Source organism: Rattus norvegicus, chromosome 19, assembly GCF_036323735.1.
Source record: "Rattus norvegicus strain BN/NHsdMcwi chromosome 19, GRCr8, whole genome shotgun sequence".
In the NCBI taxonomy this organism is placed as follows: domain Eukaryota; kingdom Metazoa; phylum Chordata; class Mammalia; order Rodentia; family Muridae; genus Rattus; species Rattus norvegicus.
This window is the reverse complement of record NC_086037.1, coordinates 61,801,673-61,929,390: the sequence shown is the minus strand read 5'-3', so window position 1 is coordinate 61,929,390 and position 127,718 is coordinate 61,801,673. Positions and strand designations below refer to the sequence as shown.

Genomic DNA, 127,718 nt, shown 5'->3' with positions numbered 1-127,718 from the left:
TCTAAAGCAAAGCAGGCAAGAAACACAGACTAGCAGAGCACTCACCAGTCATGGGTGCCCAGGACTTCCTCGCTTAGCCCAGGGAAGGCCCTTCCCCTTGAGTTTTTAAGGCAGATTGGAAAGACTAAGTCACAATAGAAGCATGCCTTAAAGTTTGGTTTGGTTTATGTATATGAATGTTCTACCTACATGTATATCTCCATATCCTCTGTGTGTGTGTGTGTGTGTGTGTGTGTGTGTGTGTGTGTGTCTTTGTGTGTTGCCCACACAAGTCAGAAAAGGGCCTCTGACTCATTGGAACCTGAGTTAGAGATGGTTGTAAGCCCTTGTGTGGGTTCTAGAGATCCTTGTGTGGATCCTTTGGAAGAGCAGCCGGTGCTCTTAACTACTGTGCCACACAATACAAAATTTTAAGTTACCATGCAAAGTAGTGGGTTTCATTATGACATTCATACATGAGATAGCTTCTGAAAGAAAGTCTTGGAGGACTGGTGAGATGGCTCAGCAGGTAAAGGCCCCTGTCACCAAGCATGAGAACCTGAGTTCAATCCCCAGCCCCAATATGAATGATAGGTAAGTTTAAAGAATGTTCACACGCACATATAAAATAATCAAATATTTCTCAAAATTAGAAAAAGTGTTCTATTCAGATAAGAGTTAAGTTCTGAGGGACAAAATTAGGATACGTTATGAATGAACTATTGTTATAAAAATCCATTCCTGGGGCTTCAGGATGGCTTGGCATGTAAGGACGTGTACAAACCCAATGACCTGAATTCAGTCTCTGGATCCCATGGTCAGAACAGAGAGTTGTCTTCTGACCTAAATCCGTTGGCCACAGCCCCTGACAGTTATTTTGCATTCTAACTTTTAAGGATTAAGTGGCAAGAGAGAGACACCTCAGTGGGTTAGAGAATTTGCCATGCAGGTGTGAGGATCTAAGTTTGAATCTCCAGCACCCACATTAAAAACAAACTCGGGGGTTGGGGATTTAGCTCAGCGGTAGAGCGCTTGCCTAGCGAGCGCAAGGCCCTGGGTTCGGTCCCCAGCTCCGAAAAAAAAAAAAAAAAGAAAGAAAAAAGAAGAAAAAAAAATAAAAACAAACTCAGTGTGGGCGTAGGTAATGTCAGTGCTCTTCCAGGGAGACTGAAGCAAAGACAGGAAAGGCCCTGGAAGCTACTGGTCCACCAGCCTGTGTACACCATGGAAAAGCAATGCAGAAGACCCTGTCTCAGTGGGGAAGGTGAGGGTCAGCATGCAAGGTGGCCCTCCGACCTCCACACACATGGACCTACACTCTGAAAGTTCTATAGGTCTTGGTGGGAACATATGACAGACAGTGCTCTTCCTCTGAGTCCCTTAAAATAACTTGGGAGGAGGCCCAATCTGAAAAAAGGGCTCATATTTTCTGAGACTTGTTGGGGATACAGGAGTTGGGGTCTGGTAGTACAAGCAAAGCCTTGACTTTAACCCAGGAGCTCCACTATAAGCCCATACAAGTTTATTACATTTGTGTGCACATGTGCACGTGTGTGTGTGTGTGTGTACACATGTGAATGTGACATGACATGAATGTGACACATGTTTGACAGTCAGAGAACTGCCTACTGGAGTCAGTTCTCCAAGTGGGTCCTAGGAATTGGATTTGGGTCATGAGGCTTGGCAGCAAGTCCCTTTACCCACAGAACCGTCCTGCCAGTTCCTCCTCCCTTGTTTCTGTGAAGTGAGAACTCAGAATGTAATCCAGGCTGGCCCTGACAGGCGATCCTCAGGATTTGGGGGAATATAGGAAGGCATCCCTGTGGGCATCTCTTGTGTTTGTTGTTTGTTTGCTTGTTTGTTTGTTTGTCTTTTTGACCAGATGATATCCTGAGGATGCCTCTGTGGACATATGAACTTTTCGCACTGTCACTTCCCTGCTCAGGATTATTTAAGTGCCCGATACAGTGCCTGCAATCTTTCTAAAAAAAAAATATATATATATATATATATATATATATATACATACATACATATATATATATATATATATATCTTCACACAATAATTTTGACCATTTTTCCTCCCCATATCATTAGCTTACCTCATAAATGGAACTGCAGATGCTGCCGTTCTGCTCCTCAGAGATGCTTTATTCTAGTAACCATTAGCGTGTTAATTTTTAGAGGTTTGGTTTTTCCCTCGTACTGAAGTTTTCATATAATTGTCTGCACTTATGACTATTTTTAGCACTTCTAGAACTGCTGACCAAAAGCATGGGGGTATTTTAATGCACTTGGTTCTCTTAATAAAGCCTTCCCCCTTTTCCTGTAGTTTTGTTTTTTGGGTCAAGGTCTCACTATATATCACTGGCTGTCTTGGAGCTCACTCTGGCCTCAAAGTCAGAGATCCTCCTGCCTCTGCCTCCTGAGTGCTGGGATTAAAAGCGTTCGTCATCATGGCTTACACACATTTCTTGAAGCTGATACGTTGGGAAGAAGTATGTTTTATCATACAATATATTTAGGTCATGTTTCTTCCCCTCCCCACTCGTCCCAGATCCCTTCCCCTCCCTGCAACCCAACTTCATGTTCTTCCTCTCTCACTTTCCAAAACAAAACCCACAAAATGAAAATCAAACAAGAAAAAGGCCCAAAAGACACACACAAAAATCGCCAAACCAAAAGGAAAGTTCCCCAAGAATCAGCCCTGAAGTTTGTTTTGTGTTGGCTAATTACTACTGGGCCTGGGGCTGGCCGTGGAGTGGGGTCACCTATCCAGTGACACTCCATTGGAGGAAACATTTTTCTAATGTCAGTGAATACCAGTTGCAAATAGCTTTTTGGTTAAAGGCTGGGTATCCATGTCTACTTCCTACTCTCAGTGCTGGACCCCTATCTGGCTTCAACCTGTGTGGGCCATGTGCATGCTGCCACTGTCTCTGTAAATTCCTATGTGCATCAGTCCCTCCTGTTGTGTCTAGGAGACACGTTCTTTGAAGTCATCCGTTACCTCTGGCTTTTACAGTCTTTCTGACCCCACTTCTGCATAGATCCCAGAGCCTTGAGTCGGGAGAGCTTTGATGATGACACAGTGCTTCCCGAACACCAACGAGGCCTTAGGTTCAATCTCCAGGACGACATAAAACTGGGTGTGGTGACACGTGCTTGTGATATATATCAAGGCCTTTTGAGTGGCCCCAAACCATGTGGAAACCCCATCTGGTCCTGCCAGAATCCCACGCATCAATTTCAATGGAAATGTTTATATCAAAAGCAAAGGAATGAAGAATGACCGGTGGTGTCACTTTCTGTGCTAGGTTTGCAGAGCACTGGAGACAAGACCAAGTGAGGCCATGACCGCTAGGTAGTTCAAGGCACAGCACTTTCAATATAACATGTTCCACACAAGACATATGGCTTCCTGTTGGTGTTAGTGGCTGGGAAGCCAATGGAAACTCAAATTCCTGTCACCTTTTGCCTTTCCCTCAGCTTATCACAGGACTGGTAGGTGGCTTAAACTAATCTCCACAAAACCGGAGCAAGGTCTGGGGTGTCTTCATCTACAGAGATACAAGCTAAACCGAGCTAGAGAGAGGATACTGTTAAAGTGGCCAAGTGCCTGAGACTAGCTAGGCCTGGGGCTTAGGGGAAAATGTAACCTCCTATCCTGCTGAGGGAATATAGCAAGAAAACGACTCTTGGTGACACTGCTCCAGCCAGAGATGAGTCCCCTCTGGAGAGGCTGCTTCTTGTAATACATGCAGAAGTCTGTGCGTGTCAGTGTCTACAAGACACAAAAATACACCTTTCTATAAAAAAGCTGCAAATGGGAAAAAAAAGGATTGAAACTAGTGTAGTTTACTAGCAGTACCAGACTTCCAAGCAGCGAGACAAAAATAATTTCCGAGAACAGAAATAAAGCAGAGTAAACAATTCCTAAAGTAGTTTGCCGAGGTTGGCATCATACAGAAATGTCAATTTTAGAAGTTTCTGAGAACGAGAATTCACTAGATTTGATTTATGTTCCTGAGTGTTTTGTCTGCGTGTTTGTGTACCACGTACATGGAGGCCAGAAGAAGATATCAAATAAGTCCTCTGGAACTGGGGTCAGAAGTGGTTGTGAGCTGCAAGGTGGATGCTGAGAACTGAACCAGGACCTCTGCAAGGGCAGCCAGTGCTCTAAACCTGTGAGCGTTGTGCCCAGCTCCGCTGAAGAGAATTTGAATGGTTATCTATGACAAGTCGATTTGGATGCACCGACTTCTGGCAAGGATTTCTCTTTGGTTTTTTGTTTTTGTTTTGCATTGGCTCTAAATTTTCTGAAGTTGCATTAGCACAGGAAAAGAAAGACAAAGTAAGAGAGATCTGTTTCAGATTCCAACCCAACCAGCATATTTAAAAGGCAGTCAAGTATTCACATCTCACTTGGGGCCCAAACAGCCACGGGGTCACCAGACAGCCCAGCTCAAATAGCTGCATGAGGGGCAGCAGCAAGGCGATGCTATGCTCAGAACAAGGTTTCATTTATGTGTGGCAGGCTTTACGGTTCACCATTCTAGAGCCAACAGGTCTCTGCCCATGTTGAGCACAGAACTTTGATGTTGAGCGAAGAACTCTGAGGGAGATGACAAGTCACCATAGAACTATTTTCAACCTTGCTTTCATTTTAGACATACTCTCTGGACTATGACTCTTTTTCACAAAATTGTTTATCTCGTTGCTGTTGTCCATTTGGTAGCCGTCTGTCTTGTACTTGCTTCAAGGAACTGAAGGTTAATAGAGACCTCTGAGAGCCAATATGCTTACTGTAGGCTGGCCTCTGAAATCCATCCATTTAGAGCAGTCACAAACGGCTTTATTTTGTTACTTAGTAAGATAATATAAAATGTAGTCTTTTAAAAGAACAAGGAGCCTTGTTGATGCAGTTCAAGCAGACAGTGTTCTTTGTTCACTCACCCTGTTTGGCCCTTCTTCCTCCCCAAAACTCCCCTTTCAGTGTAGTCCATGTTATTAACTGCTTGAGAACCCAGAGCCTGAGACCCCTCTCCATTTGTCCCATAGTCCGTATGTCCTAATGTGTGAACTAAGGCACCAGTGTGTCTGCTGACAGAGACAGCCCTGGCAACAGAAAGGGCCCTTTGAGCACCACACAGACAACCAAGGCTCTCTATGGTCCTAAGAATATCGTACTAGGCAGCGTTTGGCTGAAGAAACTAGATGAAAATTCCTGTCTTTTAACAATGGGAGACACATCTGGATGTGGGGTCTATGTGGCGTCTATGTTGTCCTCTCCCACTATCAGATCAGTGACACTTGAACACTCTTCTGGTGACAGCACGGATGCACTGATATAAGAAGAAAGAGAACACAATTTCATAGCACTCGGTCCCAGATCCCTTCCTTATGATCTCTAAAGGCCTTGAGCAAGCATTCAATGCTTCCGTTTAAATGTATCAGTCGAAGCCTCGGGAGCCTGAGGCAGGATCACCTGCACTGTGCCAGGCCAGGGCTACGTGGCAAGGCTCTTGTCTCAAAAAGCCAAGAAAGAAACACAAATATCTATAGCAAGTGCTCTTTGGGGAATTTATTTTCTTTTTCCATTTTAAATGTGTCTGTGTGTGGTCTGCATGTATGCATATGTTCATATGTATGTTCACACATGTATGTGGGTGAACATATTCATGTGGAAGTTGATACTGGGAGTCGCCCTTAATTCTCTCCACCTTTCTCATGGAGGCATAGCCTCTCAATTGAACTCAGAGCTCACCGCCAAGGCCGGTCTAGTTAGCCAGCTTGCTCCAGGGGTTCCATCTTCTCTCTCCGGGATTGCATACTGGTGGGCTGCTGTGCCCACTCCGGTCCACTTCATTCCTCAAGTGAGGATGCCGGGTGGTTTATTCCCTAAGCTCCCTTCCCAGCTACCGTGGTGCCAGTCGGGATGATCAGATTCAGATGAAGTTAATATACACATCGTAATGGGATCCACACAAGTGAGAACGCAGCCCCATCAGCTTCTAGAGGGATTTCACAGCCAGACCAGTGCTGGCCATTTTCTACAAATGAAAAAGTAATACCGAACTGGACTCAGTATCTTTCATATAAGGCTACAAAAACTCAAAATTTTCCTTTTATCAAAGGGAGCAAAAACACAGGTTTATCTTTCCTGTAGATCAGCAACACAGCAAAAAGCCACTGACTTGCTGTTTCTCTTGTTTTAGTCTTAGCTGTTCAGGGAGAGAAGGTAGCCCATTACACCAGGATCAAACGTGCTGAGTGCATGAATGAGTGAATTATTTTGTTTCTTCGAGGCAGGTTTCTCTGTATTACAGCCCTGGCTATCAAGATTACTCTATATGTAGACTAAGCTGGTCTTGATCTCAGAGATCTGCCTGCTAGTGCTAGATTAAAGGCATACAGAATTATTAACAATAATAAACTTTCCTAAAAATGACCCAAGGTATGTCATATCTATCTAAAATGCAAAAGAGATGTGTTTTTGACAAAGGGTCTCACTATTCAGCCCTGGCTGTTCCTAGGAACTTACTAAGTAGACTTGGCTGGCCTTGAACTCATAGTAACTGGCCTGCTTCTGCCTGTGAGTGCTGGGATTAAAGGCCAGTACCACTGTGCTGGGCTTATACTTTTATTGTTTAATTTATGAATGTCGTGTCTGCACATGTGTAGGGTGCCCTCCCTCCCAAGTCCAGAGGGCATCAAAGCCTTGAAGCTAGAGCTACGGCTGGTTGTGATATGGGTGCTGGCAATCAAACTGGGTCCTTGGGAAGGGCATCAAGCTGTCCGAACCACCAAGCCACCTCTTCATCCCTCAGGTACCTGCTCAGGGAAGTGTCATTGTCTTTTCGTGAAAGTAACTGGGCACAACCATTTCATTACCATCTTCTGAAATACACAAGTTCACTAAAAGGGCAACAGACTCGCATCGTAAGTGTAGACAAAACCCACACAGAAAGGTGTAGAATTCTCTTTAATCACTGAATTTATGTTTACAACCTTAGGGGAGTTCAGGTAACTAAGGTTTGGTGGGAACAGTTCTTGCACATGAAGGACAATTACATGCTCCATTCTTTTTCCTGTAACTATATATAAAGACACATTGCCACAGACACAAAAACTTAAAGCCATAGATCACTGCACTTCTATTTACAAAGAACCACGAGCACACATGCAGCTCTCCCGGGGCCGGAGGGCTTAAACAGGGCTTGAGCGTTAAGGCAGCGACAATTCCAACACAACAGAAAATCTAAGTTAAGGCTTTATGTCTCTTCTGAAACTCACATTCACAGACGACTGTGACCAAAACCACGGTTTAGCTCCTGGGTTGCACTCCTCTGCCGGGTGTGTTATTAGCCCATTACCAAGTCCTTTGCATCGGGTGAATGGGACAGGACGGCAGCAATACCAATTTATTTAATGAGTCATCACCAGCCCCCTTAGGTTTTATTTTGAAGGTTCAGCTTGTGGCAGCACAAACCTATGCTACAGAAAGAACAGGGATTTCCAAGCTAGACTGAAAGGGTCCCCAGGCTGTGCTCATTCTGATTTGCCTCTGAGTTGGGCAACAGCTATGAATCCATGATCTACTTAGCACAGAGAGCCCCCCAAGGCATGCTAGACCTCACTCTCCACTCAGAATGAGAGTGTTTTATCTATTGGAGCAGTTAGTCTCCAGACTTTTTCCTCTTTAAAGAATGTATCCTAACAGGCTCTAGGTTAGCATACTACTGATGGATCTATTCTACAGTTGCTAGTCTCAAGGTACACATCATCTGTTTGCCTGAGCGAAGGAAAAGATGGGGGTGGATGGAAGGAAAGACTCTGAGGGCCCTGCTCCTCCTATCAAGGTTCGAAGTGCAGCATACTGACAGGGGGCTGGGCAGAAATGTCTTTTCCTCATCCCACATTTTCCTTTTTAATCCTTAGAGGGTCTCTGAGTACATTACAGTCGGGTAGGCCCACGGTCTCCTGTGGAGCAGGAAGGATGTTTGTGGGGTGGTGATGTAAAGTGTGTATTTGCACATAACTTCCCCCAAACCCGAAGCATTCGGAAACATATTTTGCTTTTGCTTGCTATGAGGTCATTGGTAGCTGCTAGCTTCCGGGTAATATTAGGATGGGGACAAGTCACAGGGGAGACCAAGGCATAACTAATGACTGAAAGGTTGGGATATTTACAGCTTCATCCCTACCCCCCAACGCAACTGGGAAGGGTAACACTCAAGGTTAAGTTGATCACTAATGGTTTAAGTTAACTCTCTACCCACACAACGAAGGAGCCATTAACCCTGCAAGACTGGGTTTGGAAGGTTTCTGCAAGGAACCACACAGACGTGGTTGGTGTTGTGCCTAGAGAAGCCATGGACGTACTCTGCCCCCTTTCTACCCAGTCTAACCCTTCACAGAAACGGTATCCCTGAGTTCTAGCAAATCAACCGAGCACAAAGAGTGGGGAGTCACAGGAACCCCAATTTATAGAGAGCTAGAAGCTCTGGGGTCAACCAGTAACTACCATCTAGCCCCTGTGTAATTACAGCTGGCTACTGTCTGTCACGTGGCAATCCCACAGATTTGGTCACAGAGATCTTTTTGATCAACACTATCAAGAGAGAAGAGAAAAGCTTTTCCATGAAGCAGGATCAGCCCAAGATAAAAAACAACAACAAAAAAAAAGACGATGGGTTTCCACAGTGCACATCTCCACAGGCTGGATGCCTTCCTCTTACTAAACTGTTATTTACACTAAGTGCTCGCTGTTCCCACAATGGCCGGTCACCTCACAGAGAGAAGGATGGCACACAAAGCTGCCAGCAGTCACAGCTTGGGAGAGAAGAGACAGCAGAGACTAAAAACTGTCATAAAAGCTAAAGACAGCTATGGCTTCCCCTGGTGCTTCCAAGTCAGAGGGACGTGACAAGGCAAGGTGGTGGCATCTCAGGAGTCAGCAGCCACACAAGCGTTGTCTGAGCGTTTGAGGTGCCATTTAAGTGTGCCGTTCCTCAGTTAAAGCAGTTGCAAAGCTTGCACCCTACTGCCTGGTAAGCTAGGCTTTAACTAGACAGGTCTAAGTTTTACAGTGTAAAATAGAATGGCTACACAGGAGCAGACGCAGGCGACACTTAAGAGCAACACTTTACACTTTATAATACACTCACATTTGCACACCAATCTTGTGTTCACGAGTACAAAACACCAAGAACTGCAGAGAACCCAAACAGCTGCCCCACTGACTGCACCCCAGTCCATGCCGCTGTCCCTGTCCCCATGTTCTAAGCCCACAAGGAGTGGGGTGCCTGGTTGCACTTTCAGAAGCTGGAGACAGCATGCAGCTCTGCGCATGTCTGGGTTTCCACAGAACTGAACTGGGACTCCATCGTATTCCAGGCCAAATCAGCTAGAAGGAAGTCATCCATTGCTGTCTGAGTCTCGTTGCTGGTGAGGAACAAGTTCCCCAGGGGCTCGAAGCCAGAACTCATGGTCTGTGTTTCTGTGCTGCTCAGCTGGACCTTGCTCTCCAGCGTGGGTGCATGTCGAGCTGGGGAGGCCCCTTCCGTTTGGGTTTCTGTGTCAGAGGAGTCGGTGCTCATGGAGAAGCTAGAGTGTCTCAGGATGCTGCCCAGGGGCAGGTGAGGACTGCTGTCCAGGAAGAAGTTCAAGTCTGTCTGGGTCTGTGTGTCAAACATCTCGAGGCCCAGGAAACCCGAACCTGCCCTGAGCCCATAGGGCTGTGTGCAGGGATCGGACAGGAAGAGGTCAGTCTGTGTCTCGATGTCCAGGGACTCCAAGACGGGCTCAGTGCTCATGGAGCTGAGTTCACTCTCCTCAGTCTGAGTCTGGATATTTGAGGCTGAGAGGAACTCTTCAATATCAAAATCAATCCCGGAGTTCTGCGCTGAACCTGATGGGAGCTGGGCGTCAGGCCCGGGGTTTGTGTCAGACAAGAGACTCCGGTTATCCAGCGTTTGGCCTGGCAGATTACTGGACAAGATGTTTTCTAGGTCACTCAGTAGATCTATGGTTTGGGTCTGGTTATCGGTCATGTTTTGTGAAGGAAGCATGCTGTTCTGGGCACTGAAGTTTAACACGGGCGCAGACTTTTCCATGACTTGGCTTAGGATCTTGGGGTCACTCTGAGGTACCAGACTGTGAGTTACTGTCTCTGCAACTAAACTGCTACTCATGATGTTGTCGCTGGGCACACCATATGACGAATGGACGCCTTCAAAAATGTCCCCACACAGCCCAGGGTGGCCTACCGGCACTGGGTCATCTGTGCGGTTTTGTATCCTACAGGTTTGGGTTTCTCTGGAGACCCCACTGGGCTGGAAACAGGCGTCTAGAAACGCATCTGTCTGGGCAGCTATGGATGAAGTGACCTTAGAGCTGGGCACCAACGTCTGGGTGTGGACACTAACAGGAAGGGACACTTGAGAATCAAAGGACAGGTCAGTCTGAGAACACGATGACACAGAGGAGTCGGGGCCAAGCCACTGAGCAGAGGGTATCAAGTTGGCTGAGGCATATGACAGATCTGTCTGCACGTTGGCTGAGGAAATGCTGTTCTTCTGACACACACTCCCGCCCTCTTGCAAAGGACGACACAGACTTTTGCCCAAGTTCACCTGAACACCTGTATTCATTGGCTCGACAACAGGACTGATAATTTTTGAGAGAGGTAGGCTCTCCTTCAGAGAGCAGGCCTCTGAATCCAGGCTGAGGATCAAGGTTCCTACTGACAAGGGTACTAAGTGCACAGCACCCGCTGCAGAACTGTGATCCACACCTAACACCACGGGCTGGGCCGAGGAGTCCGCTGTAGGCACAAAGACAGGCACAGGGGAAAACTGCATGACTGGGAGTTTAACCAGAGCCACCTTGGGCTTTGGTAGAAGCAGCTTCTGGGGGCACCTAGGAGGCGTTGGGAAGCTCTGCTTTTTGGTGTGGGAGCTACAAGAGTCTTCAAGGGAGGCTGCTAGCTTCACTTCCGAAGCACGTGGCTCATGGGCATCTTGGCGAGGGGCTGGTTGGTCACCCAGTGGTCCAATGGTTTTAGTGGACAGCGTTTGGCTTTCTATCTTCCTTTTTTTACTAGGTGGGTCTCTGGAAACAGAACACAGCAAAATCAGTTCAACTTTAAGATGACACATATTTATTCATGTGCGTGCGTGTGTGTCTGTGTTAGTTATGCGTACAAGGCGACAGAGGTTGGAGTGGGTTTGGGATTCCTTGGAGCTAGAGTTATGGGTGGTTTTGAGCTGTTTGGGAACCGGACTCAGGAATTCTGTAAGAGCAGAAGGCTGTCCTAACTGCTGAGCCATCTCTCCAGCCCCCGAAGGGTAGCTTTCACTGAGTACCCTACCATGTCTTCCTTACTCAGTGCCATTTCCCACAGGAGGGGGGGATTCAGACGGTGATGATGCTTCCTTTCTGGCTGTGCTGAGAGTTAGGCTTGCACTTGGAAACCTCTCTTCAGAGACTTACTCTAGCTCTGGCCTTAACTTTTGGGATCTTTCCTGCTTCTCCTAAGGGATTTCACAAATGTGTTAAATACACTCCATTCTCAACTTGGAGTTTTAAAGCAGTACACATAGTACAACTCACGGGAATCCGTTCTCTCCTCCTACCACATGGGTCCTGAGGCTCAATTCAGTTGTCAGGCTTGAAGGCAAGAGCCTGTCCTCACTGAGCCATCATCTCCCTTAGGATAGATCTTTAAAATCAGGAACTTTAAAATCAAGAAGCTTATAAGTATCACACCTACAGCAGAAAGCCACCACACCAAATGTAAATTTGATATTTTAAAATGAAATTTAAAGCTGACTCTGTAATTCTAGTTCTAGCTACCCAGGCTAGGCAGGATGTGTAAGAGCAGCCTAAGGTTCAGAGAGAGTCCAGGGCTGGTGTCAAAGAAGAAAGGATGAGGACTGGCAGTGACTCAGGGCTGAGCCCTTGCTCCGCATTCAGGGTCCCCGAGCCAATCCTCAGCACCTCAGACTGTAGGTAAACAGACGAAAGGAAACACGAGTCACAGTCTAACGCTGAGCTCTCAGCAATCTGTTTTTCTAGAGAAGATGCCTGAAGTTGAGCTTTTCAGATGGGAACAGGAAGGGAGCACCAGGAACTGTGTGCTGGAGAGGTGGCTCAGTGGTTAGGGCACTTGCTGCTTTCCAGAGGATCTGAATTTGGTTTCCAGCACCCACATCAGGCCGATCACACCACCAGTAACTCCAGTTCCAGGGGCTCCAATGCCCTCTTCTAGCCTCTGTAGGAACCCGCATACACATGCTATTCACATACACATACTGATACACACATACACACAGGTAAAAATAAAATATCTTTCAAACCACAAAGCACCCGGATCAGCTTTTCAGGCTGTGCTGGGCACTGTGGCACACCCCTGAGACCCCAGCACCCGGGCTGCCCCAGGAGGACACACCTGTAATCAATAGGCGCAGCCTCAAATAAAAAAATAAAGAGGTCCTGGCCTGGGGCTCTACCGTTCCTGCTGCTATCCCAGAAGCACCCTTTTTAAAGCCACAGGTCCCTTCCCTGTTCCCTCTGCCCCCTCTGTGGCTGGCTGCTCAGGAAGTCCCATGTCCAACTCCTCACAGGGCTTCACCTGTGTTCTGCAGGGATCTCGTGGCCAGTCCGGTAGATGTGAGACTGCAGTGCGGTTCTGCTGGCATAGGGACAGCCACACGTACACTGGAAGGTCTTGCCACAATCTTCCTCGTGTCTTCTCAGGTCCCACTCGGTGCCATAGGAGTTACTGCACTTACTGCACTTGTGCTTCTTCTCCGCATGCATTTTCATAAAGTGCTGCAGAGAACGATGAGAGGCAGCCTCGCATTCAGACCCACCCACACGCCCAGCTTCCCCACGATCACAGGTATAGCATTTGCCAGTGGACAAACCTCAGTCTAACATATGCCTCTCCTTATGCACAGTGGGCAGGCTGCCTTGGAAGCAGCCCGTGTGTTCAGAGTCTCAGCTACACATTAGGTGCTGTGGGCAAGAGTATACAGTGTGCCGGCCAAGTTTATGTCATTGTGACCTACGCTACAGTTATCTGAAGGGAGGGAGCCTCAGGAGAAAACGCCTCAGTAAGACCAGGCTGTAAGGACGCTTTCTTGTTAGTAATCAATGGGGAGGCCTGGCCCACTGTGGGTGTGGCCATCTCTGGGCTGCAGGTCCTGGGCTCTACAAGAAGGCAGGTTGAGCAGACCATGATGAGCAAACCTGTAAGTGCCTTCTGGCCTCTGCGTCAGCTCCATTTCCTGCTCTGCTTGAGTCCTGTCCTGACCTCCTCCAGTGATGGATGGGCTACGACCTGGAGGTGTAAGCTGAACAAACCCTTTACTCCCCACCTTGCTTTTTGGGTCCCACAATAGAAACCCTAAGACAGTGTTCTCTGCAGTGTCTCCAGGACGGCAGTCAGCAGGAACCACTTCATTTCTGTTTAAACTCTTGTGGAACTTTGGTCTTCTCCAAGAGTAGTATGTGCTTTTTAGCCACTGGGCCATCTTTTCATCTCCAATCTCTCTTTCCTCAGTAGCTGGGTCCCTTCCTGCTCACAAGACAGCAGCCTTTCTGGCCTTCCGAATGTTCTTCCTTCTTGGCCTTGTGTCTTGCTGCTGCCCTCAGAGGCACACCTCCTCAGCTGTATGCAGCATAAATGCTCTAACTCTTGGCTGGATTGTGTTCCTTCCTCTACAAACCTGGGTATGGGCCTTTCACTCCAGAACAAGCCTCGTCTTACACCCACGCTGACTGAGGAACCTGGGCAGAGGCTCCCACTCACATTTGGACCTCTGCTTATGCCTGCTCAGCAGATACGGCACACACTGAGTCTGCCATCTGTATGCACTGCTTATGCCTGCTCAGCAGATACGGCACACACTGAGTTTATGCCATCTGTATGCACTGTGCTGGTCTGATGGCTTCAGAGGCTCAGGTACTCGGATCCTTGCTCCCCAGTGGACTGCTGGCTGTCTGGTTACGTTTAGGAGATATGGAGAAGTTGGTGAATGTATGGCCCTGAGGATGGCCCGTGAGGCTCAAAGCCACGTGCTATTCCTAGTTTGCTCTTTGTGTTTCCTGCTTGCAGTTTAAGACATGAACACTCAGCTCCTGCTCCAGTCATGCTGCCTGCTTCCAGCCATGACGGACCCTCACTTCACTGGAACTGTAAGTCAAACAATCACTTCCTGCTATAAGCTGCCTCAGTCACAATGTTTTACTTGTTTATTTAAAAAATTCATTTATCCTTATTTTATGTGTTTGGGTATTTTATGTGCATGTATGTCTATGTATAGCATATGTGTAGTTCCTACAGAGGCCAGCAGAGTGTGGAATTTTTTGGAACTGCAGCTACAGACCTTTGTAAGTTTCGCCCCGTGGGTGCTGGGAACTGAATGCAGGTCCTCGGGAAGAGCAACCATTGCCCTTAACCACGGAGCTGTCTCTCCAGCTTGGTCATAGTGTTTTAGCATGGTAACAGCAACGTAATTAACACATACACCTTGGAAAAGTGCTGTCAGTCACATACCTGTTTAACCAGAGAAAACTGAGAAAATGGTCTGTCAGGGCCTCGAGGGCATCCTTTGATTGGACAACAGTAGAATTTCGGTACAGTTTTCAAATCTTTTCTTATTGTTGGATTTACTATGCCATCCTGCAAAAGTAAAATCCAGCAGTTACCATCTTTTTTTTTTCTTTCTTCAAGATAGGGTCTCTCTGTGTAGACCAAGCTGGCCTCAAAATCAAAGCTTTGCCTGGAATTAAAGGTGCAGCCCCACATTTAGCTCAGCGACTGTCTTACAAAACTCATCGTGACAGGCTGTTGGTGGGCACGGTCCTCCCAGCCCCCACACGTCAGGCTGCCCTTGCTCCTGGGTGTCATCCTCAACAGTCACAGTCTCAGCCTGAGAGGATACTGTCCTCACTGGGAGCACGGTGGCTTTCCAGTTTTTACTGCGTGTAGGAGTCTGCACACACATGCATGAAGCGCAAATGTATAAAGGTCAGAGGTCAACAGCAGGCCTAAATCATTCTCCATTTAATCTTTACTTTCAAGAATCATGTTTATTTATTTAGTATGTGTATGCATGTGCCACAGAACACATGTAGAACAATTTGTAAAAGTCTCTTGTTCTTGTATCCAGGGACTGCCCTTAGGGCATTAGGCTGGACAGCCCAGCACCTTGACCTGGTGGGCTGTCTCACTGGCCCTCCATCTTATATTTTGGAGACATGGTCCCTTTCTGTGATGGCTACTCTTGGTTGTCAACTTGACTATGTCTGGAATGAGCTGCAATCCAAAAATGGAGGGCACACCTGTGAGAGATCTTTTGCTAGGTTTGAAATGGGTGTATCCATTCTCAGTCTGGACATCTGAGGTAGGAAGACACACCTTCAGTGTGGGCCTCACTTTCTGCCAGAAGTTTATGTTAGGACATATAAGAAGGAAGCCTCTGCTCTCTGCCTGCTTGCCCTCCCCTTGCTAGCACAGCATTCCTTCACCGGCATTGGAGCCTACTTCTTTGGGACTCCAGCATATACAGAAGACAGGCTCAGACTTTCAGCCTGTGGACTGAGCAACTACTTGATTCCTGAGCTTTCTGTGCACAGCCAGCCATTGTTAGATTAGCTAGACTGCGCCTGTAAGTCCTCCCAATAGATCCCCTTCATACAGGGAGATTCATTCTGTAAGCCCAGTTACTAGAGAACCTGACTGATACACTCACTGAACGTGAGCTCTTCGACTCCACCAGGCTGGTGGCTAAGGAGCTCCAGTGTTCCTCTCGGCTCCCTTCCCAGCCAGCACTAATGTAGGTGTGGCCCCCACACGTGGGTCGTGCATCACATGTACTTTATAGACACTATGTGAAGACCTTCCTGCTCACCTCCATCGTACTGAGGACTGACCCAGGCTTCACACACTAGGCAAGGGTAGCTGTGTTCCCAGCTGGGACTTGGATCTGATTATCATATCCTGTCACCTAAAGTAGCTTCAGCAGTAGTCTGATTGTAGGCATTGGCTGTTTGCGGTATAATGAGCAATACAAGGTCCTACACCCTTTCTCTTAACCCTTCTGTTGCATTCTGTGTGGTTGGTGCCCACTGAGACCTAAAGAGTCTCAGAATGAACTCTGGTATTGGAGTTACAAAGTATAGATGGCTGTGAGCTGCCAGCAGTAACCATTGAGCCACCTCCCAATTCTGGTAAATTTTTGCTAAGTGCAACTCAATTTTTCTTAACCAGTATTTTGCCATATCCGGTTTCTCCTCCCAGACTCTCCTTTACAAGGCCTCACTGAGTAGTCTAGGCTAGCCTTGAACTTCTCAGACTCATACTCAGAAGTGGCCTGGAAATGGAATGTTTGTGTTACCTTGTCCAGCTTTTAAAATGTTTTACTAATTTCTTTCTTTGTTTAATTCTGGGCAGGTGAGGTGCCCGTCCGTGTTAACCACGCACAGAGCCAATGATAGAAGGTGTGCACCATTTCTTAAAGGCTGTCTTCTGACGACACAAGCAAGCCACCCCTACTATTATGACGACTAATAAAAATAAATAAAATGTAAAGTATTTTAAGAGACATGGCTTTTAGTATGTTGCTTGGGATGGCTCTGAGGCTCACGTCAGCCTGCTCTTTGGACATACACATACACCACACCAGGCTATAAGCGATGTCAACTGGGAGTTTTAAAAAATTTAAACGCGGGGCTGGGGATTTAGCTCAGTGGTAGAGCGCTTACCTAGGAAGCACAAGGTCCTGGGTTCGGTCCCCAGCTCCGAAAAAAAAGAACCAAAAAAAAAAAAAATTAAACGCATGTGTATATTCTATATGTGGAGGTTAGCGAAAACCTTGGTGACACCCTCAGGAATGAGAGTCTCTCTTATTGGTCTGGAATTTGCTAGGCCTGGGATTACAAGCACATGCTACCTTACCACACCAGGCATTTTACTTGGGTTCTATTGGGGATCAAATCCAGGTCCTCTGTGTGGCTACCCACGCCCTAGATTCCTGCTGGCCTCAGACCTAATTCTTGTCTGACCCCTCCCAGCTGGCTGTAAAGGAGGGGTGGGCCATGGCCTGCTTGTCTCCAGGTCATCAGAGAAAGAAATGAGTGGCGGGCTCAGGTGGCAGCTGCTGCAGACCACCTAGAAATCCCATTCCCCCGGCATCCTGCTAAGAGGCACAGCGCCCTGGGGCACAGCACCCTGTCTGCTGCACACTCAGTGCGAGATGTTACTAACCTACTGGCCCAAGTCTTCCCCAGGTTCTTACAGGTACTGTGGCCTCACTGACTGCACACTCGCTGAGAGGGAAGGACGCTTGTTTTGTTCAGACTCCGTCACATGACTGTCCATTTCAGATGGTCCACTTGTCAGGACCATGTCACAGCACTGTCTATGGAAGTGGTTCTCAACCCCTGATGCCGGGGTTCCTCATGTTGTGGTGACCACCAACCATAACATTGTTTTGTTGCTACGTCACAACTGTAATTTTGGCACTGTCATCAATCATAAATATCTGGTGTGTAGGATGTCTGGTATGTGACCCCGTGAAAGGGTCATTTGACCCCCAAAAGGGACTGAACCCACAGGTTGAGAACTGCTGGTCTAGAAAGTCATTTTCATATTTAAGTGGTCCCCCACAGAAGTCTCCTTTCTCTTGTTTCCAGTAAAAGTCTTCATCTGTCCCTGTTTAACCAAAGTACATGATTCTAGGTCCTCCCGATCCTTCTAAGCTGCCACCGCAGTTGGCCTTTTCTGTTTTTGCTTCTGCACTACCTACTCTGCAACACAGCTTTACTTTACTGCTTGCCCTTATGACCTTAAAACTATTCTTACTTATGAGTATTGTGTGTGTCTGTCCCGTGTGCAGTACCCACTGCGGCCAGGACAGCCCGGGTTCCCAGGGCTGTGAATGAACCCATGTGGGAGCTAGTAGCCACAGTCCGGTCCTCTGCAAGAGCAGGCAGCACTCTTAGTCACCAGGCCATCTCTCCAGCTCCAGGCTTCACCTTTGCTGTTTACTCTTTATTGTTACTGTCTTGTGGGGCCGACTGAGCCATCTCTACAGCCCTGCACTTCTCCTTTTGCCAAAAGACTTGACATCATAAACGAGTTCCCTTACCTTGTGAAGGTCCTAAGGCTGCGACCTTTACCACAGTTCCTCATGTTCTGTCTGGTGAACTCTAACCGTAAAATGACTTTGTTGCTACTTCCTAACTCTCACTTTGCCACTGTTAGGAGTTGTAGTGTAAATATCTGCCGTGCAGGGTAGCTGATATTTGGGGGTCAGGACCCACAGGTTGGAAGCACTGGCCTCTGATCATCTGTTTAATGGGAAACGTTTGAACTATTATCAGTGAGAGGAGACGCATAGGAGAATGTTCAAGTGAAAGGTGCTTCCCAGCTCCTTAATTCACATGTCCATGGTGGAGTTCCTTCTGCCAAGTCACATTCACGAGCTGTCTCCTTCATCAGGTCTCAAGCTATTAAATGTGCCCAAAGAGGCATCCTGGGTATTCTGCCATGTATGTATGTATGTATGTATGTATGTATGTATGTATGTATGTAAAATTTTATTCTGGGGCTGGAGAGATGGCTCAGAGGTTAGGAACACTGGTTGCTCTTCCAGAGGTCCTGAGTTTAATTCTCAGCAACCACATCGTGGCTCATTAACTGTCTATAATGAAATCTGGTGCCCTCTTCTTGTGTATAAGTACACATGAAGTCAGAATACTGTGTGTGTGTGTGTGTGTGTGTATATATATATATATATATATGTAAGTAAATCTTTAAAAAAATAAAAATATTTATTCTGAAGTACTGTGTGTGTATGCATGAGTTTTTGCATACCACAAACATGCCAAGCCTATGCACTATGCAGGCCAGAAGAGGGCGTCAGGTCACCTGCAACTAGAGCTGCATGTGGTGTGAGCATCTGTGTGGATGCTGGGAGCTGAACCCAGTCCACTGTAAAAGCGGAACTCACTCCTAACCATTGAGCTATATCTTTAATTAGTATTTCAGAAATAATTTTAAAATGTTAAATTTTGGGGCTGGGGATTTAGCCCAGTGGTAGAGCGCTTACCTAGGAAGCGCAAGGCCCTGGGTTCGGTCCCCAGCTCCGAAAAAAAGAACCAAAAAAAAAAAAATGTTAAATTTTGTTCCCAGATGAATATTTTTAAAATGTCCCTGTGCCATCACCTTGTGCGGTCCATTTCAGCAGCTTCCCTGTGTCACCATGTCCACACCTTCCTGGCCTGAGACACTCAGGTCCTCACCCTTTCTTTTTTTTTTTTTTTTTTTTTTTTTTTGGTTCTTTTTTCGGAGCTGGGGACCGAACCCAGGGCCTTGCGCTTCCTAGGCAAGCGCTCTGCCACTGAGCCAAATCCCCAACCCCTGTCCTCACCCTTTCTTGCACTGCTTTTACACCTAATGGAACTCACACCGAAATGTCCTTTACAAAGTGCTTGGGACCAGAACTGACTGAGATTCAAATATCTGCACAGACTTCACTGTCTCAGTGTCCCTAGCTGGAAAACCCCAGACGCTCCTAAACTGAAAGGTTTTCGAGCCTCAGGTTGATGGTCAGAGTTCTGGATTTGGAGCATTGTAGGTGCTCAGCCTGTAATTTAAATTTCCCATTTGTGGTACTGGTTGGCTCTGAGTTTTCAGTAAATGTTCCATGTGAACTTGCGTATTGTGTGTCACGCTCACCAGGCCCACCAGACCTGGAAGTGAGGATTATGTAGGGTTGAGACCATATCCCTCGTGCAAATGGAGCTAAACTCCTCTGCCCCGGCAGCCACCCACCGCCCCACACTTCCCTCTTTCTGGGGGGCCAGCTCCTTTATCATAGGTGCCCACAGGGCTTTGAGGTTTCTTTCTGCTCATTCTGAGCCAGTGAGCTGAAAGGCTGGCTGGGGAGAGGAGACAACTGCACACCGTACAACAGGAGCCATGGTAGCCTTTCCTCTGCACAGTCAGACATGCGCTCGTCTGAGGACACCATGTGTCTGTGGTTGGAATGAGAGTCCGAACTCCCCTGGCACACAGTCCTTCTCTCACTCCTTGACTCTCCCCACTGCTGGTGGCTCCTTTAGCTCTACTTCTTGCTTGTAGGGTATTCTACTCCCAGCCAAACACTCCTCTCTCAGATGGAAACGTGGGGACACTTTATTAAGATAACATTATCATTACTAATATTAAAAAATGACAAATTTAAATAATAATATTTAAATATTTTAGGAATCTGCAAAAGAGAAGATGGTCCCCAAAACCAAGATGGTGGGGACCAAGGATGTCGCTCAGTGAGAAGCACTTGCCAGCAGGAGTGAGTCCCCAGGCTCCGTCTTTACACCACACAACAAAGCCTCCACAAAACAAGACTGGAGTAAAGACAGAGAGCAAAGGAGTGGGCTTGGGGGTGGTGGTGCAGGGAGGTGGCTCCATGGTTAAGAGCAGTGGCTGCTCTTGCAGAGTTCAGTTTCTAGCACCCACGTGACCGCTGGAAGCTCACAACGACACAGTGCTGGCTTCTGGCCTCTGTAAGCGTCCATACTTCTGACATGCACGCATGCACAAAGATGAAAGAAATAAAAAGACTTTAAAGAACAGAAAAGGCGGGCCAAGGGTGTGGGGCCGAAGAGTAGAGTCAAGAAGACCAGATGGTGGCGCAAACTCTCTGGCACTCACCATCCTTGCCAAAAGCACCAAGGAGCCCACTCTAAGCGGAAAGTGAGTCGTCATCATATAAGACAGTTTATGGAGCAACCTGCTGCAACCTTTCTAAGCCACTGAACACATATCCCTGGCTGGAGCAGAACACAGGATCGCTACACTGGGCCTTAAGAAGCCAAATGCCACTCGATGACAGGCTCTGGAGTGCCCACCTGTGCCCTTCCCTGCTTTCAAATGCCTCTCCAGCAGCCAGGCAGAGCCTACTTCCTCCCACTCATCCTCCGGATCATTTTAGCTCTCTCCTCACTGCATCATCACTCCCTCTCTCTGCCGAGCCCACTGCAGGCATGGCTGGCTGATGACATGTCCACACTTCCTTTCAGGGCGTGGAATATAAACATTTATTTCGAGAACCTGCATCAAACCAAAGACCGATTACAATTCCTCAGCCTTATCTGCCAACCTTCAGAAGGGCTTGGGTATTAGGCTGCAGGGTAGATTAGAATATAATAACCATACAACCACTGGTAGGGGAGAGAAAAATTATCATGGCCAGGAAAACAGAAAAACAGGGAACAAAATTAGAATCACTCAAGTAGCTGTAGCCAAGACAATGAGGATTTCCACTGAGTTGAAGAAACTCAGCCAGTATGGGGCTGGAGAGATCAGTCCTGCTCCCCCACACTCATAGGGCCTTCTTTCTGGGGACTATATGTCCTCATGACACTCTTTTCTTTCCTAATAATATCTTGAGAATAACACATGTCAAGAATTGAACTGACAAGAACTTCTGCGTAGTGGCCAGCTTGAGGGTACACATAATTGCTACCTTGAGGTCTTACCACAAAGGTAGGGCTATGTCACACAAGCCCCTTCATTAGAAAAAAACAGACTCCCTTTCCATCAGACAACAGATGTCTAGGAGCTGTGGGCCCTGAGGTTACCAAGGCGGAGGTTGCAGGAAGTGAGCTGCCTGACAGGGAAACAGCAGCCATAGCCCTGAGGCAGTTTAAATACTGCTAAACAAAGCTTCCAGAGACAAAGCTGGAATCTTCTCCCACAGCCCATCTTTCTGTTGCCAATATCTGGGATAAGGAATGGACCAGCCTGTTCACTGCTGTCTCCAGATAAGAGAATCTGAAAAAAGAATGACGGTTCTTACTTCACACAGGCTCTATGCCAGAGAGGACTCTGGTACTGACATACTCAAATCTGAGTAAACGTCTGACTGTTGATATCCACATTTGCTAGAGCGGGCCATGGTGGAGCACACTGAAGTCCTCGCACTTGGGAGGTGGAGGCGAGAACATTCCTGGTAAGTTTAAGGCTCCTCTGGTCCACAGAGTGAATTCTGGCTAGCCAGGGCTAAATAGCAAGACTCAACTGAACCCAACTAAACCAAGCCAAGCCTGTACTGGCTCAGACTGGTTCCTCCTGTCACCTGTCATACCTGGCCTCTTGTGCATTTCTAAGCTTTGAGCACTTAAATCATTATCAGAATCTACAGCACACCATCACATCACTTCTCCACAGCCAGTGGCATCTTTGCACATCCAAGACATTACCAAGTTTTGGGGGTATAGTGCTCCCAACAGAGAAAAGAACAAATACCTTGCTAAGAAATGCTGGCTAGAGTCACTGCAGCCAACACTAAGGACGCCAGCCCTTGGTCAGACCAACCGACAGGCAGCTTTGTCTTGTGATTAGAAACCACCTGGATAGAGCTCAGATGAGCGCTTGCCCAGCATTCATGAAATCCTGGATTTGATCCCAAGCACTGAATAAAAATGGGAATGATGGCCCCCACCTGCAGTCTCAGCACTTGGGATCAGCACAGGAGGATCAAGAATTCAAGGTTATTCTCAGCTACATAGTGAGTTTGAGGTCAGCCTGCCCTATCCGAGGACATGGGCTATGTATCCTTCAGCCAGGGGGACCACACTGAAGGCAGGTTATGGTTGTTAACTGTAATAGTTAGGAACTGAGCGATTAGGCTGTGGAACTCTTACAGGCACACGCTGTCCACCAAAATCATGATGAGGAAGAGTTAACATTTAGGATGAAACAGAAAACTGCAGGTCCAAGTCAGCAATGAGTTGTACTTGTGTGTTCTGGAAGGCCCAATCCTCTACACAGAACTTCCTTGGCATGCCCCTGCTGACATTTCCTGACTGACCTTTCTCTGAGATCACTGTTGCCTCTTGTGTCCAGGTGCTAAGTAAAGGCAGGGCATCCCTTCAAGAACGACGCAGGTATTTGCCCTACGACAGACTAAAACCTCAAAGTTGCTGTTAGGGAGTTCTCGGGGGATTGCCCGAGGTGGCTTTACCTGAAGGTCAGATAGATGCTGCAACCCGAAGTAATGAGTCAAATCTGAGCAGGGTAAACGTGCATAAAACTGCTTTCAGTGACTTGCGTTTTCCAGTCGGAGCACAGGAGGCACAGAGATCTGATGGTGGAAGGAAGCTTCCTACTGTAAAAGCTGAGAAGCTGTGACTTAACAGGTCTGGCATGGGGTCCTAACATCTGATTTTGTCCAAGCTTCCAGAGTATAACGTTGGTTTGAAAACCACCGTCCCCATTTATGTAACACGGGGAGGTTTGGGTCAGACAACCGTCACACTCTCTACCGGTGGACCTCCTCCTACAGATCCACGGGAGAAACCTCCCTCCCGTCTCATTCCTGCTCAGAGTTGATCTTAGCAACCTTGTGAAACTTGTAGCTCAAGTGCACGGAGCTCAACCCGCAGCTGCTTTTGAATGACCAGGTAGGACCCACCGGCGGTTTCATGGGAGGGGTGGAAAGCCTGTAGGGCTGCATCAGGGTGCCTTGGCGGCATCACCTGTCGCTCATCCTCCGCACCCGGGTAAACAGGCAGCTCGTTGAGGTGTTGTGGGCACGCCACCGAGAAGCTGCTGGCTCCGTGCGTGTGCGCGCCCCGCGCTCTCGCCGTGCTCGGTCGGGCTCAGGTGGCAGGGCACCGCGCAAACCCCGCACATCCCGCGCCCCCGCCGCGGCCCGCTCACCTGCAGTCGGTGGCTCTTGACTAGGTGCATGTTGAGCGCAGGACTGTTGGGCAGGATCTTGCCGCAGCCGCGCACAGTGCACAGAATATTGGTGCGCACAGCCCGGGACAGCTCGCTCACAGACGGCTGGATCAGCTCCCGGGCCGGTGGCACCGGGGCCGCGGCCCGAGCCCTGGCCAGTCGCGGTCGACTGCCTTGCAGTCGCGACTCCGACGGCCTCCACGGGCTTGAGGCGGCGGCGGCTCCCCGCGTGCTCGCCGGCGTGACCGGGACACCCGGGGCCGGACCCGCAGACTCAGCCGCCGCCGCCTCCGTGGCCGCCATGGCTCCCGCACGGCCGCCAGGCCCCTCTCACTGTGCCCGCCCCCGCCGCAGCCACTTCCGGCAGGGGGCGGGGCCTCCGAGCTCATTAGCATCCGGCCGGACGTCGGCCGCAGCGCCCCCAGCCGGCCGCGACGAGCGCGTGTTGGAGGTTGAAGTCCCAAGTGCTGGAGAACAGGTGAATTGGATGGGTTCCATAGACCCACACTTTATTCTTCTTAGAGACCTGAGCTCAGGCAACAGCTGGATAGAATAAAAGGGATGCTTTTAGTCTTAACCTTTTTTGACAGTTGCTTTATTGTTACTCGGCATTAATTTTCTATTATAGACTATTTGCTTAGCATGCTTAAGGTCCTGGAATTGATCGGCGGCGCATTAAAAACAAAACAAAACAAATTTGTCTTATTTTCTGAGGTCCAGTCTGGCCTCAAACTCCCCATATAGTCAAGGAGTCCTTGAACTCCGGATTCTCTTCCTCTCCCTCCCTAGTCCTGGGATTTTAGCAGGTCTCTGGTGGTGTTGAAGATTGAACCCAGTGCCTTGTACTCTGCTAGTTGAGCTACAGCCCAGCCCCCCCCCCCCCAGAGACTAATTATCTCATATCTCCGAAGAGGAAAGAGTAGGAAGTGGATCTAGTCATCTGAAACCAAGGCGTCAGCTGGGCTTGTTCTTCCAAGGACCTTTCCTTTTCCCGCTTCTCGAAATCACCTGCATTTCTTTGTCAATGGCCCTCCCTCTACACCAAAATCAGTAATGAGGAGTTGAGTCTGTCACATTCCATAACTGACATCTCTCGTCATCACAGGCCACTCGCTCCACTGCAGGGTCCTTTGCCTTGGGAACACACTCAGACTCCAGGAATTATGAAGCAGACGTCTTTGAGAGTTGTTCAGAACGGCGTTAGGCTATTAAGTCTGAATGCTGGGTGGATATTCATGACTGAAAAGTAAGCTTAGTAGTGTGGCTGGAGATGGCAGCCCACCTGGCACCACAGAGCTCAGGAAGCAGAGGCAGGATAGCTGTAGGTTAAGGTCAGCTAACACACAGCAAACAGGTCCTAAACATTGCCCACCCCCAAAAGCTCAGAATGCTGACTGCTTATAAGAGCGTGAAAATGAGTCAGTGATGTAAGTACCACAGTGTTTACCACAGGTCAGGTGTTCATTTTGAGAACTGGTGAGCTGAATAAGAATGTTTGCCACAGATAGGCTTGAGTTTGAACGCTTGGTTCTCAGTTGGTGGGAACTGTTTAGAGGATTAGGTGGTATGCCCATGTTGGAGGCGGTGTGTCCCTGGGGGTGGGCTCTGAGGCTTTAAAAGTCCACCCCACCCATTCCCAGTTCCCTCTCTCTGCCTCATGCTTGTAGCTAAGGTCTAAGTTATTTTGGCTACTGCTCCGGCATCATGCCCACCGGCTAGCTGCCATGTTCTCTTCAATGTCGGGTCTTGCGCTTTAATCCTCTGGAACGGAGAGCCCCTCCCCCATCCAGTGATTTCATTTACAAGTTGCTTTGGCCTTGGTGTTTTGTCACAATAGGAAAGTTAAGACAGGGATTCTACTGAGTCAGTTCTGACTGTAACGGTCTCTGGCTTTGCATTTACAGGGACCTCGGGGGAAGAATGCCTTCTTAGTATGGGACGACTGGTCATGACAGTGGTCAAAGGGAGTTTAGTGGGGCTGGAGGGATGGCTTCCTGGTTAAGAGCACTTAATATTCTTACAAAGGACGGGTTTGATTCCCAGCATCCAAATGGTGGCTTACAACCACCCTTAACTCCAGTTCCGGGGACCCGGTGATTTATCTGTGAGGGCACTGGGCATGAATGTGGTACACATACACAGATGCAAACAAAACAAATAAAATACCCCCCACCCTGCCACCGCCCCACCGCAAAGGTATGTATGGGGGAAGTGTCTTTAAGCCTTAGGGTTTTTCTTGCTGTGATGAAACACCATGACCAAAAACCAAGTTGGGGGAGAAAAGGGCTTATTTGGCCTACACTTCCAGATTATAGTCCATCATTGGAGGAAGTCAAGACAGGAACTCAAACATGGCAGGAACTTGGAGGCAGGAGCTAAAGCAGAGGTCATGGAGGGGTGTTGCTTACTGGCTTGTTCCTCATGGCTTGCTCAGCCTGCCTTCTTATACAGTCCAGGACCACCAGCCCAGGGATGGCACCATCTCTCCCATCAATCACTAATTAAGAAAATACCTTTCAGGCTTGTGTACAGCCTGAAGTTATGGAGGCATTTTCTGGATCGAGGTCCCCTCCTTGTATCAGGTTGATACGGACTGTCAGCAAAGTCCAAATACTCCGATCGCTGAGGGACAAAGGAAGTGCCTGACATGTCTGGTCACAGTAAGTCTAAAAACAGTTTCATATCAGATGATCCACAGCCTGTACACATCACAGTACAAGACATTACTTAGTCCTTTCACAACTATGCATTCTACTCAGCCCGTTTGATTTTCACCCAAAGCAACGGATACGGCAGTTTGTCAGTATCTTTATTCACAAATCAGTGTAACAGTGGCACTCAGTTGCAGTGTTCCATGGATCAGAGATCGTGACAAGAATACGTACAACAGAAAAGTTATTTACACAAAGAAGCCATTCGATATGCAGCCTTGGGTAGTAGCCCCAGCTCTCCCCATTGATTCTCCTAGTTTGGGGTTTGGGTTGGGTAGTTTCTTGGTTCTTCTATCTGTGAACGAGGGTGTAACAGATTCCACAGAAACCAGACTTCTGAGGATAAGCAGCAGCAGTGGGAGAAAGGACAGCAGATTCACCACTGTGCCTATGCTTGACTTCTGTGTGTCCTAGGGTTGAGATCACTGCAGCCTCGAGTGTGTGTGTGATCTGATCGTGCATGTGTGTGCACACACACATTTATCACTTGTCAAATGCCCACAGCTGCTGTACTCAGAAGAGAGAGTGCACACACATATGGAGGACAGATTCAGTCCTAACAGTTACATTAGAAACACTAATTTCCCATGCCAAGGATTGGTTCCTAAAACACAAGGCTATACGCAGGAGCTAGCCGGCTATAACTGGAATCGCATGTGCAATAAAAGCTGAGACAAATGCATTTCATTTATCTCTAATTTTAAAATAATTCATTTTCTTGCTTGGTATGCAGGTGAGCAGTGGAGAAAGTGGTGTATCTGCTATACCTGAAAAAAGGAAACAAAACATAAGAATGATCATGGGGACAATCGGTTTAAAAATGGCTGAGACCAGAAGCAAATTATGGGCACCTTCTCCTACCCCCACTAGGTATGGAAACAAGAAGGGCTTGATGGGAGGCAGAGGGAGAGGTAGGAACGCTCACATGTAACCGGCTTACAGGTAACCGGATAGTCCTCTTCTGAGAAGCAGTGGCCACTGTATTATCTGTCTGGCTTGTGACATGGCTGACCACTTACCCGCTGGTGCTAAGGATTTCAATGCTTCCAAAAGATGTGGGCTGGAGAACTTGACGAGGCACCGGAGGGGCTCTTTCCTGTCAGCCAAGATGCCCCCACCTACGTCACTCTTGAACTTGGTTTCCAGCTGTCAAAAATATATTTGTAAATGATGGTCACGTACTGGGCTCAGCTGGGATGTGAGAGCTAATCAACACATTATGTATTTCATTAATTCCTACACATGGATTAATATGGGCAAAGCCCATCTAACCTGTTAACTGCAGACAGAAAGCATCTGGTATAGGAAAGATATTCAACAGAAAGTGCCAGCACTGCGTCTGACTCACAGCAGAGGCTGTCTGTCAGAGCTGCCCTCACACGGTACTGATCTACCTGGGAAGCAGAGTATCCACACTTCCTCAGCAGAGCATCCTACCTGCAGAAGAAGCCAGAAGTCTGAGCTGCCCTCAGGTGCCTGCTACATTCTGCATTCAAATAGAAGCTGGAGAAAGGGCTCACTGGTTAAGAGCACTTGCTGTTATTGCAGAGAACCTGAGGTAGGTTCCTAGTATGGTGGCTTTCAACCATCTGTCCCTAACTCCAGTTCCAGGGGATTCTACACTGCCTTCTGGCCTCTGCACTGGGCACACATACACATCCAGACAACACACACACACACACACACACACACACGCATGCACGCACTCACACACAATCTTAGAATTTTATTAAGGAAGACTCAAACATGCCTAGAAGCTGGGTAGTAGCACATCCTTATCCTAGCTCCCAGGAGGAGGCAAGGAGGACTCCACGTTTGAGGCCAGACACTATCTCAACAGCCAGCTTTGCCAAGAGCCTCCCAATCTGACCACATCACCCAGAAGGCACAGGAGTCCCACGTGCGTTGTCATCCAGCTGAACCTGTTACCAACAGCTCTGGAGTCACCTGTTACAAACCAACCCCCAACCTAAGTGAGTCTTTTTTTTTTTTTTTTTGGTTCTTTTTTTCGGAGCTGGGGACCGAACCCAGGGCCTTGCGCTTCCTAGGTAAGCGCTCTACCACTGAGCTAAATCCCCAGCCCCCCTAAGTGAGTCTTAAACTTGAGGCACCGTGCTGCCCTATCTGCAGGATGCTTAATGTTTGCAGTCAACTCAAATCGTGGCCATTGGTGTGTTAATACGGGCAAACGGCTCAGTCTTATGCTAGGCCATTTGCTGAGGTTGGAGAAAGTCACATGTGAAGAAATGGCTGCACACCCTGACTAGCGGAACTCAACCACTCGAAGATGCTGAACAAGCTACACCGTCGTCTCCTAACCCAGGGGCTCTCCAGCTTTCCTGTGTGGCCGAGAGCAGCCAGCATGCAAAAATGGATGGCTGGGCACAGCTCTCTTGACTCAGGAAGAACTGCGTGGAGAGAAGAGCGATGCTTTCTCCCCTTCCCCAAGTGACTGGTCCCACACTCCAGAGAGCACACTGAGGGCCACTGTCCTCGATTATGAGCTCTTTAAAGCTTAGCTAACACTACACAGCTGAGAGTGGTGGCCAGTGATAGGAAGGAAGCAGGAGGGTCAGAAGGTCAAGGTGAGCCCGGGCTACATGGTGAAGGTGAGGCTTCCTAGACTACAAGACTGGGTCTGAAAAACAAGCAGTCTGACGGGAAAGGCAGCTCAGTGGGTAAAGAGTTTGAACATTACACCCGAGCTGGGGGCCCCAGAACCCATGCAGAAGCTAGGTGTGGTGGCATGTGTGTATAACCTGGGAGGAAGGCAGAGAGAGACAGGAGAATGTTGGGGCTCCCTGCAGCTAGTTCAACTGAAATGGAGTTCCAGGCTCAGTGATAGACTGTGTGTGAAAGAATAGGGTCGGGGTTGGGGATTTAGCTCAGTGGTAGAGCACTTGCCTAGGAAGCGCAAGGTCCTGGGTTCGGTCCCCAGCTCCGAAAAAAAGAAAAAGGAAAAAAAAAAAAAAAAAGAATAGGGTCAAACCATAGCCAACATTGACCTTTGGCCTTCAAGAGTGTGAGCACATGTGAGCAAAGCTGTGTGGATACTCCTTAGCAAACATACAGCCTCTCAAAGTCCACTTGAAAATCTCCAGTTTCTTCCTTTGAAAACAAACCAAAGCAAACCAACCAGTCTTTGGGCCTAAGCGAGCAGGCCAATGGCAGATTTTAAGTGGGCCCTGTAGCTGGAAGAAGACTCAATGGAGATAATTTTGTTGGGGGTTAGGAAGGAAGGTATTCTGAGTAGGAGCATGGGCTCACGTTAGGGTGCCTATGACCTATGCCACATACTCAGCTCTTCTAATGGTGGCTTTGGACTTGTGCACCTGTATCCCTACACAGCCATGCCATGGCAGCGACAACTCTTTGGAACAAGTTTAATTTACAGTGTATTTACTATTGATTTTTCTCATCAGAGGCCAATCAGCTTGGTAGGATGTGTGCTTTCTCTTTCGTTTTTGGGTTTCTGAGTCAGTCAGTCAGGTTTGCCTCCAAAGTAGCCCAGGCTAGCCTTAAACTTGAGATCTTCCTGCCTCACTCTCCTAAATGCTGGGATTACTGGGTGTGCCACCATACCCAACTCTTCCCAGTATTTATGAGCATTTGCTATGTGCTAAATACTGTTCTACTGGACAGGCTAGTAGGGTACAGACCTCCCCTCTCCCCACAGCGAGCGAGCAATACACAGCCGAATCACCACGAAGTCGAAATGCAAAAGCAGTTCAGAATTTCATGATGTTCCCTTTGCTAAACAAGAGCATTTAGAGATATGACGAAAAGATGTAGGTAACTTACAAAATAGTTACATAAAATTGCAGTAATAAGTGAAAGGAGAACAGTGTTTGGACGTGTTTCCCAACTACAGTTTCTGTGACTCGCTTGCTGGTGACTCCGTTGAGCGTCCTACCTTATACTGTGCGAACTCTAGCTGTGGCTGAGGATAGGCTCCAAAGGCCTCTTGCGTGGCTCTGTGGATTCTCACTTTTTCCTCTGTGTTTTCATGAATGATCTTTGAATCCACTGTGGAGGAGTCAGATTAAGAGCGCCATTAGCTGGGGTTGGGGATTTAGCTCAGTGGTAGAGCGCTTGCTATAGCAAGCGCAAGGCCCTGGGTTCGGTCCTCAGCTCCAAAAACAAAAAAACAAAAACAAAAACAAAACAACAACAACAAAAAAAGTGCCATTAGCAATACACTTTGCCATCCATAGCAGTCTTCCCATTCTTAAACCTGCAGATGGTTTGTGCACCTCAGGGTGTCCAGTGTCTTCTTTTCATTGAAATAATGTTATTACAGAAGAGCTGGAAAGCACAGGCTGACACATGCTGACACAGGCTGACACATGCTGACACAGGCTGACACATGCTGACACATGCTGACACATGCTGACACAAGGGAATAAACAATCCCCGTCGTGCCGTCCCTGTCTAGGTTCTAAAGCACTTCCTGGGTAGCTTCCTCACAGTTCTCATGAGTAAATTTGTACCATGTTTCTTTACTTAGCATAGGACCACCGGCAGGCCTTATGCTGTTGGAGTCTAACAGTTTCCGTTCCCAGCATCGGTTTGATTTCCTTCTACTGTTAATCTTGAGTTTAGGTTTTCTAGGGAGAGACTCATGTTCTCCCAAGTGGCACATTATTATTAGAACCATATCGCTCTAGAACCAGCATAGCGCTTCTTCACAGGACAGCTGTTGATCACATGCAAAAATGGTGGCATGCTGTTTGGCATGAATGCACTCTCAATGACTGTCTGCACTTTACTGCGCAGCTGCCAACTGAAAGCAAAGACGCCTGCCCCAAGCCCACCCTGTCTCAGAGCACACATACAATCTGTCTTCAGTCCAAGGCTTCCTTCACGCCAAGACGCTGTGGAGTTGTAATTTTCAAAGGTCTGGGAGAAAGAAAAAGTGAACACGTTACTGATTTGAACATGTTGGGCTACGACATTAACTGGCTCTAAGGCGTAAATGTGTTGAATCTTTAGTTTTGTAAAAGCAGTCGTGGACTTTGTATTCTTATAAATAGGAAGACGTACCAGCTCTGCCACAGGCTGGCTAAACTGAGCCCAGCTCCCAGGGCAGCAGGCCGTGCAGCATGCGAGGTATCAGTGCGCCTTGGGCACAATGTTAGAGCATCTGCCTAGCAAATGTGAGGCGTCTGTGAGGCCTTGGGGTCACCCCAGCACCAAACAAAGCCAAACCACATCAAGGTGCAGGGCTACACGAAATCCAGAGGAACGAGGGACAGCGCCTGACACCCTGGCGTCAGCACCATGTCTTCATACCCTGAAAAATCTCTCAGGGGCCTTTAGGAAAGATAATTTGCTACCAGAGCCCACATTTTTGCACCCTTTTTATTGAACCTCGCTGGAGTGAGTGACAGTTTCCCAGCTTGGCAGCTAACAGTGACTTCTCTAACAATGGTCTGGGTGCACCACAGGGCAGCAGTTGATGTCTGCTTGGCAAGAGGTGGAGGGCAGACAAAGGAGGGGCTGTCAGGGAGAAAACCATCATTTGACTTCTTACCAGGCCAGCATGGCAGCCCATGCCTGTAATCCGAGTACTTGGGAGGCAGAGCCTCAGCTAAGTAATAAGTGTAAGGCCAGCCTGGGGTATACAAGATACTAATCCAAAACTCCCAACACCACAAAAGGGAAATTATTTTCCTTTTCAAAGGGAAGAAACATTTATTTTGACTCACAGAGGTTCCTGTTTATAGTGGCTAAAAGTCACAGAGGCAGGACCTTGAGGCAAAAACATCCTCATCTTACCACCCTTCCCCCCTAAAGAGTGATTTGCAGCTAGCCATCACTTCTCTCTAGCTAGAACATAAGATACAGCATAGCCTCCTTAAGGAATTCCATCCACTCCAGAGTCTGACCTTGTGCAAACATTTGCCATGCATAGAAGAAACCTTAAGACCACAGGGGCAGGCCTGTCCTTGTCATTAAACGGAAACACCAGCATCCAAACAAGTCATCATCCCATCTAGGAGAGGGAGGGGCTCATGAGGCACCACCCCTTCCTGAGGAGGTGAGGGAAGGAGTCAAACTCCACACCCATGCTCACATAAATACAGTGAACTCCAAGGCCCCTCCCTGCCTTCCCCATGAAGATAGGAGGGGGTCCTGTTGGGAAGAAGGCATTTGGCGGGATGAGGACAGGGATGAGAGGATAACGGGGGCCACTGTGTCCACAGTACATTGTGTATGTATGAAAGTTGTGAAAAAATAAACACACACGAACAAAATGGGTGACTACAAGCTTCATCCACTCGCCTTCAGGGACAGGCTGGGCGTGGCCTCCAGCTATTTCATGGGTGCAAAAGAAAAGAAAAAACTCAACTTTAAAGAGTGCGGACAGGCTCACCTGGTCATACTCGTTAAACACAATAGCCGTGAGTGAGTCCAGGTGCCTGCTTCTCAGGTCCAGCTGCGCCATCTGATGGTGTTTGCTAGCGACTTTCAGCGCCTCGGAGGGAAAGGAGCGAGACTGTTACGGCTGTGCGTGAGTCTCTACATACTGCTCAGTGAAATGTACGTGCTGCAACTGAGAGTGGCAAGAGTCCTGTGTGGGGCACGGTGCACACCTGAGATCCCGGCCCCAGGGAGGCTGAGGCAGGGGTGAGCCCTGTCTCAAATCACCTCCCCGCAACTCTCGAAAGTGAGAAGATGTAACCCTTACTCCCTTTTTGGGACCTCGAGGCCTATTGCTGACCGTGGAGTGTGCGCAGACAGAGGGCACGTGGGGGGCTGTGCAGCCAGCTGCAGCTGCTCACCTGTACCCAGCTCACACCGGGACCCTGGAAGCACAGAAGATGCTAACGGAGGAGTAGTAATGATGAGCCCAAATTTGGGGTGAATTATTTTTAGGGAAGAAGCTAGGACACCCATAGCACAGCAGTGAGGTTTGAGTAAGAATGGCCCCTACAGGCTCCTACACTTGAATGCTTAGATCAAGGAGCGAAATGTTTGAAAGAGTTACAATGGTGAGAAAAGTGTGGCTTCCTTGGATACCCGTAGGAAGTGTGTCCCTGCGGGTTGGGGGTTGGAGGTCGGCTTGAGGTTTTAAAAGCCTATGACCCAGTCCCCATGCCCCCTACCCTGTGGATCCGGATGTAGCTCTCAGCTACAGTTCAGTGCCGTGTGTGCTGACAAGCTCCTCACCATGACTGTAATGGACCCAACTTCTGACATGGTGAGCAAGCCTTGGTCATGGTGTCTCCCCCCACAAAAGAACAGTGAATAAGACACAAAGTCGAACCCTTTAAAAGAGAGCGGCTACCTCTGACACAGGCAAAGTTTTCGTGTACACCATGTGTGGGAAATGGTCATAAGCGTCAATGGCCATCAACAGGCATACTGTAGAAATACAGAAAGCGCTAATCCTGACACTGGCAAAGTGACCGAGAGTTTGGGTGAATGGAGTAGAAAGAAGGGGTGGAGAGATTGGACGACTCACCTCTTACCTTTAGGGACTTGCTGGTTTTAATATAAGCATGCATTACTTTTACACTGACAATAAAGACTACAGCAAGCTAATACCTTCTGTCGAATTTCCAGTGAAGGTAGAAAGCTCTCCTTAGGAGAAGGGGGCTAGGTATTTATTGATCTAGGTATGTGGTTTCTAGGCACTCGGACCCTTGTGATAAGAGGCCTGAGCAGTCAGCTGCTGTGCTCTGTCCCTACCTGATGGAGAAGGGGCACAGTGCTCTTCAGATAGCAGGAGGAAATGAAGACGTATGGGGTCTGGGGATAATACACAACAAACGTGGGCTTGTACTGGTTTGGCTGTGAATACTGTGTTCCCCAGGCAACCCGAATCCACACCGAATTCTTCTCGTAGACTCTGAAGCTGACCGTAACCTTAAAGAGAAAAGAAGTCTTCCTGGGTAAATCTCACCATGACACCGACTACAGGCCTCTGAGACACAATCAATGTTAGTATAATTTTTCATGCACATGGGCTCCTGTCAGCCTTTTTTTAAAAATTAAGTTTCTTTATAAGTATTTGTACACACATTACCACGACACACGTATGGAAGTCACTGTTCTTTTTCTACTTTTTTTTAAAATGAAGATTATTTTTATATGAGTACACTGTCGCTGTCTTGGGATGCACCAGAAGAGGGCATAGGATCCCATTACATATGATTGTGGGCCACCATGTGGTTGCTGGGAATTGAACTCAGGACCTCTGGAAGAACAGTCAGTGCTCTTAACCACTAAGCCATCTCTCCAGACCCCCTTTCTACTTCTTATATACTGTTTTGGGACTGCTTGGGGAAATATTTTTATGATTATTTTATAAGGATCTATTTACATCTTGTAAAGTATATCTGAAAAAAAATCCCTTAAAAATAAAAACCCTTGTAATCTGGCAGGGGAGATGGCCCATAGGTTAAGAGCACTTGCTGCTTTTGCAGAAGATTACAGTTTGGTTCCTAGCACCATCAGGGTGACTCACAACCATCTGTGACTACAGTTCCCGGAGATGTGATGCTCTCTTCTCGCTTCTGCAAGCACCAGGCATGCATGCAGACAAACATTAATACATATAAAGTACTAAAAGAAATAAAAAAAAATGAGGTATCTGACTGGGCATACCTTTAATCTCAGCCTTGGGAGGCAGAGGCAGGCAGATCTTTGTGAATTCTGGCCAGCCAGTGAGATCCCATCTCAAAACCAAAGCAAACAAAAGCGATGGGGTGGCCTTCTAGAAACACTGGCCTCTGAGGCTCACACTGAGCTTGCCCCTGTGTTTACAGCAGGATTCCCTTGAGCCCTGAATGCACTGATCTGAGGCACGTGCCTCGGCAGCCAGAGCCACTGAGAACGGGGCAGCCCAGGAGGCTGTGCGGTATCCATTTCACGGCCAGCCATCAGCCTTTCTAAACCTTCAGCTACAACTGGACTTGTTCTGGAATTTAATGACTACTGCTGGGTCGTTGGCTAGCTTCAGTCCACCTCTGGGCTCCAACCCAGCAAAGGAGAACCGGGAGAAAGAGACAGCTGGATGGCTCTTCCTTCCCTCGGGCCCTACTCCTGGGAGAGCACATTGTTATGCTGCCTGCGAGGCTGCTTTTCCTGACCACCTCGTGCAAAGAGGAGGAGCTCTCCCCGTGTGGGCTGTGGGTGCGCAGAAGAGTGTGCGTCCCTGGTGGGCCGCAGAAAGCTTGCTCTTCTCTGGGGCTCAGTGGCCCCTTCTGGCTGGAACAGCAGAGGGTCTAACTCTGGGCAAGTGTGACTGAGGACCAATAGCAGAGCCACATGGGGACCCTTCTCATGGGAATTCATCAAGTAAGTTTAAAGATTCATTCGCTCGGGCCTATCAGCCACCTATCAAGTCTGCATGTGGCAGCCAGTGATGAACTGGACACTGTCAATAGAAGGCCCTTCTGCCAGGGCAGAGTTCCACTAACAATATTGCTCCTAAGTACTGGGTAGGACGGGCAGCTGAGAGATGGAAGTAATATTTCAATTTGCTATGGTAAAATGGCATATTATCCCCCACTGCCCTACCCACATCTCCCAGATATCATTAAACTGAGTTCTGTAGAAATTCAAGAGGACTTGGATTCTTACATTTTTTAATGCTCTCTGAAGAATTCTCTTAAATGAACTTTGGAACTGTTCCATATCAAAAAGGTCCACATCATTTCCACCTGTCAAAACATGGAGATACAGAAATAAATGAAGAGAGCTACAATGTCTTTGTCCCCTGTACCCAGAGCAGCAATGACCAGACCACACCCATGCTCCTGATAGTGCCAGCGGATACACATGAGGAACAGTCACATCTTTTCAAAAGCCTGCGAGAGCAGACGGCTAGGCTGGGTGTGGCAGCATGTCCCACTCTTATCTCGCTGGAGGCAAAGGCAGGAAAACCACATGTTCCAGATCAGCCTCCTCTACACAGTCAGTTCAAGGCCAGCTTTGTCTACATAGTGAAATCTAGACTAGCCGATGATACACAGGGATACAATGTCTCAGAAACAAACAAACAAAAAACTCCAACAAAAAAGACAACATTTGCTACTCATTTTTAAACTGCCAAAAACCAATACAGATGTTTAATTTAAAGCAGAAAACATTACCTGGTTCTTTACTCATCTGAAAGACATTCCAAAGCTTCTGGTGCCGATGAAATTGAGTATCTGGGAGAGAAGCGCTTACCGTGAGAGCTGTATCTTTATCGTGAGAGCTGTATCTTTGCACTTTGAAGTATGTGCTAAGAAACAATCATTTTTTAAACTACACAATGTGTTAGATGACACAGACATTTTTGAACAGTGTGTTTTTCTCCTCATTCTCCAGCAAATACAAATTTTTAATACAATAATAGTAACCAAAGAATGAGGTGACACAGCTTGAAATCAAAGTTAAAACTTAAAAAAAAAAAAAAAACAAACCCAAAACATAAACTTTAAATGGAGTAAATCTATTGCAGACAAACAAATCCGAATTATTCAACTCCACAAAGAAGATACAGTTCAGTCTCAGTATTTATCATTACCTTGCCCGGTATTTTTATTTTCAACGGGCAGAGGTATTTTCTGTGCATGGGTATTCTACCTGAATCTAGGTCTGTCTATGCATGTGAGTGCCTGGTGCCCATGGAGGCTAGGAGAGGGCAGAGGGGCCCTGGGAGGGGAGCTACAGGTAGTTGTAAGGCGCCATGTGGGTGCTGGGAACTAAACCCTGGTCTTTTGGAAGAATAGCAAGTGTTCTTAAGGACTGAGCCATCTCTTCAGCCCTTGTCAGTTTTACAAACATCTGCTAAGCAAAACCCAGGACACACCCACAGGATGGAATGACTCACGAGAGTGTCACTGCTGGCCTTGAGGCCTGAGGGCTCTCTTCCAGTTCCTCCTCAGACACCTCAGTCTCCACTTGCCTGCTCTTTCTCAGCAGCTACCACTCGGTGGCCTACCCTCCTTGCCCTCAAACTGCCCCTGCTTCCCTCCAGGGCCCTGTGAAGAGGGACTTGTTCAGTGCTGTCGCCCCAGCTAACCCTGCCCGCATAAAGCACTCGCTGTGGGGGTTGGGGATTTAGCTCAGTGGTAGAGCGCTTACCTAGGAAGCGCAAGGCCCTGGGTTCGGTCCCCAGCTCCGGAAAAAAAAAAAAAAAGCACTCACTGTGGAATGAAAGCCGGGGTAAGTGTGTGACAAGCAGGTGCCCTTCAAAGGCAAGAAGACCTGGAGCAGGAACGGGAGCCAGCAAGGCCTGCTCTTTCCCATCCTCCTCCTCAGCTCATACTGCACTGGTGCTGACCTCTGACCAGGCTTTTGACTCTCTCCAGGGGATGTGGACTCATCACTCAGGGTCAACGTTGGCATCAATGTTCTCCTGGTCTTTCCCTACTTTCCACATCTTTCCTTTCCCGAGCCCGCATGTCTGGTTACTGCATGTCTGGTTACTGGCCCCTACTTCCCTTCATGGTAATGGGTGGGGCAACAGATCACTGAATGATTGGTGTCAGAAGGCAAAGTGCGATGCCAGCCCCCAATGCTTTTCATTTGGTTCGTCCGTCCTTCTGTCCGTCCATCCGTCCTTCCTTGTTTCCTTTCTCTGACCCTTTCTCACCTGGTTCTGTGTTTGAGTTGGGAAGACTCGATACCCGGCCTCTGAACAAGCCTGTGGCAGCAGGAAGTCAGAACTCTTGTCAAAAGCCCTATTGCACGTCACCTGGGAGGGGCCCAGCGAGGACTTAGAGCAAATGGAGACCGCTTTACCTGCCGCAGGCACATGCTAGCCTACCCCACATCTGTGACGCGCCTGATATACCTGCGTCTGCAGCTTCCACATCAGAAAGGGGAGGCCCTAGGTCATGTGTAGACGCAGAGAATCCTGCAAGCTCACCCACTTCTTTGAGGGGGTTGGGTGTAAGCCCCTTCTGTGCCTTGGCCCACCCTCCTCTCTATCCTGACTACACCCTCCTCTCTTCCTTATGCCTCTCCAGACGACCCCACAGGTGTCTGAATCCTCAGCACCCCCCCCACCCCCCCCCGGTCTGTCTTAGGCTGTAACCAGCATGATCTTTCAAAATTCAGGCGTCTGACTGTTTTGGCTCAGAACCTGTCCAGGGCTGACATCGTTAGGAGAGACACTGAGAGCCTTCTAGTGGCTTCCAAGTCTCCATGTTATCTCCATGTTCCCCTCCACTGGAGCCCAGCTTGCCTCTACTCTTGCACCTCAGGTACTCTTCTCCCACCCCGTCCCTGGTAGCACCCCCTCCTCAGCTGCTCCGCTCTGCCTGGCTAGTGCTAACTGTCTTTTGGCTCTAACTTGAATACCATCTCCTCAAGGAAGCTTCCTTCATGACCACTGAAAAAGAAGTCCCACTGTGCTCCTATACTCTTAATTCCCCTTCGCACACTAGGTATCCCTGAGACGAGGAACGTTTCTCCTCAGGTAAACCCCAGTCAGCATCTGCAAGAGTGGGAGTCACCTGCTCTTCCCACCAGTGTTCTGTGGAGCCAACCTTTTTTTTTTCTTTTAAAGGAATTAATCATTTTCATTCTATGTGTATATGTCTACCTGCTGTAAGTGCACCATGTGTGGGCCCCGTGCCTAAGGAGGCAAGAAGAGGTTATCGGAGACTTTGCAAGCAGGGCTGGAGACAGCTGTGAGCTGCTGTGTGGATGGTGGATAGAACGCAGGTAGCAGAACACAACAGATCTTAGCTGCTGATCCATCTCTCCAGCCCTGCGCCCACCTCCCAGCTTAGAGTCCAATCACCGAGAGAACAAGGCCAACTAAATCACAGGCAGGCCCGGCCATACAATCACAGCCAGGCTCGGCCATACAATCACAGGCAGGCCCGGCCATACAATCACAGGCAGGCCCGGCCATACAATCACAGGCAGGCCCGGCCATACAATCACAGGCAGGCCCGGCCATACAATCACAGGCAGGCCCGGCCATACAATCACAGCCAGGCCCGGCCATACAATCACAGCCAGGCCCGGCCATACAATCACAGGCAGGCCCGGCCATACAATCACAGGCAGGCCCGGCCATACAATCACAGGCAGGCCCGGCCATACAATCACAGGCAGGCCCGGCCATACAATCACAGCCAGGCCCGGCCATACAATCACAGGCAGGCCCGGCCATACAATCACAGGCAGGCCCGGCCATACAATCACAGGCAGGCTTGGCCATACACAGCAGGGAAAAAAATTGATAGAGACGAGTCTTTGAAACCCTTGCAGTCACATAGGCAGTGTAACTAATGTAACTGCTTAGTTTTCTGTCAAGTTGACACAAGCTAGGGACATCTAAGGAGAGGGAACCTCAACTGAGAAAATGCCTGCATCAGACTAGCCTGTCAACAAGCCTGTGGGACATTATTATTATTATTATTATTATTATTATTATTATTATTATTAATGATTATTGATTGGTTATGGGATGGCCCAGCTCACTGTGGGTAGTGCCGCCCTTATGCAGGCATCCTTGGCTTCTATAAGAAAGCAAACCGAGTAAGCCATGATGAGAAGCCAGTGTGTAGCAGTCAGTCCTTCATGGTCTGAGAGCTTTTAGTGTTGCTTCCAGGAGTTTGGCATTGGTCCCTGGGCTCAGGCCAGGAAGAAGGCCGAGATAACAGTGACCATGGGCTTTGTTTACTGCTTTGCTTAATTATTACCTGGTGAGGTCCTTTTGTTTACTATTTTGCTTAATTGCTATCTTGTGTGATCTCCTTGTTTACTACTGGCTTGAGAACGTTGTCTTTGATCTAAGAACTGAGCATGTGTTCTGCATGTACCTAGAATGATATAAAAGCAGGCTGGAGAAAATAAAGTGGCTTCAGTCTCAGTACTGTCTGGAGCCATAATTTTGTCTGTTTTTCTTCTAGTTCAATCCTCACTCCCTCCCTTGAGACCCTCTTGACTGCTGAGCTGCTTGGTCAATGGCCTTTGCTTCAGTTCTTGCTTCCAGGTTTCTGCCCTGAATTTCAACTTCCTGATGGACCATAAACTGAAATAAAGCACCCTTTTCCTCTCCAGGTCGCTTTTCTTTTCTTTTTTCTTTTTTACACCCCACCCTCCAGGTCGCTTTCATCATGGCTTTTATCCCAGCAATAGAAGAAAACTAGGACAGTGTATAATGACAACAAATTAGTTTTTTTAAAAAGGGCTCTGGGTCAGAGACCGTTCAGCCGTTAAAGGCACCAGCTGCCAAGCTTGGCAGCCCCAGTTTGGTCCCTGGGGCCCTCAAGATAAGACAGAGCTGACTTCAGCTACCTGTCCCGAGGTCTACAGGTGTGCCACTTGTGTGCCCCTCCCAATAAATAAAATGTAATAACAAACCCCATATCCAGAGAAACTGCTTCTGTTCCAAGGGATTGACCTGCAGTGTCATCCGATCCCAGCACAGCCTTACTTGATCCCGATCATTATTATACACACTTACGAAAAGGAAGTAGCAAGGCAGGCATGCGAGCCACCATCCCCCAGCACTTACGGCAAGCAATGGGGGAGCCATGAAACCAAGCTGAGCAATCTGGTCTTAGGGTCTACACTCTGACGTCTTAGTAAGTGAATTTTGAAGAAAACAAAACCCAAGACATAGCAAAAAGTGAGAGGCGGCACTAACGACAAATTCTCGGTGGTGCGTTTTCAAACGTAACCAAAGTAAGGCCGACCAACGGATGCTCTACACTCACGATGAGCCAGTTCCCGTCTCTAAGGTCCTGACTCTCCACAGTCCTAAAGAGGGACTGACTGTTCTGCGTGGGTCCACTGACAGGCAAAGTCTGAGGGTCAGAGTGGAGAAACAACAAAGGACACTAGACAGTGACAGTGTCAGTGACAGAGCAGCAATTTGGTACCAGGCCCCTCGACTTTAGAATTCGTATCCTTACAGATTTATTTATTTTTATGTGTATGTCTGGCCTCAGTGTGTCTATGTACATGTGCACGCAGTGCCCACAGAGGCCAGAAGAGGACATCAGATTCCTGGAACTAGAGTTACAGGTGGTTCTGAGCGCAAAATCCCAAAATAAAGAGAAATCCCCAAAACTTACACATGAGGTCTAAAAGGGCCATGTCATCAAGACTTGCACACTTGTCCTGAAAGAGAGGGTAGACCGATTAGGAGATGGGGCACTAGGCCCTCAAGCCCTGGCCAGGGCATCCCACCAGCATGCCTGAAGTGCTTACTGTCTTGGCTAACTATCTCCAATCTATATACAGTCTCTTCGTAACCAACAGCTACCCCTCCAATTCTTACCTCAGACCACACTCTCCTGAAACTCTCTATATTTATCACTTAATGTTTACACATTAAAACAGGAAAAAGCCAGAAATCCTATTGCTTGGGGAGCAAAGGCAGAAGGATAGTAAAGAATTAGAGTCAGGACTACCGAGACTGTCTCAAAACAAAGCAGAAAAACCACTCTTGAATGTACATGAAACTGCATACATGCTATGGTTTGCATGTGAAATGTCCCCAGAGGCTCACATGGGAGCGCTTGGTCACCAGAAGGTGGTGCTGTTTGGGTGGTGGTGGTGGGGCCTCACTGGAGGAAGCAGGTCACTGGGAGTGGGGCCAAAGGCAAGGGAGCCTGCTATACTTCCTGTTCACTGAGGGTGGATGCAGCCTGACTGGCCAGTGTGCTCCTGCTGCCTGTGCTCTTCCAAGGCTGCTGTGTTTTCTGAGTCATGATGGACTGAGTATCCAGGAACGTATGCCAAAACAAACCTGTTCTTGCTGGAACTGCTTTTGTCAGGGCATTTTGTAAGATGATATGCCTACATTTTCCAGATGTGGCCACTGTCATATTAGTGTGGCAAACATGCCCAACAGACTCTACGTCCAATTTCCTTGTGGCTCTCACTCTCAGATCTTCTCCTGTCCCCAATTCTCTTTGTCCCAATCCTTGGTGCTGAGACAACTATGGATTCTTCTGCTGTCATAACATTTGAATTTCCTAGTTTTATATGAATGCTAACATACGGTTGGATTCTTTTTTTATTTGGCTTCCTTAACTCAGCATAATTATTTTGACACTTAGCCATATTTTTGCATCTATAGCTCACTTCCTTTATATTGCTAGCAGTTCTCTGTTACATGAATACAAACAACTTGTTGCTTACCTGTGGATGGACTTGGGCTGCCTCTGGGTTTTAGATATGGGCACTGTGCTAACATATGTGCCGTTCTGGGAATACACCTGTGTTTTCATTTCTTGTGAGAAAATGTTTGGCAGTGGAATGGCTCAATCTACAGTGGCAAATATTTAGATTTCTAGAGAATTGTCAAGGGCTGGAAACTATAGCTCAGTTAACAGCAACTCAGCATGTCTGAGATCCTGGCCTACACCCCAAGCACTAAAACTCAAAATGAAGGCTGGGCTTGAGGTACAAGCAGCTCAGCAGGCCACCCATACTTAGCACATTCCCGGCCCTGGGTCCAATGCCCAACACCAGAAGGAAAAGAATCCCATCTGTTCCAAACAGGTATAGCCAGTCTTTCCAGTGCTAGCTGTCAGATTTTGTGGCGTTTACTTGCATTATTATCTGATGACTAGTGATTCTGAACACTTCTTCGTGTGCTTGTTTACCATTGGATTGTCTTCCGACCGGAAGGAGCTAGCCAAATGTCCAAAAAACTATTTCAGTGTGTATAGGTGTTTTGCCTGCATATATGTCTATGTACCGTGTGTCCCTGGTATCCTGGAGGCCACAAGAGGGTGTAAGATCCCCTGGAACTGGGGCTACAGATAGTTGTGAGCTGCCACTTTGGTGCTGGGAGTAGAATCAGATATTCTGGAATAGCAGCTGGTGCTCTTAACCATCAAGCCATCTTTCCTAACCTCGTTGGTTTTTATTATTATTGTTGTTGTTTTCATATTACTGACTCAAGACATTCTAACATGCTAGCTGCCTTGATGGACCAGCATTTAGAAAGTTTCCTTTAGTCTGTGGCTTTTCTTAACAGCATTTTCAATGAAAAACAGTGATTAATTCTACCATTTTATCAATTATTTTTTCTTTTATGAACCACCACTTTGGTGCTCTAAGAAACTTTGCCTAGTCCAGCACCAGGAGGATTTTCCTCTTGCTTTTCCTACATAGCTTATGGTCTTAGGTATTGCATTTGGGTCTTGGATCTAATTTGAGTTCAACTTTTTTTTTAAACAGTAGATGGGATAGAATGACCTTGTCTTATTTATTTGTTTGTTTGAGAAACAGTCCTCCTATGCTGCTAATCTTGAATTCACTATTTAGCTCAGGCTTTACCTGAACTGTAGATTTCCCTGCCTCAGTTTCCATAGTTCCGGGACTTAACATGTGGGCTGCCTTGAGCAGCAAAGGCGCTTAGCATAGGAGCATCTAACTGTTGTAGCCCGTCTGCTGAAAAGAATGTTCTTCCCACCCAGAACTGTTCTTTGTAGCTTTGATTTAAAAAAGAAAAATCCATACTGGTCTAGCTATAGTCTACTCTATCAATTTATTTGGTTGATAATTTTGAACAGCGTTACCTCACATAGCAGAATCACTTCCTGGGCCAGAAATTCCTTTCTCTGCTTCAAGTTTATGCTCTGCAGTTGGTCTTCAGACAAAAAGTCCCAGGCTTCTAGGATGGTCTTCATCTCACACAGAGGGATTTTCAGGATGATCCTCCGGAGAAACTCGGCAACATTCTCATCCATCTCTTTGGCCCGTGGACAAAACAAAAAGAGCACAGTAATGCATTCCTCTTTAAGCTGCATGTGTGTATGTATACATGCATGTATATTCATATGGTCTCATGTAGCCTTAGGCTGGGCTCAAACTCAATATGTGGCCAAGTGTCACCTGAATCATTAAAAATACACATACTTATTTTAACCATTCATTTCTTGGTGTGACTGCATGCTTCTGCCCATGAATGCAGGTGTCTGAGGAGGCTAAGAATGTCAGACTCCCTGGAAGGGAAGTTACTGCCGGTTATGAGCTACCTGATGTGGGTGCTGGGAATTGAGTCTTCCAACAAGAATATCAAGTGCTCTTAACTGCTAAGCCATCTCTCCAGCCTGACTCTTCAACTTTTGATCCTTCTGCCTCTATTTTCCAAGTGTGGGATTATGGAGTGAGTCACTGTGCTGGGTTCTAGTCAGTGGTGGTCAAACCCAGGGCTTCCTGTATCAGGCCAATATAATACCAACTGAGCTATACCTTCACCGCAATATCTAGACTTTTTTTCCCCTTCATTTTTCCAGGGACAGGGTCTTACTTTGTAGCTCAGGCTAGCCCAGAATCTACTATATAGCCAAATCTGGTCTCAAAGTGGTGGTAATCCTCCTGCCTCAACCCAAGAGCTGAAATTAGAAGTATGAGTCACTAACTATACCCAGGATGCTTTAGAATGAAAAATTAGTGCTGTTATAATATGGATAGGGTTTGTACTCCAAAAGTTTGTACTGAATACCACCTTAATGGTACTGAGAGGTGACAGTTTTTTAAGAAGTCTAGTGGAAGGTGATTCGGTAGGTCACAGGGGTACAACCCTCAGAAGGGATTAATGCACTCTCAGGGGAAATCAGGTCTAGTGGGACTTCGATTAGTTTCCTACAAGGATTTTCTTCTTTTAAGGGGAAGGGAGGTGGTGGTACAGTCAGTAAACAGCTTGCTATACATTATAAGGAGTCTGATCCTTAACATTCTTGTACAAATCTTGGTGGTGGAGCACAGTGTGCGTGTTGGGGGCAGAAGCCTTGAGGTGGGGAGGTTGGCTGGCCAGGCAGTCTAGCAGGATTGGTAGGCTGCAGATTCAGACAGCGTCTGTCTCAAAATATAAGGTGGAAAGTGACTAAGGAAGATCCCAAATGTCTACCTCTAGAACACAAGACACTCACACGCTCATGCAAACTTGCATTCACACAGGGAGGCACACCTGGGCTGGCGGATGTGTTGATCTGGTGATGGGGATACAGGAGTCCAGGAGACAGCTGTCAAGTTAGATGCAAGGAGGCTGCCTAGGGCTATGCGGGGCCGCACTGAATGGCTTTCCCCAGCTCTCTGGCCTCTTCCAGCATCTGACTGACCACTCCTGCCTTCTTAGGTGCCCCTCACACACGATCCTGTGATAAAGGCCTCTGCCATCCTGTGATGGAACTGATAGAGTGAAAGTTACTTAGAAACTTATTTCTGGAACTCGCCGTGTAATACTTTAGGCAATGGCTGACGCCCTGTGAAATATCATTGGGTGTGAACACCTGTAGCACTTGGTTTTCGTGCCTCAGTGCACTGCCAATTGACCATATTGCCCTGATGTGTCTACAGGCGAAGTCATCCAGTGCCCACTTTGTCGTGAGCCCCAAACACGGGATAGCTCCGTCAGCAACAGGTGACACTCAGAAGTATTAAAGCTGTGGTGTAGGGAAGGGAGATCCTGAGCCTTTTATCTCTTTCTTTTAGAGCTTTTAAGAGGCACAGTTAACCCTACTGTTACCTCAATCAGAATACCAATTCAGGAGGTAAAATGCAAACAAGCATAATTTCCTTTTTTTTTTTTTTTTGAGACAGGGTCTTTCTATGTAGCTCTGGCTATACTGGTAGTCACTATGTAGACCAGGTTGGCCTCCAATTCAGAGCTCCACCTGTGTCTGCCTCCCAAGTGCTGGGGTTAAAGGCATACCTACTCTGCCCAACAAGCAGGCATGATTTCCATGTGAAGACGAAACAAGGTCTTTGTAGACTTTAATTTCCTTGACCAGCTTGTCTTCTAGAAAGAAGCAAGGCCTTTGGTGTCCATGTTTAAGATGAAAGGCAGCTTTGTCATTCGTATCGCTTCCCTCACACCCGAGGACAGAGTAAATGGACTATGATTCCTCACAAGAGTCCTGGTTGTGCCTGGCATCTAATATTGTAAGAATGTCTCAAGCGCTGTGTGTAATTTCTTGCCACTGACGGTTGGCTAAAGATATGCAACTGACTGTACTTTTTCTTGCATATGTGTGACCATTACAACGTGGGTGTGCTGGTAGCCCTGTCTAGACAGGGGTCTTGTCCCCTGGAACTGGAGACACAGGCAGCTGCGAGCCCCTTGATGTGGCTGCTGGGAACTGCACTCGGGTCTTCTGCAATAGCAACAAGGAGCTACTCTCCAGGTCCTTATCTTTAGAGACAGGGTCTCACATAACCCAGGCTGACTTTGAACTCCTCATCCTCCTGCTTCCATTTCCCAGGCACTGGTATTGCAGGCGTGAGCTACCTCATCCAGTTTCATGTGGTTTGAGAGACGAACCCAGGGCTTAATGCATGTTAGACAAGCATTATGCTAACGGAGCTCCCTCTCAAATTCCAGTGGAGCTCATTTAAAAAGGCGATGAAAACCATAGCATGGTTTAGGTTAAAAAAACCCAAAAGAACTGAATTAAGGTTATGAAAATGGAGTTATCACTTGCTGTACTGTTCAGTTATGAGTCCATTCTTCCTTAAAGTGGAAACCAAAACCTTTAGCATGGTCTACAAGACCCTGTATTACATGGCGTCTGCTTCCTTCCTGTTGCCTGCCTCCCCTCCTTTTGTGTGCGTGTCTGTGTGTCTGAGGACAGAACTCAGGGGCCTTCCTTGAGGCAAACAACGTACAACTGAGCTACATCCCTGGCCCACCTCCTCAGTTCCACTGTGTCTCAGTTCCTGCAAGACAAAAGGATCCCTCTGGGGACAGAGCACTGTACCTGCAGCTCCCCTCAACTGGAGGGTCTGTATAATTTCCTGTGCTAATTCAGTTCTCAGCTTGGCTTTTCTCCTGGAAGCTTACTGCAACCATCCAATAGTATTTTCCCCCCAATCTTCCATTGCTTATTGTTTTCACAGAACCACCTGCAATCAGTTTTATAATCTTACCATGGCTAATATAAGTTAATTTTAAATTTATTTTAAATTTATTTTAATTTTGTTTGTGTCAAAGACAGGGGCTATATTGATCTTATTCACGACTACGTCTCTAAAACCTATGGCCCTGTTATAACTGTCCTGGCAGGAGCAAAGCCATTCTGAGGAGAGTCACTTGCAAGCTTCCCCTTTGAGACAACAGACACAGAGACATGGAGACTTGCCCAGGAATCTAATGGAGAAGGAAAGGCTGACACCTGGTGCCAGTCGGAGGGAGCTTTTCTGTCTCCCTGTCAGACCCTCTTGCAGAGGAGACTGAAACCAGGACAACGATGGCTCAGAGAAGGGCAGGGTCACACTGTGACCAGGACCAGTTGTGTATACCTTCTACTTTCTGTTTCAGGGTTCAACACTTGGTGTGTGGGTCACTAGACCTCTTTGTTCATCCCACTGTCGTCACACTGAATACATATCTCTTTTCTGCATTTTATTTACTTATCCTTTCATTGGCCTACTGAGCCTAGCCTGTTCGTGCTGCTAGGGCCGGGAGCTCTCTGATCCTGACAATGTCAGTGAACATTAGTCAAATCATACAGTGAGTCTGGTCACCCAAGAACAATCTCATATGCACCTGAAGGAAGAATGACTGGATACCCTTCCTAAGCAGTGTGCACATGGGAATGATATGGTTCAACGGTCTGTCAACTATTAAACCAACACCTTGTCCATGAGAACATCTAGGAGGGCTTTCCTGGGCATCGATGAGGTAAATTGGAGGAGGGTGTATGCAAAGCAGGCATTTCTCCTATCCCAGTACTGACCAGGCTAGATGCGGCTATGAGCTTCGGGGATCAGGACATTCGGGATGGGGTGCCCAAAGGCAAGATGTAACATTCCTTAGCACTCCCGAAGATTCTTAATCCTGAGTGATATGGAGCATGGCATTCCTAAAAGAACTGACAGAAAGGGAGTAAAACATTAACAAAGTTAGCAAGCCTTTGAGTGAACTTTCCCCGTTACTATCTCAATTTCATTTTTCTAGCGCTTCACGGTGGTTGCTGCTAAGACACGGTTGTTGAATGAACACATGACAATATCGATCTCGTAGACGCGCAGGGAGCATAAGGAGTAAAGCAACAAGAGGCACGGACAAAAACAGACGCGAGGCAAGAAATTAGGAAGGTGATGCCGAGTCGGAACGGAACCTAGGAATCAAAGTAAAGCAGCCCTTGAGCCAGTAGCCCGGAGCTGCCACAACGCAGACACCAAGGCACACGAAAAGCCCCGCCCCACTCCGGGCGGATGTGACGCCACGGACGCTCATCACCACCCTCTTGGTCTGTACCTGGGCTCTACTAGTGTCACTCCTAGGCCGAGATCGCGTGGCGGGACTGCGCTGTGGCAAGGCCCCCGTAGAGATCTGAGGCCTGGCTCCCGTAGTCCTCCTGCCGCCCTCCGAGTCCCAACCGGTATCGCTGAAGCCTACCTAACCAGTCCGCATCGCCCACCGCGCCGGCAGCACTTCCCGCCGAGGCGCTTTCGAAGCCGCCAATGGCCGCTCGGGCCCCGCCCAGCTAACAAGGTCTCCGCACTGCTTCGGCTGCCCAGGGGCTGCGGCTGTGGGCGCCGGATGGAAAACGCTCTGGATCCCCAGAGTCGCTCTACTTACGGACAGGATCAGGTAAGTAATAGTGTCCTTCGCCTTGAACTCCTCCTGGCAGTGAGCGCTATGTGCTGTCCGCGCCGAGCCTCGGTGGAATGGCACTGCATCCCCCTCAGCCTGGGACAGTGGACCCGTCCAGGCGGGGCAATGTATGCGGGGTGACGCATGCGTGGAGAGTCGGGGCTGGAACTTACTCCTGAGGGAGTTGCGGGCTCCGCGTCCGTGGCTTCTTTCAGTGCTTCCCTTGAGGGCTGAGTGGCGGTGAGTGTCGGGTGTCCATCAGCCTCCCGGCATGCGGGAGCCTGCGGCGGGAGGATGCGGCTCTTCAGCTTCCCACGCCAGCCGTGCGAGGTGCACCCATGTCCGTGCCCTTGGACCTTTGCTAGGAACACTCACTTGGTGAGCCGCGGGCGTGAGATGTCACAGTGACTGCTGAGGTCTGCCCGCCGCTCGCTGGCAGTGCGACCTTGGGTGCGCGCCCGCCTCGTCGAGTGCGCACCACCCTTCCGTAGAACTTTGGAGATGCGTGACACTGAGGGCGCAGTGAGCTAACTGTTCTGGATGGCTACTAATCGAGGGAGCTGCCGGCAAAGTCACTTTACTGAAAAGTCACTTAACTGGCTGGTGAGGTGGATATCTGTAAAGATCTCCCACAGTGCACTTGGCAAGGAAAGTAATGTTTAGGGTTATAGGCTTCGAGGACGACTGTGAGTGTTTTCACAGTAGATGTATGTAAAGTCGAAATATTAGAAGCTCTGTTAAAACTTGGCGAAATCAAGCAAAATCCCAAACAAGGAGGGTATGGTGGTGCATGCCTCAATTCCAGCTCTGGGGAGGAGGTGGAGGCAGGAATTAGGAGTTCAAGGCCACCCTCAGATACATAGAGAATTTGAAGCCAGGCTGCAATGAATACATGAGACCCCGGGTCGGTAACAAAACACACTTTAAACGTACAGGACTTGGCTTTGGCAAAGGCATTCCCATGTCATCCTTTCTGTCTTGTACATTCAGGCCTTGGCATTTGGTCGATCGAAGTGAAAACAAGCCTTTTCATTTCCAGTGTTAAATGTCAACATTCAGCAGACATTTATTGGGCATTTGTTTGCACTTTCTAGACTACTCCCTCACAAGCTTCTGTTCTATCACCTGTGTGCAGACTGATTTCTTTTGTTCTCTGAAATTCCCCTGGTCTTAGCAGACTGCTTACCTGCCTACCTGGTTCTAGTAAGAGATTGTTTCAGATGATGCAGAGGACATCTATTCTTTTGAGAAGTTTAGTGGAATTCAAAAGTAGTAAGCAATGGGACTGCTATCTTTTCCAAGGGTGATAGTTGAGATGTGACTGTGTGTACATACGTGCGTGCGTGCGTGTGTGTGTGTGTGTGTGTGTGTGTGTGTGTGTGTGTGTGCGTGTGTGTGTGCGTGTGTGTGTGTGCGCGTGTGCCTGCCTGCCTGCCTGCCGGAGTGCCCAACTGTCTGTCCGTCTGTCTGTCTGTCTGTCCGTCTGTCAGAAGATGCTCGCTGGCGTTAGTTTTCTCCTTCCACCATGTGGGTTTTGAAGACTGAATTCAAGTCCTCATGCACTTGCTGGCCTTAATTAGTGTATGTGTGGGTTTGTATATGTTACTTTTGGTATGAGGGCCGACCCCAGTCCAGTCAAATGTCAGGCTCTATCTCTCTCTGCCTTACAGATTTGAGACCTGGTTTCTCCTTAACTGTGTTAGCCTGCTGTTTTGGCTAGGTTGGTTGGACATGAGCACCCTTGGGGGTCTGCCTGTCCCTGTCTCCTCATTAAGGGTTGCAGATGCCCAAGGCAGAGCAAGAGCTTTCCCCACCAAATATCTCCCCAGCTCCTTGCTTATTATAAAGCATTAGAAATGGCAACTGTAGTGTAAGTTTCTTTCTTGGGCAGCCATAGTAGCAAAATCTTTCTAAAAGAAACACAGATGGCATTAAAATAGGGATATCACCTGTTATAATGCCCTCTGTTGTTAGCATGCATTTCCCCATACTAGAGTCTCTTTATTTAAAAATGTGACTCCTGGTGCTAAAGCAAGGAACTTGTTTGATGAGGTTGGGTGTTTAGGGCTTAGGTTAAATAGTGTTCTTCCTGCCAAGAGTGGAAGAAAACAAAATTAGCATTTTATTCTTTGAAACAGCCACCTAGGATAAGCAATGAGAAGAGCCCAGTTTTATTTCTCAGTTAAATATAAAATGAAAACAATTTTTCTTTTTTCTGGCTAGCACTGTAGTAACATACATATTTTAAGTAAACTTTTTTGTCATGGAGGGAAGAAAATACATGTACTTGGGTGTGTTTGTGTTTGTCTGTGATATGCATATATAGATTCGAAGCCAAATGCCATCTCAGGTATGGATACTTAGTAACTTGTGGTAGGATTATGTCCAGATAAATGCACTGAAAGTCAAACTTTACATCAAAACTTCATTTAAAGGGCAAGGCGAGGCAGTCCAGCGGCAGGCGCTTGGCTAGCAGGACACGTGGCCCTTGGTTTGACCCTCAACTCTGAACAGACAATGCATCTGGTGTTACTAATGGACTGAATACAGTAGTTTCCCTGGATTATGCCACCAGACCCAGAATGTCTAAGGTGGAGCAGAATCTCCTCACACAAACCCTCTTTAAATAAAATATTGCATTTATTATGACGCATAGATATGCATTTTTCCAGACATGAAAAGAATGTCAAAACAGAAAACACAGAGCTTCAAAGAATAATAGCCGTCCAGCGTACCTACCAGCCTGCGCTGTCCACTGTACCTACCTGCCTGCACAGGTAGTTTCTCTACACTGTGTGACTCAAGAGCCAGGACTGGTCACCACTACCGACCACCAAGAGACAGCAGTGACCTGCATTGCTAGCTTATGAAAAGCTTAAGATTTGAACAACAGGTCCTAAATGCATCTCATCTGTCTATGATGATGAAATTGAGAAATTATAAGGTGGGCCATCAGAAGTTGGAGACCATATGTCCGCCTTGCTAATTAAATAGCTCAGAACATCTTAAGTTTGTGTTTGACCTATAAAGGAACAAATTTGAGGGCTGCCTGATCAAAATGTACAAAAATATTTTGACAAGTACATTTTTGAAGTGAAACATTCAAGTCGTTTTCTAGGTGGCAAATCTGTATTTTCAGAAAATACAAGTGAGATGAGAACAAAATTAACTATGCTCTGTTATAGTATCGCACACAGTAGATGTTGGTGCTTACCGCCGTAACAGTAGCTGATGGCTTATGTAGATGAGTGATATTAAACTTCATGCTTCTTTTTTTAAAGATTTATTTATTATGTATACAGTGTTCTGCCTGGAGATATGCCTGTACACCAGAAGAGGGCGCTAAGATCCCATTACAGATGGTTGTGAGCCACCATGTGGTTGCTGGGAATTGGACTCAGGACCTCTGGAAGAGCAGACAATGCTCTTAACCTCTGAGCCATCTCTCCAGCCCCAAACTTCATGTTTCTGAGTAAGAGCACTGACTGTTCTTCCAGAGGTCTTGAGTTCAATTCTAAGCACCCACATGGTGGCTCACAACCATCTGTAATGGAATCTTATTCCTTCTTCTGGGGTACATGAAAACAGCACTCAGATACATAGAGATGATAATAATAATAATAATAATAATAATAATAATAATAATAATAATAAATACAACCTGTAGTCAGTGCAGAGCAAACAAAATCTGAACTTGGCTGTGTTTCCATTTTCCATTTCAAACACTTAGCTGAGTGGTGCAGGCTGACTTGTGGTCTCTAGCTGTGGTGCAGGTGTATGTTTGGTAGTTACTGAATTGAAAAGGCAGTGGTTAAAATTGCAGCTTAAGGTAGGGGCTTTGCTTTAGTCCTTGGGCTTTCTTTGGTATTCATTGGAAATGGAGTGGGTAGTTAAGTTCCAGAAATAAATACATATTTCTCAGTTTTTTTAAAATAAAAAGTTATTAAATATATAATGTTATTAAATAATGTTTAGATGTTGCCTTTGGTCCTCTCCCTGGCTGAAGGTGTCTTAATGGCAGGTCACAGTGCCTGGCTGTGGCTCCCAGTCAGCCATGGGGTCACAAGGGAAATCTCTACAGTATCTGTTGCCGGTGCCTTTGGATGTTGTGGTTTTGTACCCCATCATGTCTACACAATGCCCTTCTGTGTATCCTGCTTACGTGTGAAGAAAAGGAGGAAGGCGATTACTCTAGAGAGGAGACTCAGTCAGCCTGCTGAGGAGACAGGTACGCCTTTCCAACATGCTCAGAGACTACGGCGATCCTACATGTAACAGGTGTTTATGGCAGCCATGGCTGATGGCTGCGCTTCAGAAAGCATCACAACTTTCATACTATTGAGGTCACTGTGGGCAATAGCTACTGATATTGACTGCTGAAGCTTTTAAGGAAGCATTGCACAGGGTAATTGTGGATTAGAACTACTTACCAGAACAGATATTTAGTGTTGATGAAGCCTGCTTGTTCTGGAAGCATATCCCAGTGGGTATGCTCATCCAGAGTGCAAGATAATCCTGGGACTCAAAGACCATGTAACTCTGCATTTGGGAGGGAATGTGGCGGGGTTCAAACTAAAGCCTTTCTCACCTCCCATCTGGAGAATCCTAGAGCATTCAAGAATGAGCCAGCGCACACGTCCGGTTTTCTATTGCCATAACAAGACAGTGGATGACATCATCTGTGAGTGAGGATTGGTTTCTGAACTGTTTTATTCCACAAGCTAGAGATATCATAGGTAAAGCAGCATCCCATTCACGATCCTTCTGATTCCAGATGATGCTCCAGGCACTGATGGCAGCTGGTTGACATGCATCCTGGTGTGAAAGGGCACCTGCTACTGACACTGCCATGCTTTCCCTACCAATGGACCACGGTGCGATAGCTGCTTCTGAAGCACACAGTTCACACCAGGCATCTACCCAAGCTGAGGAAGCCATGGAGTCTTTCCAAACACTCCTAGGGGTTTGGAAAGGTACCCAGTGTGCTATCCAGAACGTTGCTGCTGCATGAGGAGAAGTCACCCAGCAGTGTGCGAACTGCTTCTGGAAGAGCATTCTGAAGATGTGAGTCCACTCAAAGGCTTTGACTAAGATGCTGTTGATATGGTCAGTAACAAGGGAAACGGCTGGAATTGAACATCAATGGGGAAGACATTCATGAGATTGTCAGGATGAAGACTGATGGAAATACAGGAAGAGAGAAGGAAAGCAGTTGAAACAGAGGAAGAAGTCATTATGCCTAAGGCACCAAAAAAATTCACAGCCAAGAAACTGGCAGAAGCATTTGCTACTAGTAGCCGGGTCATGCAGATGCTAGAAGATGTGGACGGCCATAGCAAGAGATTTGTGAGTGCTGACAGACTGATACAGGATGCGTTTGCTTGGTGTAGAGAAATACATCTCAAAACCCAGAAAGTGGGAAGTCAGAATGGCATTTTCCTGTAAAACACGATGTTTACTAACAGTAACTATCATTACCTCTGCCTTCCACAAGCTTTTCTTGAGCCTCAACAGAAGACATCACTGATGCCCAAGTCTCTAGCCTCTTATAGAGCTTAGATCATAGTTCAGTGCTGCAGACTCCTGCGGCCCAGTGCACTTCAGAGTGTATATGTTAATGGTGAGCACCCACAAAGCCGTTCAGTTTTCACTTTCAGTGCAACATCCAGCGATAACCAATGTAACCAGTACTGCGTTATAAAATAGACTTACAGCTTTTGATTTTCTGTAAATGTTCACATTTGTGTGCTGTGTTTGTATCTGAACGTAGGGCCTGTGGAGTCCAGTAAAGATATCAGATCTGGGGCTGGAGTTCCCAGGGGTTGGGGACCTCCTGATGTGGATGCTGGGACCTGGACCTGGGTCATGAGCTCTTGCGTTGAGTGTCTTTTTAGGGGGCTTCATTAACTTAACTATTCTTATACTTCTGCGATAGAAGTATTTGTTCAGGTCTTTTGCCCATCTCATGGCTCTTATAAATTGGATCGTTTTACTGAATTGTAGACCTTTTTATATTCTTAGATAATAGTCTACAAATCTCTTTGTGGTTTCTTTGTTTTAATAGATTGTAGTTTCTAGAGTAGTTTTAGGTTTGTAGTGAAACTGATCAGAAATTACAGAGATTCCATCCATACCCTGTTTCCTCAACCTGCGCAGAGCTGTCAGTCTGGAAACTCGAGCTGTAGTGTGCTATATATAGCTGATGACATAGTCGTCTCATCACCACCTGTCTTAGGGTTCAACTGCTGTGACAGACACAATGACCAAGGCAACTGTTATAAGGATAGCATTTAATTGGGGCTGGCTTACAGGTTCAGAGGGTCAGTCCGTTATCAACAAGATCGGAGCATGGCAGCATCCAGCAGGAGGAGCTGTGAGTTGTACATGTTTGAAGGACTCTAGGAGAAGGTTGGTTTCCAGGCAGCTAGGATAAGGGTCTTAAAGCACACGCCCACAGTGACATACTTGTTCCAACAATGCCACACCTCCTAATAGTGCCACCCTTTGGGCCAAGTATAGATAAACCATCACACCACCCCAGTGGAAAAAATCAAAATTTAATGTTTTAAAATTACTTCTCTTTATTTTTGTATGTTGCCACATGAAGACAGCTCCAGGGACCCACCTGACTGGGGAGCTGAGGGAATAAGGAAAAGACAGACACAGAGACAAGAAAGCGGGGTCGGGTGGTCTGGGCTCTTGGCTGGAGAAACAGCGTCCTCCCCTAACTCTTACTGCATGTAGCTGAGTCAGGGGAGACCGTGGGTGATTGCATGCAGAGAGGGAGACAGGGTTATGGTGAGCAGCTGGAACCAGGGGACAGGCTGAGCTAATCTCTATAGGAGCAGTCTGTCGGGGAGGTGGGGTGAGCTATGGTAGACATTTCTTCCCACACTAGCGATATCCACACACAGTCCAGAGGGGAGGCTTTGCCATTTTCTCCATGGGTCTGAGGGTATGGAGTCCTAGATATGGCTGTGACTGTCAGTGAAACATTTCCCTGGGACTTAACTCACTCGGGGCTTCCTCTGCATCTACAGTGTATGCATGTGTGTGGGCACGTGCGTGCCGTGGTGTGTGTGTGGCTTCTGAGAGTTCTCTCACGGCGTGGGTCCTGGGGATGGAAACTTGGGCCACCAGGCTTAGCAGCAATGCCTTTATCAGCCGAGCCATCTCGCCAGCCTGGGACTTCATTTTCTTAACCGTGTTCTCTAAAGTGCAAAAGGTTTTAATTTTGGCGAGATAATAAAAATTTTACGGATGATCCTTTGATTTACCTAAGAACTCTTTGCCCAATGTCATGCTTTTGTTTTTTTATTTCCCTCCCTTCCCTGTAGTAAAATACGCTTAACGTAGAACGTGCTATCTTACCCATTTCCAGGCTGGTGCTGAACAGGTTAATGTATAGCGGCCACACCATCTTTGGTGGCACCTTTGCGTGTGTCTGAGAAGGACCTGTCCCTTCCACAGCTCCCGTGCCCTCAGCCTAGCAGCCCCCGCTTTATGTTTGCATGTGGACCAAGTATTTCAGGCAGTGCTGTTGCCACTGTGGGCTTTGTCTTGAGAATATTTTCTTCAGCATTATATCCCCAACCTCATCCATGTTGCAGCATGTGGTGACTTTCCTCATAAGGCTCAATGCTAGTCCAGTATTGTGGCCGAGGGAGAGCTTGCCTGTTGGTCTGGGTGGACATTTGGTGTTTGTTTTGCTGTTGGGAGTAATCAGCTGTGCATGTGGGTGTCTTGGTATCTCAAGACCCTGCCTGCACTTCTTTGAGGGGTGTTTCTATTTTTATTTTTCCCTTTAAAAAAACATTTCTTTTCTATGCATGAGGGCTTTCCCTGTGTAAGGTTTGTGTAATGCTTGCAGAGGGTAGATGCTGGCATTGGAAGCCCTGGAACTAGTGTTATGTGCTTGTGAGCTGCCATGGGTTCTGGGAACTGAACCCAGGTCCTCTGCAAGAGCAGTCAGTGAACTGCTGGTTCTTATCTTTCCTAGTTTGAGACAGTCTTGATATGTGATCTAGACTGTCATCAGATTTGTTGGGAACTGTGTCAGATTGGCCTTAAGCTCGATCTCCTGCCTCTGCCTCCTGAGTGCTGAGTTTGCAGACTTGGGCCCCTGTGGGGTAGTTTGAATGGCTACATCACTCACCATATGGCCTTACCACCTAGTGCACAAGGGCTCCAGTCTCCCAGTTTCTTGCAGTCTCTCCAGTATTGTCTTTTACTTTGAAAAGACTATTAGCCTAGCACACTCCTTTCTTTAATCCCAGCATTCAGGAGGCAGAGGCAAGTGGTCTCAGCGAGGTAGAAGACAGCCTGGTCTACAAATCAGGTCCAGAACAGACAGGGCTGATTACACAGAGAATACACAGAGAACAGAGAAACCCTGTCTCAAAAAAGAAAAGGAAAAAAAAAGACGAGACAAGACACGTGTGTGTGTGTGTGTGTGTGTGTGTGTGTGTGTGTGTGTGTGTGTGTGTGTGTGTGTGTGAGAGAGAGAGAGAGAGAGAGAGAGAGAGAGAGAGAGAGAGAGAGAGAGATGGGTGCTGGGACGGGAACTCCATAGCAAGCGCTTCTTACTACTGAGTCATCTCTCAGCATCCTCCTCTCTCTCCACCCATCTCAGCTTTCTTTTTGTTTGTTTGGATTGTTTGAGAAAGTCAGGGTTTCTGTGTGTAGCCCTGGCTTTCCTGGAATTTGCCCTGTAGACCAGGGTAGTTGCAAATTCAGAGATCCACCTGCCTCTGCCTCCAAGTGTTGGGATAAAGGCGTACACCACTATACCTGGCAACAGTAGCTTCCTTAATAGGTCTGAGGTAGTTCTTATGTTTTCTTTTTTTGGGAGCTTTTAAGATTAAAACAATTAAGTGGTTCTTTTGGTCATGTTTCTGAATTAGAAAGTGTAGATTAAAAAATAGCAGAGTAACACTATAACAGACACTTTAAAATAATTATTTTCTTAACCTTGGTCACTAATTTTCTGTTTTGTAGTTGACCCATTAAACTAATTCTGGGAGCTTGGATTTCTGTTTTCAGTACAATAATTACTTTTGTGCACAGATCTGTTAAATTTGAAAATTGTTTTTATTAGCTAAGTGTCTCAGCTAGATAAGCAAGCCAGTCTGTATTAAGTCTCACTAATGTGACACTGACTTATTGCCCTTTATACCTCTCTTAGAGGAATATACAATTTAAAAGAAGTAATGAGCCAGCTCTCATAATTGGTAAACTTTTACCTGAATAAAATGAGTAGTAACCAACCTCAGGAGTCTGTGAAAAGTCCTTCAAGTCCAGCCCCTGCAGCCTGACTGCTATCCCTCTCTAGATCCAGGGAAAGTGCTGCTTGATTCCATCCTGGCCGGTCACACCCAGCCCTTTCCTCTGATAAAGGCCATTGCTGTCTCTTGAAATTACAACTGTGTTCTTGTGTACTCAATGCACTCTTGTGTCTACAGGTCTGCACCTACTCGTCCTCCAAACGATGCATCCTGACTTGTCTCCACACTTGCACACTGAAGAATGCAACGTCTTGATTAACTTGCTTAAGGAATGTCACAAAAATGTAAGGATTCAGAAGAGTGAGCGTAAGGCAGAAGTGAAACTTAGGTACAAGTCTAAGGAGACGTGTTGGTGCAAAGGGACAGTGGCAGAACATGAGTAACAAGTGTGAGCTGCTTGAGGCTTGACGTGTGTGGTTCCATGTGCTTTATGACTGCTGAGGTGGAGAGTCTGTGGGGTTCTGTGCAGAAGCTGCAGTGCATGTCCTCACTTGTCCTAGTGAAGGACGCTGGGACAGTGGTCACGTGGCATCCATTCGAGGTTGCCCCTTGATAGTCACCTTTACGGAAGTCTGTATTAACTAGCTGCAGCTTTCGGATGGCCAGATTTTATGGGTTTACTTAAGTCTTGGAGGAACAGAAAGTAGAAAATGAGCCTACGTGGGGACTGCTGCAAATCAAGGTAATGCTTCTGTAGATTCTGAATATTTGGTTCGTTTTTACAGTTCTATGAAGCATTGGTGATTTTTTAAAAATTTTGTGCTTCTGTTTGCCTCATGATGCTCTAAACCGTAATACATCACACTTAGCAATGGTGAGTAAGATTAGGACCAAGGGATGATAATAAGGAATGACTGCAGCCTTGGCAGACACATTTCACTGTTGACAACACACTTTGGGTAAGCAGTTCACATGCACTCAGACGGCAGAGGCAGGTGGATCTCTGGTGTCCAGGCCAGCCTGGTCTACAGAGCGAGTTCCAAGACAGCCAGGGATACACAGAGAGACAAAGAATTAGGTGTTCTTGCACATGGTGTACTAACTGGAAAGTGAGTCAGGCGATGTAAGTGAAGTCTGGCTTCAGGGTTTTTAAAGTAGAACTGTAAAGTCTTATTTTAAAAGGAGCCGATTGGGGGTTGGGGATTTAGCTCAGTGGTAGAGCACTTGCCTAGCAAGCGCAAGGCCCTGGGTTCGGTCCCCAGCTCTGAAAAAAAGAAAAGAAAAAAAAAAAAAAAAGGAGCCGACTGTGTTGGCTTAGTACAGGACATCTCCATGCTATATACAGTAAGTTGCAGACAAGGGCAGAAAAGGAGCGAGAGACTTCAGAGAGTAACAGCTCCGTCTTGTCACGAAGGGCCTTCAGGTGTAACATTAAGTCCATCTTTTCATATGCCCTGTCTACTTAGTGAATTAAGGGTCAGGAGTTCAGTCCTTGTTTTCAAATAAATCTTCTTTGTTGGGCTGGCAGGGTGGCTCAGGAGGCAGTGCATGCTGCCTGAAGACCCGGGTCTGACCCCAGAGCCCACAGGATAGAAGGGAAGAACCAAATCCCAAGAGCTGTGCTGTGAGATCCATGCCTGAGTGTGCACTTGACTCACACGAATGTGATCTTGTTATTCTGTGTTACGTGTTATTTGCATATTAACATTTGATTCTAGACTATTACGAATTTGAGTCATCTTACGCATTTGGTTCTGTTTTTCATTTTTAAAAGATCTCATACAGTAAGGGTAACATCTCAAATTCTAGAACCAAAAGGTAAACTTTTAAAATTAGTATCAGTACTTCCATAAACAATAAATGTATAAGTCTAAGTGTACAATTGACTGCGTTTGACCAGTACCCATGTCACCATGTTATAGTCAGTGTACAGTGTCCCTCCATTGGTGTCCCTGTCAGGTTTGCAGTGTTCCTCACAGCGGGCCTGGCCAGGAGCTCACCACTACCTTTTGATCTCTATCGAGGGGCTTCGCTGCTCTGGAATGCGCTGTAAATGTCCTCTGGTCCGTCCTCTGTTGTGGGGCTGGAGCCTGCTTTCTTCTGTGTCAGTGGCTCTGAGGTTCCTATTTAGTGCCTTGTGTGAACTCTGCAGCTTATTCCTACTGGTACACGTTTGGCTGCACATTGGCTTACAGCAGTTGTGTGGATGCCCTTTTATTTATCTTGGATGAATGCTTAGGACCAGGTTGTGTGGAGTCTGTGGAAACGGGCTGGGCTCCTTTCCATCGTGCGCTGTGTAGATCTCACCAGCACTGCTTTAATGCTCATGAGGATGTGGTAATGTCGCCTTTGGGTTTTAAGAGTGTGTTTGTCTGATGGGTAATAATGTTAAGTTTTTTCATGTAAACTTTGGCCATTTATACAGTTTTTCCTTTATATTGAGAAAATTGAGTTGCCTGATTTTTTTAAAATGATATGGCACGTAAGTCTGACTAGTGTGCTATTTTCTTTCATTCTGTAGTATTGTGAGCCTTTTCTTTTTGGATGGGGTCTTAGGATGTAGCCCTGGCTGGCCAGGAACTCAGAGAGATTCACCTGCCTCTACCTCCCTAGTCCTGGGATTAAAGGCGTGTACTACCACACCTGTCTTTTTATTCTTTCTCTTTCTCCCTCCCTGCCTCTCCCCTTCCCTCCTTTCCTTCTTAAACATTTTAAATTTTATTTTATTTTTTGTGTATTGCTATTTCGCATGCATATATGTCTTTGTGACAGTGTCAGATCCCCTGGAACTAGAATCACAGACAGTTGAAAGCCACCATGTGGTTGCTGGGACTTGAACCCAGATCCTCCAGAAGAGTAGCCGGTGCTCTTAACCACTGAGCCATCTCTCCAGCCCTCTATTTCAAAGAGAACCCTGCAGTTTGTTAAGGTCATGTTTATCTCTTTTCCTTTATGTTTTGTCTTTTTTTTTTTAAAACAATCCTAAGGATCTAGTGTGTTCCCTGTAGTCACAAAGAAAAGATTTTCCTGTGCTTTTTTAAAAACTAGAATCATACGGTTTTTGCCTAGATCACATGGTTTTGCTTTTATATGTAGGTCTCTGGTGGATGAAGTTAAGGTCCATGTGTGGTATGAGGTGTGATTTTTTTTTTTTGAAGTTCATTGTTTTGCTGATAAACACTTGTCTTGATACCATTTTTTGAAGAGACTGTCTTGCCTCTTCAACCTCCAAAATATCTTCAGAAATCGCCTGACTCTACAAGAGTAGGTAGGTGTTCCTGGCTCTGCAGCCTACTCACTCATTCTTAAATTTAATGTCTCTCTTTTTAAAAATCATTTCTTTTTTTTTTTTTCAGCTTTTTAAAAGGTTGGGGATGTAGACTGGAGCTCGGTTGCCAGAGTGCCCTGAGTTCAATCCCCGGTACTGCATGTCTATAATCGCAGCATGGAGAGCACTGGTTTCACCACTTCTGCATGCTGTGGTGACCCCCTCCCCCACTATAAAATTATTTTTGTTGCTATTCATAACTAATTTTGCTACTGTTAGGAATTGTAATATTAGTATCTGATATGCAGGATATCTGATATTCTACCCCCAAAAGGGGTTGAGACCCATAGGGTGTGTGTGTGTGTGTGTGTGTGTGTGTGTGTGTGTGTGTGTGTGTGTGTGTATGCATGTATGTGGATACAAATGTCAAATGCCATGGAGTGTGTGTGTGTGTGTGTGTGTGTGTGTGTGTGTGTGTGTGTGTAGGCAGATGACAACTTAAGGATTTGGTCTGTCCCTCCCACCTTGTTTTGAGGCAGGATCTCTGATTGCTGCCATTGTGCTGGGTGAAAGAGCTTCTGCCCATTTTGTCTCTGCCTCCTAATTTGCCCTAGTAATACAGGGTTACAGACTCAGCTCCTTACAGGGTTTTAGGGCACCAAACTCAGTTTGTCAGGCTAATGAGGCAAGTACCTTATGCTTCTGCGCTATGCTATCTCCTTGGCTTCATGTCTGTCCTAGTATCACCCAGCCATGGACACTGTTGCCTTGTGTTGTCTCAAACCCATAGATACCCTCAACTGTGTCCTTTTGTTTTGGAGATAGGGTCTTACACTGTAGCCCTGGCTGGCCTTGAACTCACAGATCTGCCCGTCTCTGCCTCCCGAGTGCTGGGATTAGAGGCATGCACCACTATACCCAGATCAACCACAGTTTTGGCTATTCTAGAACCTTTTTAATTCCTCAGATGTTTTAGAATTAGCCTGTCACTTGAAAAGGTTTCTAAGAGTTTTCATTTGGCACTGAACACTTGGGTTTTAGCCACACATCCTCCCCAGCCCCCAAGGAAAGTTAATTTACTGATTGAAGTCATCTGCAGAGGAGGGACCTTGTGGATGGTTTTAGGGTTGTCTGGACCCTAATCAATCTCGACCCTAGGTTCTCTCCGCTCGAGTGTTGAGTGGTGTCTGTTTTGGCTCGTAAGAACTCCATGGACCTTAGCTGCTTTTCAGCGTTTGTTCTATAGGCTCTGCCGCCCTGAGACAGGTCAGCCCATAGGTGTGACAGTCCTGTGTGGTACTCTTAGCTGACCGAGCCAGCCCCCGGGGCTCTACTCCTCAGTTCCCTGTCAGACAGTGTGGAAGGCAGGTAAACACAGGGCTCATCTTGTTCTGCCTCTTCTCAAACGCCACAGACCTTTACCATCGGTGGTTTTCTCGTGTGTTCTGGCCATGCTTCTGGTTGTTGGAAGACCAGTTCTTTCCCAAGGATTTCAAATGGATTTTTAACAGATGACACTAGAACAATTACATAATCACCCAGAAAAGTTAAAATTAGATCTTTTCTTTATACTAGACTTATGAATGTAGTCTGGTGGGTCAGGGGTTAAATGCCAAAAACAAACACAAAAACAAAAACTGCACACATAGTAAGAAGCCATGTGTGTAGCCTGCTTACGGGGAAAGACTGGCCACGGGTCACTGTGAGTCTAGAGTCTGTCGTTAAATGTTCCTTTCCTCCTTTCCATAGTTCTTTGACAGGAAGTCACTGTGCACATTTAAAGAGTAGTGACTTAAGTTCTCCTTGATCTATGTAGTTAGTTAATTTTTAGAGTCTGGGTTATAGACCTGCCTTACTTATTTACTGCTGTCAGTGTGGACTCATGCACACCGGGGTTATAATTCAATACAGGCTTTGTAGCCCAGACTGTTTCAGCTTTGGGCCCCGTGTCTTTCAGTGTGCTGTGTAGAGAAGCTAGTGGTAGCTCAGGACTCACTCAGGTAGGACACGCTCAAGAGTCAGGAGGACCAGGAGCTCAAGGCCAGCCTACCTTTAGCTGGGTGTGGTGGCCCATACCTCTAATCCCTGGACTCAGAAGTGTGTCATGAGTGAAACCATATGATTATAACTGTATTCCAGATGAGTCATCTCGCCACACCACAGGGAAGGGTGACCACAGTGAAGTAAGGTGAACACAGGCTAAGGGTGGTGTTGCTGCTGGTAGAGCTGGGCTCTGGCAGTGGTGCGAGTCCGCCATTGGAGAAGTGCCTTCCATGTGCTCTGTGTGCCTCAGAGGTGAGCAGTGAGAGACTGCCTTCAGAATCGAGTCACTAAAGCAGCATCCCTCGGGCCTCACACCTCTTGTGCTCACAGTAGAACTGAGCTTCAAGTCTGGAAACATGGCATATGTGCACTTCTGTGGAGATTTTGCTAAAGCTGCAACTTCCTGCTGTTTCCAGCACCTCAGAGGATACTGGGTGTGTACCACACTGCCTGGTAGTTTCATTGATAGGATGGTAGACCAAGCTGTCTAGCCTCTGCCCTCAGTTGGTTTAGCTGTTTTAATCTCTATTAGGAGGCTGTGTCACTCTGGATGTCCCTTTCCAGGTGGGAACTCTGCAGTGCTCTCTGGTCCTCCTCATCTCCACAATCAAGCCGTGCTGCGCTTTCCTCATTCCTCCCATGCTGGTTTCTTCCTGTGGTCTTGGCAGCCACGTAGCCGGCAGCATCCACAGACTGCTTCTGACCTACTGGCTTGTCTTGCCTGCATTCGTCAGCAAGACTCCAATCATCTACACTTAACGTGCAGGATGCAAAGCAGCTGCTCTCCTCAGAGCCGCTGAGCCCTTAATGTCGTTTTTCCTGGTGTATAAAGGCAACATTTAATAGACAGTACAGGAAAAGCCCAGGAAAGCATCAGAGAAACAGGAACTCCCTCCCATTCCTTCACCACCAGAAGGAAGTCACTGAGAGGAGGCTTTACTGGGCATCCTCTTCTCTTTGTTTCCCCCTTTGGAGGTGGGGGCGTCTTCCTATTAACATTTAAAAGACTTACATCTTCCCAGTCTTGAGAACACAAACACATAATTGCAGTAATCCCAGGCCTCACAGCAGACTTGAAAGTGTTTGCTTTCGCCTCTCTCAGTTTTCTGTTCCTCAGGAGGACTCTGAGCCTGCAAGGTCCCAGCCGGCTGAGGTCACTGCCGGCTGAGGTCACAGGTCATGGCCAAGTGCATGTTGAAGTTCCCAGCTTCTCCCGCCAGCGTTTGCTCCATTCTTCAACCTTGATGCTTTAACCTGGTTTTACTTGGTCTTGACTGCTCTCCCTCAGCCTGGTCCGCTGCTTTACCCCTACCCTAAGCCTGATTCTCAGCTGTAGCACCTGAGAAGTTCCCTTGTCACGTCAGCAGCTGACATCTCAGCTCAGGCTTTTCCTGAGTTCTATTTATCTCTGTTGATATCCACTCCATGGACTTAGCTCGTCTGAAACCATCTACTCTTTCTGTCTTAGTGACATCGTCTCGTCAGAGCCAGAAACTAACCTTAATTTCTTCTGCCCCACTTCTTACCAGTCTCTGGAAACGTCTGCTGTCACTCTTGTGGGAGGGTGAGAGTGGGCAGAACCGATAAATACTTGGAGTTATTGGAAAAGAGTCTTCACATATTTAAATTTATATCAGAGTTCTTTGTCTATTTTTATTAAGTTCTTTGACAGTTTCATGCATGTGTACACAGCTTTCTGCTTATTTCCACATCGTCTCATCTCCTTCGTCCACTGTCATCATCCTTCCTCACTGACCCCCAATCCCTCTGTCATCCCTCCTCACTGACCCCGCCATCCCTCCTCACTGGTCCCTCCATCCCTCACTGACCCCCCATCCCTCCTCACTGGTCCCTCCATCCCTCCTCACTGACCCCTCCATCTCTCCTCACTGACCCCTCCATCCCTCCTCACTGACCCCTCCATCCCTCCTCACTGACCCCCCATCCCTCCTCACTGACCCCCCATCCCTCCTCACTGACCCCTCTATCCCTCCTCACTGACCCCCCCATCCCTCCTCACTAGTCCCTCCATCCCTCCTCACTGGTCCCTCCATCACTCCTCACTGGTCCCTCCATCCCTCCCTATGACCCCTCCATCCCTCCTCACTGACCCCATCCCTCCTCACTGACCCCCCCATCCCTCCTGACTGACCCCCCATCCCTGCTCACTGACCCCTCTATCCCTCCTCACTGACCCCCCATCCCTCCTCACTGACCCCTCCATCCCTCCTCACTGACCCCCCATCCCTCTTCACTGGTCCCTCCTTCCCTCTGTCATCCCTCCTCACTGACACCCCCATCCCTCCTCACTGACCCCTCCATCCCTCCTCACTGACCCCCCATCCCTCCTCACTGACCCCCATCCCTCCTCGCTGACCCCCATCCCTCCTCACTGACCCCTCCATCCCTCCTCGCTGACCCCTCCATCCCTCCTCGCTGACCCCCTCATCCCTCCTCACTGACCCCCCATCCCTCTTCACTGACCCCTCCATCCCTCCTCACTGACCCCTCCATCCCTCCTCACTGACCCCTCCATCCCTCCTCACTGACCCCCCATCCCTCCTCACTGACCCCCCCCATCCCTCCTCACTGACCCCTCTATCCCTCCTCACTGACCCCCCCCATCCCTCCTCACTGGTCCCTCCATCCCTCCTCACTGGTCCCTCCATCACTCCTCACTGGTCCCTCCATCCCTCCCTATGACCCCTCCATCCCTCCTCACTGACCCCCATCCCTCCTCACTGACCCCCCCATCCCTCCTCACTGACCCCCCATCCCTCCTCACTGACCCCCCCATCCCTCCTCACTGGTCCCTCCATCACTCCTCACTGGTCCCTCCATCACTCCTCACTGGTCCCTCCATCCCTCCCTATGACCCCTCCATCCCTCCTCACTGACCCCCATCCCTCCTCACTGACCCCCCCATCCCTCCTCACTGGCCCCCCATCCCTCCTCACTGACCCCTCTATCCCTCCTCACTGACCCCCCATCCCTCCTCACTGACCCCTCCATCCCTCTTCACTGACCCCCCCATCCCTCTTCACTGGTCCCTCCTTCCCTCTGTCATCCCTCCTCACTGACACCCCCATCCCTCCTCACTAACCCCTCCATCCCTCCTCACTGACCCCCCATCCCTCCTCACTGACCCCCATCCCTCCTCGCTGACCCCCATCCCTCCTCATTGACCCCTCCATCCCTCCTCGCTGACCCCTCCATCCCTCCTCGCTGACCCCCTCATCCCTCCTCACTGACCCCCCATCCCTCCTCACTGACCCCTCCATCCCTCCTCACTGACCCCTCCATCCCTCCTCACTGACCCCCCCATCCCTCTTCACTGGTCCCTCCTTCCCTCTGTCATCCCTCCTCACTGACCCCCCCATCCCTCCTCACTGACCCCCCCATCCCTCCTCACTGACCCCCCATCCCTCCTCGCTGACCCCCATCCCTCCTCGCTGACCCCCATCCCTCCTCACTGACCCTCCCATCCCTCCTCACTGACCCTCCCATCCCTCCTCGCTGACCCCCCATCCCTCCTCGCTGACCCCCCATCCCTCCTCACTGACCCCCCATCCCTCCTCACTGACCCCCCATCCCTCCTCGCTGACCCCTCTATCCCTCCTCACTGACCCCCATCCCTCCTCACTGACCCCCCATCCCTCCTCACTGACCCCCCCATCCCTCCTCACTGGTCCCTACTTCCCTCTGTCATCCCTCCTCACTGACCCCCCCATCCCTCCTCACTAGTCCCTCCATCCCTCCTCACTGGTCCCTCCATCACTCCTCACTGGTCCCTCCATCCCTCCCTATGACCCCTCCATTCCTCCTCACTGACCCCATCCCTCCTCACTGACCCCCCCATCCCTCCTCACTGACCCCCCATCCCTCCTCACTGACCCCTCTATCCCTCCTCACTGACCCCCCATCCCTCCTCACTGACCCCCCCATCCCTCTTCACTTGTCCCTCCTTCCCTCTGTCATCCCTCCTCACTGACACCCCCATCCCTCCTCACTGACCCCTCCATCCCTCCTCACTGACCCCCCATCCCTCCTCACTGACCCCCATCCCTCCTCGCTGACCCCCATCCCTCCTCACTGACCCCTCCATCCCTCCTCGCTGACCCCTCCATCCCTCCTCGCTGACTCCCTCATCCCTCCTCACTGACCCCCCCATCCCTCCTCACTGGTCCCTCCATCCCTCTTCACTGACCCCTCCATCCCTCCTCACTGACCCCTCCATCCCTCCTCACTGACCCCTCCATCCCTCCTCACTGACCCCCCATCCCTCACTGACCCCCCCATCCCTCCTCACTGACCCCTCTATCCCTCCTCACTGACCCCCCCATCCCTCCTCACTGGTCCCTCCATCACTCCTCACTGGTCCCTCCATCACTCCTCACTGGTCCCTCCATCCCTCCCTATGACCCCTCCATCCCTCCTCACTGACCCCCATCCCTCCTCACTGACCCCCCCATCCCTCCTCACTGGCCCCCCATCCCTCCTCACTGACCCCTCTATCCCTCCTCACTGACCCCCCATCCCTCCTCACTGACCCCTCCATCCCTCTTCACTGACCCCCCCATCCCTCTTCACTGGTCCCTCCTTCCCTCTGTCATCCCTCCTCACTGACACCCCCATCCCTCCTCACTGACCCCTCCATCCCTCCTCACTGACCCCTCCATCCCTCCTCGCTGACCCCTCCATCCCTCCTCGCTGACCCCCTCATCCCTCCTCACTGACCCCCCCATCCCTCCTCACTGACCCCTCCATCCCTCCTCACTGACCCCTCCATCCCTCCTCACTGACCCCTCCATCCCTCCTCACTGACCCCCCATCCCTCACTGACCCCCCCATCCCTCCTCACTGACCCCTCTATCCCTCCTCACTGACCCCCCCATCCCTCCTCACTGGTCCCTCCATCACTCCTCACTGGTCCCTCCATCACTCCTCACTGGTCCCTCCATCCCTCCCTATGACCCCTCCATCCCTCCTCACTGACCCCCATCCCTCCTCACTGACCCCCCCATCCCTCCTCACTGGCCCCCCATCCCTCCTCACTGACCCCTCTATCCCTCCTCACTGACCCCCCATCCCTCCTCACTGACCCCTCCATCCCTCTTCACTGACCCCCCCATCCCTCTTCACTGGTCCCTCCTTCCCTCTGTCATCCCTCCTCACTGACACCCCCATCCCTCCTCACTGACCCCTCCATCCCTCCTCACTGACCCCCCATTCCTCCTCACTGACCCCCATCCCTCCTCGCTGACCCCCATCCCTCCTCACTGACCCCTCCATCCCTCCTCGCTGACCCCTCCATCCCTCCTCGCTGACCCCCTCATCCCTCCTCACTGACCCCCCCATCCCTCCTCACTGACCCCTCCATCCCTCCTCACTGACCCCTCCATCCCTCCTCACTGACCCCCCCATCCCTCTTCACTGGTCCCTCCTTCCCTCTGTCATCCCTCCTCACTGACCCCTTCATCCCTCCTCACTGACCCCTCCATCCCTCCTCACTGACCCCCCATCCCTCCTCGCTGACCCCCATCCCTCCTCGCTGACCCCCATCCCTCCTCACTGACCCTCCCATCCCTCCTCACTGACCCTCCCATCCCTCCTCGCTGACCCCCCCATCCCTCCTCGCTGACCCCCCATCCCTCCTCACTGACCCCCCCATCCCTCCTCACTGACCCCCCATCCCTCCTCACTGACCCCCCATCCCTCCTCGCTGACCCCTCTATCCCTCCTCACTGACCCCCCATCCCTCCTCACTGACCCCCCATCCCTCCTCACTGACCCCCCCATCCCTCCTCACTGGTCCCTACTTCCCTCTGTCATCCCTCCTCGCTGACCCCTCCATCCCTCCTGGCTGATCCCTTCCTCACACTCATGCCTTTTTGTTTTGTTTCACCACTGCTGATTTAGCCAGGCCCACCCATGAGCATCTCCCAGTGACAGATTCTTGGGTCCCTCCAGCGTGTCTGTGGTCTACAGTGCTGTTATATGGAAATGGTGTGTTTTGTCCTCACTCTGCAGTGAAAGCTGGGCCAACGTTACTCACTGTTCACTGCTGGTGCCTGTGCGCTGTTCTCTGTGTAAAAGGTGCTCAGACACCAACTCATGTACCCATCTAAGTCCTCGAAAATGAAGGGAACTCAGTCCACAGTGCTTTGTCTGGTTTCCCTAGGGTATTTGGGCGTCACATTTCCCACTTCATAAAGTGTCACTTTGATTTGGGCTTAGCTAATGTGGAGGTGAAAGGACAGGAGTCACCTTTTATCTTGGGTTTAAAAGAAGATGTACACACTCAGGGCAGCTGGGGCACAGCTGTTTGTAAGTGCTAACTCGTGTGAGGGCTGAGTTCTGATGCAAGCGACTGTGTAAGAGCGGGCACGGCAGTGTGGGCTGTAATTGGCCCCAGGGAGGCATGGACAGGAGGATCCCTGGTGCTTGCTAGCCAGCCAGTGTGGTCCAATTGGAAATCTCCAAGTTAGGAGAGATCCTGACTCAAAAAATAAGGCAGAGAGAGGTGGAAGAAAACACCACCAACATCAACCTCTGGTCTCCACACATGTGTACATAGACGATCATAGTCAAACCTGCGCACATATTAGGATGTATGTGTGTATGTGTGTGTGTGTATGTATGTATGTACGTACGTACGTACGTACGTATGTATGTGTGTATGTGTGTATGTATGTATGTGTGAGTATGTATGTATGTACGTATGTATGTATGTATGTATGTATGTGGGCCCAGGTGCTGTAGGCATGGGTAGTGTGCTGTGATTTCTTTTTTTTTTTTTTTAAATGTTTATTTTATGTTTATGAGTACACTGTAGCTGTCTTCAGACACACCAGAAGAGGGCATCGGATCCCATTACAGATGGTTGTGAGCCACCATGTGGTTGCTGGGATTTGAACTCAGGACCTCTGGAAGAGCAGTTGGTGCTCTTAACCACTGAGCCATCTCTCCAGCCCATGTGCTGTGATTTCTAAACTGCCATTTTTTATTTAAAGGGTGAACATGCCTTGGTCCTATTTGTCTGCTGTCACAGAAATCATTTAGGGAAAACACAGGAAGTGCTTGTTCTGAAAAGGCCAGTAGGTGACAAAGAGGAAATCCTGGACTATTTGAAGTGTTTATTGAAACAACTCAGACCATTTATTCAGTGTGGACCTGAGAAGCGCTTCTACAGTGGCCCTGAAGGAGAAGAGAGAAATAGCACAAGGTGTCGCTTACTAATTATGTGTTGTCGGGTTTCTGTGAAAACCGTAATTAGGAAGAGAAGGAGAAACCTGCTTATTACAGCCACAGGTCCAGCGTTTACAGCAGATCACTGTGCTGCCCAGCCTACCTTAAACATTGTGACATCCAAGCTCTCTGCCTTTACCAGAGCTGGGTCCTTCGTGCCAACCTCGGCATCTGTCCGGCAGCATCCGTAGTTCAGCAGCAGGGTTGGAAACACACAGGAGAGTTTTAGTTTTGCTTTTCCAGCAAAGCAGACTTTGAACCTGAGAGACATTTTTCTTTACATTTTTTTGAGGTTTATTTTATCTTTATTTTATGTGTATGGGTGTTTTGCTCGTATTGCAAGTGTGTGCCATACACATGCAGTGCCCACGGAGGCCAGACAAGGTTGTCAGATCCTCTGAAACTGGTGTTACAGCTTGTTAGCTGCCATGAGGGTGCTGGGAATAGAACTCAGGTCTTCCATAAGAGCAGTGGCCCTTGTAAGCACTGAGCCATCACTCCAGCCCCAACACAGGATTTTCTTACAAACTAGTAAGGCTTATTTATGGGACCTATATAGGTCATCAAATGATACTGTATATTTCTGATGTATTTTTGATGACATTTGGGATAGAATGAGAAAGTGGCTTTGGCAGCAAGCATATTATTAAATAACCTTTAAAGGCCTTTTGAATTACACAGATGCACAGGGAGGTGTGAACAAGCCGATGTGATGAATGCAGGCGCTCACAGGTCAGGAGAGCATGGGATACCCTGAAACCGTAATTGTCCGGGAATCCAATCCGGTCCTCTACACGAGTAGCAAGCACTCCTCACCACGGAGTGCTGAACCACAGTGAGATACCAGTGAAGAAAGCCTTTGCTCTTGTCACTGGGCCTGCACTTCAGCACATCCCTCTACCAGGGATGGGCAGGGTGTGTGGTACCTAAGGACATGAATGGTTTTAGGTGGTTAAACTTAATGTGTTCATGGTTTTCTGTCAGAGCATGTGTGTATGGGTACCTTTGGGGGCCAGAGGCATTGGATTCCTCTGGAGATTGAGTTACAGGTTGTTATATGGGGAGGCTGGGAACTGAACTTGGGTCCTGGAAGAATAGCAGGTGCTCCTGACCGCTGAGTCATCTCTCTTGCCCTGTGATTAAACTTTTCTACTCTCTCACTAGGTGAGGTTTTAGTGGGTTAGGGGGCTATTTTGTGTTATTAAACTAAGAAAAGTGTGTGTGTGTGTGTGTGTGTGTGTACATGAGTGTGGAGGCCAATGTTTGATGCCTTTTCTAATCTGCAGTCTTGTTTTGAGACAAAGTCTCTCACTGACAGTGGAGCTCATAGATTCAGCTGGGTGAGCTGATCAGTGAGCCCTGGGGTCTCTTCTGTCCCCTCTTCCCCGGCTGCTTGCCTTTTACGTGGGTACTGGAGGTGTGACTCAGGTCTTTGACCTTACACACAATACAAGATGAGCCATCAAGTCATCTCATCATTCAGTTTTGTTTGGATTCTGTCCTGCAAACATTTTTTAAGGATGGGGGGCAGGCCTAGGAGCCTTGTTTAGCTTGCTTACTCACAGAGTCACACAGGAGGTGACATTTCCACAGCAGCATCCTTTTACGGTCTGTGTTTCAGAGATGTTGGCAGATTGAGAGATGAACTGTTTCTCCCTTTTCTTCCCATTAGCACAACATTCTGAAATTTTTTGGTCATTGCAACGATCTTGATCGGGAAATGAGGAAGTGCTTGAAGAATGAGGTAAGACTGGTGCCCAGAGTTAAGCAGCAGAACATTTCTGGATATCCATTGTCATTATTAGATTTCCTCTACTTTTAGTCCAACAGCAAATCAACGTTACATGTATGACATTCTCTTTAAAGCCAAGAGGACTAAGCCTGCTGTGGGAGCAGCTTTAGAATATTGTCCTCTTCTGTGTATACAAGGGGAGAAAGTGTCTTTGCTTTCATTGAAAATATTCAAGAAATCTAGCCTCTGGCATCAAGGTCATACTTGGTGACATTTTTGAACTGCTTTTTAGGTGACCAAGAGTCTTGAGCCTCAGTTTCCTAAGTAAAGTGAGGGGAGACTAACTTAGGCTCCTTCCATCTTTAATGAGACTCTTAGAGTCTTTGTGCTGTGGACAGCAACAGGGATCTTGTGTGATCTCATGACACTGGTGAAGACTGCACCATGGACCTGGGCGTGGGCCAAGAGCTAAAGTACCAGTCATTGTCTCTTTCTAGGCACCACTGACCGAGCAGATTTACTTTAAACTTTTGAAAACAAATTACTCCCATTTCTGTTTCATACATCAGTTACTTTATTTCCAGTAAAGTAAGTAATGATTACATGTATATGTGCATATATATATTAATATTATATATGGACTAAAAGATCCATTTTCCAATTTGAATTGGATGTGTGTGTGTTTGAACTGCACCCCCGCAAAGTTTCAGATTAAAAGTTTAAATATAATATTTGAAGCTGTATTGGATTGTGACTTTTCTACTCTGGGCAACTTTTTACTGTGACACTATCTTATTTAAATAACTCTATACAGGAGTAATTTTAAGATCCACTTTTTTAATAGCCAGTCTGATTTTTAAACTCTCATTTCTCCTGCCTCAGCTTGCTGAATATTGAGTTAAAGGCGTGAGCTGCCACACCCAGGAGCTGTATCTAGGGTGATTTTCTTTGCAGTAACAAATGAATATGTTAGGATTTAAAGATGAGTCTTGAAAAATGTTTTTCTGTCCCAGTCAGGGGCTGGTGTGTGGCCACTAAACCTAGTGCTGTATAATGTGCTGTGTAATGTGCTTGCAGAAAGCACATCCTGTGGTATTCTGTCTGCCAGGACCATTTTGTTCACACATAATCAATTGTATAGCTTCTTGCCTATGTAAAGCCTATGTTTAGATTTACTGTCCCTGTGTAGTTCAGTAATTTTGCCATTGTTTCGATGACTAAAACCTCACATGAACTCTTCTTCCCTGCTGGTCCTGAATGTTGTTAGTGACTTTTAAGTTGGATGTCATAGAAACGTCTTGTCTCTATTTGTTTTCATAAGATTTCCTCTTTCCTACAGTCTTAGTCAAGGTCACTATCGCAGTGATGAGATGCCATGACCAGAGCAACTTGGGGAGGAGAGGGTACTGAGGCTTCTACTTCGGCACCACAGTTCATCACTGAAAGAAGTCAGGACTGGGACTGAAGCAGGGCAGGAACCTGGAGGCAGGGTCTAATATAGAGGCCATGGAGAGTCAGGCCAACTGACTCGTTCATCATACTTTGTTACAGAACCCGAGACCACCATCTCAGGGATGGCACCACCAATAATGGGCGGGACCCTCCACCACCAATCACTAATTAAGAAAAAGTTTACAGCCAAAGTTTACAGGCTTGTCCACAGCTGATCTTAGAGATTTTCTCAACTGGAGCTTCCCTCTCTCTGACAACTCCAGCTCGTGTCAGGTTGACAGAAACCTAAGCAGTGCACCTCCCCTGCTCTTAATGTTGCTTCGCTTCTGCAGCTTATGAATGCACTGTCTGACCTCTCTACTCCCCAGTCTGCTCTGTTTCTTTTTAATTTCCTGCTCTTTTTTTTGGTTTGATTTTTTTTTTTTTTTTTTTTTGGTGTTTTGTATTTTTTCAAGACAGGCTTTCTCTTGTGTCGCCCTGAATGTTCTGGAACTTGCTCTGTAGACCAAGCTGGCCTCTAAGGCACCTGACTCTGCCTCCCAAGTGCTGGGATTAAAGGCATGTGCCACCACCTCCCAGCTCCCCTGTTCTTAATAGTGTCTCCAGAGGCTCTCCTGCCACCACCCTTCCCTATGTTGGGACTTTTACAGAAGTTATGTGTATGTGTGTGGGTATGTGCACATGCATATTAGTGCTGAAGGTGTTAGAGTCCCTGGAGCTGGAGCAGTGCCTCACATGGGTGCTGGGGACTGAAATTGAGTCCCTGCAAGAGCTGTACAGGCTTCGTACCCGTGAGCTGCCCTCAGCCCCAGCATGTTGGAACATTCCACACCACTTTAAAGGTCGGCATGTGTCTGCCTCTCTCTGCTGCCTTCTCCTTTGCTGTTACTGCCCTTGCATGTCCTTTATCCAGTTACTTCATTGTGTGGTTAGCTGTCCTTTTGAGTCAGTACCTTTAGATGATGTCCTGTCAGTGACTTTGTCCTCACTCTTTCCCCTTTTGTTCAAGGCCATCTGGACTTCCTCCATCAGCACAGACTTTACCCAGTGAGCTTTGTAATTCATTTTGACACCTGATGCACACGTCACCTTTGACCCCTCCTCTTGTGGTTGTCATGGACCATCCAGTGTCAGATCCTTTTCCCTAGAGCACGTCTCTCTCTGTGTGCTCTGGGGTGGTGGTTTGTATTGTTTTCTCCGAGGTAGTCCTTTGTTCTGTTTGTCTTTGAGACAGAGTCTTGGGGTCTCCAGACCACATCTAGACCCCCTACATCCACAAATTTGTTTGAAAAGCCCTGTGCTTGCCCTTCCTCACCTTTTCCCTGGTGTTGCTGTTTGACTATTGTTTTGTTTATTGCTTTGTTTTTGTTTGTCTGCATTTTCAGAGACAGGATTTTGTGTGTAAGCCCAGTTGTCCCAGAACTCACAGCCCTCTGTACTCAGCCAGGATTACCAATGTGATCTGCTGTACCCAGGCTGGAGTAGCCTTTTGATGAAGAAAAGCAGTTTGAAAACTTATTTAAGGGCTGAGCACATGGCTCCTTGGGTGAGCACTTGAGGCCAAGTGGACCGACTGCCTGAGTTCTATCCCTGGGACACACATGTTAGAAGGAGAGAATTAACTCCTAAAAGTTGTCCTCTGATCTTCACACATAAACCATGAACCATGACATGTGTACACTTACACGCATGACACATAAACACGTAGACATATAATAATAAAAGTATGTATGTATTTTACACAGGGTCTCACCAGGTTGCTCTGACTGTCTTAAAATTCACTCTGTAGACCAGGCTGGCCTCCAACTCACAGTGGTCCACATGCTTCTGCCTCCCAAGTGCTGGGATTAAAGGTGTGTGCCACTACGCCTGGCAATAAGTGTAGGTTTTAAAACCTGCCACTCAAAGGGATTTATACAGGTCTTCAATCAACATCTTTAGTTTGAAATTGTATTGAGTGAAACTTGTTAGTAATTATGTGGCGTGGCTCTTTTTGTTTGTGCCCCAGATGAGTAGAGGAGTTGAAAAGTTGAAAATCTACATGTTTTTTTCTTAGAAGTTGGGCAGGAATTCCAATCAAGTCCTTGGCTGGTTGTTACTAAATCTTCTATTTTTGTGTTCTTTCTTCCATATCTATGGCTCCTAAAAGATGTTCCGTTGTTCATATATGCTCATGTTTTAATTCAATTTCTGTCTTTCCCCCTCCCCAGGGAAGAATAATTTATTTTTAAAATCTGTCTGTATTTATCTATTGATAACATATAAGCACATGTATGTTAAGACATTCTGTTTCGAATATAGGTTAGTAAGCATTTGGGAAAATCTCAGTGCTCTTTCAGCGGGGTTGGGGAGTGGGGAGGGTTATGACCAAGAGCTGTTGACTCTTCACACTGCTTCGAGGAACATGTCAGAAGAAGCTCCCTCACCCATCTGCCAGCCACTGGTTTGAGTAGTTTGTTCAGTCTTGTTCTGAACTTTTAATAAAGGTATTGCTATTAAAGTGTCCTATAGGACAAGCCATTTTACAGGGTCAGAAGCCAGGGGCCAAGCCCTCTAAAGAATTGGAGAAACCAGTAACATTTCGGCCGGAAACAAGGGAAAGGATTACTGTTGGCCATCAGTAACTTAAAGCAAGAGAACTAGAAGGCAGGAGGGGAGTTTACTGGAAAATACCGGTTCGCTGTGACAACTTTGAATAAGCAGAGCCTCCCAGCAGCTGAATCGGCTGCTCTTAAGGTAGTGACTCTAGTGATTAGAACTGCTGGGGACAGGGACAGAATGCATCTGTCCAAATGTCCCTTGATTTCTTGGGAGGGGCTCGATGCAGCTGTTGACAGATTTGTTGGATAAGCAAGGGCCATTCCTCAGGATCCCTGCCTCTGATCTCAGGTTCAGTGAGTGAAAGAGCAGAGTCGGTGCTTAGCTGAGCCAGGGCTGCTGTGACCTGTTGTCTCTTCCCTTCCCTCCCTCCAGTACATGGAGAAGAGGAACAGGAGCAGGGAGCACGGCGCTGCGATGCGAAGCAGGCTTTCTGATCCTCCAGAGGAAACTGGAAGATAGGCTCACTGGATGCCTCGGCTGGGAGACCTGAAGGTGGCCGGTAGCTGAAAAAAAATCCCTTCCTTTTGGCCTCTAGGACCCTTTGAATGGAAAGCACTCTATGAAGAACTGAGCCGTGGAGAATCAGGAGAACATGGGGTCCGGGACTTGCTGAACTTTAATGCCATGCACTGTGCCTCTGAAAGTTTCCTCCACTGCTGCCCTGAATCTGTGTCTACCCAGGCCTGACTCGCCTCCTGCAATAAAGGCTTAGCACAGTGTGGTCTTCCGTTCTTTAACCCTCGTGCGGCGAGGGCGAAAGTGGTGCCTGTGTGTTCTTCTGTTTGAGAACATGGTGGTTGAAGATCACGTAGTGAAGACAGAGTAACGTGGGAATTCCGGGGAATTCTACCAAAGCTCCCAGTTTTACGTTTTAAAGAGTCATTTTCCGAAAGGTTCCACATTGCTAGTTAGCTTTCAAATTATGAATGGAAAATATTTGAAAAAATAATTGGGCCTGTAGTGAACATGTGCGTGTTCCTCGCCATTCTTTAAATAATACAGTTTAGCAATCTATCTGGCACAAGTGAGCTAGCGTGGCCACAGGTGGACACGGGTGGGTTTTACGCAAATACTTTGCTCTTAAGGGACTTGAGCCTTTGCAGGTTTGAATGTAAAGTGTTCTAGAAACACACTGCCTGGACCTCTGGGGTGATGCCTAATGTGAATAAGATTGCATCCAGCTAGGGCCCCATTGTTTGGTTAAATGTTCTCACCATGGGTACCAGTTAACTCCTGGACTTGAGCCTAGAACCCCAGTGCTCTTCTTGTGTTCACCCCCTATCCCCACCTCATGGATATTACTTCCAGGGGTTTCTAAGACCTGTGACAGTTTGGAACCCAGTAACTCCAGCCACAGCCACAGCAGGGTGTCTTGGGCCTTCTCAGGAGCCACAAGACAGACCTAGCTGTAAGTTTCTCACAGTGTTTGGTGTGTATAATGTTTGCGTGAGACCCCACTGATGTTTAGTAAGTGATTTTCCTATTGCAGGAGAAGCTCAACATTGAATGTGCAGGGTGGCTTAACAGGATAACAGCTGGTGGAAGGGGTGGGGCCAGAGCAGAATTCTTGAAGTCTCCTCTGTGTCAATCACTGTAAATACATTGTATACAGTCTATCGAAAGGGGACTTTTTGCTCATAGACTCTTACAGCAAACCAGCAGACTGGCTTGACCACAGTCAGCTATGATTACAAAAGCCCCATGATCAGAGAGGTGTTGGAGAAAACGCAGCAAGGGAACTTGTGCTCCGTGTTCGTGGAGTCATTGCAGAAAGGCTGCTTGGTGAAGGTGGCTTGGCAAGGTAAGCTGGGATAGCATCATGGCACCAGCAAGCAGGGCATCAGTGTCACTGCGAGATAGACCCGATGGTGGAGGAAGACGGACCTACACGGCTCTGAATTCTGTGTCTGTCTGCAGGGGTTTGGGGAGAGAGTTGCAAGACTGGGCTGTTTCCATTTGCGTTTTAATGAGATTTTTTTCTTTGTTTTGGTGATGATGATGATGATGATGATGATGATGATAGTTTTGGGGACAAAAAAAAAAATCAATTCTTTTGCTCAAGGCAGCCAGAAGAGCAAGGAAGAGTCCAGTTGTGCTAATCAAGGAACAGCTGCCCTGCTCCCAGTCCTGTTTATAGGAAAATGGACGTCAGAGGAGTGCAGGTGACAGGAGCCTACAGAACTTGGCAGTGGGCACTAACTGTAACACCTGCTCACAGCTCCAGGGGTGGCCAGGTTGCCCTCTCGGTCCTAAAAGTCTCCTTGGGTAAGACATCTTGTAGAAGACTGAGCCATGCTAGGTGGGTTGAAGCACACAAGGACACCTACCTGGGTTTGTGGCCCAGGAGCAGGGGATCAGCAGCCCCTAGTCCTAAACCTAACTTCACGATTACATTACATTAGCAGGCTCCGGCTCCAGGTGAATCCTACAGGTGACCGTGGCTGTCTCTTAAGTTCGTAAATTATGCTACATCCACCTCTGGTTCAACTCTAATGTTAGCGAGGGTCTGGGTGTTGGGGCACAGGAGGCGAGGCACACACATGTGTGTATACACCTTGTGTGTAGCTGTGTGTACGTATGTGTATGTTTATGCATATGGAGACCAGACCTTGGCAGAATCCAAAGCTCCTTAAACCTGGCTGCTACATCATAAGTAGAAAGAAGCAAGAGGGAGCTTTCTGTGTGTGTGTGGGTGCGCCTGGTGTTTTGTGCGTGACAGGCCAGCATTATCACCCACCCAGTGTCCTCTCAGCTGAGATAACATCCTTTCTCCCTAGTGAAGTGGACATCAGAGGAATGCAAATGACAGCTGACAACTTGCAGTGGGTCACCTTTCTGTTTGTCTTGTCTTCCTTCTGATCTAGAAGCCTCAGTTTCCTGTGCTGACTTTTCTCACCCCATTGGGGCCCCTTACCAATTGGAATTTATCGTAGTATTGAGGTTCTGCGGAAGGGCCGAGTCCTACGCAGAATGATTCTGCTCTAGTCTGAGTTCCATCTGGGCTCTCTGCAGTCTTGCCTGGGAAGGCCTTTACCAGCTCATCAAGCCTTGGGTAAGGTCTTACAGCCATTCTCAATCTCTGTGGAGTAAATAAATACTCAAGGCCTTAGCAACATGGCTTCCGTCAGTCTTGGAGTTTGAGGATGAGAAAATACCATAGAGTTGAGCAGCGTGAACAAGGCCAAGTGAGGCAAAGAGAGGAGGCGGATCCACGCTACCCAGGTTTTGGGAATCACAGCATGCCACAGAGATATTGTTTATTACACGTTATTGTGTGGAACGCTTTTATCTTGACCTTCCTTAGACTTTTATCGCTATGCCTTCTGGGAAAGAAAGGTGAGAGGTGAATGCCTGTCATAAAGAGTTCTGGTGAGGCTTCATTGAGATGTATTAAAGAGCAGATTCTTTGGCATAAAGTCAAGGCTGTGTCAACATTGTTGTTCTTGTATCTGCATACAAAATAGGGTATTGGAAACTGTTCTCCTACATTTCTGTGGAATAAACCATAACACGTGTGTAAACCACCCTTTCGGACAGGAATCCACTGATGGGGAAGGGGCAGGGGGCAGGGCTTGCTAGAAAACAGAAGGCGGGGCCAGTGTATAGATCTCACCCTGTTCTAGTTTGCCTTCTATGGCTTTGATAAAACACCACTGTAACTTATGGAGGAGAGGCTTTATTTCACTTTGCAGGCACAGTCCATCATGCAGGAAAGGACAATAACCTGGAGTCAGGAACCAAAGCAGAAGTCATAGAGTAACACCATTTACTATCCCGCTCTTTGTGGCTTTCCCAACCTGCTTTCTTATACAACTCAGTAAGTACCACATGCCCAAGTATGACAGCATCCATAATGGATCCTTCCCACACCAATCATGACAAGACAATGCCCCGAAGATTTGCCTATAGGCATTTTCTCAGCTGAGGCGCCCTCTTACCAAGTGTGGTTTGAATGTGTTGTCCGCCATATTCTTGGGCATTTCAGTATGTGGTCTGCAGTTAATAGCGCTGTTGGGGGCTCTTTAGGGGGTGTGGCCTTGGTAGAGGAAGTATGTCATGGCAGTGGTGAACTCTGAGGTCTCAAAAGCTACGTGGCACGCCTAGTTTGCTCTCCTGTTTGTGGTTCGAGATGTGAGTTCTCAGCTTCCAGTTCTAACATCTGCCTGCCATCCCTGCCATTGTGGGTACCAACCCTCTGAAACGAGACCCCAAATAAACCCTTCTATACGTTGCTTTGGTCATGGTGTTTTATCACAGCAATTGAAAGGTAACAAATACATCCATTATTCAAGCTTCTGTCAAGTTGAAAAACCCACACATACCCCAACCTGACCTTCTTCTCTGGATCCTTGACTTCCTCTATTCATGGACAAAAAGGCTGACCATCTCCTTCCCCGATCACACCACCTCTGGCTTACACCACATCTGTACTTCCCCTGATTTTCTTCAGTGTCCTGTATATGAGGGTGCAGTCTCCCTGTTACTCTATCTAGAGCAAACAAGAACTGATTTTTTTTTTCTCTTGGTGGGAAAGGAGCAGCTCCCTCTTCTCGTCTTTGGGGAGCAGTGCCTTTGGTGTTGCCGAAGGCTGCAGAGAAGTGGAGAGGAACAGGGATGTAGTGTGAACGGGGTCTCATGACTGCAAGCGTGACCTAAGTTACCTTCCGAGGGTTAGCTTTCCTTCTGTGGTAACCGGGCAAACATTTGGTCTGCGGGAAACAGTCGGTGAATAGATTGACTTTTCAACCTCCTCCCCCTTTCGGTCATAAGGTACAGTCCCCTGGAAGTTGAAGGGCTCAGACCAAGGTTTTCCTGAAAAATCTAATTTTGTCAAACACTGAACCCTGATGCTCCACTCATAACAAATTTACTAACGCTTATTGCAAGGAGCAGAGAGGATTTTATTTAAGAGTGAAGAGAGAAGGCTGAGCTGTTGCTGACCTTTTGTAAATGGAGTTAAAATCGGGCTAATCTCCCGAGGTTTTAGCTGAACGCACAGGGTTTTTCTGACAAATCTTGGCCTGAACCAAATAAACTGTGCCCCTGACTTGCCTGGTAGACAGTTCACTTTGTACTTTGCAAAGACAGACAAAACATGTCTCATAGGCATGGAGGCATTGCCTTTTCCACCACAGCCTAGAACAAGTTGGTACCTGCTGAATTATTATATCCAGTGGCCCAATTTACTTCATCTATCTATCTATCTATCTATCTATCTATCTATCTATCTATCTATCTATCTAGCTATCTATCTATTCATTCATATCACCCCTCCCCCCTTTCTTCCTTTTTTGGTGCTGGGAACAGAAGAAATTCAAGGTGTTGTGCTTGCAAGGTAAGTGCCTTACCACCGAGGTAAGTCTCCAGCCCCTTAGCGTCTTAGATTTCCCCCAATGCTTCCTCAGTCTGCACGTAGCCTGTCTGACTCCCTGAGAGAGTTCCTTGAAGGCACTAAGGACCCAAAGGAAGAGATGAAAATGATGTTGTGGTTTGGATGAGATGGTTCTCATAGTCTCGGGCATTTACATTCTTGGACTTCAGCTGCTGGTGGTGTTGGAGAGTGTTAAAGGGTGTGGCTACATTGGAGCAAGTGTAGGCCTTGGGACTAAAGAGATGGCTCAGTAGCTGAGAGGGCTAACGAATGCCTGTGACTCCAGCTCCAATTGATCCAGTGCCCTCTTCTGGTCTTTGTGTGTGCTTGTGCCATTAAAAAAAATGTTTTCGATTAAAGGTGCTTGCTTTAGATAGACAGTCTCAGTGGATATCCATATATACCTGTGCCCCTCGACTGTTGGTTTGTTCAATTAGACTTACGAGCGATTAGACTTATAAGCAATATACCAAAAAGATATAAAGCAAATCAGAAAACCACCCTAGAGACTGTCTAAGATGCTATCTTGGCCTTGTCTACTGAAATTGTAGTTCACTCCAGTTTGCAGATAATTTGGTATGCCTGGGATATGTGGAGTTGAGGTAAAGTCTTGACCGGAAACGTCTGTGGCAGGGTGCCTGCCAGAATTCTCTATTCATAGAGAAACTTCTGCTTATGCTTGGTCCACCGATGCTCACCAAGTACCTTTTCACTAGATGAATTAAATTGATTTAAAAGGTTTATCTGTGTGTGTATATCTGTGAGCAGGTATCGTCACATGATGCAAATGCTCATGGAGACAAGAAGATGGTGTCATCAGATCCCCAGGAACTGGAGCTATAGGCATTTGTGAGTCCTCTGATGCGGGTGCTGGAAGCCAAACTAAGGTTCTCTTCAAGAACAGTGTCTCGGTCACTGTTCTATTGTAGTGAAGAGACACCATGACCAAGGCAAGCGTTTAATTGAGGCTGGCTCACAGTTTAAGAAGCTTAGTCCATTGTCACCATGGTAGGAAGCATGACAGCAGGCAAGTCAGGCATATTGCTGGAGATGTAGTTGAGAGCACCATCCTGATACGGCGAGAGAGAGAGAGAGAGAGAGAGAGAGAGAGAGAGAGAGAGAGAGAGAGAGAGAGAGAGAGATAGCGCAAGCACCTGGGTCTTGCATTTAATTTTTGACCACTTGAAGCCCACCCCCAGTGACACACTTCTCCCAACAAAACCACACCTTCTAATCTTTCGAGTCCTCTCAAATAGTGCTACTCCCTGGTGACTAAGTACTCAAATACATGAGCCAATGGGAGCCATTCTTATTCAAGCCACCACAAGCAGCAAGTATTCCTAATATCAGGCTCTGTATGCATCTGTCTATGCGTGGCATATGTACACAGAGTGACACACATAATAAGATCTAAAAGCACGGAGATCCTGGCTTTTTGGATACTTTTATATCATTGCTATAAAACACTGAAAAATAATGACTGTGATAGTATCAATAGAAACCAGGGTTTTCATCCAATCACAAAGCAAAGAACAAGAATAAAACCCAAGGCAGGACACTGTAGTCACCCATTTGAATTGGAAATAGGACTTTGAAGTCACAACTCTTCTCTTCCTGAGACACACTAGAGGGGTGTGTGGAATGCCAAGAGCAGCAATCAGCTCTCAGATGATGCTTTTCAAAGGTCTGTCCCTAGAAGACACCAGGCCACTGGAGAAGGCTAGTCCAGCAACCGGTCAGCAACATCAGGCTATCTTGTACCAGAAAATGAGGACCCTGTTAAAGACTACTGAGGTCACACCAGACATAGGGGCACCCACTGGCTATGGACAGACAGTGTTAAGTCCCAACAATAATGAACACGAGACGAAAACATTGAATAAATATCCTTGAGCTGTGGAAATACTTTAAAAGGCAGTGACATTGCAGGGCTATGAGGGCATCCAGGTCGTTGCTCAGAAGGGAAAGAGTTATACTGGCTTTACTAGATAAGCCGTATTCAAAGGAAAAAAATCCTTGGTATTAGGAATTGAACCCAGGGCCTCAAGGATGCTAGGCTAGCACTTTCTCACTGAGCTCCACAACCCCCCAAAGGAAAGTTTTATATATATATACATATATATATACATATATATATATGTATGTATATATATATCGGGCTATAATTCTGCACATGCCATAAAACCCACCCATTTAATATAATGGTTTTGCTAAATTCATAAAATGTCCTGCTAACTAAGGTCAAACTATGACATTAGGGGGAAGCCCTGAGCTCAGTGCAAAATGTCAGACTCCCTTGTCTGATGAGGACTTTCTTTTCTCAATCTGGGGATCCCAGACCCCACATCTTCTACCTGTGGAATGTCACTTAGTCTTGATAAGATTATGGGTTCAGCTTCCTTTCTTCCAGCAAGAGCCCATTCATTTAGGAAGCACCTGAGATTCCTGGAATGTCTCCCTGTGCTATTGAGGCATCGTCTCAGCATGGCAGCCTTCAATAACCTTTGCACACCCTGGATATTCCTACCCCTCCCCCAAAACTATATAATCCTTGATTCACCCCAATCCCCAGAGCTGATCCTGGGATGACATAATTTCCCTTCATACTCATGGGCCATCTGAAACCCTTGTTTATTGACTCTGCTCCCTTTGTCCTTGTGGGCCAGTGGCCAATGACCCCGGGAGAGGGCGACTCACAATAAAGTTGTACAAGCATTTACCATATCCCAAGTCTAGAACATTTTCATCCTTAGAAGAAGCTCTGAACCGGCAAGTGGTCATTCTCCATCTTTCTTCCTTTTTTAATTTTGTAATTATATTTATGTACAGAAAACCTAGTGTACATTTAACCCAGTTTAGTGGTGAGTTCTTTAACTTTTGCCTTTCCTAGCTGGGCAATATGAGTCACAGACTTAGGACCCAGGACGTTGCCTCCCCAGTGGTGGTGGATCTCGTCATATCTGTCATTATAATTGGTCCTAATAGCTTCCACCAGCTTGGCCGGAGCACCCTTGTCTTCCCAGTTAACCTGTGTGAAGGCAACAGTGGTGCACATCTTCCTGTGGACCAGGCACCCCAGCCTAGCCTTTCCCTTGATGATGCAGTAGGGCACCCCCATCTTTCTGCAAAGGGCAGGCAGGAAAACCACCAGCTCAATGGGGTCTACATCATGGGCAATCACCATCAGCTGAGTCTTCTTGTTCTCCACCAAGCTGGTGACTGTATTGACCCCTGCTCAGAGGATAGGCAGTCTCTTAGTTGGGACGTCTCCTTTTTAGCAGCTTTCTCAGCACAGGCCAGTAGCCTTTGCTTTTTCTCCTGCTTTGTCTCTGGCCTGTACTTGTGGGCAAGCTTAAGCAGTTGAGTTGCTGTTTGCCTGTCCAGGGCCTGGGTGAACTGGTTGATGGCAGGAGGTACTTTGAGCTGCTTATAGAGGATGGCCCTTTGCTGCTGCAGCCTGATGTAGCAGGGTCATTTGAGGAAGTGTGTGAGATCTCTTTTGTCTTGGATGTTCTTGGGCCTTTTCTCAAAGGATTGACCACCTTTTTGGCCTCCTGTTTCTTGATGATGGTGAGTGGGGTCAGGGGCCACCTTCTTCCCCTTGGCCTTCTTTCCTTTGGGCATCTTGCTCGACTGGACTCTATATTGCTGAATAGGGTCAAAGCTCTTTCTCGAAGACTCTCAGTTAATAAACACAAGGAGAGTGATAGAAAAGTATCGCTTTGCAGCACCTTAATGCAGTAACAGATCCTCGATGTTTAAATCCCGTGTGATTGGAACCCTTAGGTCAAAAGGAAATGTTGACCGGTAAGAGGAGAAAGAGTCATTCAGACCGGTGAGTCCTAAACGCGCTGATCAGTCCCGTGTGACAGAGAGACGAGCTGTGTGCGCGCCGTGCCTTCTTTAAAAGAATGAATCGCCTGCCGTAGTTTCCAAAATCTCATCAGCCTGTAGTTTTAGCTTTCCACTTAGGGAATCTGGGGGCTGGGGGAGCAGGCTCTGCAGGCGCCACGGGAGTCACCATAGCTAGGAAATGGTACAGAACAGAGTGGGTGAGGCTTGTAGGTGACCAAGCCAGCTCAGCCAGTCAACCGGGTCTCAAGGGAGGGAGTGAGGGTTGAAAAAAAAAAAAAAAAGACAACTTGACAGCACTATAGCATGACTCTGGCTGGCGCTGAGGCTGAGCTGCCTTATTTCTCTCCAGCCTGCTTTTATATCGTTCTAGGTACATCCAAAACACATGGTCAGTTCTTAGATCAAAGACGAAGTAGTAAACAAGGGGGTCACACGAGGCAGTCATTAAGCAAAGTAGTAAAGTCCACAGCCACTGTTTATAATAATCTTATCTGAGCCTGCTTCCTTGTCCAAGCCCAGTGACCAACGCCAAATTCCTAGAGGCAGCACCAGAAGCTCTCACCACGTAGATTAAAGGATGAGGGTGACTAGTGGGATGGATCAGCAGGCAAAGGTATCTGCTGTGAGGTCTGACTGCCTGGGTTTGGTCTCTGGGATCCACAGCAGAAAGAGAGACCTGATTCCTGAAGCTTGTCTCCTGACTCCTCTGATGGGTACCCAGTCTGACACACTAATGATAAATTTAATTTTTTTTAATTCTTAAAAATAAAACCATGTGCAATATGAACACGGGTTCTGATAGAAACCAACTGACAAGAAAAAAAAAAAAACGTTTTGAGGCCGTTGGAAAAGTCTGAGCGTGATGGGGTGTGCGGTGACGCTAAGCATTGGCTATAATTTGGTTAGGGTGACAATGACTTTTCAACTATGTTCAGCAAAAGGGTCTCATAACTGAAGATGCCCTGCAGTACTCACAGGGGGAGGGGGATGATAGACGTGTGGTTCTGCAAACAAACCTGGTGCAGAGGGATTAGTGGGAGCCAGGCTGGTCTCATGGAGATGGTTCTTACTACTGTGAAAGGCTGGGAGGGCTTTCTTACACTTCTCTCTAAGGAATGCTAGAAATTTCCATGGCAATTTCTTAAAAGAAAAGCCTGAGCCAGGTGTGGTGGTGCAGGCAGAGGCAGGCTGATCTCTGAGGACGGCAAGGGCTGCACAGAGAAACCCTGTCTTGGGGAAAAGAGCAACAACAATAACAACAGAAACCAGGGGGTTGGGGATTTAGCTCAGTGGTAGAGCACTTGCCTAGCAAGCGCAAGGCCCTGGGTTTGGTCCCCAGCTCCGGAAAAAAAAAAAAAAAAAGAATAAAAAACAAAAACAACAGCAACCAGAACAAAATGTCAAGAGGTGGAGTAATGGTTCAGGGGTTAAGAATACCTGCTGTTCTAGGAGAGGACCTGGGTTCCCTTCCCAGCCCCCACACGGCATCTTACAACTGCCTGAGAAAGTTCATGGAATCAGATGTCCTCTCCTGGCCTCCACGGGCAGTGCACGCACACAGCACGATTACATACATGCAAACAAATGCCCGTGTATGTAAAAACACACAGACCTCTAACACCCGATGTTCTCGAGGTCTAGAAGCAATTTTTTTTTCTTGTCTCAAGTTTATTTGTAAACACAGCACAGGACACTGGTCATCTGCAAATAGCGTGTAGGTAGGTGTGTCACAGCGGTCCGTCTGTCTTCACACTGGCAGGAGCCTGTTCTATAGGGCCTGCACAGGGGCCTGGGCACCCTTGGGAGCCTGAGCCCGAGCTGAAGCCTGAGCCTTAGCTGGAGCTGTGGCCTCTGCCTTGGTTTGAACCTTGGGCTTTGGTTGCCAGAGCCTGGGACCGGAAGCTAGAAGCAATTTTATACAGAGTTACAACTTGTCAGAAGTATGCACTTTTCTGAGAAAAAAAGATTTAAACTGATTTTTTTTTCCTTCCTTAAATCCTTAAGATTTGTTTTGGTCTTTCTGACTCTGAAGAGTTCTGGGGTCTTTTGCTAAAGGCAAAGGCAGCTGTTCAAATATAGCAACCCCCACCCTGGCACCCCCCAACCCAAATAAAACCAAAACAATTGTTAGCAATGAGAATGTCTGCCGTGGAAGAAGAAGACAGTCAAATGTGAGCATGTATTCCTACTCTGAAGACATTTTTCCACTCCAGGGACCCATTTTTTTAATGGATTTAAATGTATTTTTCTCCCAGATGTTCTTTTTTAAAAATCTTAAATAGCATTTATTTCTCTCTGTGTTTGTGTGTGTGTGTGTGTATGTGTGTGTGTGATCATGTATGTTTGTGCGTGTCATGCATACACATACCACCATGCTGCACATGTGGTGGTCAGAAGAGAACCTCTAAGAGTCAGGTTTTGTTTTTTTTTTTCTTCATTCTGCCGTGGAGTTCCTCGGGTTCAAACTCAGATACTTGGGCTTGGCAGCCAGCACATTTACAGGCTGGGCCATCTCATTGGCTCTTAAGTTTTCTTAGGGGGTGGGCTAGAGAGCTGGAATCAGATCTATATTCAGGGCCTAGCCCTCACCTATGAGCTTGTGAGGGTTATGGAAGCCAAACGTAAGCTCTGGGCCTCAGTTTCCCACTGACACGGGAGTAATGACTTACGGCATCTGTTTCATAGGCTTGTAATGAGAACTACTTCGACGACAGTTCGTGTGTGGTGAGCTTCCCACAGTTTTTCTGGAAGTCTAAATGTGTGTGTGTGTGTGTGTCTGTCTGTCTGTCTGTCTGTCTGTACACACACACACACACACACACACACACACACACACACACAGAGCACATTGGAAACGCACACATGAGCATATGTTGGCAGTTGGCACGTGCCTTCTGTCTTCCCAGCTAAGACACTTGGCTGTCTCAGTGTGAGGAATCGCTCCTCTGAAGGTCACGTGAGCAGACTGTTGAGGCAAGCGTTGCCAGATGTGTGTTCAAGAAGGCCTGGGACGTGTGGACTGTAAAGAAAAGCCACTGGTGTGAGACGCCATGCCTGTCCCGTGCGTTTGCGTCCTGCGACATCTGTGACATCACCACCGTTACGATTGGCCTTGAAACAACAGTTTATTTTTTAACTCTGAAGTGGATGCTAAAGGCTGAAATGTGTTCAGAGGCTGTGTTCTCTGGAGGATCCGGGGAAGAATCCATCCTGACTTCTTTTCTATTCTGGTGGTGGCGAATGCTCCTTGGCTAATGGGACATTCATCTGGGACCATCTAGGATCTTGATTGGATTCATTTTCTTCACCAATTAAACCTCTGTGAAAAATTCAGACACAGCAGGTAGCAAGAGGCTTTGTTACAAATGAAGATCTTGTGTGGAGTGAGAGAGCATGTCCACATCCTCATCACACACACACAGAGAAATGCTCCCTACCCCCAACACCCAGGTCACAGAGGGTACCAAAATCCAAATCTCCTGGGAGGGCCCAGCTACTTAAAGTGGTTTTGGTGACACAGGACAGGCTTCCTTCCCCTGATTTTGGGTTGGACAATTTAGATGAGAGGAATGTGTTGAGGTAAACACATTCAGGTTTGGCTTAGAACACATCTAACTAATCTGGACGAGTCTCTGGAAGGAGGGGGCCACGCTGCTGGAGATAAAAACCTTCTAGGCCTTTGTCTCAGGTCCAGTGGGTAAGGAAGAAGCCGGAAGTTCACTATCTTCCTTACCTGTCTGTGACCCTTTTCCTGTCTGTCTGCCTGTTGGGGGATCTGTATAGCAACTGGTCCCTCCCTGAGCCTCCCTCTGTGGCCTTTGCCTTAGTCACCTTTGACCTCTCTTCCTTTACATCTCTTACGTGAAGCCTGTCCCCTGTGATGGTGTGTAGGCCCTTGCCATGGCCTCCATAGAAGAGCCTGAGTTTACACCTACAGAGATTCTTTATCCAGTTAAACAGATGGGTTCTGGGACTGGGTCTCTGAAGGCTCCTAGTCAGCCTGCCACATCTGGTAATAGCGCTTCTCAATTGTGGTGCCTGCCTGCCTGCCTGCCTGCCTGCCTGCCTGCTTGCCTGCTTGCCTGTTTGCCTGCTTGGGAAGGCATTTTCTCAGCATTCTGAATGGATACTGAGAATTTGATCAGAGAGAGAGAGAGAGAGAGAGAGAGAGAGAGAGAGAGAGAGAGAGAGAGAGAGAGAGAAGTTGTTCTCTGCCGTGGTCTTGGTCCTACTGTGAATTACCTTGCTTTGTTTAACGTCAGATCAGTTTTTACTAAAGGGCATGAGCATGTTTTCCAGGGCACAATCCACCAACATTTGACTCACTCTCAACCTCCAGACCGAGTAGAACGGGTTTGGGTTTGAGCAAGGAGAACCTGAAGAACACGGCATTGGAACTGGACAAGGGCGTCTTTGCTCCCTCGGGCCGGACGAGCTGTGTTTCTTAAGCAATGCACTCATCCGTTTGAAAACCTAAAGGCTCTGGGCCCGGTGCAGCCAGAGAAGAGCCTGTCGCTCTGGTGTGGAATGACAGCCTTTATTGTCAGTACATCAAATCTAAGAGCAGTGGTTGGCAAGTGGGTTTGGTAAATATTGCCCCAAAGCATTCACGTTTCAACAGGAAACAGATGCCAAGCTTCCCCACGAGAGCGGCTGTTCAGAGGCATTGGAACAAAACACAAACCCACTCCTCGGTAAAGCGAAATGCCCAGGAAGGCCAGGGAGAGGGGGAGGGCGGCGGGATGGGAAGTGGGAATGCGATAAAGCCTGCAGGCAGAGTTAGCTGTCTGGAAGACCTTCATTTTAGGAAAGGAGGCTTAAAAACGATCTATTTATCACCAGAGGGATAAAGAAGCACAGTTATAATGGAGAGTGTGAGTCACTGCCCTCTTGTTCAGGGAACCAAGTGACTTAGAGGCAGAATAAAGTTATTTCATTTGTGTCTCTTAAGAACATGATGTTCTCGGTCTGCTTGTGCCCTGGGGGTAAAAGGCAAATCTGGTCCGAGGCGGTCTCAGGCTTTATGCCTGCGCTGTTTGTCTGAGGCTGCTCTCCAACGTACTAAGGATGCTAACGAAGTTCACTAAGGTCAGGACGCCCTGCATCGTGCTCTCCTTGACTTGGCCACCCCCCCCCCCCATTACCCTTCAGGGAAGCATAATTCTCTCCATATTATAGATGAAGAAGCTGGGGATTAGAAAGCTTGACCACCTACCTAAAGTCAGTCTCATCCCGTAGGTGTCATGAGCCCTGACCATGAGCTCAGCTGTTAATCGCTTGCCTTATTGTCCTGTAGGATGAGACTCACCCCCTTCTCTTCCCCACTCTGGTTATTAGCTGCTGTGGAAAATCCTAACAAGCTACAGTTTTCCCTTCAGGTTCTCACTGATGCGTTAACACATCTGTCTTACAGTGTGTGTGCAGCAGGTGCCGGAGTTCCCAGAGTCATAGAGTCCCATGTTCCCTGCTTCTTCCCCTCAAGTATTGATGGAACCCCTCCTTGTCAGGGCTCAGTCTAGGCCTGGAACAACAGCTATGAAGACATCAAGCTATGCCCTTGGCCATCCATTATCGACAAGGTTCAGAAAGGTTATTGTCTAGTTTTTCTTTCTTTCTTATTTTTTGAGATTTATTTATTTGTTATGGATACACAGCGTTCTGCCTGTATGCATGCCTGCAGGCCAGAAGAGGGCACCAGATCCCATTATGGATGGTTATGAGCCACCATGTGGTTGCTGGGAATTGAACTCAGGACCTCTGGAGGAGCAGCCCAGTGCTCTTAACCTCTGAGCCACCTCTCCGCCCCTATTGTCTAGTTTTTAAGCCAGGCAGTTCCTCACCCTCTATTGTTTACTGTAGTCTATTCGATATCTGAGCTGGCCACCACCCCGCAACACCTCTCCACCTCCCACCCCCTGGAAGTTCCCAAGCAAGATCATTATAAATGTTGCCACACATCTGTGTCCTCCAGCGGGCACTACAACCCCTCCTTGAAAACCACAACAGAAAATTAGCCTTTTGAGAGATTTTGTATGGGTGGAGTCCACATCAGTTCTGTCTTGGGTAGGGTGAGTATTTGTCTTTGCTCTCGGGATCTGGCCTGGGTTTAGGACAGTGTAAGAATGTGTCTGAGGGCTGGAGAGATGGCTTAGCAGTTAAGAGCACTGTGTGTGTGTGTGTGTGTGTGTGTGTGTGTGTGTGTGTGTGAGTTCAAAACATGCTCACCTCAAGTGGAAGTCAGATTATAGTTTATAAGAGTTCACTTCTTCCACCTGGGGTTCGAAAGAACCATCTCCATGTCTCTAAACTCACTCTTTTGTAACAAGCTCTCTCTCCTGCGGGTACCAGACCAGCATCCATCCTTTCTGTGAACAATGCCCCAGGACCTCCCATTCCACCAAGCTTCACCTCTTCTCAGTATTCTTACACTGTGGACCACGTTTCCAGCACGTGACTCAGGGGCCAGGCACTCCTAAGGAGTAGGTAAGTACTAGCAGGAGTTAGTCACCGAGACTCGTGAGAACAAAGGAAACCAGATCTCGTAGGGAGAGAAGCTTGTCTTCTGAGAATGGGTGTTCCCTGGCCGTTCATTTGTGTCTCTCTGCTGCAACAAATGATTGCCAACTAGGTGGTCTTGCTCAGTGGAATTTATTCTCTTGTGGTGGAGACTAGAAGTCTGACAAGAGACTAGCAGGCCCATTCCTTCCAAAGGCTCTGGGGAGAAGCTGTCCTTTGCTTCCTCCAGCTCCTGGTGGCTGTTGATATCAGCTTCCCACTGGGTTTTTGTTACTCAGTCTTTCCTCTTTTTCTATTCTTTTAAAAAGATTTATTTATATATAAATACACTGTAGCTCTCTTCAGACACACAGGGCATCAGATCCCAATACAGATGGTTGTGAGCCACTAGATGATTGCTGGGCGTTGAACTCAGGTCCTCCAGATGAGCAGTCAGTGCTCTTACTTGCTGAGCCATTTCCCCAGCCCCTTTCCTCTTCTGTCTGGTGCAGGACACCTGAGGGTGTGGAACCACTTGGGCAATCCAGGATGGGCCCATAAGGTCCTCACCTTGCTCTCAATTTTTAAGCACTGATTTCCAAACATAGCTATGTTTGTTCCCAGCTTCCAGAGATCCAGGCACGGTCTGATCTTGTCTGCCCATCAGCAGTCAATCAGCCGCATATCATCCTTTGTAGTAATTTTAATAGTAACGACAGGGTTTCTTTGGGTTGGCAAGATGGCTTAGTGGGTGAGGGTGCTTGCTGCCAAGCCTGACAGCCTGAGTGCGATCCCTGGGACCCACAAGGTGGAAGGAGAGAACCAACTCCTGATCACCCGACATGCACCTCTGATCTCTCTCTCTCTCTTTATATGTATATATAAGATATGTTATATATGTTTTATATAAAATATGTTTTATATAATATGTTATAGATATGTTTTATATATATGTTATATATGTTTTTTATATAATATGTTTTATATAATATGTTATAGATATGTTTTATATGTAATATGTTATATATGTTTTATATATAATATGTTTTATATAATATGTTATAGATATGTTTTATATATGTTATATATGTTTTTATATAATATGTTTTATATAATATGTTATAGATATGTTTTATATATAATATGTTATATATGTTTTATATATAATATGTTTTATATAATATGTTATAGATATGTTTTATATATAATATGTTATATATGTTTTATATAAAATATGTTATTTTATATAAAGAGAGAGAGAGAGAGAGAGAGAGGGTCTCACTATATAGCTCTTGTTCTGGAACTCAGAAATCCACCAGCTCCCTGTTTCCTGAGTTCTGATTTTCAAGGCATGCATCACAACTAGCAGATAAATATAATCTTAAAAGTTAAAGTTCTGGTTCTTTTCTTTGTTCATTTTGCTTTGCTTTTTGAGACAGGATCTCGCCGTGTAGCCCCGAGCAGTCCAGAATTGCTATGTGGGCTAAGCTGGCCTCGACCTCACAGAGATCCACGCAGCCTCTGCCTCTCAAGTTCTGAGATTAAAGACAAAATGTTAAAGTTTAAAAAGCAGGCTGGAAAGAAGGCTCAGCGGTTAAGAGCACTGACTGCTCTTCCAGAGGTCCTGAGTTCAAATCCCAGCAACTACATGGTGGGTCACAGCCATCTGTAATGGGATCTGATGCCCTCTCCTGGTGTGTCTGAAGACAGCTACAGTGTGCTTATATATAGTAAATTAATCTTTAAAGTTTGAAAAGCAAACAAGCAATGGAGAAGTAGTGAATTTCTTACCCAGGAGAGTGTTCGGAGACCACTTTTGTGAGACTGTGTCATTAGAAATCCAAATGATGGGAAGGCGGGAGGCAGGAGGATTCTGGGCAGAGGGGACAGAATATGTAGGAGGGAGAGGAGTGACAGTAAGAAGCTGACAGTTACTTTAGCAGTGCGCTGTTCCCGGGTCTGGACGAGTACTGGACGCTACTCTCCCAACCCTCTTCCTTGTTTCTGACAGTACATTCAGTGAGGAGGAAAGCTTGGCCGTTTCCTCCTCTGCTGCAAGTTCCCTCCTTTTGTGCATTTATCTGTACCAGTGACACTGAAACTTATTCACATTTCTAGGATGAATCCGTGGGCGGGAGGTAGACCAACCTAAGGGCCACAACAAAGCAGCAGGGACAACTGCAGAACCTGAACTAGAAACAGTCTTGAGCTTTATATCTGGTCTCCCAAAAATACTCAAGGGAAGTAAATTTACAATCTACAGCCATGCTCCCTAAAATTCCCAAAGTGATGTTAAATGTTGTCTGTCCATCCATCCATCCATCCATCCATCCATCCATCCATCCATCCATCCATCCACTATGTCTGCCCCAACAACAGTGAAGGATATTGTCCTTCTCCTTGAGTATGGGGTGACCTCTATGACACTCATCCTTTTATTCTCCAAAGATTTATATCCATTCACTTGCACATGCATGCACATGTACATGTGTGCCCACACAGGCCAGCAGAGGGCATCAGATCCACTGGATCTCGTAGGAGCACGGCGGTGCTCTTAGCTAGGGAGCGGTCTTTCCAGCCCTCACTAATACCTCTCTTGTAACCCTCACCCGTGGAGAGCCCATGTGGTGAGAGATGAGACCCTGGGTGAGTCACCTTCTGAGATGGTCTGTCAGTCAAACTCTCAGTGGACCTCCAGCCCAACAGGAAGGCATCCTAAGCCTACAGACAAGACACCTTGAGCTACAGCTTCTAAGTCCCCGATCTGCAGAAGCTGGAGAGAATACACACTCATTATCTTAGTCTTGGGGTAGTTTGTTTTGCAGTTGCCGATGACTGACTCCGTCTCCTTCCCTGACTTAGCACAGCTTTCCTCGCACTGTGGAACACTCCTTAGTCTCTCATCTTGTTCTCGACCTTGACACTTCCCCAGACTCACAGACACACACACACACACACACACACACACACACACACACACACACACACACACACACATCCTCACCCCCGCTGTGTCTCCCCACCCCCCACCCCGTCCCTCCCGTAAGCTCTTCTTAATTTTATCCGGTTTAGCTTAGTCTATGGCAATCCCCATTCTCAGTTCTCTGGTTCTTCCAATAATTGTCCGATCTCCCCAGGGGCGAGGATAATATGTGGGAGGAAGGAAGCGTAATCGATGTTAACTTTTTTTTTTTTTTTTAAGCAGGGGAGGGAACATAACAAACATAGATGAATCAATTTTTTCCCTATTACAACGTAGAATCAAAACTGTCAATGCCCTCAATGTAAGTCTGTATTTCATTCAAAAAATCGCTCCCCACTGTGGGAGACCTTAGTGTTTCTCCCCTTCCCTTTCTCCTTCTCTCCCTCCCCCCTCTCTTTCTTTTGCTGATACCAAGGGATTGAATTTAGGGCCTCATGCCTCCCTAGGCAGGCATTCTGCCGGTGAGCTGTATCCTCAACCCTATTATCCCATTTTTAAAGGAGAAAATGGAGGCTCAAAGAATTAAATCATTTGCCCAAAGTTGCAGAGCTATGAAAGAAGACTGAGTGTCAAAGGTCCGTGTAACTAAAAGCCCAAGTCTCTGTTCATCTTAAATCTGGCTGATATTGGGTTTAGGGATTTAGCTCAGTGGTAGAGCACTTGCCTAGCAAGCGCAAGGCCCTGGGTTCAGTCCCCAGCTCCGGAAAAAAAAAAAAAAATCTGGCTGGCTGATATTTTAACCACTACAAAGCCACAGGGCTGACAGGCGACAGGCCACAGGTTCCCTGCCAGCCAGGACACTTAGAAGTCTCTGTTCCCTAATCTGTCTTGGGCCAGAAAAAGATTCAGGATATCCTGGATAATGAACTCATGGTGGCCTTTCTCTTCCTTCAACTTCAGGGAGAATTTGCAAGTGGAAAATTACAGGAAATTCTTGAGTAGGAAGTAAAATCTAATTTGTCCCCCCTCCTGGGGGGGGGGGACACCAACAAAGTAAGCAGGCAAACAAAACACAAAGGAGCGGCTACCCTATTGTCTTCCCTTTGTCAGGTGTGCTGGGCAGGAAGACGATTTGCGACTGAAATGGGCACCTCACTTCCTCATCTGCAAGACTTCCCTACCCCCAGGTCGGCTTCGGTGTGGCTGTTCGGGGCTTCAGGAAGGGCATGTAGTTTAAAAACAATAACAACCCCACAGCCTTATTCTTTCTTTCTTTTTAATGTAACAATTTTGAAAGTAGCCCAACAGGGCACAGGGGGAAATTACTAACAGTGCCCAAGACGCTCTCGCACCCACTGGGGTCCTCGTGTTCGGATTTGTCGTTAGATCCCCAGTTGGGGCCCAAATGTTGAAATCTCTAGTACTCAAGATTTGTTTTTGTCGGTAGAACCCACCCTGTCCAGAGCCAGGACTCTGTTCCAGGATCTGGGAGTTTCCTCTGTTCTCTGTGCACCAGCCCTGCTGGCGAGACTTTTTGATGAAACAGAGTCTTCGCCACGTGCTGTTTATGTCTTGGTATAACCCTCACTGCTGCTGTTTGCTCCTCCCTCCTCCCTCCTCCCTCCTCCTCCCTTCCCCTCCTCCCTCCCCCTCCTTCCTCCTCCCCCTCCCCCTCCCCCCTCCCCCCTCCCCCCTCCCCCCTCCTCCCTCTACCACTTTGTCCAGTGGCTTCCAGGAGCCATTGCAGAACACACCAGGAAACAGAAACGATTTCTTTCAGGAGTGGTTCCAGTAGGTGGAACGTCTGTAGGCTCGGCCAACTGCATGTGAGTGGGCACGGTTTATTCAGAGCCGGAGCAGAATCTTCCATGAGGCTGCAGAGCTGGGCTGACTCTTGATTTCCCCCGCAGAGCCAGGCTCTGTCTGTCTCTTGCTATCCTGTCTTCTGCCCCAAGACTAGTAAGTGCCACAGTGTGGCTGTTCCTTCTACCTGAGTCCCGGGGTAAGAGACCCACGGATTCAAGCTGAACATACCTACCTTAGCAGCTAGCTTGAGTGCAAGAAATAAGCTTTTAAGCAAATCTAGGGGTTGAAGAAACAGCTAGCTCAGCGGTTAAGAGCATTTGGTCTCCTCCTCCTCCTCCTCGTCCTCCTCGTCCTCCTCGTCCTCCTCGTCCTCCTCGTCCTCCTCGTCCTCCTCGTCCTCCTCGTCCTCCTCCTCCTCCTCCTCGTCCTCCTCGTCCTCCTCCCCCTCCTCCTCCTCCTTCCCCTCCCCCTCCCCCTCCCCCTCCTCCACCCCCTCCTCCTCCTCCTCCTCCTCCTCCTCCTCCTCCTCCTCCTCTTCCTCCTTCTTTATTCTTTATTCTTATTCTTGGTATTCTCATTCCAGGTTAAATTGGCAGCCGTTTTGCAATTCCAGGGCCTCTGACACCCCCTTCTGGCCATGTCAGGAACTGCATACATGTGGTGTACATCCAAGCAGACAAGACGCCCATACACATGAAATGAAATTAATAACAAAATGCAGTTCTATTTATTTATTTCATGTATGTCTCTCTTTCTCTGTGTGTGTAGGTCAGAGGACAACTTGTGGGTGTTGGTTCTCTCCTCCCATTATGTGGGCCCCTGGGGTGGATCTCAGGTCAGTAGCTTGACCTTGCTATGCCATTCCAGTATCTTTTAGTATAGAGTTCTAATGTAAGGAAAAATGCAGTTCAAGGCAGAAGGTATGTTTATTATATTCTGTCTTTACTGATGGAGTCTATTTGCTGAGGATGTGATGAGGGACGTTCACAGAATGTGGAGAACTTGATGTGGGTCTGAAAACCCCACTGTTCACCTCTTACCTCTTCGGGCTTCTGTGATGCTAGTCTCTGCTCACTCTGAGGCAAAGGTCCGCCCAGCTGTCATCATTATTTGCAATGTTGGAGGAAGATCATGGGTGGACCAGATGTGGCTTGTACCTCTATGCCTAACCTCTGTCCAGAGGGATCTTCCAGGCTGTGTTCACTTGATGTGGGCAGGTGTGGAGGTCCTGTTCTTGCCAGAATCACAGGAGAGGGCATTTTGACTGTATCCCAAGACCCACGGCTACTGTGTAACAGGTGGCGTTTGCAGTGCTTGGTGTCAGTGTGAAGAACTCACTGTATTGGAGGGAAGGCAGCCATGCGAATTGAGGCAATTTTATCTCCATTGACCATGATTCCATGAGAACAGAGCTCTTCTACCTTGCAGGTTGGTGATGAATTGAGGTGATACATGAACACGGCAGAACTCATACTCGGGAGACTAGTTATTACCCCAGGTTTTGTGGTTCTTGTACCTACAGTTGTGTAGATATGTCTGTCTTCTTCCCTCTGCGTCCCCATCTCTGTCTCTGCCTCTGCCTCTTTCTGTCTCTCTTTCCGCCCCCATCTATCTCTCCGTCTCTCTTCCTATCTGTCTCTTTCTCTCTCTGTGTCTCTGCCCCCTCTCTGTCTCTGTCTGTCTCTCCCTCTCTTACTGTCTCTTTTTCTGTGTGTCTTTCTCTGTCTCTGTTTCTCTCTGTCTCTCTGTCTCTGTTTCTCTCTGTCTCTGTCTCTCTCTGTCTCTCTCTCTCTTCCTGTTTCTATCTTTTTCTCTCTGTGTGTGTCTTTCTCTGTCTCTCTGTCTATGGCTCTCTGTCTTTGTCTGTCTCCCTCTCTGTGTCTCTGTGTCACTCTTTCTCTGTCTCTGTCTCTGTCTCTCTCTGTCTCTCTGTCTGTCTCTGTCTCTCTGTCTCTCTGTCTCTGTCTGTCTCTGTCTCTGTCTCTGTCTCTGTCTCTCTCTCTCTCTCTCTCTCTCTCTCTCTCTCTCTCTCTCTCTCCAGTGAGAAATACAGTTCTCTCACAGGGCCCAAGTAATCCTTATCAACAGCTTCCTGCATTCTCTTCCTAGAGGCAAGCCAGATGGGAAACCACATAACCAGAGGCTAGTGTCCTGGCCTGAGGATACTGGGGTATACTGAGACTTCCTAGGCAGGCACGAAATCATGCTGTTAACAGCTCTCAGCCTTCTTGGCACAACAAATCCCTCTGAGATTCTCAGGGAAGGTACGGGCACTGTTCCTCAGAAATGTGCCCCACCATGCATACTCTTTGGGGAGCTTCAGGGAGCTCCAGGAAGCCATTCCGTGGGACACCAGCTTCAGCCCTCGCACATTAAATGTGTCATCTTGCCAAGAAAACTCAGACCAGCTTCCACTAATCTGTGAGGTGTGTTGATGGCCACTACCCACTCTTCCTTTAAGGTCCCTGCTCTGCCTATCAGTGACCAGCCTTTCTTTCTTATGGGCACGTTTCCCGCTAGGCACCTTAAAAGTGTTGGAACTCAGGTTGTCAGGCTTGGTGGCCAGCACCTGAGCCATTGGCCAGGTGGCCTTTTATTTTTATTTAGATACCAATAACCCACAACATAGATCTTTTGGCAGTGGACAGGAGGCCAAAGTATCTCTTAAAGAATACCACAGGAAGGAGGTGTCCCCTCAGGACTCTGACTAGGATGGCATAAACACTAGAGACCATCTGCCCATCGTGCGAAGCCCAGCTCTCGAGGACCAGAGATATCCCACTAGGGAGCTTCTTCTGATCCCTGAATTTTCACCAAGCACACTCCTCTTGTCAGTGCACCGTCGGCATGCACACATGTGTTGCCTTCTCTACAGTCTCCACCGTGAGGCTGATGTGAAGACAGCATCTTCATTTTAAAAAGTGAGGACAGAGGCTTCCAGGTGCAGTTGACTTTGTCCAAGGACAACAGAGACTCCCAGGTGAGGCAGATTCATCCAAGGACAAGGGCTGGAAAGAGTCAGCACCATTAGGACAAACCCAGATCCTTCCCGGTCTTGTAGCAGGTGCTCGGAGCCACCTGGACCCGGAAGGACCTGGGCTTGTGCCTGTGGCTGTGAGGGTGTCCCTAGGCCATGGGAACCAGAAGGCACTTGGACTGAAAAGGCCAGGATCCCAGAGTCTCCAAGGGTCTAGTCATCTCCAAGGTGAAAGGAGAGGTCTTTGGGGCTACAGTAGTAGGCAGGAGGAAGACGATTGGGTCCTCTTTCTAGAAGCCTGGCCTCCATCTGCAGGGGATGTCCCGCCAGGAAGCAAGCGGGTTGGAAGGAACTCACAGCCCTTGGCGTCCACAGAAAGCCCTGGCGCGCAGCCTGCCTGGCTCCCTCCGCAGCTCCCGCTCAGCTCCAGGCTGCGCGGTAGCACTGGCTGCAAACCCGACTGAGAAAGTAGGTCACTCTGCGGCCAGCAGCCTCCTGGACAGGTTCCTGCCTCTGCGGAGCCTGGGCTCCCTCCCCTGCCAAGCCTCCTCCTCCTCCTCCTCCTCCTCCTCCTCCTCCTCCTCCTCCTCCTCCTCCTCCTCCTCCTCCTCCTCCTCCTCCTCCTCCTCCTCCTCCTCCTCCTCCTCCTCCTCCTCCTCCTCCTCCTCCTCCTCCTCCTCCTCCTCCTCCTCCTCCTCCTCCTCCTCCTCCTCCTCCTCCTCCTCCTCCTCCTCCTCCTCCTCCTCCTCCTCCTCCTCCTCCTCCTCCTCCTCCTCCTCCTCCTCCTCCTCCTCCTCCTCCTCCTCCTCCTCCTCCTCCTCCTCCTCCTCCTCCTCCTCCTCCTCCTCCTCCTCCTCGCCTCCATCAACCCCAGGCAGCCAGTCTCCTTCGCCTTCGAGGAGGCAATGAGCTTGTGTAAAGGAAATCAAAAGACGCAATAAACTTCACACTGGAGAAAACCAAAAACCTCACTACGGGAGGAGGAATTACCATAGTTAACCGAGAATGGCCACCACACAGGTGTATCTTATTTCATGGGTATATGCCGTCAGACGAAAGGGATAACTATCTTATTAAAACGAGACTTAAAATAGGTGCTTTTAAGATGAAAGAAAAATCACTTTAGAAATTTTATTTGGATCCAAGAAATTACAGTGAAATGGGAAGAATTGTCGAATTTTAAGTAAATTTATTTTACTACAGGATGTACAATAAAATATTCTTTATTCCTTTGAGAAGTACTCGAGAAGAAAATGGAGAAGGGAAAGGGGATGGGGATGTTTTAAAGCTCAGGGTTTCAATTTTAGCTAGTTAATTAATTTCTGCTAGGGAATCAGAAAGCATTTAGCACGAATCTTTCCTCCCATCCCTTCCTTGGATTCTTGATTTGTAAGTTATACTATGGTTCCTTTTTAAAAAGGTTTATTTATTTAATGTATATGAGTACATTGTACACCGTTGCTGTCTTCAGACACACCAGAGGACGGCATCAAATCCCATTACAGATGGCTGTGAGCCACCATGTGGTTGCTGGGATTTGAACTCATGACCTCTGGAAGAGCAGTCAGTGCTCTAACCACTGAGCCATCTCTCCAGCCCCTATGATGACTTTCAATTGCTCACTTTTCTAACATCAATGCTGAATTACATTAATGTATTTCCCATCCTTCTTTACTGTTGGTCATTTACTTATCTGTATTTTTAAAAGGACAGGCTGGCCTTGAACCTCTGCCCTTTTGCCTCTACTTAAATTTTTTAAATTATTATTTTCTTATTTTACGTGTATGGGTATTTTGCCTGCACATATGTCTGCACATATGTCTGTGCATATGTATGTGTTTGTCTGGTGCCCATGGAGGCTACAAGAGGGTATTGGATACCCTGGAACTAAACTTATAGACCACTCTATGTTCTTCCTCTCCTCCCCCTGCTCCCTCTCTCTCCCTCTCCCTCTCCCTCTCTCCTCTTTCCCTCTTTCCCTCTTCCCCTCCCTCCCCTCTCCTCCTCTCCCTCCCTCTCCCTCTCTCCCTCTTTCCCTCTTTCCCTCCCTCCCTCTCTCCCTCTCCCCCTCTCTCCTTCCCTCTGCTTCCCTCTCCTCCTCTCCCTCCCTCCCTCTCCCCCTTCCCTCCCTCTCCCTCCTCCTCCCTCCCTCCCCTTCCCTCCCCCTCTGTCTCTCTTGCCCTCTGGTTCTCTTGCTCTCCTGCAGCTGGCTTTTAGAGGTCAAAGGACAAGTTGGCACAGACTTGTTGGCAAGGGCTTTTACCCACCCAAGCCATCTCCGTGGCTTCATAATCTATGTTCAGACACAATCCTTATCACTAACCCTCAGTTTTTGTTTTGTGTGATGGGTGTTGTTGTGGTTTGTGAAACAGGCTCTCCTGAAGCCCAGGCTGGTTTTAGATTTGCTCTACGGCTAAGGAGGACCTGGAACTTCTGATCCTCCTGCCTCTACCTCTGAGTGCTGGGATTCTGGCCCAGGGTCCCCTTGTTTGCATTCCTGAATTGCCGTCTCTTAATGCCTGGATTACATGTTGAAATTGTTTGATAATGATTTACGAATCCTGTTTTCCTAGAGGAAGGGATATTGGGCTGGGTAAAATATTTTCGAGATAAACCTCTTCCCATACTTAGACCTTTGTGACCATTATGCTAGTATGTTTTTTTTCTTTGTTTACATGTTAAGGAAATAATATGTGTATCTCCAGGAATATCATGTCTGTTGGATTGTCTATCTTAAAAAAATTATTCAAACACAGTAGGCGTTTCTTCTACTGTTTCTGTTAACTTCTCTAAGAGTTCTAACCTATCTGGCATTTTAATTGTAATATAAATCTTTTCTTTGTTGTCTTCTGTAATTTATTACTTCCAGAGTGCTGTCATGTGAGTCCTTAACTTGTTTCCTGACGTCTCCATTAAAAACCCTCTTAGCTGGGCCTAATGTATACACCTATAATTCCAGTACCCAAGAGACTGAGGCAGGAGGATCGCAAGTTCAAGGTCAAGCTAAAGTGATTTAACAAAACTCTAACTCAACTTAAAAAAAAATCATTGTGTTGTTTTATCCACTTTGGAATTTTTAAAAATTGAGATATGTACTCATATTTGCTGTTCTGTAGTATAAACTCTCTCTTTCCTTCCCTTCCCCCTCCTTCCCCCTCCTACCCTCCCCACCTCTCCCCACTCCTCACTCTCCACCTCACTCCTTTCTTTCCTTGTCCATATTAAGCCTATCCAGTTTAAATGACATGTGTCTTCCACTTGCTCATGCTTTGGAAACGGACCCAGCGTTATAATCATATACTGGACACTTTCTGGACTCTCTTCTTACCTTTCTGCAAACCAGTTGTTTTCTCTGATGACTGTGTTTTGAGTGTTTGTTCCAGCCAGTGGTCGGTGGCCATGGGGTTTGGTGGGTACAGAGAGGGACATCAGACATCAAAATGCTGTTCTAGTCTTTCTTCAAGGTTGCCAAGTACCGGTCCTGAGATGGGCTTGGGCAGGTGCAGCAGGGCTGGACAGGGCACTGGATAGCTGATGAGGTTGGGACTGGAGTGGGTGGGGCTGGAGTTGGTGGGGCTGGAGTGGGTGGGACCGGAGTGGGTGTAGGTGGGGAGGGGCATCCTGGGGTTATATTTTCCAGTCAGCATCTGCGTTTGGAACCTTTATTTCTTTTCTTTTAAAAATAATTGTTGGGGTTGGGGATTTAGCTCAGTGGTAGAGCGCTTGTCTAGCAACCACAAGGTCCTGGGTTCGGTCCCCAGCACCAAAAAAAAAAATTGTTTTTGGAGATTATAATAAATTTATATCACTTCTCCCTTCTCTTTCAAACTCCCTCCGAATCTCATTTCTCTGTGTTCTCTTTTCTCTTTTGTTTCTCGTCCTTTCTCTATTTCTTCCCAGTAAACATGTCTTCTGTTTCTATATCAGCGACGAGATGAGTTAGGACTTGATATGTAAGCCATGTGTGGAAACTGTTGATGTAGTGTTAATCGGGAAGAGGGTGGCTTGCCAGCAAGGTCATGTCAGACATTTTGTTTTACTTTAGAGGTGTGTGTGTGTGTGTGTAGGTATCAGTGCATGAACACCACAGAGTAAGTACAGAAGTCCGAGGGCAGCCTTGAGCCCTTTCTCCCTGCTTTGAGACTCTCAGTGTGGCCGCCTGGGAGCTTGTGGAGATCTTGCATCCACTTCCTTGCAGCAGTGCAGGGGTTATCGATCTTTGTGCTACTGTGCCAGGCTTTTGTGTGGGTTCTGGGGATCCAAACTCTAGTCAGCTGGCATGAATGGCAAGTGCCTGACCCAATGATCCATCTCCCCGGCCCTCCTGATTTTTTTCTTTTTGTAATTGATCTTTTGTTACCTTATACTTAGATCGTCCTTCCTTGATATGGGATAACGTTTTATTTTGCCGGTTGTGGTGGTTTGAATAAAAATGGCCCCTACAAGCGCAATGGGAGTAACACGATTAGGAGGTGTGGCTGTGCTGGAGGATGTTTGTCCCTGGGGGTGGGCTCTGAGGTTTCAGATGCTCAAGTCAGGCCCAGTGTCTCACTCTGTCTTCCTGTTGCCTGCAGATCTGAATGTAGAGCCCTCAGCTGCCTCTCCAGCACCGTGTCTGCCTGCGTCCTCTCATGCTTCCCACTGTGATGACAGTGGACTGAGCCTCTGAAACTCTTAAAGTCAGCTCCAAGGAAATGATTTCCTTTATAAGAGTTGCTGTGGTCATGGTGTCTCTTTTTAGCCATAGAAACCCTAAGACACGGGGGTAACTACACTCTTTGGGGTTTGAAGAGACGGCTCAGTAGTTAAGAGTGCTTGCCGCTCTTGCAGAGGATCGGAGTTTGGTTTGGAGCACCCACAGTACAATTACTTGCATCTCCAGCTCCGGGACCCTGATCCATACCCTCTTCTGGTCTCCAAAGGCACCTGTGCACAGGTAAGCACACAGAGACGCACACACATGCACAGTTATGTGCAAGAACACACACATGCATGCAACAGGACTCTCCTGAGGTTTTAAGAACTTCCATCACCACTAAGCTGGAGTTCAGCTCCCAACTTCATGTTAAACTCTTTTTCTTTTTTCTTTCTTTTTTTTTTTTTTTTTCCCCAGGGCTGGGGACCGAACCCAGGACCTTGCGCTTCCTACGCAAGCGCTCTACCACTGAGCCAAATCCCCAACCCCTCATGTTAAACTCTTAACTTTTTTAAATGTCCTGGTCATTTAAACTCTCTTCTTATGTAGTACATTATAGGTTAGAGATAGGCTACATGAAGACTGGGGAGATAAAAAGAGCTCCTCACTTAACGGTCTGGCTGAAGCCAGTTCTACTCTTGCTTGAGTGGTACCCACAACTTGAGTCTACCTCACTTTTCATAGCTCTTCTGGAAGCCCCTATCCTGGCCTGAGGTATGCAGTTCTTTCTCTGCGTCTCTTCACTTAACTCTTGTGTTTGAAGTCTATCTTAAAATCTCCTTTATAAAATATCCAAGTCTGTCTCACATGGTCCAGCCCCGCAAAGATGCAAATCTGGGTTCACCAAAATCGAGGTTCTTAAAAGATTGGGGGGGGGACTCCTCAGATTGCTAACAGTGAGGGCCTGGAGCTGTGTCCCTGTGCCCTCATCCCTGATAGGCAGGAAGGGTTCTCCTTTCCCTTTCCCTGCCCTCACACTTGTAATTCACCTAGTTTTACGAGCCAGGAGCAGACACTTAAGGGGCGTGACTCTCGTATAGCTCATAAGGAAAGGGAGCCGGACAGAAACGGAAGTGGATACAATCCTGTTCTTGTTTCTCAAATGTTGCTGGCTTCTGTTACCTTGAAGCACATAGGCTGCTCTTGTTTACAGACAATAAAACCTCATTCCCGTTTGCGGTGAAAAGCCATTGCAGATGAAATTTTGTATTATTTTTTAAACCCGCAATGCTCATTAGCATTTTTATGGTCTCTTCAGCTTTTCAGGTGTCAGTTCTAGTGGATAGGCCATAATTTATCATCCCATTTTGCCGGTGTTAGGCCAGTGTTAGATATTCAATTTCTAGTCATTGTTATTTTTCTGCATTAGCTGACAATGTAATAAGCATATTTGTGACACATGGCATTCTGATTTTGCTGAATTATTTCTTTTAGGAGACATTTCCAAGGCTGAAGTTATGGGAAATGTTTGCTACTGTTTCCCAAAGAGGTCATCTTTATTTATACTGATGACCGCGATGAACGTAGGTCTTCTTTTTATTACCACCTGGCCCACTAAGCATACTGGTTATTTTTGAGATTTCACCAAATCGGGGAGTTTGTAAATGACTTGTCAGGGTTTCCTCGGACCACATTGAGATTTAACGGGGAGCCGATGATTGCTCAGAGAATGTGTTAGTTACTTTCCTGTTGCTGTGATAAAATACCAAGACCAGAAGCAACTCAGGGAAGAAAATTTATTTTGGCTTACAATTCCAGACAGCTGGAATATACAACAGTGGGGAAAGCCTGGCAGCAGGAAGCTGGGCAGAAAGCCAATTGGTCACGTTTTGTTACCAGGAAACCAAGAGAGTGAACTGGATCTGAACTAAGGCTGTAACCTCTTAAAGCCCACCCCTGTGACATGCTCTCTCCAGCAAGGATCCATGTCTCTAAAGTCCCATAGCCTCCCAAACACCACAGTGTGCTGGTGTGAATAAAAATGGCCTCCATAGGCCCGTATGTCTGGATACTTGGTGCTCAGTTAGTAGAACTGTTTGGGAAAGATTAGGAGGTGTGGCCTTGTTGGAGGTGTGCCACCGGTGGTGAGGTTTGAGGTTTCAAAAGACAAAGTTCTCAGTGAATTCTTTCTGCCTCGTGATTATGGATCAAGATATGCATTCTCAGCTGTTCCTACCACTGTGCCTTATCTCCACCATCATGGACCCTAACCCCTGAAATGGTAAGCACAACTTAATGTTTTCTTTTATAAATTGCCTTGTCAGGATATTTTGTCACAGGAAAGTAATTAAGCAGAGGGTAAAGGTGCTTGCTCTCAAGCCTGACAACTTGGGTTCAGTCCCCAGGATCCACAAGGTGTAAAGTGCTTCTGCAACTTATTCCTCTGACCTCACAACAAACACACCATGACACGTGTATACCTACACACATAAATAAACACAAACAATAAAAATTTAAAATTCAACAGCATAGATTTCCTCGTATACCTGTCTAAATAATTTGCCCATAGAAATTTTTTTCCATCCTTTCCACAGTTATTTGTTGGGTCTTTTAAATTTCTATTTATTTATATATATGTATATATATATATATATATTTAATATATGTAGCTGCCTTCAGATACACCAGCAGAGGGCATCAGATCTCATTATAGATGGTTCTGAGCCACCATGTGGTTGCTGGGAATTGAGCTCAGGACTCTGGAAGAGCAGTCAGTGATCTTAACCACTGAGCCATCTCTCCAGCTTCTATTCATTGGGTCTTAAAGTGCTTATTCAATTCAGAATTACTTCAAACATTGACACATCTCATCTAACTACTTTTCTCCATCTTTGTTGTGTGAACAGCTGTCTACTCACTCCAGATAGGGCACCCATGACACATCAAAGTGAAAGTTCCTTCTAGCTCTAGCTAGATGAACCGACAAGTTTATTGGGGTTACTTACGAGAATGTGACTAACCCCAACACAGTTGCTATTGATGAAAACTCCCACTCCAGCGATGACACCCCCAAAACTGCCCAGAGGAAGTCTTCGAGTTGGTTGACTTCCCACCTCTGTGGCGTACCCCGAGACCATGTGCAGCTGGGACAGAATTGCATACAGCTCAGAGGGGGTTCAGGAAGGCATGGCTGCAGTCTCAGGCTAGAGTCTAGTGGCCTCACTACCCACTGGTTTTATAACAGGCAAGGCCTCGCTGAGAGACTCTTGCTGATATCCACAGTTGGTCCGATTAGGATACTCACATATGTGGGGAGGATATAGTTCTATGACATTTTCTTCAGCGCAGCAACCCTAGCCCTATCATTAAAACTCAGACTTAAAGGGCTTTGACAAATGCACACAGTCATGTCACCGAAAATACAGCCGAGAAGTTTCACCTACTCCATGGCACTTGACTCCCATTTCCCCAAACCTCAGGCCCTGGTATTCACGGCTCTATTCTTCTGCCTCACGGTCTCCCCTTTCCCAGGATGTTATGGGAATGGAATTGGGTAGCATGGAGACCTTCGAGTCTGGCAGCATCCACTGCACTGTGAGTTTTCCTCATAAGTTATGCGGCTGGAGCATGGTGTGTCCCCATCTCTTCAAGCCCATGATTTTAGCTAGAAAGGACATCTTCCTTTCTAGTTTTAAATATTTGTGCCTGTCATCTGGTTTTTGTGGCTCATTTCTTTCTTTCTTTTCTTCTCTTTTCTTTTCTTTTCTGCAAATAAGAGAACCCTGAGAGCTCTGCATTAGTCATTGTCCTTTCCTAAGGTGGCTGGCAGTCTGAATCCCATCTTCTGCCACTTTGGATCAAATCTGGGGCATCCTCAGTAATGTGGGGGCAATCCTGAGAGTGCGCTTGCCGTAAGCTCTAGGTTTTAATGGTGCTTTCGTTAGTGGCGGAAATAAAGATGCTGCAAATAAATATGTTGTCTCAGAGGCAGTGATGAGTATCTGATGTCATGAAGATGATGCACCGCTGAGCGTGGGAAGACGGCAGGTGGCGCCTCTCCTGGCCAAGATGCCAAGATGCACACACAGCAACCGTGACTCAAAGTTCAATGGAGTGGTTTGTTTTTGGATGAGTTGAGAATGCAGACACTGCTTGTCAGCTTGGAGTATCTCAAAAGTGATGTCCACTTCTTGGTGCCCTCAGAGATAGTCGGGAGCAGTTGAGTGCCTATGGGACCCTATCTGCCGAGGGCTCCTCACATCCTATGTATAGGAAGGGAACATGTATCAAAGAATCTCCAGTTCCTGTGTTCAGAGACACCATGCTGGTAGTTTAACACCGTGAAGGGTAAGAGACGAATTTACAAAGTTTTGAGGAAATTCCCTTAAACTGAGATGAATCACTCAGATTCCAGGAGGGAAAAATGATTCTTTGGTACACATTCCCTTCTTGTACACAGAACGTGAGAGGCCCTAGTTGAATAGGGTCTGGTGGGCACTCAGCTTCTCCCACATATCTCCGAGGAAACCAGGAAGCTCGATCCTAGCACTGGCCTATATGAGGAACTGGACATCACCTTTAAGATAGCTGGTGAGAAAAAAAATAAAAAATAAAATAAAAAAGTAAATACATATTAAAAAAAAAAAAGCTAGAGTGATGATGGCTCAGCGGTTAAGAGCACTGACTGCTCTTCCAGAGGTCCTGAGTTCAGTTCCCAGCAACCACATGGTGGCTCACAACCATCTGTAATGGGATCTGGGTGTATTCATATACATGAAATAAACACATACGTATTTAAAAAAAAGATAGCTGATGAGTAAAGTGCAAAACTCATGTTTGAGTTTCACTTTGAGCTCACTGAGGCTCTCTGAAAGTTTCTTCTTAATAGTATGAGGCTTATTAGACCCTTTACTGTGGTCGTTTGAATATCCCTGGCCCATAGGGAATTGTACTTTTAGGAGGTGTGACCTTGTTGGAGTAGGTGTGACCTTGGTGGAGGAAGTGTGTCACTGATGGGGTGGGCCTCTACCTAGCTGCCTGGAAGTCTGTCTCTCCTGGTTGCTTTCAAATCAAGATGCAGAATTCTCAGCTCCTTCTCCAACCCCATATCTGCCTGCACACTGCCATGATTCCTGCTCTTAAGACAATGGACTAAACCTCTGAAACGGTAAGCCAGCTCCAATTAAGTATTTTCCTTTAGAAGACTTGCCTTGGTCATGGTGTCTCTTCATAGCAATGAAAACCCTACCTAAGACAGCAATCCTTAAATGAGTAATCTTGTAAACAAACAAACACCTTAGGACTTCCCAGAGATCAGATGCCTGGGGTTGGGGGGCAGTCTCTTGATCCTGCACAAATTCATTCTCTGGGGAAAGACAGTGCTGACCAGCTTCAGCTGGTGCCGTGGCTTGCATGTGAAACATCTCCCACCCACTCATGGTTTGAATACTTATCCCTAGCTGGAAGTGCTCAAAGTGTTTTGTGAGGTGTAGACTCTTCTCTGGGAGCGGGAGTTTGGTTGGCAGGAGAGAATCATCTCTTTCAGACTTGAAGTGTACTTGAAGTCTGGCTTTGCTCTTTGCTTGACCCACCCAGATGTGGGCAGGCAGCCTAATGTTCCTGCTACCACAGCTGAGAGCCCTGCCCACTATCCAGTCTTTTCCGCTACAGTGTATTCCTCGCTACAACGCCTTCCGTACCATGATGCACTGTGTTCTCAAAACGCAGCCAAAGACGACCCCCCCCCATTTTTTAAAAAAAGATTTATTTATGGGCTGGAGAGATGGCTCAGAGGTTAAGAGCACTGACTGCTCTTCCAGAGGTCCTGAGTTCAATTCCCAGCAACCCCATGGTGGCTCACAACCACCTGTAATGAGATCTGATGCCCTCTTTTGGTGTGTGTGTGTGTGTGTGTGTGTGTGTGTGTGTGTGTGTGTGTATGTGTGATGACAGCTACAATGTACTTATATATAATAAATAAATCTTTAAAAAAAGATTTACTCATTTATTAAATATAAGTACACTGTAGCTGTCTTCAGATACACCAGAAGAGGGCATCGGATCTCCTTACAGATGGTTGTGAGCCACCATGCGGTTGCTGGGAATTGAACTCAGGACCTCTGGAAGAGCAGTCAGTGCTCTTAACCGCTGAGCCATCTCTCCAGCCCAAACCCTCCTTCCCTTAACCTGCTCCTCCTTGTATTTAAATCGCAACTATGAGAAGGCAGCTGCTCCCCTGAGAACTTCCCGGGAGGGATGAGGCTGTCCCCAAGAGGAGGAAGTCTGTAATGCCCTCTCACTTGACATCAAGACTGGAGACTTTCTTACTTGATTTGGCTAACATTCAGCTGCAGAACCTTGTCCCCTCTCTGTGGTAGATAGTGTATGTAGTGGGTAGGGGGTTTTAGCTTCTCTTCAGTTAAACATATCTTCCGCAAATCCTTCCCCATCCCCTCTTACAGGTTGCGTCTCTTTGCTTCTTACATAACGATTTCCTTGTATCTGAGAATCTGTCTCAGTTTCCTAATCATTTACTCATTTTGACCAATTCCCACTGCTACCATTGGCCGCTAGCCTCTACGGAGTCAGATAGCCCCGCCTCCGCCGGGGAAGAACAGCTGCAGACAACAGCTGACCCAGCAGGGGTGGAGTCTAGACACTTTGTCTCAAGAGGCAGGCGTGGGTTGGGTGATCCCACGTCAATCAGGCGCTCCTGAGCTTCAAGACTCCAGCGGCATTCCATTGCACGTTAGGAATATTTCCCAAAATAAATCCCATAAATCTCCCTTGCCTGTTACCACTGAGCAGCCTCCCGGCTTCCTCCCAGGGCCTGCAACACAGCTAGGTCCTGTTCCACCCAGGCCCGCCCTACAGGTCTCTTTCACCTTGGCAAGCCTGGGTCCTTCTCCCCAAGTCTTAGATTACAGGGTTGCCTTTCAGTGGCTTTCCCCCATTGTCCTGCGTGGTTCGGATATCATTTCCATTACTGCTCTCTCCCGCTTCGGGTTTATGTGCCAATTTTGTTGTTAATAATATGAAAGACTCAAGTATTGAGGGGTTTGACCCCTGGTGTAAGCGGTGTTTCGAAGTAGGGGACGTGACTCAGTCACGAGAACTCTGAAGTCATTGATGAATTAACCCACAGATGGCCCCAGAACTGAAGGGACTTTTGGGAGATGGGATCTGACTGGAGGAAGTAGGTGTCGCTTTAAAAGTACAAATGACACTCGTCCTGGTTCTTGTGAGTTCCCACTCCCGAGGATCCGCACGCTCTAGCTGTTTCTCTGTTACCGCTTTCACACACCGTCCCCTTGGCGGTTGCTACCGCGCCTGAGACTCACATAGTGTTCCTCGGGCCGTGCTAGCGTGGGCCCACACCATGCTAGCCCCAAGCATTCGATAGCCTAGCATGGCTTCCTGTCACAACTCTGCTCACACACTCCCAACACCCAGTGAAATCATTACTCAGCAAACTGGAACCCAACGACCAGATTTATGTGTTAAATGCTCAACGTACACACAATTAACTTACAACCAATTGATAATACATAATTGCCCACCTAGACACACAAAGCCCTGCACACATCCATCCCTCAAGAACATTCATAACAACCTGTAAATGTGCAGAGAGGAATCTTAACGTCAGCCTCCATGTTCTCTCTGCTGCTTCTCCAACCTCGCTCTAGTCTCCTCCTCTCTCTAAAACTTTTCTCCCGCCCATCCTTCCTTCTCGTCCAGTGACAGGCCTCGTTCTATCTTGTACCTGTCCTCACCTGTATGACATCCTACAAGTAGGTTGCTGGGGTGTGTGTTTAAAGGGTCTTTCTTGTGTCTGTCCACCTCCCCCAATCTTTCTCAGCTTCCTGTGCAGTACATGGTGGCAGCTTTGTTCTACGATGGGTTCTCCGGGATCTTTTGCCTCATTTTGAACAAGGAGCAGTGGTGCTCACTGGCCATGGGCTGAAACCCCTGAAACCGTCAGCCAAAATAAATCCTTCCTTTATTAAGTTGTTTCTCTCAGAGGAATGGCTGACAGAAAGAGGCGTCTTTAGTTCGTTCGAAGGACATCCATGTCGCCTAGTGTGCCATTCATCCTGCAGGGGTGACTTAAATGAACAAGTAAAGAGAAGCTGCCTGTCTTAGTCATGGTTTCCATTCCTGCACTAACACCATGACCAAGAAGCAAGTTGGGGAGGAAAGGGTTTATTCAGCTTACTCTTCCACATGGCTGTTCATCACCAAAGGAAGTCAGGACTGGAACTCAAGCAGGTCAGGAAGCAGGAGCTGAGGCAGAGGCCCTGGAGGGATGTTACTCACTGGCTTGCTTCCCCTGGCTTGCTCAGCTTGCTCTCTTATAGAACCCAAGACCACCAGCCCAGGGATGGTACCACCCACAAGGGGCCCTCCCACTTTGATCACTAGTTGAGAAACTGCTTACAGCTGGATCTCATGGAGGCATTTCCTCAACTGAAGCTCCTTTCTCTGTGATAACTCCAGCTTGTGTCAAGTGGACACACAAAACCAGCCAGTACATTGCCCGAGACTGCGTCCCTGTGCTCACTTCGCTTCTGTTCTCTCACTTGACAGCTTCATCCTGCCCTCCAGTCTCAACCCAATGGTGCTCAGGGAAGTGTACAGCAGTGAGGCTCCTCCCCAAGGGAGCAGGGCAGGGTAAGACGCTAGGCAGCATCCCTTTGCAGTCAGAGCGCTGGTGACTGCGATGGCTTCCAGAAAGAAAACAGACACAGCGAGAGAGTTCAGAGGTCTGCCTGCCCTTCTGCTTGAGCAGATTCACGGAGATTTGTTTTCTATTTCTCCCTCTGGGAGTCTGGGTTTGATTGGTATTAGTGAAGGTTGCGCTTTTTTCTTCCTCTTAAATTACAGTTGGCAATAGAATACCAGACTCTACACAACTTACGTTTGCCAAGACTGTAGTGTTATGTAAAAATATTGCGAATATTAAGATTGTGATTTGGTCGCCGTTCCCAGGCAAAATTGACTTACTCACCGTGGGCGGTTCATGGGAGAAATGCTCCTCACTGGCTCAGGTACTGGATGGAATACTGTGTCCTCAGTTGGTGGCACTGTTTGGTGAGGTTTAGGAGGTGTGGCCTTGCTGAAGAAAGTATGTCATTGGGGGTGCGTTTTGGGGCGGGGTTTATGGCCTTGTCCCTTCCAGTTCTCTCTGCTTCATGCTTATGGCCGAGGTTGGACGCTCTCTGCTTCCTGATCCCGCCTGTGTCATTCGGACTCATCCCTCTGGAACTGCATCCCCCTCTTCCCCCAATAAACTCTTCCTTTTACCAGCTGCTTCTGGTCATGATGTTTTCCCAAAGCAACAGGAAAATACCAAAGATTGCGTTTGTGACATGTCTTTGGCTTCTGGCTTCGTGGAATAAAACCCACATAATCACGTTTTGACTTCACTGTGAACTCTTTCCTTCACTGGGTCCTGTGACTGCTTTGCTCATCTTCAGAGGCCCTCACCCCACCACCTTTGCATGTACTGTTGCTTCTGCCCCAAGGACACTTGCTCTGTTCAAAGTTCACCTCCTCATCTTCTAGTCTTCGCTCAATTCTGTGAGTCCTGGACTGATCCTCCTATTTATAAGTGCAACCTCCCCTCCAGGACCCTAGTTCACTTGGACTACTGTAAAGTGATGTTATTGTATTTGGCTAATTGACTCTCTCTCTCTCTCTCTCTCTCTCTCTCTCTCTCTCTCTCTGTGTGTGTGTGTGTGTGTGTGTGTGTGTGTGTGTGTGTAAGGGTTTATTTCAGATTACAACTCTTAGGTCTCATTCCATCAGTGAGAGAAGTCAGGCCGGACACACACACACACACACACACACACACACACACACACACACAGGCACATACTCACAGAGAGGGGGGGCGGGGCTGAGGCTGAAAGTCAGGAATCATCCTCAACTCTGTAGAGGCAGAGTCTCTCAACCAAATTCTGAACTCACGGATATGCGTAGTCTCCCTGGCGACCTTGCTCAGAGCTTCAGAGACAGGAATCATAGGTGGTCAGCTACACCACCCCGCACTTGTGTGTACTCAGGGATCCAAACTCCGGTCCTCATGCCTATGTAAAGTCCTGTTTAGCTTTTTGTTGACTTGACACAGCTAGAGTCATTTGAGAAGAAGGAGCTTCAACTGGGAAAATGCCCCACCCAATTGGCCCGATGAATAATTAATATGAGGAGAACATCCCACTACAGGTGAGGCCACCCCTAGATGGGTGGTCCAAGGTTGGATAGGAAAGCAGGCTGAGAGAGCCATGAGGAGCCAGTCAGTAAGCAGCACTCCTCCACCGTTCCGCTTCAGTTCCTGCCTCAAGGTTCCTGCCCTGACTGCTCTCAGTGATGGAGGGAGACCTAAGTGTTGTAACCTGAAATAAACCCTTTCCTCACCGAGTTGCTCATGGTTCCCATCTCTGCAACAGAGGCACGTGGTGAGCACCGCCATCTTCCCAGCCCCAGACTGTGTTTTACAGTTTCTCCAGTTTCTGAGGGTAGCTGCTGTGAACCCATGTAAAAATGGGGCTTAGGTGGCCTCCTGGTTCTCTCAGCCCTCTTCCGTTTGTGGTGGCTATACTGCGTTTGGGTGCAAATTGAAAAGCAGACTTTGCTCATTTCTGCGAGCCTCGGTTTCCTTACCTGCAATGCTCGGATAAATAGTAGCTGCTTAGAGCATGATTAAATTAATTAATTAAATAAGTAAAAATTAAATGAGATGGTGTCTATGAAATTCCTGGCACAAAGGAGACATTCAATAGCATCCTTGGTCCCCTGCCTTCTTCCTTTATAGGTCTGGATTTTGGGGTGAGGGATCAGATTGTGACTATTGGATAGTTAATTCAGGTGCCGGACACATGGCTCAGAGGTTAGGAGCACTGGCTGCTCTTGCAGAGGACCAGGCTTAGTTCCCAGCGTCATGGTGGCTCACAACCACCTTTAACTAGTTCTGCGGGGATCTGATGCCCTCCTCTGACCCCGACAAGTACCAGGCATGCACGTAGTACGCATATGTGCATTCAGGCGAAACACTTACATGCCTAAAGATTTTAAAAATGAAAGAAATTTTAAAATTAAGTCGATTCATAGTACGCTAAGGAGAAATAAAAAAAAAAACCTTATGGGTTCAGAGGCCTTCTGGAATGCTGGTTGAGACTGGCTGCTATCTCTCAGTCTCTAATGTCTCTCATCTGCTCATCCATTCTTATCTCGCCCCATCAACCTTCCATGCCTCTCCTCCCCCACAACTGTGCTTGCCCAGGCTCCAGTGGCTTTGTTGTGGTTAAATTCTGTATGCAGTATTTGAAACAGTTGGTCAGGCTCTCTTCTTTGCTTCTGGGATAGCCTCCTCCCCTGGTCCTCCTTCTATACTTTCTCTTCTTTGCTTCTGGGATAGCCTCCTCCCCTGGTCTTCCTCCTGTACTTTCTCTTCTTCACTTCTGGGATAGCCTCCTCCCCTGGTTCTCCTCCTGTACCTTCTCTTCTTTGCTCTGGGATAGCCTCCTCCCCTGGCCCTCCTCCTGTACTTTCTCTTCTTCGCTTCTGGGATAGCCTTCTCCCCTGGCCCTCCTCCCATTTCTGGGTAGTCAGTTTTGTTGACTTCTGCCATTCTTTCTCTCTATAAGCTGGAGGCTCTCCTTGCTCATGCCTCGGGTCTCTTTTCTGTTCTACCGTCTTCTTGGGTGATCTCCTCCAGCCCTTTGTCCCCTTAGGCTACTCTGCTGCCCTCTGCCTTCTGTGTCTTCTTTAAACTCTGCTCTGGGATCTACGGTGGCGTCCCCAGCACCTTCACCAGATGGCTGTTTTACAGAGACACTGACCTAAACAGAGCTCCTGATAACCCCACTGATGACTAATTTTATCCATACCTATTTTTTCTGGAGAACCTTGATGAATACAATATGCTCAGCCCTAGACCTGGACTTAGGGGCTCTGGTCTTGCCCCTGTCCCTTGCTGGAGAAGCTTTTCAAAGCCCCATCTAATACTGTATTCTAAAACTCACCAACCTTTCTTGGCTTGTGTCAGAGAGAGAGAGAGAGAGAGAGAGAGAGAGAGAGAGCATTCAAGAGGGAGGGGCCATCAGGGGGAAAGTGGTTGGGCTTCACCAGGGCCTCAGGTTTCCCTTGAGTGTGAGTAATTCCTAGAGGTCTGGGTCAGAGTCCGACAGAGCAGCATCTTTGAGTCACTGCAAGGAAGGGAAAATGCAACATCAGGGAAACTGGATGGGAGCCTGGTGCTGCTCAGATTTTGCCGAGGGGATGGACAGTCCTCCAGCTTCCCAGAATTCCTTTTGAATCTGGTATGAACTAGGACGCAGAGGGGCAAGCTCCCAGCGACATGGCAGATCCATGTGCTCACTTTTGCTTCCTCAGGCTGACGTATAAGAGCTTCGAGCGTACGTTACCGCTTAGAGACAGAATCCCAGCCAAACAGTGATCCCAGACCCTCGGGTAGATAGCGTCTCAGTGGCCCAGGGCCTTGGAGGCAGGAGGACTGACTGCTGTACTAACCAGCTTGGGACAGCGATCTCAGCTGCTGTTCTGAGGGGATACGAGGGTTCAGTAGGTTTCAAAACAGAGGTTGTAAGTAAAATTGCCTTAAGAGTCCCCTTTCTCCTTTGTCTGAATCCCAGAGGAAGAATAATTATGGAAATTAGGAAGAAAAATGGAATATTCCTTTTGAGAGGCTGAAAGCAGGTACCAAAGGCCACTTGAGTTATTTTTAGAGAGAACAGTTTAGATCGAGTGCTTCAAAGATGGGCGGTGAGTGTTAGCTCCAAGATGCTGTATGCAAGCCTAAGAACGCTCTCCAGCGTTGAGTGGCTCACGAGGGGAAATTACATCTGGTAAATCACGGGAAAACAAAACTAAAAGTAGGGCTAAAAGCATTGAGAGCCACGGAAGTCTAGTTAGAGTAGTGGCTGACCCACCTGTTCCTAGATCCTGACATGTTGGCCTCAATTTATTTCCTTTTAGTAAGCGCTACACTTGTTTGCCCTGATTTTTAAAAAAATGAGTGGTTTAGTATTCTATATTATGAATTCTTCCTCTTCCTTATTTCTTTTCTCTTTCCCCCTGGCATAACTTTCTCTCTCTCTCTCTCTCTCTCTCTCTCTCTCTCTCTCTCTCTCTCTCTCTCTCTGGTCTTGTTGCCCTATTGTTAGTCAGGAATGCCACAGTATCTCCCGTAAGTTCTCATGTACCCATTGTTGAAGCCCTGCCTTCAAGTCAGAAGCTTTAGAGCAAGGCGAGCTTTCAGTGAAATAGTGGCGGGGCTGTTTTGGTGGTAACCAACCACCTTCTAGCTGGATGGGGTCTGCTCCATCAGAGAGAATGCTCATCTTCTGTGACGAAACACCACAAGACAGCAGCTTGTGGTGGGTGGGCTCTCGAGGAGGAAGCTCCTATTGCTATTTGGCTGAATTTACAGGATACGCCTGCTGGGCTGCCTTCAAACTGCTTGTATTTATGCCCTCAAATTAGTGGTGCTGTCAACCTCAGAGAAGCACTTTTTTTTGGATTAGGCGATGTTATTGAGGAGACTCTGGTGAAGTCACGGTGATGAGACTTAAAGTGGCTGGGTGCTCAGCTATAAGTAGGACATTACATCACCTCCAGGACTTGGGAGAAAGGGGAGGAAGAATGTCAGCGCCGAAGGAATGGGCACCGTTTTGGAAAACACAGTCTTCTGGCAGTGGTTACCTGTTCAGCGATGAATAATTCCATTATGGGATAGGGCGGCCCCAAGAGCTGTAGTCAGTTTACGGGTGTTGAGGAAGGGAAGAACCATTTTCTTCAGCAATGTAACCCCTAGCACATTGCCCATACTGCTGTAAGCGAACCTAATTGAAGTCATCGATCACCAAAAAATAAAACAAAAAGCACACGCCAAGAAAAACCTGTGAACGTAGAAGAGGCCTTAGTTGAAAAGGGGAGGGGAAATCCACAGAAGGAAATCCACCAAAGAGGGTAATGGTGGTGAATATGACCAAAATACATATACACATTCACATACATGACACATACACATACACACATACACATACACATACACACACACATACACACATACACACACACGACACATATGCATACACAACACATACACATACACATACATATACATCATATACATATACATACACAGCACATACACATACACATATGTATATACACATACACACATACACATAAACACATACACATACATGACACATACACATACACAACACATATGCACACACATATACATCATATACATACACAACATATACACATACACATACACACATACACACATACACACATACACATACACACATACACATACACACATATACATACACACATATACATACACATACACATACATGACACATATGCATACACACAGCACATACACACACATATACATCATATACATACACATACATGACACATACACATATACACAACACATACACATACATATACATCATATACATATGGAACATATACACATACACACATACACATATCTATATGCATCATATACATACACAACATATACACATACACATACATATACATCATATACATATACAATATATACATATACACATACACATACATATACATGTCCTAATGAGAGCCATAATTGTATATCATTAATATTTGCTACAAAACTTAAAAAATCCCACACTTCAAGAACTAAAAAAACATTAGAAGCTGCTTAGCATTACTTTGCTTTTCCTTATTTATTCGAATAGAAAATTTAATGTAACGGTGTACCACATTGTCTCTGTGGGTCACAGGCTTTCCGAGCACATTCTCATGTCTGTCATTTAGAAGCTCGATTGAACAATGCAAAAGCATGGGCTTCACCCTGGAGCGTCTACTTAGCTGTCGGTGGGTGAGGCCTAGAGATCTGTGTTTTAAGTACTCTTGGTCAACTTGGCCTGTTAGGTTTGGAAATGACAGGTTTGCACACTGTCCAGACAGCACCAGGGCAGTGCATACCCATAGAGCAGGCAGAGAAGGCAGGGGTGAGGTCATGGCACCCCGGATATTGGCCTCACAGAACCAAACCCATGAGATACTGGGAATGTCTCAGATGGGAGCTGGCAGTGTGGACAGAAGAATGGAGGTGGTGGTTGTACTGAGTGGCTTTGTGTGTCGACCTGACACAAGTTGGAGTTATCACAGAGCCACCATTGAGGAAATACTCCCATGAGACCCAACTGTAAGGCATTTTCTCAATTTGTGATCAAGGGGGAAGACGCAGCCCATTGTAACCAGGCTGGTAGTCTTGGGTCCTATAAGAAGGTGTGCCAGGCAAGCCAGGGGAAGCAAGCCAGTAAGTAGCATTCCTCAATGGCCTCCAGATTCCTGCCCTGTGTGAGTTCCAGTCCTGACTTCCTTTGGTGATGAACAGCAATGTGGAGGTGTAAGCTGAATAAACCCTTTCCTCCCCAACTTGCTTCTTGGTCATGGTGTTTCATACCAGTAATAGAAACCCTGACTAAGACAGTGGTGGATAGAAATTCTGTTGTATATATAGTAGGCCTAAAGGTGCCAGAGAACGTTACAGTGACACGGTATTTCTGGGGGTATTTGTGAGGGTCTTTCCAGGAAATGTTAGAATTTGAGTCCGTGGGCTGAGTGAAGATCAACCCCCATCAATCAAGGGCTAAATGAAACAAAAAGTCAGGAGAGGAGCAAGTTCTGTCTTCTTGGGCTGGGGTATCCATCTCTCTCTCTCCACCTTGGATGTGAGAGGCCCTGGTTTCCTGGTTTTTGACTTCGTGACTCAGCTTCTATTTAATTCTCTGGATTTGGGCCTCAGATTTAATTATACCACCGGTTTCCCTGAATCTCAGCTTGCAGAAAGTAAGCTGGGATTTTTCTGGCCTCCATAACCCTGAGATTATTAATCCTGGCTAGTGGGGGTCCTGACACGCTCAAGTTCCAGGGGGGATGGGTTCGAGGCTGCCTGTGGGTTGTCCAAGTGAAGATGACCCTACTGGGGCCTGTCCAGATGTAGACCAGAATCTTGAGCCTCGAGGGGTCTGGAGCCGGCAGATGGTGACTTGCAATGAGGTAAAAGGCAAGACAGGATCATCGATCAGGGGCCCGAGTGTATAAGGAGCAGAGAAAGTCATGGACCACATGCAGGTGAAATTCTATATTTTAGACTCAGGAGGTAGAGAAGTGACAAAGAGGCAAGGACCTGGGGAGTCTGGGGCAGGATATCCTGGCTGACCTTCAGAGAGGGAACTGCTATAGCTTTCTGGGAGAAGAAAGCAATCAAAAGGGGCAAGCAGTTCTGAGTGTTGTGCCTGATACACGTATTTAATATAGAAGTTCGGGGCGAGGGAAAGAGGAAATGTGACAGACCTGAGAGCTGAAAGGTTTGGGGAAAGCCGAGCCAGGCTCTAGTCAGAGGGGAGGAAGACACGGGATGGATGTGGAGGACCGAGGTTGGTGCTGGAGAAACAACGTTCTAAAGATTTCACTTAGAGTTCTGCAGGGAACATCGCTTCAGATGGGTTGAGACGTTTTTCATTAGGGGCGCAATCTGCAATCTCAGAGACAAGGCTAGGATTAAGAAGCCCAACAAGGGCTCTTGGGAATCCTACAGAGGAGCAAGGGATGGAAGTTGTTGTCCTCCATGGGTTTGAAGGACCAGAGGAGGGAGTGAAACACAAACTGAGTGCAAACTAAGAAGGGCTGTGGGCTCAGCAGATGCATAGCAGATGCATACCAGACGCTGTCCATCTTGAGAGACCTGGGGCGCTGCGCACTGGGTAGCTTCATGGGTAGGTGGTGGCCAGGGCTGAAGGGGAGGGGTACCTTGAATGCGAGTCATCATCAACATGTGGAGACCAGGGGAAGATTTCTTCCGAAAGCCACATTCCCTGAGAGCGAAGGGGCCACGGATGGGGGAAGTGATGCCATGTAAAATTATCATTATGGGAGAGAGTCAATTTCGGCATAGTCGGAGGACACGGGCCAGAGCTGTAGTGAAGCTGAAAGGAGAGGCCACGGTGAGGCAGGGTGAGGGACCCCACGCCTGTCTTGGGTGAGGGGGTCTCCATGCCATTCCTCTGCGGTAATCTCTGGGTGGTATTATGACTGCATCTCTCTCTCTCCCAAGCTCATATTTTTGGCTGGGGCTCTATTTCTCGTTCCTTCCACTCAGGCCCTGAGATCCAAAGTAGTCAGAACCATTTTCTCCAGGCCAAAAGCTGGGGCTGAGGCAAAAGCTCAGTTGATGTCAATGGCTTGCTCGAGTCTGACTACTCAGAACCTATGTGAAAAACAACCAGGGGCATTGAATTTATTTCTGTCACTGTGATCAAACATCCGGCAGGAGCAGCTTGGGGGATAAAGAGTTTATTTCGGCTCACAGCTTCTGAGGGACATAATCCAATGTGGTGGTAAGGCGTGGTGTCAGGAACATGAAGTCAGTTCAGTCGCATGGCGTTGGCTGTCAGAGAGGGGGAGGGGAGGGAGGGAGAGAGGGCGGGCGCAGGAAATGAGGCCAGGCTACAGAACCTCAAAAGCCACTCTGGTGACATATTTTCTCCAGCAGGGTTCTGTAATCTAAAGGTTCCTTGGAAAGGTTCCATTGTTTCCCCCAAACACGGCTACCACCTGGGGACCAACTGTTCAAATTGAGTTTATGGGGGCACACTTTACACTCAAACCACACCATACAACGGGGTAAACTTATAATATGGATTTGGAGGCAGGTGCATTCCTGGAACTCGCTGGCCAGCCAACCTAACCCATCTGATAAGCTCCAGGCTGGTGTGAGTGAGACTCTGTCTCAAACAACAACGGCAGGTGGATGGTGCTTGAGAAACGGTACCATGGCTTTCCTGGATATGGACCACATAGGCTTCCGTACCCAGATTCAGCAGTGCACCCCCCCCACCCCCATTCCGTTTCAAGAATGAAAATGTGACTCAAGTTGGTTTAATCAGAGTGAAACCTAGGATTTACTCAAGAGCTCCTGGAAAGGAACTTTCTCTCTTTTTTGTGTTGGCCTTGAACCTGGGGGCACTGGACGGGGAAGATGGGAGGGCAGGTGATACAAAGGGACGCGTTGTGTAACTCCCAGAATTCTCCTCGTCCAATCTCCTGCAGACTCTGGCGCTTTACTGTTCCACGTTAAAGAGTTCCTTTTCTCTTTTTTTGCTGAAATGATTTAAGGTCTTTGCTGAAGCTCAACCCAATCCTTTGCTTGATCTCTTTGACCTCATTGTGCCTTGAACATTTGCTTGCCTGTGGCTTTAACACCTGTGTAATTTATCAAAGAGGGCTTTAGACACAGGTGACAGATCACTGACGACAGATTTTCCTGAGCTGTGCCCAAAATAGCACACTTTGTGTTTTTCCATTCGAAATCCTTCATTGTCAAGCCACGCCGAGAAACTTCGGCCCCTGAGTTTGTAGGGGCATGGCATGGAAACAAAGAGCTGTGAAACAATTTTCCCTTTTTGGGATGAACAATTACAAGACCAGTTGTTTTCCAGACTCCCATGTACTGGATAAATGTGCTTGTGAGACAGCGACTTCACTTAGGATTATACAAAACTAATCACCATTTCAGAATCCCCTACCCCTGGCAAAATGTGTCTTTGAGGTTTTATAGTCTGACCCACCTCTAGATTGCTGATATAAATTGATAACAGATATATGTAGCCTAATCCCTATCCTTTTTTTTTTTTCCTTGAACCAGGATGGACTGTATCCCTCTGCAACTGTGAGCAAAAAAACAAAACAAAACAAAACAAAACAAAACAAAACAAACCTCTCAAGCTGCTATTAACAGGGTATTTTATTCCCAGAAACCGAAATGAAATAGATACACCTGGGTGTTTTATTTTTGATTTTAATGCATGAGTTCTGAGAGGTAAAACTGAAGCCCATACTTTATACCAACTGAATATAGTCCCAGCCCCCCAAGTTAAATTCTCTGCTTGTTTAGCCTGAAAGACACAATGGTGGTCTCTGGTTTAGATCTCTAGGCCTTTGAGTGGAAGGAGAGAGATTGGGTTCTAGCCAAACACCTCATCTGCATGGAAGAGACATGAGGTTTTCCTATAGTTCTTGTAGTTGAATTATCCCAGGTCAGGTCCACCACAGAGGTGTGTGTCACCCCTTCTATGGATCTAGAAACGGATGTGTAATGAAATGGATCACGCCCCAGCTTATTGGTCTCTGTGACTGAGAATCCTTTGAAGGTAGAATGAGAGTGTTAATAGTAGTGTTAGGTGGACTTTGATTGAGAAGTCCAATTTATACACACCAAGGTCATTTGTATGGCATCTGTGGGGTCCCCTGAATAAGATTCATAGTCAAGCTCTTACTCTCTCTTGCTCTTCTTCTTCTCGTGCCCTCTTGGTCCCTGTCCCTTCTCTCCCCATCCCCCCTTCCTCCCACGTGCCCATGGCCTGCCTTTCCTCTCTTCTTCTACTCTTCTTCTCTCATTAAACCTTTCCACATGTGAAAAAAAAGATTCATAGTCAAACAGAGTCCCCTTAATTCAGGATGGTGCCAAGAGTTAAAGGCTCTTTGCTCCTCCTCATGGCTCTTTAACTCTTGTTGATTCTATGTCTTTCCCTCCAGGTCTGCCTATTTGGTTTCATCTCCAAATTCCACTCTTGTTTTCATGGGCCTTAAGTGGCGTCTCCTCACAGCCTTCTCTGCTACTGCTCTTGTCAACCATAATCCACTTTCTCATTCTCTATCTAGGGAAGAGGGAACAGGGTCTCATGTAGCTCAGGCTGGTCTGGAACTCACTAGGGAGCCAAGGATGAACATCTGATCCTTCCCCCTCCCTCCTTTGAATGCTGTGATCATAGCTGTGAGGCACCACACCTGGTTTATACTGCGTTGAGGCTAGAACCCAGGGCCTTGTGCACATTAGTCAAGCACCCAAGCTACTGGTCCAGATCCCCAACTCCTCCAACACTTCCTTTGCAGTGTGTGGGAGAACTGGATCCTGTTCTTTATCTAACATCCCTTCTCTTCCTGTCTTTCTTCCTCCTTCTTTATGTCTGTTTCCCATTCCCCCTTTCTTTTTGGGAATGCTATGTATCAAACCTAGGACTTCTGCCTGTTGGGCAAATGTTCTACCACTGAACCACACTCCCATACTCACTCAGAAACCTCCAACGGTTCCATCCACCTTTACAGTCAAAGGCAGATACCCTGCAAAGCTTTGGGTGCCGTGTGGACTTTGCCTCTCTGCTCTCTCCTCTCTGCAGCCCTGGAACTCACATCTCGACTTATCTTTGACTTCTAACCACACTGGTCCCCTTTCAGCTCTTCCTTTTTTCTATCTTTTTGGTCCCATACCCTGTTCCTCTACCCGGGATGCTCTAACCATACCTCTCCTCTGCTCCCAACCTACAACCCCTTTCACCCAATTTATCATGCCTACTCTTTCAAATAATCCTTCTGTAGGTATCAGGAGTCCCCTAATCATCTGCGTCAATGTTACCATTATCCCTTCTGTCATAGTTAGGGTTTTACTGCTGTGAAAAGATGCCATGATCAATGCAAGTCTTATAAAAGGCAACAGTTAATTGGAGCTGGCTTACAGGTTCAGAGGTTCAGTCCAGTACCATCAAGGCAGGAACACGGCAGCATCCAGGCAGGCATGGTACGGGGGAAGCTGAGAGTTGTACATCTTCATCTGAAGGCTGCTGGTGGAAGATTGACTTCTAGGCAGCTAGGATGAGGGTCTTAAAGCCCACGCATGCAGTGAAACCTATTCCAATAAGGCCACACCTCCTAATAGTGCCAGTCCCTGAGCCAAGCATATACAAACCATCACACCTTTCCTGTGTGGGCATAGTAGTTTCTTATGATATGCTTCCAAAATCATCTGACCTGCCCCTCTGCCTTCTTTGAGGACAAAGATGTGTATGTTGGCTGCTTCTAATGGATACTGATTACCTGATTTCCCCATTCCTTTCCCTCCTTACCCTTCCTAAGAGCAGCCATCATTTCCTTTGTGAGATGAACTCTACCCTGATGTATAGTTAACAGGAGATCTAGTTCTTGCCATAGTGGCTGGCACTGTCTGGAGTACAGTATATCATGGTTGAGGTACTGTTTGCCTGGTCATACTCGGTTGACTTAAAATGTTTTATTTTATGTGTATGGCTGTTTGCCTTCAAGCATGTCTGTGAAGACCAGGAGAGGATGTCAGACATCCTGACAGGGGAGTTACAGACAATTATGAGTTTCCATGTGGGTGCTGGGCATTAAACCTGGCTCCTGCTGAAGAGCAGCGAGTCTTTCCAGCCCCTTAGTTGGTCTTTCTAAAAGGCAACGTTGGACCTTTATTGAATGGTTGGGGGAGTGTCTTCTGATCTCCTGCAGCCATCTTTTTCACCATGAAGATAGTTAGCAAGAGAACAGAGCTGATGGTCAAAAGAAGGTCTCACTGCGAGCACTGCAGAGAAAGTGGGACAGAGCGATTCTTACTACTCAGCATAGTTATGTTGCAGATAACACTCCGACTCACGTCTTCAGAGTTAGAGGGAGGCAAGTTTTCCCATGGTAGAGGATTAAATCACTCTTGTTTCTTCTCTTGGTTGACTTTCCCGCGTGGATCCTTTCTTCCTTGCTGATGCCCTAGTGAGAGAACCTTCATTTTTTTCCATCCCCATGATCTTGCAAGGCCTCCTTAGAGGTGAAGGGTTTTTAATGTAACCCTTGAGCACATGATTTCCATTGGGCAATGATGCACGTTGGAGCTCGCGCATTTCTATTTTCTCTCTATTCTTCGACTGTCGCCACAAAAGGAACATTCCCAGAACCAGGTAGTCCAAAGACAAGGATGAGGGATGTGTAGAGCAAAGGTGCCTCAGTGAAACTCAGCCTAGATCAGTCCAAGTCCTGCTGATGCGTAGACACAGGAACAATGGTGAATGGTATTGTTCTAAGCCAGTGACTTTGGAGCGTTTTGTTACACAGCGGTAGCTAGCTGGCACAATCGTCAGGGAAGATGATTCCACAGGGCATAGCTGCTTCCGGGGCCAGCGGTGAGGATGGCTACTTGCTTCCCTAACTCTCTGTCACAACTGTTCACGTACAACTTCTGATGCTGTCTCTCTTGAATTCACTTCTTTCAACTTTGGTCATTATCCCATCTCCCATACAACTTTGCTCATCCTACCGCTGGTCAAGGAGACGGTTACCATGGCAACCCTCCATCTGCCTGCTCTCTTTGCTCTCCAAATTCTAAATCCCACCACTCTCTTTTCAACAACAACAAAATAAAAATAACAGGCCGATCAGAGCCTGCTCGCATTTGTCAACATGCAAACCACAAACAGCTGACCCTCAGCGTCTACAACCTTTCTGATTCGCTGAACAGCCAGGCTGTCTGTGTCAGGCCGGCACTCCAGGCACCCAGATAGGATCAGACAATGCAAAGGATATACTAGGAGACTTGGACGGTGGAAACCCATTAGAGGGGAAGAAAAAGGAAGAGATGGGACAAGGCAACCTGTCAGAGACAAGTCTGATTACTGTGGAAGGAAGGTGGGACATGGGTTACAGTGAAAAAGAGAAACCGCAGAGCTGACCGCGCTTGACTAGGAGTGTGCACACCAAAATCACTCTGTAGAAGAGACCTATGGGAAGGGGCTGCTGGCTCTGTGCCTTGCCTGTGCTCAACCACGGAGTGTGTGGGGCGGCATCTGAGAAAAGCTAGAGCCGTTTTAGTCAGTGGTTCTCACACAGGAGAACTGGGCCAGGCTGTGCTGTGGCCACCAAATTCTCAGTCCCCGAATGGCCTTTGCCCCAACCCGGGTAAGGAAATGTGTTTTTATAAATTATTGAAAGAACGAGTAGTAGGGTAGGAGAGATGGCTCAGTTCCTAAAGTGCTTATAAGTGGAGCCCGATTACTAGACTCCATATAAAAACTATTTCTGTGCTGAAGACGCAGGAGGATCCCTGGGACTTGGTAACCAGAAAGCCTACCCTACTCAGTGAGCTACAAGCCGGTGGAAGGCCATCTCCAGAGACAAGGTAGGTGGCTCCTGAAGAGCACCAGAGCTTAGCCTGGCCTTCATATGCACGAG

At 47.5% G+C, this 127,718-nt stretch overlaps 3 protein-coding genes and 1 long non-coding RNA gene across 19 annotated transcripts; 2 read left to right on the top strand and 2 right to left on the bottom strand.

Moving 5' to 3' along the window:
* Window positions 1–6,947: 6,947 nt before the first annotated feature.
* On the bottom strand, window positions 6,948–24,048 carry Atmin (ATM interactor). 2 transcript variants are annotated; one of them, NM_001191786.2, is made up of 4 exons: window positions 23,725–24,048; window positions 14,548–14,673; window positions 12,619–12,818; window positions 6,949–11,096 (listed from the first exon to the last, which is right to left on the bottom strand). In NM_001191786.2, exons 1-4 carry the CDS (start codon window positions 24,046–24,048, stop codon window positions 9,302–9,304), a joined length of 2,445 nt encoding a protein of 814 aa, NP_001178715.1. In that variant the 3' UTR covers window positions 6,949–9,301. The 2 variants fall into 2 exon arrangements, with proteins under 2 accessions (XP_038953732.1, NP_001178715.1); XM_039097804.1 differs by lacking the exons at window positions 12,619–12,818; window positions 23,725–24,048 and having other exon boundaries at window positions 6,948–11,096; window positions 14,548–14,679.
* A 198-nt stretch (window positions 24,049–24,246) lies between these two features.
* LOC134483651 (uncharacterized) lies at window positions 24,247–27,637 on the top strand. Of its 2 annotated transcripts, XR_010060492.1 has the most exons (4): window positions 24,247–25,941; window positions 26,266–26,405; window positions 27,190–27,326; window positions 27,399–27,637. It is a non-coding gene; the product is annotated as an uncharacterized LOC134483651 (long non-coding RNA). The 2 variants fall into 2 exon arrangements; XR_010060493.1 differs by lacking the exon at window positions 26,266–26,405 and having other exon boundaries at window positions 24,248–25,941.
* On the bottom strand, window positions 26,541–49,290 carry Cenpn (centromere protein N). 10 transcript variants are annotated; one of them, XM_039097869.2, is made up of 13 exons: window positions 48,781–48,919; window positions 48,116–48,250; window positions 45,349–45,569; window positions 43,955–44,127; window positions 41,495–41,540; window positions 36,560–36,619; window positions 36,048–36,127; window positions 34,152–34,328; window positions 32,833–32,934; window positions 31,292–31,355; window positions 30,370–30,482; window positions 27,476–27,602; window positions 26,541–27,223 (listed from the first exon to the last, which is right to left on the bottom strand). In XM_039097869.2, the coding sequence occupies exons 4-13, from the start codon at window positions 44,123–44,125 to the stop codon at window positions 27,141–27,143; spliced, it is 1,023 nt and encodes a 340-aa protein (XP_038953797.1). In that variant the 5' UTR covers window positions 44,126–44,127; window positions 45,349–45,569; window positions 48,116–48,250; window positions 48,781–48,919; the 3' UTR covers window positions 26,541–27,140. The 10 variants fall into 10 exon arrangements, with proteins under 10 accessions (XP_038953797.1, XP_006255751.1, XP_038953796.1 ...); XM_006255689.5 differs by lacking the exon at window positions 48,781–48,919 and adding an exon at window positions 48,640–48,779; XM_039097868.2 differs by lacking the exons at window positions 45,349–45,569; window positions 48,781–48,919 and adding an exon at window positions 49,152–49,290.
* Window positions 48,623–77,265, top strand: Cmc2 (C-x(9)-C motif containing 2). 5 transcript variants are annotated; one of them, NM_001402212.1, is made up of 4 exons: window positions 48,623–48,975; window positions 58,440–58,546; window positions 72,434–72,505; window positions 76,919–77,263. In NM_001402212.1, exons 2-4 carry the CDS (start codon window positions 58,466–58,468, stop codon window positions 77,003–77,005), a joined length of 240 nt encoding a protein of 79 aa, NP_001389141.1. In that variant the 5' UTR covers window positions 48,623–48,975; window positions 58,440–58,465; the 3' UTR covers window positions 77,006–77,263. The 5 variants fall into 5 exon arrangements, with proteins under 5 accessions (NP_001389141.1, NP_001389138.1, NP_001389139.1 ...); NM_001402209.1 differs by lacking the exon at window positions 48,623–48,975 and adding an exon at window positions 49,133–49,218 and having other exon boundaries at window positions 76,919–77,265; NM_001402210.1 differs by lacking the exon at window positions 48,623–48,975 and adding an exon at window positions 49,133–49,356 and having other exon boundaries at window positions 76,919–77,265.
* Window positions 77,266–127,718: the final 50,453 nt, after the last annotated feature.

Coding starts and splice junctions, on each gene's coding strand:
- Atmin (NM_001191786.2), bottom strand. CDS start 24,048: ATGGCGGCCACGGAGGCGGCGGCGGCTGAGTCTGCGGGTCCGGCCCCG. Junction 14,674..23,724: donor TCAAGAGCCACCGACTGCAG/GTGAGCGGGCCG, acceptor TTACTTTTGCAG/GATGGCATAGTAAATCCAAC. Junction 12,819..14,547: donor AGTTTTCTCTGGTTAAACAG/GTATGTGACTGA, acceptor CGTTCTCTGCAG/CACTTTATGAAAATGCATGC.
- Cenpn (XM_039097868.2), bottom strand. CDS start 44,125: ATGGATGAGAATGTTGCCGAGTTTCTCCGGAGGATCATCCTGAAAATC. Junction 32,935..34,151: donor CTGTGCCCCTTCTCCATCAG/GTAGGGACAGAG, acceptor TTTCCCTCCGAG/GCGCTGAAAGTCGCTAGCAA. Junction 30,483..31,291: donor CCTTGGACTGAAGACAGATT/GTATGTGTGCTC, acceptor ACTCCTCCACAG/TGGATTCAAAGATCATTCAT.
- Cmc2 (NM_001402211.1), top strand. CDS start 49,273: ATGCGGCTCTTCAGCTTCCCACGCCAGCCGTGCGAGGTGCACCCATGT. Junction 49,357..72,433: donor TTGCTAGGAACACTCACTTG/GTGAGCCGCGGG, acceptor TCTTCCCATTAG/CACAACATTCTGAAATTTTT. Junction 72,506..76,918: donor GGAAGTGCTTGAAGAATGAG/GTAAGACTGGTG, acceptor CCCTCCCTCCAG/TACATGGAGAAGAGGAACAG.